Source organism: Hibiscus syriacus, unplaced genomic scaffold (assembly GCF_006381635.1).
Source record: "Hibiscus syriacus cultivar Baekdansim isolate YM2019G1 unplaced genomic scaffold, ASM638163v2 tig00116959_pilon, whole genome shotgun sequence".
In the NCBI taxonomy this organism is placed as follows: Eukaryota; Viridiplantae; Streptophyta; class Magnoliopsida; order Malvales; family Malvaceae; genus Hibiscus; species Hibiscus syriacus.
Window position 1 is genome coordinate 1,707,189 of NW_024063485.1, and position 144,179 is coordinate 1,851,367.

Consider the following 144,179-nt stretch of genomic DNA (forward strand, 5'->3'; position numbering starts at 1 on the left):
TTATGTAGACACTAATTTTTCAGTTTGCTATTATTATTATTATTGTTATTATACATTATACATTATTATTATTATTATTAAATAAATATTACAAGGCCCGAAACCCGGAGCCCAATTACATACGGATCCAGACCTAACTTGAACCGACCCAGATGGCCTAGCTAAACCTTAAACCCATATTAGGGTTTTCATCTCATCCCAGTCGCAAGACAATCTCAGCCGTTAGATCTGGCAAGATACAAAGGTCCAGAAGCTTCCAGATGAAAACCCTAGGGTATTATAACCCTAGGGCCACACGACCGCTACTGCTTCCAGAACATCCACAGTCGCCACGCCTCTGCCAGGTGGTCCAACACCCCACTAGCGATGCCTCCACCGCCATTGTCGACACTCCTTTTCCACGACACCAATCGAAGCTTCCAGAAAAGCCATTACAGCCGCACACGTCGCTCTAACGGTGAGTCACCACTAGAGGTTCGGTGACTCACCGAACTTCCACCCTTGGGACCGGTCCGATGAGAGCCTCGTTGGTGGCTATAAAAGCCACCGATCCTGCAGAGAAGAAAAAGACACAGACAACGAGCAAGAACAGAACAAAAATAGAAGAACAAGGCACGACAAAAAGCAATTAACGGTAGACAAACCAAAACCAACAACCATCAAAGAAGAAAAGAGAAGGAGACTTACCGAGGAGTCATCCCCGCGGCACTGAAAAATTGAAACATCTAAGGTAAATAACCTTGATCTACGACGATCGAAGGGGATTTATAAAAAAATAAGGTCGGATTCGAGCTTTAGAAACTGAGATCTTCGATTTGGGTATATTTTAAGTTTTTTGGACGCCGGCGCCGGATTAAGGCGACCGGCTGGTGTTTGGTTTCCCCACGGTGAGGGAAACTTAGAGAGAGGGGAGAGCATTTTGAATCTCTCTCTTTTAGAAAGAGAGTGAAAAAAAAGAAAAATGAATGAAGAAGGCCCTAGGATCGGCCATTTAGGGGTTTATATACCCTAGCCATGTTTATATAGTATTTAGGATAAATAACTATTTTAGTCCCTTATAGTCTTATAAATTTTATTTTAACCCAAATAATTAATATTTCTGGCTAAATTACATTGTAAACCTTTAGATCTTGTGATATTTCGAATTAGAGCACTAAGTTTAAATATTTTACATTTTAATCACTAATTTTAATAGTTTCATTTTTAACTACAAATTTTACTACTTTTTATATTTTAATCCTATTGTTTTAATTTTTTTATTTAGGTCACTATTTAATTGCAATTTAATTTGTATTATTATCATTTTAATTTCAATCAGTTTAAATTATTACTTTAATTATCATGTTATTATTATGTAGTCATATAAATATATATAATAAATAATTATTATTTACTTATTTTATATATATATATATATATATTAAATAAAAATCCTATTTATAAATTTAATTTTATATAAATTACTTTTAGGAAAAATAATCATATTTTAATATGTATTTTAAAAAGTGCTGTCTGAAAGCACATATAAGTCCTTTTCTGATATTCTTAAATAAATAAATATCCTATTTTTATAAATTATATATTAATTTATTTTAATTATTTTTAGAGAATGTTTTATTAATATTTAGAAATGTGCTGTCTTAAAGCACCTAGAAGTCATTTTTTAATATTCTTAAATAGGGGTGCTAATCATTCCCTAAACGTAACCGACCACGAATCCCTTTTTATTATTTTTTTTTTGTTATACGCAGATCAGTTTCTCTTATAAATTATATTTTCTTAAAAATTATTTTAAAAGATAGTTTTTAGGTATTTGACCTACCTAACCCAAAAATGTCAATGGCGACTCCCAAAATAGTTTTTACTAAAATCATTTATTTATTCATTTTAATTTTTCCGTCAAGTAAAAATTCGTACCTGGGCAAAAACCGGTTACGACAGATCGAGTTGAAGTGTCAAAACTAGTGAAGTATTAACACATTATTATTTTTGCATTTATGCAGTTTTTGTAAATGGCAAGTTGTGTAAGGACCCGAAGCTTGCCGTTGCAGAAGACTTCTTCCTTCCAGAGCTTAACATTCCAGGAAATACATCAAACCCAGTAGGATCCATGGTCACTCCAGCCAATGTTGAAAAAATACCAGGGTTGAACACTCTTGGCATTTCTCTCGTTCGAATCGACTATTCACCTTACGGCGGCCTAAACCCTCCTCACACCCACCCTCGTGCCACAGAAATTCTAGTCGTCGTGGAGGGCACTCTTTACGTCGGCTTCGTTACATCCAACCCGGAGAACCGTCTCTTCACAAAAGTCCTGTACCCCGGAGATGTCTTCGTGTTCCCGGTCGGCCTCATCCACTTCCAGTTCAACATAGGGCACACCAATGCAGTTGCCTTTGCTGGTCTCAGTAGCCAAAACCCAGGTGTTATCACCATTGCAAATGCAGTGTTCGGCTCAGACCCGGCAATCAATCCCTATGTTCTTGGCAAGGCCTTCCAGCTCGATAAGAATATCGTTAAGCAACTTCAGTCCCGGTTCTGGTGGGATAATAACTAGAGGAATAAATTTCTGAACCCCGTGAAACCTACATAGTAGGCTTGCTAATTATTTTCTGGATAATGTTGGACTTGTTTCTGTCGTTCAATTCTTTATTCCTAGTTGAAATATTGAGAAATAAACAAGTTTCTTATGTACTTTCTTTTGAACGTATAATAATATGGTCCCTGGTAAGCAATTTGCAGTTAATTCTTTTGAAACAGGTTGGCCAACTTCTCTCGGAATCCTTTCATTTCAAAAGAAAAACGTATGATTAGTAAGAAATTGCGGTTAAAAAATATTAAGCTTTTTAGCTAAAAATTTTAAAAATTAAATAAAGTAAATTTAAGTTGGAAATTTAGATCAAGTATTTTTGAAATATTACTTGAATATTTTTTATTAAGTAGGTTTTCTTTACATTGCAATTTCAATGAACTTAAATAAGAAAAATCTTCTCCACTACTTTCTCGAGCTTCATCTATATCGTTTTCAAGATTTCTTCATCCCATTTTGTTTTTCTTTAAAGCTGAGATAATTTCTTAATATATTAAAGGATAAACTACACGTTTAATATCTCAACTATTACTTTTGTTTTGTTTGCTTAACCAATTGTTTTTTCAAAATTATACTTAACGCATAGTTTTAATTTCATTTCTGTCTTTCCCTTTAAAAAATAACGGTGATGTTGATGTATCACCATATGATAATGACACATTGTCATTGAAAACAAAAACAAAAAATGACATTACAGCAGTTCTACTAATTTTTTAACAGTGGGTGATTAATATGAAACAAAAACTAAACATTAAGTACGATTTTTAAAAAAATAGTTGGGTGACCAAAATAAAACAACGGTGATAAATGGGGTGCTAAATTTGTATTTTAACCTTTTAATATTTTAAATCCATTCGATTTTACTTTTTAGATCGAGTTTTGATCATTTTAATTAAATTTTTAAATTCTTAAAAACATTCTAACATATCACTATGAAAATAGTAATCTTTTTTTGGGCCGATAATTACATAATATTAATTTAGTCATTACTATCAAGACCTGCATTATCATTGTTTCTATTAAATGTAACATCTTTATGTTCAACAATTAATTCGTGAAAAAGATAATTTCTTTGTCATATGCAAAGTTCTTTCTAGTTGACTGATTATTGTAACTTTCGTATTTTGTTGAATTCATATTTTGATATCAAATAAGGGTAAATGTTTTTTGGTTTAATTGAATTTGTTCAAAGATTTCAAAAGTAGTTCAAAGTCCATTAAACAAGAATTTGAACATAAAAGGATACTACATAAATAGTACCAAAGCCAAAGGTAAGAGAAATATCTATATTCTCATGGTCAAGGAAAACAATTATAATTGACAATTTTTTTTAATATAACAAGGGAAGTATCTATATTTCTTGTGCTGGGAAATTTTATTTCGTATCTTATTAAGTCCCCAATGGCTCCAAACTTCCTCCAACGACTAGAAACTGTTACAACATCATTCCATCTTATAAAAATAAGTCAGGAACACTTGAAAAAGGTCATAACACCTATCCAAGTAAAATAGATCAAGAGAAAAGCCCTTTCATTTTTTATTTTTCATTTTCTCTTGTACATAGTGTTTGTAACTCCCTAAATTATAAATTAGTAGTTTTTGGTTAACCCGAGTGTGTTTCGGATAAATTCGACTACACATCAAGAAGCCCTGGTTAATTTAACACTCTCTCCTTCTCCAGTTGTGGTTTGAGAAAAAGGTGGATGCTTGACAGACCTACATCCCTAGATCGAATTTGCTAAGGTAAGGAAATCAACTAGCACTTTTAGAGCTTTTATTCAAGCTCTCAATCTTAAAGTTTGGCCATAGTGGTTAAGTGGGATTTTTGGAAGTGTTTTGTGTTATGGAGCTTGAGAGTGGCTTTAAATCATTTATAAACCATATAAATATGTTCTTCTCTCTCATAAGCCTTTAGATGAGTTAATAACAAATTTCCTTGATTGTTATTAGAGAAAGAAGTGGAAGAAATCTTTAAGGTTAAGGACAAGGAGAAGTTGATTTTTGGATGATCTTTGGGGACACTTTCCAGCAGATAATATCAAGGTAACACACCTCTAACACTCCTATAACACTTGTAGAGTAGTACGAGTGTGTGTTTTCTTGTACGTGTTCATGAAGCATAGTGGTTGCATTTGAGTTCATAGATTTGAATAGGAATATTGATGTTGTTCATACATAAAGAAATAACCTTTTATGATCATTTGAACCTACATAAGCTTTAAACAGTCTTTGGGGACTTTTTGAGGGTTTAAAGAGTGATTTTTTAGAGTTTCACTCTTGAAAATAAGCCATTCTTAATTTAGGGTTTCAGTACTATACGAACAATATTGAAATTGTTCGCCTAATAGGAAAAAGTCAATAGTAGTTGCTAGGTAGTATCGTTACCTCGTTCTTTGGGTATGGATATTGTTTATAGGGTATCGATACTGTAACACCCTAATTTTTTCCTCAAGCTCGAAACTCTAGGATTTGGAATTTTTCCCTAAATCCCTAAATTATTTTTCAAGACCGATTTAAAATTTTTGTAAAACTTGATGCAAGTCTTGTGAACCCTAGAAAGTCTGAGGTCTAACTTTGTGATTAAAGTGATTTGTTTTTAGTAACAATTCATTTACCAATCTTTTTCACTCATGAGTCGCTCTTGTATTTTTTTCTATTTCTCTTTCGATACTTCACAATCACTACTAATCTTATTCCTTCACTTGTTTCATCATTAGGTCATTGTTGTGACAAAAAAGATTGTCGGTAAGTCGTTCGACCACACCCCTTCACTCTTCTCCCCACTGTTTTATCGTGCATCGCAGTTCAATACCACAAAAGGGGGAATTCTAGACCTCCTCGTCGTCGTTCAATGTGTCAAAATTGTCCATGGTCGTTTTGTGGTGGACCACTATTTTGTGACCTTTACCCTTGTGGTGGACCCCACTTTGTATGGTGTGGTTTGATTATAGATAGTGTGGTTATGGGTAACCCACTTTTCGGATGGTGTGGTAGGAGTACGAATAGATGCATAAGCATTTACATAACATTCAAATCTATGATCATCACTGTTTGATTCGGGCTATGAATTTTATTGATTTATTCATATTATGTTATAAATTGTGTTTGTTTGCACTTAAAAGACACACTAAATTTTATTTCAGATAATCAGAATTAGATGAACTGATACTTGGTTGGTTTTGTCATTATTTTTCTGAAGAACTATTATGTCGTCGTGGAGGGCACTATTTACGTCGGCTTCATTACATCCAACCCGGAGAATCGTCTCTTCACAAAAGTCATGTACCCCGAAGATGTCTTCATGTTCCCGGTTGGCCTCATCCACTTCCAGTTCAATATAGGGCACATCAATGTAGTTGACTCAATATTTAGAATATTGGAGTTGAAATCACTGAACATGTTCCCTTCGAATTCATTAGGTGTTTCATCGGAAACTTTACTTTGTTTGTGGATAATCTACTGAACACTATTCACTAGAAAGGTTTATGGCAGGTAATGGGTCGTTATGGTGAGGTTCTGAGTGTTTTTATTCCAAAGAAGAGGAGTCGAGCAGACACTAGGTTTGGTTTCGTAAAACTTTGTAATACGATAGAAGCTGAAAGAGTTAGGGAACGGTTGAAAGGTCTTATGGTGTACGGTAGTCGTATCTCAGTGAGTTTTTTCAAGTATATTTTGAAGGTCCCAAAGTATAAATGTGTGCATAGTAAGATGACATGGAAATCAAAAATTTTGAGATCAACCTTAAATGAAAAAACATAAAGTACGAAGGCTGGCCAAGTGGGAGCATCCAGAAAGGAAATTTTGGGTCATGTTGATGAGGAGGAAGTAAGAAAGTTGAGGAGATATTTGGTTGGAGTTATGGCTGGTATATGTAGTGTTGGGAGTATCGTTGATAGATTACAAAACTGGGGCTTAGGGGAAATTAAAGTTCAAAGATTACGTGGGAACTCCTTTCTTCTTACCATTGAGGAGGAAGATTTGTTTATCATGCTTGAAGACCTTCAGTGGTCTTACTTGAAGGAGATTTTCATGGATATTATCCTTTGGACAGAGTCTATATGTCAAAAGGAAATAGTTGTATGGATAGAGATAGTTGGATTACAATTGCATTGCTGGAATGAAATCACTTTGAAGATATTAGCTGGCTCTTGGGGTAGATTTGAAGATTTGGAGAAAATGTAAATCATCATATAAATTGTGAAAAAGTTAATATGTTGATATCTACTTCGTTTGAAGCTCGGATTGATGAAGTTTTTGATTTAGTGGTGGAGAATATGAAGTTTGATGTATGAGTACTTGAAGTAGGGATGATGGATCATTCATTAGTTAAATTGAATAAATCTGAAATATTTAAGAAAAAAAAGTTTGAGGATGAGAAGGATGGAGTAGAGTTTAGGGCTGATAAAGATGGTGTTTCATCGTTAAATCTGTCCGTTGATCTATCAGAGGCATCTGTGTCGGGAAGTTCAGATGACAAGAAAGGGACTCCTACATCCAGAGGTGACGTATTTATTGTTGCGTGTTCTGAAGAAAGGCTAGGAGGTTGTAGTAATGATAGTGTTGGGAAGTCGATCGAGGTCAGTTATGGTTTCAAAGAAGGTACAGAGAGAGTCAGTTTTCAAATTCAAGATCACTCTAATCACGTGGGGTTTCAAGGAGTGGATGTTGATGGGGTAGAGATTAAGGCTTTAGGCTCAAATGTGGTTAAGTCTTATAAAGATGGGGTTACAATGATGGAGGATAGAGTTATGGATGTAGGGGTTATTGAAGGCTCACCAGAAATTGGGCTTCCACGAGGGATGGGCTTATCGGTTGAAGCTGTAATGGATTTAAATAGTGTAGTCTGGTGATGGAATCAATTTGGGTTCTGTTAACTCAAGTGAAAATGGTAATTCAATTATAAAGAAGAAAACAAAAAATGAGCATTTTGGGGGTGATTTCAAAGAGGCGTCATTCTTGCTAGATTTGTCCATTAGAAAAAAAATAAGAAGATTAAGAAATTTGGTTCTCTATTTGATATTCAGGACAAAGTCCTATCGAAAGCTGAGAGAAGAAGAAGAGATCGGGCTTTGAAGAGATTCAATTTGAAGAATACTGATCTAATCTCCTCAAAATTATCAGGTAGATCTCTTTCAGATTCTTTTTTAAAGAAAAGGTTGGTTGCTACTACATTTGAAGTGTAGAAGACATTGTAATTAGGTAAGAAACTTGGTATTAAGTTTGTTGGTCTTGAAAGTGAGGGTCTCAAGGAGTAAGTGTCGTTAGAAATGTGTTGAGGGTAGTGAGTGAGTCGTATGGCATGCGTAAGGTTTTATGCGATTGGACTATGAGGACCCTGTCGTGGAAATTAAGAGGTCTTGGAGTGAAAATTTAGGGTTCTATGTGTTTATGATCAACTTGCAGTAGGGTATTTGGATAGGGGAGCTCAAAGATTTCTGAAGTGTGAAAATTGTTTAGAATTATTTAGTCTGAGATGGTGCGATTCTAAGAATAAAAAAAGGATTCAATTGACGAGAAGGTAATTGGGAGTTTTTTAGTAAGTCCATGAGTTCGAAATCTTGGCTTCCAAGGCAATATGGTGGATTACTTCAATTCTAAGGTTAGTGTGCTGAATTAAAGGATCATAGTTCTTGAGGAAGATGGATTGAGGATGACCTAGATTTGTTGAAACAAATGGAACTAAAGAATTGAACGATTGAATTATGGGAGAATTTTAGAATTACAGGAGGTTTTGTGGAGGCAAAAAGTTTGATCAAACTGGATTGCCTTAGGGGACTTGAACATTGCATTTTATCACAGAGCATTGATTTTTACAATGCAAAGCAAAGATCGATTCAAGGGAAGGATTATGGTGTAAAATGAGTTATTGATCTGAAGCATCTTATGTGGAGGTTATATAGGCATTTCTTTGAGCATTTTCAATGCAAAAACAGTTGATGGATGAATGTGGTTATCATAGATTTCAAAAAAAAATTAACAGAAGCATAAAGAATGGAAGAGCCATTTTCTTTGTAGGCTTTAAAGGTTGTGGTCCGCTCTTTATTCACTGCATCCGGATCGATTTATTTTTTAGCTCCATTATGTAGTTCTGATATTTTTTCTTGCGAAGTTGGTTGCTATAAAATCATATTTGGACATATTTGTGGAGGCTTGTTGGGTGAGTAGGTGATGCTGATAGTGGAAATGGCTCTTAGGGTGATTTTTAATTGGTTTGTGTTTCAATGTCCATGGATGATGTGGTCTCTATATGTTGAAATTGATTTGTTAGTTGGAAATTATAGTGAAATGGTCGATTGGCTGGTGATTATTGGTTTGTTGAGAGCTTCCTGACTCCAAGATTGGTGGCTTTAAGAAGAGCTTAGTGTTGGTTTCACCTTATAATTATTGTGGTAGTGGATTCGTTATCGAGTTATTTTTCTGGTTGTCCTCTCTGGAGCTTTTGGGAAATGCTTTTGTTGTCTATGTATGCGTTGATGTTGTCGAGGAAGCTTCTTCTGTTGGAATTGGTTTGTTGTTTTTTAGTTTTAATCGCTTAGCTGGTTGTAGCTTTTGCTTCTATTGGTTGTTGGTGCTTTTTGCTCTTGAGTTGCCTTATTTAGGTGGTGGTGATCTTTGACTATCTGGTTTTTACTTCTGGTATGTTTTGATTGTATTGTTCTCTTATGTAGTACTCTATTCCTCCAATTAGATTAGGGAGGTTTTTAACGAGGCTCATAAGTTGAACTTCGATTATTGATTTCATTAAATAAATTGTTCTTTGCCGAGAAAAAAAAAAGAATATCGTTAAGAAACTTCAGTCCCCGTTCTAGTGGGATAACAACTAGAGGAATAAATTTCTGAACCCCATCAAACCTACATAGTAGGCTAGCTAATTATTTTCTGGATAATGTTGGACTTGTTTATGTCCTTCAATTCAGTATTCCTAGTTGAAATATCGAGAAATAAACAAGTTTCTTATGTACTTTGCTTTTGGTCGTATAATAAGGTGGTCTCTTTCAATGGCAATTTCTTTAGTACAGCTATTTTATAAAATTATCTATTTGATCTCTTAATGTTTACTGTCAAAATTCATCACTACATATATCAATCTTAAAATGTAGACTTCCCTTATTAGAAGAAAGCGTAAATGACGCGTTTAATATCTAAACTATCAGTTTTTAGAAATAAATTGTAGATTCAACTAAAACGATAAGTCCAAATCTCGACCTAATCAATAATGTGAACCGAAAAATAGATTACAAACAAACAATAAACTCATATAAAAAATATAAAATCTCAAAATATGGAAATATAATGTTTTTCTAAATATTCTAAAAATTAAATAAAATAAATTTAAGTTAGAAATTTAGATTAAGTATTTTTGAAATATTACTTGAATATTTTTAATTTAGTAGGTTTTATTTAAATTGCAATTTTCAATGAATTTAAATGAGAAAAATCTTTTTAGCTAAAAAGACTAAATTAAAAGGATAATAAATTCCAAGTCTCCGAAAAAATCTACGTCATTTTATTCATCCATTTTCCAAAAACTAATTTTGCAGAACAATCTCAAATTACATTTCTTTTTATAACTAACCTCCTGAATTTCTAAATCTCTCAAACACGTTTTATTCTCTTAAGATTTTAAGAAAACTTCTCCAGTTGGTCTCATCTTCTCCACTACTTTCTCGAGCTTCATCTAAATCATTTTCAAGATTTCATCATCCCATTTTTGTTTTTCTTTAAAGCTGAGATAATTTCTTAATTTATTTTATGATAAACTACACGTTTAATATCTCAACTATTACTTTTGTTATGTTTGCTTAACCAACTATTTTTTCAAAATTATACTTAACGTGTAGTTTTAATTTCATTTATGTCTTTCCCATTAAAACATTAACGGTGATATTGACGTATCACCATAGGATAATGTCACATCGTCTTTGAAAACAAAAAACAAAAAATGTCATGTCAACAGTTCTGTTAATTTTTTAACAGTGGGTGACCAATATGGAATAAAAAATAAACATCAAGTACGATTTTGAAAAAAAATAGTTGGTTGACCAAAATAAAACAAAATTGAAAAATGAGGTGCTAAATGTGTATTTTTACTTTTTATTATATTAAATCCATGTGATAAACATAAATGATTTTGATATAACATTAAATATAATAATTATTGTAAAATTAATTTTAAGTCCCTAAATTTTGTCAGAGCTTTAAAATGAGTCTTTTAAGTTCAAATCATATTAAAAATATCATTCAAATACTTTAGAATAATTTTCAAATTCTTAAATTTCTCAAAATGTCAAAAACTAACTTTTTAAACAAGTATTGACCAGAAATTTTGAAACTTTCTACAAGAGTTTCGAAACTTTCCAAAATAGTAGACCAAAAAAGTTTGAAAGCTTTCCTGTAGATTCGAAACTATCTCAAGAGTTTCGAAACTTTCCTTAAAGTTTCGATACTTTGGGTCCAACGGTCATATTTTTCAATTGCTCTTTCGAAGAGTTTCGAAACTTTGTGTGCAGGTAGCCTTAAATGTGCAAATTTAATGCTTTAAACAGCTCCAAACTCCCTCCAACAACCATAAACAACTAAAAAATCAATGACAACATATAAAATGAGTCTTCAAACAGCCAAGAAAAAACAAGAAAGCTATTCTAACAATCAAAGAGCATTTAGAGCCAAATTTGTATTCAACTTTGTCTTTCTTACATAGAACACTATTTTGTTCTTTGTATTACTCATTCTAGCATTCTTGGGAGTGTGAGAGCTTCAATTTGCACACATTCTATCTTGTGAGGATATTCAAAAGTTTTCTTTTTGTAATTTATTCTTAGGAAGGGTTGTACACTTGAGACTTTAGGGTATAAGTCTAAGTGTGTTGTAAGGTTACACCTTGTCCTAAAAGGTTAGAACAAATTAGTGGGTTTGTTGAAATCCTTAGTATGGAAGCTAAGGTAGTAGATGTAGACTTCATTGAAGAAGTTGAACCACTCTAAAATTGCTTGTGTCAATTTTTCATTTTCTAGAAAATTTAACACTCAAACACATGTTTGAAATACCTTATTTGGGCTCAAATTTAACACTCAAACTCACTCAAACTATTTTTTTGATGTCCCTAATCATTATTAATGTTTTATGAGATATAACAAGGTCATAAAAAAGGCTTTATGCTTGTTAACAACACCAAAACATGGAATCTTCCATGAATGCTCAACATGCTCCATAACTCAACTCTTAAGCCATAATGCTTTTATAATAATCAACAAATGATATGATGAAGTTGTAAATGTGTTACCTTGACTTCTTAGTTGCTAAAAACCTCTCCCAAATCAACCAATGGTCAATTTCTCTTTTCCCTTGCCTTGAGCTTTCTCCCACCTCTTTCACTAATCAAAGGTAAGAAAATGAATTATTAACTTAACTAGGTACTTGGATTTAAGTTAGAAACACATCCTATAACTTGAATCCACTAAAAACAAGCTATAATCACTTTACTAACTTAAATCTCCTTAAAACCCATTTTGGAAATTATGACTAAAAGTTGAAATAGGGAGCTTAAATAGAAGCTCTTGGAATGTAGATTTCATTTCTTACCCACTCTTCGGATGGTGTGATAGGAGTACAGGTGGGTGCATAAACATTTGAATAATATTCAAATCTATGATTGTCATTGTTTGATTTGAATTATGAATATTATTGAATTATTCAAATTATGTTATAAATTGTGTTTGTTTGCACTTAAGAGACACACTAAGTTTTTATTTGAAATACTCAAAATTAGGTGAACTGATACTTGGACAGTTTTGTCATTAGTTTTTTGAGGAACTATTATTTTTTGTGAGACCATTTAGGCAGACTCTGGATCGACCGCCCTATTACCACCAAAGAGCGGCATCACACAAGCTCAAGAGAAGAGAAACAAACAGAAGGGCAAAACCACGATATGACCACAGAACCTTAAGCTATGGATACCATGTTGAAATCAGATAACACATCTATTTTTTAAATTATTGAAGGGGTGTATTACAAGGATTACAATAACATAATTTATAGTGCAATGAATGCACACACTATAGTTCAAGGCTAGTAATAACCCTAGAAACAAATTATGACGTCACCATAACCAACTTAAAAACTTGTAGCCCCACACTGCTCACGCACAACTTATGCATACACCTCATGCTTTACATTCTTCAACAGTTTCCAATTCAGAACCTAGTGTGGAGTTTTCTCTTAATTCTGTCACTCATTCCTTGGCTTCACCTTCAGTGCCACCTTCTTTGACTTCATCTCATACTTTAGAGTCTGTTGACATAGTATCAAGATAACATGTTACCAATCAGGTGTTCTTGTACAACGGAAAAAATGTGTTGGTAAACCTCCTGCATAGTTATTAGACTACGTTCACCCTACTCAATTCTCTACATCTACCCAAAGTACTTATCATATTTTTAACTGTATATCCTATTTTTATTTACCCTTACATACATATTCTTTCACTGTTTCTTTTTCCACTATCTTTGAACCAAAAAATTACCTTAAGGCATTGCTTGACAAATGGTGGGTTGAAGCCATGCAACAAAAGATTCAAGATCTTGAATAAAATGAGATGTGATTTTGTTTCTTCACTTGCCAGTAAACAGACAATTGGTTGTAAATTGGTTTATAAGATGAAATACAAATATGATGGTTGAGTTGAATGATTCAAAGAACATCTCATGGCTAATGGCTATAATCAATGTGAAAGGGTTACATAACACCCTAAGTCAGTTTGACCCGAAGATTCGTGGATTACAATGTTACACGGGACTAATAAAATAGTGATCCAAACATTTTCTTTAAAAACTGCTCATAATTCACTTAAAATAGTTCATCCATAGTATTAAAAATAAAACATGATAATAATCTGGGTTTACAAAATAATGGGGAGCTCCCAAAAATATATCCAAAATAATAGAGTACCAAGTACAAATCAAAGTTACGAATGAATACACATAAGGGTCTATAAATAGTATATGCCCTCTAAAGATGACTCAAGACATACTTTGATGGTCTTTGTTGGTCTCTACTACTACGCTGGAAAACCTGGCGATAATAGCTCCCCACGAATTGCCCTAAGAACTTGTGCACGGAAACACATTCCAAACGCTGAGCTTACGAGCTCAGTGTTTCACTAATAATTGAATTATACTACATATATTCACTAAATGAGTCGACTAGTGACACAGGTCTAAACATGTAAAGATATTGATTTTAACTAGTAAGTAGGCATCATGGTTCAGATGAAGGTCCTACATCTTGGAGCTCACACACCCCTCTAGCCTTTTTGAGATACCCTCGGGTATATAGGGTGAGATCCAAAGCTGCATCGGAAACGTACACCCGCCGACTTACTCCATCAAGTATTAGGGCATTTACGCCCATTCGGCTACTGAATTTGATATCCACTGACTGTCTTATTCTGCTAAGGAGGAACTTGGGTGTCCTAGCCGTTTCCCGAGCATCAAACAAGGCTAGTTTTATGTAATCCTAGTTATTAATATTTCTACTGTTATGGTGTTTATTACTATTCTTGCTTGTAGTCTTACTTGTTGTTATTCTGAGTATATGGGGTACCTCCAGTCAGAATCCCTTACTCCTTGGATTATTTATACAAATCTGTTCACGGGTGCTGATATTGATGGGAAAGATAGCCTCAGACTTCAGCTTTACCTCAAATTCCTCGGATCATTGAAATATATCTTTACTTCAAGAATCATGTCGACTACTTGTCTACAAGGACAATTCCTTGTGACTATGCTTTGTGTACCGAATATCCAAGTGCACTCTTTAATTTCGGTTTTGTAAGATGATCTAAGCAACAACAATGTTGTAGATCTTAAAACGCTGAAGTTCGAAAAGCTGTCGACTCGGATTATGTTGTTTCAACAATAACTGATTCCGATCTCAGTTTCCTCTTAGCAAACAATTTTGCTAAGTGTGTTCACATGAAGTCGAATGTGCTTTAATAAGCCAATCCTTCTTCTAATGTTAACCATAACAACATCCAAACCAACGTTGACTTTTGGTTTTGAAAATTGTTTTGATTTGAAAAATAAGCCCAGAAAACAAAGAGAAAAATCTGAATCAATTTAAGTGCCTTACAATTCTCACATTTGGAATTGAGCCTTCGCTTTAGCCTTTGGCTTAAAACAAATTTAGCTAAGCATGACCAAAGTCATACTTAACATTTTTTAAAACAAAATTTTAAAAGAAAATAAAGAGATATGCGAAAATATAGAGAAAAGAGAGAAAAAGAAGATTTAATTCTCAGATGTGAGAGATATGTTTCTAGGCTTACCTTGAGAGGGTATTTATAGCCTTCAAATTCCTAAAATAATATCTTAAATCCTAATTAAAACACTTAAAAGTATTTAAACTAAAATTCCTAAAGATAAAGATAAAATATAATATAATAAAGATAATATCCTAAATCCTAATAAAAACACTTAAAACTATTTAAACTAAAATTCCTAAAGATAAAATTAAAATAATATCCTAAAAATGAGTTTGATTCAAATCCAAATTACAGAAACGTGTGACTGGTCTATTTGTTCTTCTAGAAGCGCTGACTGGATCTTTTAGAAGGTGCTGACGTCATCGTCTCGCCAGATATTTCATGCCCACTAGTCCAGCTTTAATTCTGAAAATTTAAAAACACTGTAGAATTATGTCCTTTTAGTGCAATTTCCATAATCTAACGTCCTGCACAGAAAATGAATCAAAACGAACAAATAAGCCACAAAAACTAATGATTAAGGATTATTTTAAAAGCAAAATATTAACTAAATTAAGCACTTATCATACTTTATATAGTAGTACCAATACTATGAAACCCTAGTATCGATATTGGTCAAGGACAACAATTATGATTGACTGTTTTTTTAATATAACAAGGGAAATATCGATATTTCATGCGCTGGGTAATTTTATTTCGTATCTTATTAAGTCCCCAATGGCTCCAAACTTCCTCCAATGGATAGAAACGGTCACAAGATCATTCCATCTTATAAAAATAAGTCAAAAACACTTGGAAAAGGTCACAACACCTATCCAAGTAAAATAGATCAAGAGAAAAGCCCTTTCATTTTTTATTTTTCATTTTCTCTTTTACATAGCGTTTGTAACTCCCTGAATTATAGATTAATAGTTTTTGGTTAACCCGAGTGGGTTTCGGATAAATTCGACTGCACATCAAGAAGCTCTGGTCAATTTAAAACTCTCTCCTTCTCTAGTTGTGGTTTGAGAAAAAGTTGGATGCTTGACAGACCTACATCCCTAGATCGAATTTGCTTAGGTAAGGAAATCAACTAGCACTTTTAGAGCTTTTATTCAAGCTTTCAATCTTAAAGTTTAGCCATGGAGGTTAAGTGGGATTTTTAGAATTGTTTTGTGTTCTAGAGCTTGAGAGTGGCTCTAAATCATTTATAAACCTTATAAATATGTTCTTGTCTCTCATAAGCCTTTAGATGAGTTAATAGCAAATTTCCTTGATTGCTATTAGTAAAAGAAGTGGAAGAAAGCTTTAGGGTTAAGGACAAAGAGAAGTTGGTTTTTGGATGATCTTTGGGGACACTTTCCAGCAAATAGTATCAAGGTAACACTCCTATAACACTTGTAGAGTAGTACGACTGGTGTGTTTTCTTGTACGTGTTCATGAAGTATGTTGGTTGCATTTGAGTTCATAGATTTGAATAAGAGTATTGATGTTGTTCGTACATAAAGAAATGACCTTTTATGATCATTTGAACCTACATAAGCTTTAAACAGTCTTTGGGGACTTTTGGAGGGTTTTAAGAGTGCTTTGGAGAGTTTCACTCTTGAAAATAGGGCATTCTTGATTTAGGGTTTTGGTACTAAAAGAACAATATCGTCATTGTTCGTTTGAGAGGAAAAAGTCAACAGTGGTTGCTAGGTAGTATCATTACCTTGTTCTTTGGGTATGGGTAACACCCTAATTTTTTTCCTCAAACTTGGAACTCTAGGATATGGGGATTTTTCCCTAAATCCCTAAATTATTTTCCATGACCGATTTGAAGATTTTGCAAAACTTGATGCCAGTTTTGTGAAACCTAGAAAGTCTGAGGTCTAACTTTGTGATTAAACTGATTTGTTTTTAATAACAATTCATTTACCCATCTTTTTTCACCCGTGCGTCGCTCCTGTATTTTTTTTCTATTTCTCTTTCGATACTTCACCATCGCTACTAATCGTATTCCTTCCTTCACTTGTTTCATCGTTGGGTCGTTGTTGTGACAGAAAAGATCGTCGGTAAGTCGTTCGACCACGCCCTTCAGTCTTCTCCCCACTATTTTGTCGTGCATCGCTGTTCAAGACCACAAAAGGGGGAATTCAAGACCTCGTCGTCGTCGTTCGATGTGTCACAGTTGTCCATGGTCGTTTTGTGGTCGAGCCACGCGTGAAGAAGGTCGTACCGGTCTTGTAAGGTTGTGTCCTACCTTCCTCGACCATGGGTGGCCACTACCGAGTACCTTCCGACCGTTTTGGGTTTCCTTTAGGCTGCCGAGGTTATCGTTCCACCAAGCCATGGCTGCTGCCATGGTTCTTGTCACCGGAAGTCGTGGGCAGCAACAGGTGCTACCATCATTGTTTTGAAAGCCCGTTTAGTTCGAACCAAACCCTGCTGCCAGTTTTTCGATCTAATTAGAATTATATTTATTTATCATTAGTTTTACTTTAATTTGGAATTCGTATTTTTGGGACCTAAAGTCGGGCGTTGCAATTTTGCAGGAATTATCTAAGCAGAAACATAATTAATGCTTTCCGTCGTTACCACTAATTTTGAACCAACTCGAATTTTGAAAACTGATCGTGGGTTAGTGAAAAGTAGTAAATTAAGTTTGACCTATTACCTAGATAGAATAGTAATTATTGTTATTTTTTTTTAGAAATTGATTCAGTTCGACCTATTTATAAAGCTGACCGTGGGAATCATCAATTGTTGTTAGTTATTTTATCGAGGTGGCTCAGTGCTATATTTATATTGAGCGATTGATTGGGAAATTATTTGGAAGCATGTTAGATTGTGCAAATTGACTGTTTTAAATGTGACTCGAGTAAATGTCATGTGTTTGTTATTGTCAGAATTGAAATATATGTTGTGCAATAAGGATATTTGTTATTGTCAGAATTGAAATATATGTTGTGCAATCAGGATATGTGATTGTATTGAATTATCGGAATTGAAATATGTTCTTCGGAATTTTTGGTTATGAAAAATTATTATTCGGATAGGATTAGATATTAGATATATGTTATTCGGATATATGTTAATCAGATGTGTATGTCATTTGCATGTGCTTTTGGGACAGATTTAATAAGGGAAGTTCAGTGCATTCACTTGACGGAGTAAATGTCCCCTTCGGATTTTGTGACCTTTGCCCTTGTGACGGACCCCACTTCTTATGGTGTGGTTTGATTGTAGATAGTGTGGTTCTGGGTAATCCACTTTTCGGATGGTGTGATAGGAGTACGAATGCGTGCATAAGCATTTGCATAACATTCAAATCTATGATTATCAATGCTTGATTCGGGCTATGAATGCTATTGATTTATTCATATTATGTTATAAATTGTGTTTGTATGAACTGATACTTAGACAGTTTTGTCATTATTTTTTAAAGAATTATTATTTTTTGTGTGACCATTGAGTACCCATTTATCACTTTTTGTTTTATTTTTAGGGTGAGATCCGAAGTTGCATCAGAAACGTACACCCGCTAACTTACTTCATTGAGTCTTGGGGTATCTGCGCCCAATCGACTATTGAAGTAATTTGGCACTAACTTTGATATGCACTAATTGTCGTATTCTGCTAAGGAGGAACTCGGGTGTCCTGTCTGTTTCACGAGGATCAAACAAGGACAGTTTTATGTAACTCTAGTTGTTACTTTTTTGGTTTAATTGAATTTGTTCAAAGATTTCAAAAGTAGTTCAAAGACCATTAATCAAGAATTTGAACATAAAAGTTTGGTCATCGACCATGTTTCTATATGAAATTAGAAGGAAAAGGGGGTCATTATCGTCATTCCAGTTGTTGTAATACTCTTAACTCCCTAGAGGCATTTACATATACAGACGCAGAATGACTCAAACCCGTGGGTCCTAGGAACTACTAAACATGGATGCTCTGATACGACTAAATATAACACTCTAATCCATTTCGACTCGAAGATCCATGAATTACAAAGTTACACGGGACTACTGAAATAGTGACATAAAAATTTTCTTCAAAAACTGCTCATAATTCACTGAAAATAGTTCATTCATAGTATTAAAAATAAAACATTATAATATTATGAGTTTACAAAATAATGGGTAGCTCCTATAAATATATCCAAAATAATACAGTACTAAATACAAATCAAAGTTATTATTGAATACACATAAGGGTCCATAATTAGTGCATGCCCTCTAAAGATGACTCAAGATGTACTCTGATGGTCTTTGTTTGTCTGAACTGCCATATTGGAATATTTGGTGACAATAACTCCCCACGAACTATCCTAAGAAGCTAGGCACGGAAACACATTCGAAACACTGAGATTACGAGCTAAGCACCTCACTAATAATTGTACTATACTACATGCATTTACTAAATGAGTCGACTAGTGGCATAGGTCTGAACATGCTAAGATATTGATTTTAACTATTGACTAGGCATCATGGTTTAGTTGAGGGTTATGCATCTCAGATCTCACACGCCCCTCTAGCCTTTTTAAGATTCCCTCGAGTATTTAGGGTGAGATCCGAAGCTGCATCAGAAACGTACACTCTCTAACTTACTCTATCGAGTCTTGGGGTATTTGCGCCCAGTCGGCCTATTGAAGTACCTTGGAACTAACTTTGATATCCCCTAATTGTCATATTATGCTAAGGATGAACTCGGGTGTCCTATCTATTTCACGAGGATCAAACAATGATAGTTTTATATAATCCTAGTTGTTATTGTCTCTATTGTTTTGGTATTTATTATTGTTCTCGCATTAAGTCTTATTTGTTGTTATTCTGAGTATATGTTGTACCTTGAGTCTGAATCCCTTACTCCTTGGATTATTTATCCAAATTTGTTTGTGGTTATTGATACTGACCCTTTAGTATAGATACTAAACATTTGGTATCGATACCCCCTGGCTCATGTGGATTGTTTGGTTAAGGCAATATCGATACCCTAGGATGAGTATCGTTGCTCTAGTGTTGGGGTATCGATACTTGACTGAGTATCGATGCCAAGTTTCAGTTTGATGTTTTTAAAAACCCTAGTATCGATACCCGATGTATAGATATTCTGCCCTGGTATCGATACTCTATGAATGAGTATCGATACTACCCCTTTAAAATTGTTTAAATTTTTCCTGAATGAATAACAATATCGATACTATTTATACAATATCGATACCGGGTGCTCTGTTTTAGCACAAAAAATCCTATTTTTATATCCCAAAGGCCCCATTGAGGTTCCCAACTGATATTTAAGTGTTTTATTTGATTTTTTTAATCATAAATAGGTATTAAGCATGCTGAAAAACACTCAAATGATGCGATTAATAGGAACATGCTCTAAGCTTATGCAACCTACCAAAACTCATCTAAATGAGCTATATATGGTATAAAGGAGTTATAAGTGATTAACCTAGGTATCTAGGCTATTGGAAATGTGAATGGCTCATCCCAAGGTATGTTTTTCCTTCCCCTAACCTAGGAGCTCTCTCCATCTTCTCTCACTAGACAAGAATCATGCACAAGGGATTACTAGCTGAATGTGAAAATTTAGAAGACTTTAAAAACATTTCTTAAGCCTAGAAATCATTGAAAACAAACTAAATCCCCTGACTCTCTTAAACCCCCCCCCCCCCCACAAAACCAATTTATGATCACTATAATCAAACCTTGCAAAAAAGGGTATTGAGATGAGTATGTTAAGTTTCTCACCTTGTGGAAGCTCAATAGAGTCTGAAATTCTATAAATGTTGCACCTTTTAGCTTGGGAGAGCTAAAGGAAGAGAAAAGCTTGAAATGAGGAAGAAAAAGAAGGTGAAGGTATGAAGAAAAATAGGGTAAAGGAAATCAAACATGATATCCCACAATTTTAATGGTTTTTAGCTTAATTTGAGCAGTGGTATCATTACTTCCTTGGTCCCTCTAATTCTGACTTCAAACTAAAAATACTCTTCTTATCTACTATTGGGTTCAATCCAAGCCTAATTTCACTTGTTTTTGGGTCAAGGCTTCCCATAAGTCAAAGTACTTGTCCCAAAGCCCATCTCGGGTTAGCCCAAATTCCTAACCCGAAATCCGGGGCGTTATAGGTTAATTTTCAAGAAACTTTCTCACCGGTAGCTAAGCAAGTTACAGTTCAATTGGTCATTGCTTTGGCAGCCATGTTTGACTGACCATTATTTCAAATGGACGCTTTTTATTGCTTCTACAAGGTGACCTGAATGAAGAAATTTAAATGACTGTACCTGAGGGTTTTCACACCTCGGGGAGGTTCGTGTGTGTTAGTTGCACAAATCTCTGTACGGTTTGAAATAGGCTTTGCGCCAATAGAACTTGAAGCTAACAGAGTCTCTTGTGCAAATTGGATGGATATCTGTAGAGTTTGCACGGCTACTCCATGTTTACTAAAAAGGAAGATGGTAGGTTAGTTATTATTTTAATGTATGTTGATGATCTGTTGATCATAGGAAATAATGTTGGGTTAATTGATGAATTGAAAGGTATATTACATCACAACTTTAAGATGAAATACTTGGGTTATCTTATGTATTTTCTTGGTATTGAGGTACTAAGATCAAAGAAAGGCATTGTTCCTAATCAAAGGAATTTCGTGTTGGAACTTATAGTTGGTTCAGGGTTATGGAGCATATTGTGCTTCAACACCTCTTGAACAGAATCAAAAGCTTACTTCAATTGATTATTGTGAAGTAAAAAAGGATGTATTGCAAGATGAAGTCCTCGAACATAGTGCAGTGTATCAACGACTCATAGGGGGATTGCTTTACTTAACCAACACTTGTCCGGACATTGCATTTGCAGTCCAACACTTGAGTTAATTCATGCAAAACCTAAAAAGGTGAATTATGAAGCAGCTTTACGAGTCTTGAGGTATGTGAGGGGTTACCCTAATCAAGATATATTACTAGCAGCTAACAACAAGCTACACCTTAATGCTTACTGTGACTTGGATTGGGCGTCTTGTCCCATGATTAGGAGATCAGTAACAGGGTACTGCATCAAGCTAGGACAATCCTTGATCTGTTGGAAGTCTAAGAAGCAAAGCACAATGTCGAGATCCTCAACAGAAGTTGAATATATTGGAATGGCTTCAGCAGTGGCTGAGCTGGTACGGATAAAAGGAGTAATAAGTGAATTGTGGTTTAAACATTGAGCTCCAGCTACAGTTTTTTTGTGACAGTCAAGCGATCATACAAATTGCAGTTAATTCGGTGTATCACGGCTCACGAGTGTACAAAACACATAGAGATCGACTGTCATTTCTTTCGAGAAAAAGGTGTAGAATGTAATCAGTTGTGTTGGTTGAAGGTTAGTTAGAGCAGTTAGAAAGCTAAGAAAGGTTGTAAACAAATTGACATGTAGAGTACTAGTTTTCATTGCTTCATCTTTGTTCTACTGCTTACACGTTAACTACAATCTTAATATCATTTTGCTAATCGTGATGAGTCCTATCCTGACTTGAACAGGGTCATTTTTTATATCAGATATTGGAGTGGTTTTTTATTAAAATCTTTAGAGATGAGTTGAGATTCGTTGAATTTAGGTGAAACACGACTGAATATATTTGTTAAAAAATTTATTTTGTAATTATTTTTACGAAACTTTCATGTTGTGGACTACACTTTCATTTTAAAATTATGATATATGAATTGTTCATCAACTTTCACCCTGGACTCTTCTTGTATATCCAACATCCTGTATATGCATGCTTACATCATTTTTTGGGTAAATTAGGTGTAAGATCCTTGGTTTCTGGGATCTTTTTACTTTGTTCATTTATTTTAGGGGCTAATCGTCAAATAATCCCTATAATTTAGGTGCATATTTACATTTAGGTTCCTGATTTATCTGTTTTCTTATTGTTTCGAAATTAGCTGCTACATTTTAATTTTCTTTTACTTTGATCTTTATGCTTTACTTTATTATATTTTAGTCATTTTAATTTTATATTTTAATCTTCTGAACTATTTTATTTTGGGCTTTATATTTTGATATCTTTTATTTTAATCCTTTACTTTATATTTTAATTTTATTTATTTAATTTCAGTCCTTTAATTTCATTACTTTAATTTTCTATTTTTATTTTTGCTTTAAATTTTTCAATACTTTAAATTTAATCCTTTAACTATTATGTTTATTTTGTTTTAAGTGTTTATTTTTATTTTTAGTCACTTTATTATATATTATGTTATTGTTTGACTTTGAGTTATAATATTTATAAATCTTACAAGTTAGTTACTAATTTAATGTATTTGTGTATTTTTAATGTTATTTGAATTTGGATATTATGTTTATAAATATATCGTTTTAATCCTTGTTTTACATTTGAGTTCATTATGATTCAGCTCTCACGTTTCTTATTTATTACATTTTAATCCTAAGTTTCATTTTTAGGTTATTTTCATTTCTAATAATTGTATTATTTAGTATTTTTAATTTTGAGAATTTAGTTCTTTTTTATTTGTAATTTAATACTTTAAGTTTTTATTTTTGCCATTTAGTCTCTTAAATGTTGATTTTTTTTACTATTTTATTCATTAAAGTTTTTGTTTTTCTATTTTAAGCTTTTAAGTGTATGTTCTTGTTATTTTAGTTTCTTAATTTTCTATTTTTACTATTTTAATCTTTTAACTATCTGTTTTTATTATTTTAATACTTAAGTTTTTGTTTGTGATATTTTGACACTTTAAATTTCTATTTTTGTTATTTAATCCCTTAGTTTCTATTTTAATATGTTGGTATTTTAAGTTTATTAATATCAATTATAAAATGATTTTCTCTAATTAATTTTATTTGAAGCAAATTAATCAATACTCAATAAACGGATCATATTTTAACTTTATATTCAATTCATGATTTCCACCATTTACGACAATATGTAAGCGACACAGTATCAGTTTTGGGCGCTATGGGGGGTGCTAATCCTTCCCCACGCGTAAACGACTCCCGAACTCGTTTTAATCGAATCTTAGTTGCTAAAACCTTGACTTCTTGTTGCTAAAACCTTTCCCAAATCAACCAAGGGTCAAATTTTATTTTTCCCTTGCATTGGAGCTTTCTCCCACCTCTTTCACTAATAAAAGGTAAGAAAATGAATTATTGACTTATCTAGGTGCTTGGATTTAAGTTTGAAATACTTTCTATAACTTTAATCCACTAAAAACAAGCTAGAATCACTTGACTATCTTAAATCTCCTTAAAACCCATTTTGGAAATTATGACTAAAAGTTGAAATAGGGAGCTTAAATTGAAGCTCTTGGCATGGATATTTCATTTCTTACCTTAGAATTCTTGAACTAGGCTTGAAAACCTAAAAGTTGTACCTTGGTGAGGAAAAATACGAAAAAAAGAATGAAAAGAAAGGAAGAGTATTCGGTGGGTTTTGGTACACGTGAAAGGAAATCAACTTTTGATTTGAGCCATGGGTTAATTATACTTTTAGTTCTCTCCTTTTTATTTCTGAATAAACTCATCCTAATTCTTTATCACTTGGGCCCAACGTAAGCCTACTACCATCTTACCTAGGTCCAAACTATTCTAATATATATTTTTGGCTCGATTTATAGGTCTTGGGTTATCCCAAATTACTAACCCGAAACTCAAGGCATTACAGACTTAAAGTGGCTCTAAATAGTTTATAAACCTTAGAAATTATGTTCTTGTCTCTCCTAAACATTTACATGAGTTAATAAAAACTTTACTTGATCGTTATTAATGAGAGAAGTGGGAGAAAGCTTTAAGGTTAAGGATAAGGAGAAGTTGGTTCTCGGGTGATCTTTGGGGATGCTTTCCAACAACTAATATCAAGGTAACACTCCTATAATGCTTGTAGATCAGTATGTGTGGTGTATTTTCTTGTATGTGTTCATGAAGCATGTTGATTGCATTTGAGTTCATAAACTGGAATAGGAATATTGATGTTGTTCATGCATAAAGAAATGACCTTTTATGATCATTTGAAACTACATAAGCTTTAAAGAGTGTTTGGAGGGCCTTAGGAGTGATTTGGAAAGTTTCACTCTTGAAAATAGGACATTCTTGATTTAGGGTATCGGTACTATATGAATAGTACCGATATTGTTCGATTGATAGGAAAAAGTCAAGAGTGGTTGCTAGGTAGTATCGTTACCTCGTTCTTTGGGTATAAATATTGTTTATAGGGTACACATACTTGAGGTTTAATATCGATACTAGTTAACGAAGTCAGATTTGTAGTAATTTAAATTGGTTTTGGTACTGTAGATGGTAGTATTGATACCTTAGGTAGGGTATCGATACTAGGGTATTTTCACAACATTGAATACAAATCTGGTATCATTGCCCTATGTAAGGGTATTGATACCAAAGGTTGGTTCAAGAATTTTAGTATGCCAAAATAATATCAATGCTCAGGGTAGTATCAATACCCTAAGGGGAAATAATACTGAAACCATATGGATGATTATCGATACCACTGTGCAAACAAGGGCCATAAGCCTTTCCTTGATCAAAGGACCTGGGGAGGGTTAGGGTTAATGGGAACTTCTAAACAAAAGCTAGTAAGTGAGAAAAATAATAATTGTGTGATAACATAAGAGCATTATGAGGTAAGATTCCACAAGACCCATGCCTTGTTTGACACTCATGAAATAATGAGGACACCTGAATCACATATGTACGATGATCGTCATGTAGAGTAAACGACTATCTTGACATATCTAGTCTAGTACAAGGGCACTTAAAACGCTAGTTGAATGTTGCACTGATGCTATGTGACCTATACACATTATTAGTACTCTACAGGAGTAGACTAGCCAAGCACGGCGTCGATCATGTGTGAATCAGACCTTGCCTAGGGTACAGGTGATATGTTAATGCTATGTGACCCAAATATTACCTTTAGTACCCACAGTAAGAAAATAAGGTGTGAGTTCCATCATGCTTTGTAGCCCTAAACTACGCCATGATACTTACTTGCGTAGTGTGTACAAAGTACCTTCTTGTTCATCATTATACTTGTAGCATGTGTTTATATTGAATGCATATAGTATAGTAATTTTATTTGTGTGACACTCAGTTTGCGAGCTTAGCGTTCAGAATGTATTACTGTGCATAGGTTCTTAGGTACATGTTCGAGGAGCTCTTCGCCAAAGAGTGAATTTTCAAACTTAGTCAAATATTAGAGCAAGTCTCAAGTATTTTTGTGGGCAGGTATTATCATAGACCCTTGTGTAATTTGATTCGTAAAATTTATTTTGTAACTAAGTATTTTGAGATAGATTCTTGGGAAATCCCTACTTATTTAAACTTATATATTTTGGATTATATTATGCTTTAGATTATGGTTCAAATTTTATGGTCTGGACGAATGTTTTAAAAAATGGTTAGCCACTTCGATTGATCTGTTTGACATTCTAATTCTCTAGATTTTGGGTTGGATCAGATTGGGGTGTTATAGTGTTTTTAGCTTAGTTGCATATATTTTGTATTCTATAAACGTATGATTAGTAAGAAATTGCGGTTAAAAAATATTAAGCTTTTTAGCTAAAAAATCTAAAAATTAAATAAAGTAAATTTAAGTTGGAAATTTAAATTAAGTATTTTTGAAATATTACTTGAATATTTTTTATTAAGTAGGTTTTCTTTACATTGCAATTTCAATGAACTTAAATAAGAAAAATCTTTCTAGCTAAAAAGACTAAACTAAAAGGCTAATAAATTACATTTTATTCATCCAAATATTACACGTTTTATTCTCTTCAGATTTTAATAAAACTTCTTCAGTTGATCTCATGTTCTCCACTACTTTCTCAAGCTTCATCTAAATCGTTTTCAAGATTTCTTCATCCCATTTTGTTTTTCTTTAAAGCTGAGATAATTTTTTAATATATTATAGGATAAACTACATGTTTAATATATCAACTATTACTTTTGTTCTGTTTGCTTAACCAGTTGTTTTTTCAAAATTATACTTAACGCATAGTTTTAATTTCATTTCTGTCTTTCCCTTTAAAAATAACGGTGATGTTGATGTATCACCATAAGATAATGCCACATTGTCATTGAAAACAAAAACAAAAAATGACATTGCAGCAGTTCTGTTAATTTTTTAAAAGTGGGTGATCAATATAAAACCAAAACTAAACATTAAGTACGATTTTGAAAAAATAGTTGGGTGACCAAAATAAAACAAAAGTTTTAAATGGGGTGCTAAATGTGTATTTTAACCTTTTATTATATTAAATCCATTCGATTTTACTTTTTAGATCAAGTTTTGATCATTTTAATTAAATTCTTAAATTCTTAAAAACATTCTAACATATCACTATGAAAATGGTAATCTTATCCCATTGGTAATCTTTTTTGGGGCTGATAATTACATAATATTAACTTAGTCATTACCATCAAGACTTGCATTATCATTGTTTCTATTAGATGTAACATCTTCACGTTCAACAATTAATTCGTGAAAAAGATAATTTCTTTGTCATATGCAAATTTCTTTCTAGTTGAATGATTATTGTAACTTTCTTATTTTGTTGAATTCATATTTTGATATAACAAATAAGGGTAAATGTTTTTTGGTTTAATTGAATTTGTTCAAAGATTTCAAAAGTAGTTCAAAGACCATTAATCAAGAATTTGAACATAAAAGTTTGGTCATCGACCATGTTTCTATATGAAATTAGAAGGAAAAGGGGGTCATTATCGCCATTCCAGTTGTTGTAATACTCTTAACTCCCTAGAGGCATTTACATATACAGACGCAGAATGACTCAAACCCGTGGGTCCTAGGAACTACTAAACATGGATGCTCTGATACGACTAAATATAACACTCTAATCCATTTCGACTCGAAGATCCATGAATTACAAAGTTACACGGGACTACTGAAATAGTGACATAAAAATTTTCTTCAAAAACTGCTCATAATTCACTGAAAATAGTTCATTCATAGTATTAAAAATAAAACATTATAATATTATGAGTTTACAAAATAATGGGTAGCTCCCATAAATATATCCAAAATAATACAGTACTAAATACAAATCAAAGTTATGATTGAATACACATAAGGGTCCATAATTAGTGTATGCCCTCTAAAGATGACTCAAGATGTACTTTGATGGTCTTTGTTGGTCTGAACTGCCATATTGGAATATTTGGTGACGATAACTCCCCACGAACTGTCCTAAGAAGCTAGGCACGGAAACACATTAGAAACACTGAGATTACGAGCTAAGCACCTCATTAATAATTGTACTATACTACATGCATTTACTAAATGAGTCGGCTAGTGGCATAGGTCTGAACATGCTAAGATATTGATTTTAACTATTGAGTAGGCATCATGGTTTAGTTGAGGGTTATGCATCTCAGATCTCACACGCCCCTCTAGCCTTTTTAAGATTCCCTCGAGTATTTAGGGTGAGATCCGAAGCTGCATCAGAAACGTACACTCTCTAACTTACTCTATCGAGTCTTGGGGTATTTGCGCCCAGTCGGCCTATTGAAGTACCTTGGAACTAACTTTGATATCCACTAATTGTCATATTATGCTAAGGATGAACTCGGGTGTCCTATCTGTTTCACGAGGATCAAACAATGATAGTTTTATATAATCCTAGTTGTTATTGTTTCTATTGTTTTGGTATTTATTATTGTTCTCGCTTGAAGTCTTATTTGTTGTTATTCTGAGTATATGTTGTACCTTGAGTCTGAATCCCTTACTCCTTGGATTATTTATCCAAATTTGTTTGTGGTTACTTATACTGACCCTTTAGTATAGATACTACATTTGGTATCGATACCCCCTGGCTCATGTGGATTGTTTGGTTAAGGCAATATCGATACCCTAGGATGAGTATCGATGCTCTAGTGTTGGGGTATCGATACTTGACTGAGTATCGATGCCAAGTTTCAGTTTGATGTTTTTAAAAACCGTAGTATCGATACCTGAGGTATCGATATTCTGCCCTGGTATCGATACTCTATGAATAATTATCGATACTACCCCTTTAAAATTGTTTAAATTTTTCCTGAATGAATAACAATATCGATACTATTTATACAATATCGATACCATCGATACTGGGTGCTCTATTTTAGCACAAAAAATCCTATTTTTATATCCCAAAGGCCCCATTGAGGTTCCCAACTGATATTTAAGTGTTTTATTTGATTTTTTTATCATAAATAGGTATTAAGCATACTGAAAAACACTCAAATGATGCGATTAATAGGAACATATTTTAAGCTAATGCAACCTACCAAAACTCATCTAAATGAGCTACATATGGTATAAAGGAGTTATAAGTGATTAACCTAGGTATCTAGGCTACTGGAAATGTGAATGGCTCATCCCAAGGTAAGTTTTTCCTTCCCCCTAACCTAGGAGCTCTCTCCATCTTCTCTCACTAGACAAGAATCATGCACAAGGGATTACTAGCTGAATGTGAAAATTTAGAAGACTTTAAAAACATTTCTTAAGCCTAGAAATAATTGAAAACAAACTAAATCCCCTGACTCTCTTAAACCCCCCCACAAAACCAATTTATGATCACTATAATCAAACCTTGCAAAAAAGGGTCTTGAGATGAGTATGTTAAGTTTCTCACCTTGTGGAAGCTCAATAGAGTCTGAAATTCTATAAATGTTGCACCTTTTAGCTTGGGAGAGCTAAAGGAATAGAAAAGCTTGAAATGAGGAAGAAAAAGAAGACGAAGGTATGAAGAAAAATAGGGTAAAGGAAATCAAACATGATATCACCCAATTTTAATGGTTTTTAGCTTAATTTGAGCAGTGGTATCATTACTTCCTTGGTCCCTCTAATTCTGACTTCAAACTAAAAATACTCTTCTTATCTACTATTGAGTTCAATCCAAGCCTAATTTCACTTGTTTTTGGGTAAAGGCTTCCCATAAGTCAAAGGGAATTACTAAGTGTGTTCATAGGAAGTCGAATTACTACAGACCGATCCTTCTTCCCAATTTTATATTTACACAACATCCAGATCAACGAACTCTCAGCTTAAAAACGATAATGTTTCCCAAAGGGAATTAAGTGTTGTTCAGTTCTCACTTATGAAATTGATTCATTGCTAGCTTTCGGCTTAAATGAAATTAGCTAAGCATGATATGATTGATCATTCTTAGCATAGTTCAAAATAAGAGAACTTAAGGAAAATGAATTGAAAACAAAAATGGAACTTTTTATAAAAATAAACTAAATAACAAACTAAAAACAAAAATAAAAAAATGATGGATCCCCCTAAGCCTTACCCATGCAAGGGCATTTATAGGCTCCTAATTTCCTAAAAATAACGGGAAGATAAAATGGAGATAATCCAAAATTCAATTTTTTTTTCTAAATTCAAATTGGATACTAAAATCCTAAAAAATCTTCTTAGATTGTGCTGAATAGGCGACTTCCATAACCGACTAGACCTTCTAGAAATTGTCACGTCAAATCAACATCGTGCTCATGTCTCCAACCGAAATAAGGAAATAAAAAAGTTGCAGAATCCGTCCTTTTGTTGCTAATTCCAGTAAGCATGTCACTACACATAAAATAAACAAAATGCATCCAAATCAGAAATGAAAAATTAGTAAAGTAAGAGAATTAGCAAGCAAAAAGTGTCAATTTCAAGCACTCTATCAGTAATTATTTTTACGAAACTTTCATGTTGTGGTCTATACTTTCATTTTAAAATTCTGATATATGAATTGTTCATCAACAGCTACCCTGGTCTCTTCTTGTATATACAACATCCTGTATATGCATGCTTACATCAGTAACTTCGTCGTGGAAGCAGTCAATTTTGTTGTCGAAATATGTCTCTATACAACTTGATCAATATCATCCATTCGAACGTTGACTTTAGCAGATATCCATGGTTGCATTTAATATGATTAAAATAATGATAACAATAGGCCCTGTTCACACCATTTTGCCATTTGGCAGTGTGTTTAAACATTGCAAGAGGTTAATCAATTGGATGTTTAACAATAGAGTAGTTAAATAGATAAAGGGGACATTTGGTGTGTAAAAACGACCGGTTCCATTGCAAAATATGTATGCATTTGAAGACTGAAACTCGATGAGGATCAAGCGACAGAGTAGTTGAGGAATGATTCATTCAGATTTCTTTGAAAACCAGTAATCACTACAGACTTGGTAAATCTTAACTATTTCCCTCTTTTAAAAATGGAATTATTAAAGAATGATAATGGGCCTGTTCAATTCCTGCAATCTATAAATTGGCATTCTCTCAAACCAGATTTCTCACCCCTCATAAAGCAACAAATCTTAGAAGAATTGAATCAAGTTCAAGACTGCTGCTTACAACAATGAATGGTGTTGGATTCCTTGTAGCATTAGTCCTGTTGGCTTTGGCTTCCAAACTTGCCTCAGCATCAGATCCCAGCCCTCTTCAGGATTTCTGCGTAGCAGTCAATGATGCTAAAGATGGCGGTGTGTTCTTTAATGCTTTGTTTTCTTTGAACCTTCATCTTTGCAGTATATTCGTCTCGACTGATCGAGTTGAAGTGTCAAAACTAGCGAAGTATTAACACAATAGTCTTTTTGCAAATATGCAGTTTTTGTAAATGGCAAGTTGTGCAAGGACCCGAAGCTTGCCGTCGCAGAAGACTTCTTCCTTCCAGGGCTTAACATTCCAGGAAATACATCAAACCCAGTAGGATCCATGGTCACTCCAGCCAATGTTGAAAAAATACCAGGGCTGAACACTCTTGGCATTTCTCTTGTTCGAATCGACTATGCACCTTACGGCGGCCTAAACCCTCCTCACACCCACCCTCGTGCCACCGAAATTCTAGTCGTCGTGGAGGGCACTCTTTACGTCGGCTTCGTTACATCCAACCCGGAGAACCGTCTCTTCACAAAAGTCTTGTACCCCGGAGATGTCTTTGTATTCCCGGTCGGCCTCATCCACTTCCAGTTCAACATAGGGCACACCAATGCAGTTGCCTTTGCTGGTCTCAGTAGCCAAAACCCAGGTGTTATCACCATTGCAAATGCAGTGTTCGGCTCAGACCCGGCAATCAATCCCGATGTTCTTGCCAAGGCCTTCCAGCTCGATAAGAATATCGTTAAGCAACTTCAGTCCCGGTTCTGGTGGGATAACAACTAGACGAATAAATTTCTGAACCCCATGAAACCTACATGGTAGGCTAGCTAATTATTTTCTGGATAATGTTGGACTTGTTTCTGTCGTTGAATTCAGTATTCCTAGTTGAAATATTCAGAAATAAACAAGTTTCTTATGTACTTTGCTTTTGGTCGTATAATAATATGGTCTCTTTCAATGGCAATTTCTTTAGTTCAGCTTTTTTTTATAAAATTATCTATTTGATCTCTTAATGTTTACTGTCAAAATTCATCACTACATATATCAAACTTAAAAGGTAGACTTCCCTTATTAGAAGAAAGCATAAATTACACGTTTAATATTTAAACTATCAGTTTTTAGAAATAAAATGTAGATTCAACTCAAACGATAAGTCCAAATCTCGACCTAATCACTAATGTTTATAACTAACCTCAAATTACATTTCTTTTTATAACTAAACTCCTAAATTTCTAAATCTCTCAAACACGTTTTATTCTCTTAAGATTTTAAGAAAACTTCTCCAGTTGGTCTCATCTTCTCCACTATTTTCTCCAGCTTCATCTAAATCATTTTCAAGATTTCGTCATCCCATTTTTGTTTTTCTTTAAAGCTGAGATAATTTCTTAATTTATTATAAGATAAACTACACGTTTAATATCTCAACTATTACTTTTGTTATGTTTGCTTAACCAACTATTTTTTTCAAAATTATACTTAACGTGTAGTTTTAATTTCATTTCTGTCTTTCCATTTAAAAAATTAACGGTGATGTTGACGTATAACCATAAGATAATGCCACATCGTCATTGAAAACAAAAACAAAAAATGTAATGTCAATAGTTCTGTTATTTTTTAACAGTGGGTGACCAATATTAAATCTAAACTAAACATCAAGTATGATTTTTTAAAAAATAGTTGGGTGACCAAAATAAAACAAAAGTGATAAATGGGGTGCTAAATGTGTATTTTTACCTTTTATTATATTAAATCCATTCGATTTTACTTTTTATATCGAGTTTTGATCATTTTAATTAAATTTTTAAATTCTTAAAAACATTCTAACATATCACTATGAAAATGGTAATCTTTTTTTGGGCCGATAATTACATAATATTAATTTAGTCATTACCATCAAGACTTGCATTTATGGGTCGATAATTACATACCATTCTAACAAATTCATGTGATAAACATAAATGATTTTGATATAACATTAAATATACACTACCAGAAAAAAAAATCCTTTAATGACGCGTATTGTGCGTCATCTATGGGCGCGGATGACACTCAAATACGTGTCATTGAAGCCACCAGTCATAAATCTTAGATGACACGCAATTGTGTGTCATAAATCTATGACGCGCATTTATGACACTCATTTATGACGCGCAGGTATGACGAGCATTGCGTGTCATTGAAGCCCCCTTTATAAATGAAGATGACACACATTTGTGTTTCATAAATTTATGACACGGATTTATGACTTATATTGCGTGTCATTGAATCACACGTCATTAAAAAAGATGACACACATTCATGTGTCGTGATTGTATGTCGTAAATTATATATATATATATATATATTGTAGATTGACAAATAATCAAACTAAATCACATTTAATGTCTCATAATACTAAATATATATATCATATTATATATAAGCAATCCATTTGCATACAATATATTAACATTAAGTTATCAAAAATATTGTAATCATATGTCAATACAAAATATCACGGCATAATAAAGTTTGTCAAATAAAAAGCGCACTAGGAACGGTCATCAAATTGTACATTGTAGATAAGTTCAATTATCAAGTCAATCCATTTTTGTCAAGAAAATCTGCAATTTGATCATAGAGGAAGGAAAGACGCTCAAAATGAACATGTCCGCAGATCTTATGGAAGTCAAAGTGAATATATCTGCAATATCATAGGTTATTGCATAAAAATAAAAAAAAGAAAGGAAAAAGAAAGGTTTAGATAAACAGAAAATGCACCTTAAATCATTACTTTGTATAGGTTCCACTCAACTAAAGGAATAAATTTCTGGATAATGTTGGACTTGTTTCTGTCGTTCAATTCAGCATTCCTAGTTGAAATATTGAAAAATAAACAAGTTTCTTATGTACTTTCTTTTGAACGTATAATAATATGGTCCCTGGTAAGCAATTTGCAGTTAATTCTTTTGAAACAGGTTGGCCAACTTCTCTCGGAATCCTTTCATTTCAAAAGAAAAACGTATGATTAGTAAGAAATCGCGGTTAAAAAATAAAGCTTTTTAGCTAAAAATTCTAAAAATTAAATAAAGTAAATTTAAGTTGGAAATTTAGATTAAGCATTTTTGAAATATTACTTGAATATTTTTTATTAAGTAGGTTTTCTTTACATTGCAATTTCAATGAACTTAAAAAGAAAAATCTTTATAGCTAAAAAGACTAAACTAAAAGGCTAATAAATTACATTTTATTCATCCAAATATTACACGTTTTATTCTCTTAAGATTTTAAGAAAACTTCTCCAGTTGGTCTCAGCTTCTCCACTACTTTCTCGAGCTTCATCTAAATCGTTTTCAAGATTTCTTCATCCCATTTTGTTTTTCTTTAAAGCTGAGATAATTTCTTAATATATTATAGGATAAACTAGACGTTTAATATCTCAATTATTACTTTTGTTTTGTTTGCTTAACCAGTTGTTTTTTAAAAATTATACGTAACGCATAGTTTTAATTTCATTTCTGTCTTTCCCTTTAAAAAATAACGGTGATATTGATGTATCACCATAAGATAATACCTCATTGTCATTGAAAACAAAAACAAAAAAATGACATTACATCGGTTCTGTTAATTTTTTAACAGAGTGATTAATATGAAACCAAAACTAAACATTAAGTACGATTTTGAAAAAATAGTTGGGTGACCAAAATAAAACAAAAGTGATAAATGGGGTGCTAAATGTGTATTTTAACCTTTTATTATATTAAATCCATTCGATTTTACTTTTTATATCGAGTTTTGATCATTTTAATTAAATTTTTAAATTCTTAAAAACATTCTAACATATCACTATGAAAATGGTAATCTTTTTTTGGGCCGATAATTACATAATATTAATTTAGTCATTACCATCAAGACTTGCATTATCATTGTTTCTATTAGATGTAACATCTTCACGTTCAACAATTAATTCTTGAAAAAGATAATTTCTTTGTCATATGCAAAGTTCTTTCTAGTTGACTGATTATTGTAACTTTCGTATTTTGTTGAATTCATATTTTGATATAATAAATAAGGGTAAATGTTTTTTGGTTTAATTGAATTTATTCAAAGTCCATTAATCAAGAATTTGAACATAAAAGTTTGGTCATCGATCATGTTTCTATATGAAAATAGAAGAAAAAGGGGGTCATTATCGTCATTCCAGTTGTTGTAATACTCTTAACTCCCTTGAGGCATTTACATATACAGACGCAGAATGACTCTAACCCGTGGGTCCTAGGAACTACTAAACTTTTATGCTCTGATACGACTAAATATAACACTCTAATCTAGTTCGACTCGAAGATCCTTGAATTACAAAGTTACACGGGACTACTGAAATAGTGACCTAAAAATTTTCTTCAAAAACTACTCATAAATCACTGAAAATAGTTCATTCATAGTATTAAAAATAAAACATTATAATATTAAGAGTTTACTAAATAATGGGGAGCTCCCAAAAATATATCCAAAATAATACAGTACTAAGTACAAATCAAAGTTATGATTGAATACACATAAGGGTCCATAAATAGTACATGCCCTCTAAAGATGACTCAAGACGTACTTTGATGGTCTTTGCTGGTCTGAACTGCCATACTGGAATATTTGGTGATGATAACTCCCCACGAACTGTCCTAAGAACCTAGGCACGAAAACACATTCGAAACACTGAGATTACGAGATAAGCACCTCACTAATAATTGTACTATACTACATGCATTTACTAAATGAGTCGGCTAGTGGCATAGGTTTGAACATGCTAAGATATTGATTTTAACTATTGAGTAGGCATCATGTTTAGTTGAGGGTTATGCATCTCAGAGCTCACACACCCCTCTAGCCTTTCTAAGATTCCCTTGGGTATTTAGGGTGAGATATGAAGATGCATCAGAAACGTACACCCGCTAACTTACTCTATCGAGTCTTGGGGTATCTGCGCCTAGTCGGCCTATTGAAGTACCTTGGCACTAACTTTGATATCCACTAATTGTCATATTCTGCTAAGGAGGAACTCGGGTGTCCTGTCTATTTCACGAGGATCAAACAATGTTAGTTTTATGTAATCCTAGTTGTTATTGTTTATATTGTTTTGGTATTTATTATTGTTCTCGCTTGAAGTCTTATTTGTTGTTATTCTGAGTATATGTTGTACCTCGAGTCTGAATCCCTTACTCCTTGGATTATTTATCCAAATTTGTTCGTGGTTACTGATACTGACCCTTTAGTATATATACTAAACATTTGGTATTGATACTCCCTGGCTCATGTGGATTGTTTGGCTAAGGCAGTATCGATACCCTAGGATGAGTATCGATGCTCTAGTGTTGGGTATCGATACTTGACTGAGTATCGATACCAAATTTCAGTTTCATGTATTAAAAATACCCTAGTATCGATACCCGAGGTATCGATATTCTGCCCTGGTATCGATACTCTACGAATGAGTATCGATACTACCCCTTTAAAATTGTTTAATTCTTTCTAAATGAATAACAATATCGATACTGTTTATAAAATATCGATACCATCGATACTGGGTGCTCTATTTTAGCACAAAAAATCCTATTTTTATATCCCAAAGGCCCCATTGAGGTTCCCAACTGATATTTAAGTGTTTTATTTGATTTTTTTATCATAAATAGGTATTAAGCATACTGAAAAACACTCAAATGATGCGATTAATAGGAACATATTTTAAGCTAATGCAACCTACCAAAACTCATCTAAATGAGCTACATATGGTATAAAGGAGTTATAAGTGATTAACCTAGGTATCTAGGCTACTGGAAATGTGAATGGCTCATCCCAAGGTAAGTTTTTCCTTCCCCCTAACCTAGGAGCTCTCTCCATCTTCTCTCACTAGACAAGAATCATGCACAAGGGATTACTAGCTGAATGTGAAAATTTAGAAGACTTTAAAAACATTTCTTAAGCCTAGAAATAATTGAAAACAAACTAAATCCCCTGACTCTCTTAAACCCCCCCACAAAACCAATTTATGATCACTATAATCAAACCTTGCAAAAAAGGGTCTTGAGATGAGTATGTTAAGTTTCTCACCTTGTGGAAGCTCAATAGAGTCTGAAATTCTATAAATGTTGCACCTTTTAGCTTGGGAGAGCTAAAGGAATAGAAAAGCTTGAAATGAGGAAGAAAAAGAAGACGAAGGTATGAAGAAAAATAGGGTAAAGGAAATCAAACATGATATCACCCAATTTTAATGGTTTTTAGCTTAATTTGAGCAGTGGTATCATTACTTCCTTGGTCCCTCTAATTCTGACTTCAAACTAAAAATACTCTTCTTATCTACTATTGAGTTCAATCCAAGCCTAATTTCACTTGTTTTTGGGTAAAGGCTTCCCATAAGTCAAAGGGAATTACTAAGTGTGTTCATAGGAAGTCGAATTACTACAGACCGATCCTTCTTCCCAATTTTATATTTACACAACATCCAGATCAACGAACTCTCAGCTTAAAAACGATAATGTTTCCCAAAGGGAATTAAGTGTTGTTCAGTTCTCACTTATGAAATTGATTCATTGCTAGCTTTCGGCTTAAATGAAATTAGCTAAGCATGATATGATTGATCATTCTTAGCATAGTTCAAAATAAGAGAACTTAAGGAAAATGAATTGAAAACAAAAAATGGAACTTTTTATAAAAATAAACTAAATAACAAACTAAAAACAAAAATAAAAAAATGATGGATCCCCCTAAGCCTTACCCATGCAAGGGCATTTATAGGCTCCTAATTTCCTAAAAATAACGGGAAGATAAAATGGAGATAATCCAAAATTCAATTTTTTTTCTAAATTCAAATTGGATACTAAAATCCTAAAAAATCTTCTTAGATTGTGCTGAATAGGCGACTTCCATAACCGACTAGACCTTCTAGAAATTGTCACGTCAAATCAACATCGTGCTCATGTCTCCAACCGAAATAAGGAAATAAAAAAGTTGCAGAATCCGTCCTTTTGTTGCTAATTCCAGTAAGCATGTCACTACACATAAAATAAACAAAATGCATCCAAATCAGAAATGAAAAATTAGTAAAGTAAGAGAATTAGCAAGCAAAAAGTGTCAATTTCAAGCACTCTATCAGTAATTATTTTTACGAAACTTTCATGTTGTGGTCTATACTTTCATTTTAAAATTCTGATATATGAATTGTTCATCAACAGCTACCCTGGTCTCTTCTTGTATATACAACATCCTGTATATGCATGCTTACATCAGTAACTTCGTCGTGGAAGCAGTCAATTTTGTTGTCGAAATATGTCTCTATACAACTTGATCAATATCATCCATTCGAACGTTGACTTTAGCAGATATCCATGGTTGCATTTAATATGATTAAAATAATGATAACAATAGGCCCTGTTCACACCATTTGCCATTTGGCAGTGTGTTTAAACATTGCAAGAGGTTAATCAATTGGATGTTTAACAATAGAGTAGTTAAATAGATAAAGGGGACATTTGGTGTGTAAAAACGACCGGTTCCATTGCAAAATATGTATGCATTTGAAGACTGAAACTCGATGAGGATCAAGCGACAGAGTAGTTGAGGAATGATTCATTCAGATTTCTTTGAAAACCAGTAATCACTACAGACTTGGTAAATCTTAACTATTTCCCTCTTTTAAAAATGGAATTATTAAAGAATGATAATGGGCCTGTTCAATTCCTGCAATCTATAAATTGGCATTCTCTCAAACCAGATTTCTCACCCCTCATAAAGCAACAAATCTTAGAAGAATTGAATCAAGTTCAAGACTGCTGCTTACAACAATGAATGGTGTTGGATTCCTTGTAGCATTAGTCCTGTTGGCTTTGGCTTCCAAACTTGCCTCAGCATCAGATCCCAGCCCTCTTCAGGATTTCTGCGTAGCAGTCAATGATGCTAAAGATGGCGGTGTGTTCTTTAATGCTTTGTTTTCTTTGAACCTTCATCTTTGCAGTATATTCGTCTCGACTGATCGAGTTGAAGTGTCAAAACTAGCGAAGTATTAACACAATAGTCTTTTTGCAAATATGCAGTTTTTGTAAATGGCAAGTTGTGCAAGGACCCGAAGCTTGCCGTCGCAGAAGACTTCTTCCTTCCAGGGCTTAACATTCCAGGAAATACATCAAACCCAGTAGGATCCATGGTCACTCCAGCCAATGTTGAAAAAATACCAGGGCTGAACACTCTTGGCATTTCTCTTGTTCGAATCGACTATGCACCTTACGGCGGCCTAAACCCTCCTCACACCCACCCTCGTGCCACCGAAATTCTAGTCGTCGTGGAGGGCACTCTTTACGTCGGCTTCGTTACATCCAACCCGGAGAACCGTCTCTTCACAAAAGTCTTGTACCCCGGAGATGTCTTTGTATTCCCGGTCGGCCTCATCCACTTCCAGTTCAACATAGGGCACACCAATGCAGTTGCCTTTGCTGGTCTCAGTAGCCAAAACCCAGGTGTTATCACCATTGCAAATGCAGTGTTCGGCTCAGACCCGGCAATCAATCCCGATGTTCTTGCCAAGGCCTTCCAGCTCGATAAGAATATCGTTAAGCAACTTCAGTCCCGGTTCTGGTGGGATAACAACTAGACGAATAAATTTCTGAACCCCATGAAACCTACATGGTAGGCTAGCTAATTATTTTCTGGATAATGTTGGACTTGTTTCTGTCGTTGAATTCAGTATTCCTAGTTGAAATATTCAGAAATAAACAAGTTTCTTATGTACTTTGCTTTTGGTCGTATAATAATATGGTCTCTTTCAATGGCAATTTCTTTAGTTCAGCTTTTTTTATAAAATTATCTATTTGATCTCTTAATGTTTACTGTCAAAATTCATCACTACATATATCAAACTTAAAAGGTAGACTTCCCTTATTAGAAGAAAGCATAAATTACACGTTTAATATTTAAACTATCAGTTTTTAGAAATAAAATGTAGATTCAACTCAAACGATAAGTCCAAATCTCGACCTAATCACTAATGTTTATAACTAACCTCAAATTACATTTCTTTTTATAACTAAACTCCTAAATTTCTAAATCTCTCAAACACGTTTTATTCTCTTAAGATTTTAAGAAAACTTCTCCAGTTGGTCTCATCTTCTCCACTATTTTCTCCAGCTTCATCTAAATCATTTTCAAGATTTCGTCATCCCATTTTTGTTTTTCTTTAAAGCTGAGATAATTTCTTAATTTATTATAAGATAAACTACACGTTTAATATCTCAACTATTACTTTTGTTATGTTTGCTTAACCAACTATTTTTTTCAAAATTATACTTAACGTGTAGTTTTAATTTCATTTCTGTCTTTCCATTTAAAAAATTAACGGTGATGTTGACGTATAACCATAAGATAATGCCACATCGTCATTGAAAACAAAAACAAAAAATGTAATGTCAATAGTTCTGTTATTTTTTAACAGTGGGTGACCAATATTAAATCTAAACTAAACATCAAGTATGATTTTTTTAAAAATAGTTGGGTGACCAAAATAAAACAAAAGTGATAAATGGGGTGCTAAATGTGTATTTTTACCTTTTATTATATTAAATCCATTCGATTTTACTTTTTATATCGAGTTTTGATCATTTTAATTAAATTTTTAAATTCTTAAAAACATTCTAACATATCACTATGAAAATGGTAATCTTTTTTTGGGCCGATAATTACATAATATTAATTTAGTCATTACCATCAAGACTTGCATTTATGGGTCGATAATTACATACCATTCTAACAAATTCATGTGATAAACATAAATGATTTTGATATAACATTAAATATACACTACCAGAAAAAAAAATCCTTTAATGACGCGTATTGTGCGTCATCTATGGGCGCGGATGACACTCAAATACGTGTCATTGAAGCCACCAGTCATAAATCTTAGATGACACGCAATTGTGTGTCATAAATCTATGACGCGCATTTATGACACTCATTTATGACGCGCAGGTATGACGAGCATTGCGTGTCATTGAAGCCCCCTTTATAAATGAAGATGACACACATTTGTGTTTCATAAATTTATGACACGGATTTATGACTTATATTGCGTGTCATTGAATCACACGTCATTAAAAAAGATGACACACATTCATGTGTCGTGATTGTATGTCGTAAATTATATATATATATATATATATATATATTGTAGATTGACAAATAATCAAACTAAATCACATTTAATGCCTCATAATACTAAATATATATATCATATTATATATAAGCAATCCATTTGCATACAATATATTAACATTAAGTTATCAAAAATATTGTAATCATATGTCAATACAAAATATCACGGCATAATAAAGTTTGTCAAATAAAAAGCGCACTAGGAACGGTCATCAAATTGTACATTGTAGATAAGTTCAATTATCAAGTCAATCCATTTTTGTCAAGAAAATCTGCAATTTGATCATAGAGGAAGGAAAGACGCTCAAAATGAACATGTCCGCAGATCTTATGGAAGTCAAAGTGAATATATCTGCAATATCATAGGTTATTGCATAAAAATAAAAAAAAAGAAAGGAAAAAGAAAGGTTTAGATAAACAGAAAATGCACCTTAAATCATTACTTTGTATAGGTTCCACTCAACTAAAGGAATAAATTTCTGGATAATGTTGGACTTGTTTCTGTCGTTCAATTCAGCATTCCTAGTTGAAATATTGAAAAATAAACAAGTTTCTTATGTACTTTCTTTTGAACGTATAATAATATGGTCCCTGGTAAGCAATTTGCAGTTAATTCTTTTGAAACAGGTTGGCCAACTTCTCTCGGAATCCTTTCATTTCAAAAGAAAAACGTATGATTAGTAAGAAATCGCGGTTAAAAAATAAAGCTTTTTAGCTAAAAATTCTAAAAATTAAATAAAGTAAATTTAAGTTGGAAATTTAGATTAAGCATTTTTGAAATATTACTTGAATATTTTTTATTAAGTAGGTTTTCTTTACATTGCAATTTCAATGAACTTAAAAAGAAAAATCTTTATAGCTAAAAAGACTAAACTAAAAGGCTAATAAATTACATTTTATTCATCCAAATATTACACGTTTTATTCTCTTAAGATTTTAAGAAAACTTCTCCAGTTGGTCTCAGCTTCTCCACTACTTTCTCGAGCTTCATCTAAATCGTTTTCAAGATTTCTTCATCCCATTTTGTTTTTCTTTAAAGCTGAGATAATTTCTTAATATATTATAGGATAAACTAGACGTTTAATATCTCAATTATTACTTTTGTTTTGTTTGCTTAACCAGTTGTTTTTTAAAAATTATACGTAACGCATAGTTTTAATTTCATTTCTGTCTTTCCCTTTAAAAAATAACGGTGATATTGATGTATCACCATAAGATAATACCTCATTGTCATTGAAAACAAAAACAAAAAAATGACATTACATCGGTTCTGTTAATTTTTTAACAGAGTGATTAATATGAAACCAAAACTAAACATTAAGTACGATTTTGAAAAAATAGTTGGGTGACCAAAATAAAACAAAAGTGATAAATGGGGTGCTAAATGTGTATTTTAACCTTTTATTATATTAAATCCATTCGATTTACTTTTTATATCGAGTTTTGATCATTTAATTAAATTTTTAAATTCTTAAAAACATTCTAACATATCACTATGAAAATGGTAATCTTTTTTTGGGCCGATAATTACATAATATTAATTTAGTCATTACCATCAAGACTTGCATTATCATTGTTTCTATTAGATGTAACATCTTCACGTTCAACAATTAATTCTTGAAAAAGATAATTTCTTTGTCATATGCAAAGTTCTTTCTAGTTGACTGATTATTGTAACTTTCGTATTTTGTTGAATTCATATTTTGATATAATAAATAAGGGTAAATGTTTTTTGGTTTAATTGAATTTATTCAAAGTCCATTAATCAAGAATTTGAACATAAAAGTTTGGTCATCGATCATGTTTCTATATGAAAATAGAAGAAAAAGGGGGTCATTATCGTCATTCCAGTTGTTGTAATACTCTTAACTCCCTTGAGGCATTTACATATACAGACGCAGAATGACTCTAACCCGTGGGTCCTAGGAACTACTAAACTTTTATGCTCTGATACGACTAAATATAACACTCTAATCTAGTTCGACTCGAAGATCCTTGAATTACAAAGTTACACGGGACTACTGAAATAGTGACCTAAAAATTTTCTTCAAAAACTACTCATAAATCACTGAAAATAGTTCATTCATAGTATTAAAAATAAAACATTATAATATTAAGAGTTTACTAAATAATGGGGAGCTCCCAAAAATATATCCAAAATAATACAGTACTAAGTATAAATCAAAGTTATGATTGAATACACATAAGGGTCCATAAATAGTACATGCCCTCTAAAGATGACTCAAGACGTACTTTGATGGTCTTTGCTGGTCTGAACTGCCATACTGGAATATTTGGTGATGATAACTCCCCACGAACTGTCCTAAGAACTTAGGCACGAAAACACATTCGAAACACTGAGATTACGAGATAAGCACCTCACTAATAATTGTACTATACTACATGCATTTACTAAATGAGTCGGCTAGTGGCATAGGTTTGAACATGCTAAGATATTGATTTTAACTATTGAGTAGGCATCATGTTTAGTTGAGGGTTATGCATCTCAGAGCTCACACACCCCTCTAGCCTTTCTAAGATTCCCTTGGGTATTTAGGGTGAGATATGAAGATGCATCAGAAACGTACACCCGCTAACTTACTCTATCGAGTCTTGGGGTATCTGCGCCTAGTCGGCCTATTGAAGTACCTTGGCACTAACTTTGATATCCCCTAATTGTCATATTATGCTAAGGATGAACTCGGGTGTCCTATCTATTTCACGAGGATCAAACAATGATAGTTTTATATAATCCTAGTTGTTATTGTCTCTATTGTTTTGGTATTTATTATTGTTCTCGCATTAAGTCTTATTTGTTGTTATTCTGAGTATATGTTGTACCTTGAGTCTGAATCCCTTACTCCTTGGATTATTTATCCAAATTTGTTTGTGGTTATTGATACTGACCCTTTAGTATAGATACTAAACATTTGGTATCGATACCCCCTGGCTCATGTGGATTGTTTGGTTAAGGCAATATCGATACCCTAGGATGAGTATCGTTGCTCTAGTGTTGGGGTATCGATACTTGACTGAGTATCGATGCCAAGTTTCAGTTTGATGTTTTTAAAAACCCTAGTATCGATACCCGATGTATAGATATTCTGCCCTGGTATCGATACTCTATGAATGAGTATCGATACTACCCCTTTAAAATTGTTTAAATTTTTCCTGAATGAATAACAATATCGATACTATTTATACAATATCGATACCGGGTGCTCTGTTTTAGCACAAAAAATCCTATTTTTATATCCCAAAGGCCCCATTGAGGTTCCCAACTGATATTTAAGTGTTTTATTTGATTTTTTTTAATCATAAATAGGTATTAAGCATGCTGAAAAACACTCAAATGATGCGATTAATAGGAACATGCTCTAAGCTTATGCAACCTACCAAAACTCATCTAAATGAGCTATATATGGTATAAAGGAGTTATAAGTGATTAACCTAGGTATCTAGGCTATTGGAAATGTGAATGGCTCATCCCAAGGTATGTTTTTCCTTCCCCTAACCTAGGAGCTCTCTCCATCTTCTCTCACTAGACAAGAATCATGCACAAGGGATTACTAGCTGAATGTGAAAATTTAGAAGACTTTAAAAACATTTCTTAAGCCTAGAAATCATTGAAAACAAACTAAATCCCCTGACTCTCTTAAACCCCCCCCCCACAAAACCAATTTATGATCACTATAATCAAACCTTGCAAAAAAGGGTATTGAGATGAGTATGTTAAGTTTCTCACCTTGTGGAAGCTCAATAGAGTCTGAAATTCTATAAATGTTGCACCTTTTAGCTTGGGAGAGCTAAAGGAAGAGAAAAGCTTGAAATGAGGAAGAAAAAGAAGGTGAAGGTATGAAGAAAAAGGGTAAAGGAAATCAAACATGATATCCCACAATTTTAATGGTTTTTAGCTTAATTTGAGCAGTGGTATCATTACTTCCTTGGTCCCTCTAATTCTGACTTCAAACTAAAAATACTCTTCTTATCTACTATTGGGTTCAATCCAAGCCTAATTTCACTTGTTTTTGGGTCAAGGCTTCCCATAAGTCAAAGTACTTGTCCCAAAGCCCATCTCGGGTTAGCCCAAATTCCTAACCCGAAATCCGGGGCGTTATAGGTTAATTTTCAAGAAACTTTCTCACCGGTAGCTAAGCAAGTTACAGTTCAATTGGTCATTGCTTTGGCAGCCATGTTTGACTGACCATTATTTCAAATGGACGCTTTTTATTGCTTCTACAAGGTGACCTGAATGAAGAAATTTAAATGACTGTACCTGAGGGTTTTCACACCTCGGGGAGGTTCGTGTGTGTTAGTTGCACAAATCTCTGTACGGTTTGAAATAGGCTTTGCGCCAATAGAACTTGAAGCTAACAGAGTCTCTTGTGCAAATTGGATGGATATCTGTAGAGTTTGCACGGCTACTCCATGTTTACTAAAAAGGAAGATGGTAGGTTAGTTATTATTTTAATGTATGTTGATGATCTGTTGATCATAGGAAATAATGTTGGGTTAATTGATGAATTGAAAGGTATATTACATCACAACTTTAAGATGAAATACTTGGGTTATCTTATGTATTTTCTTGGTATTGAGGTACTAAGATCAAAGAAAGGCATTGTTCCTAATCAAAGGAATTTCGTGTTGGAACTTATAGTTGGTTCAGGGTTATGGAGCATATTGTGCTTCAACACCTCTTGAACAGAATCAAAAGCTTACTTCAATTGATTATGTGAAGTAAAAAAGGATGTATTGCAAGATGAAGTCCTCGAACATAGTGCAGTGTATCAACGACTCATAGGGGGATTGCTTTACTTAACCAACACTTGTCCGGACATTGCATTTGCAGTCCAACACTTGAGTTAATTCAGCTTTACCTAATCAACGATATATTACTAGCAGCTAACAACAAGCTACACCTTAATGCTTACTGTGACTTGGATTGGGCGTCTTGTCCCATGATTAGGAGATCAGTAACAGGGTACTGCATCAAGCTAGGACAATCCTTGATCTGTTGGAAGTCTAAGAAGCAAAGCACAATGTCGAGATCCTCAACAGAAGTTGAATATATTGGAATGGCTTCAGCAGTGGCTGAGCTGGTACGGATAAAAGGAGTAATAAGTGAATTGTGGTTTAAACATTGAGCTCCAGCTACAGTTTTTTTGTGACAGTCAAGCGATCATACAAATTGCAGTTAATTCGGTGTATCACGGCTCACGAGTGTACAAAACACATAGAGATCGACTGTCATTTCTTTCGAGAAAAAGGTGTAGAATGTAATCAGTTGTGTTGGTTGAAGGTTAGTTAGAGCAGTTAGAAAGCTAAGAAAGGTTGTAAACAAATTGACATGTAGAGTACTAGTTTTCATTGCTTCATCTTTGTTCTACTGCTTACACGTTAACTACAATCTTAATATCATTTTGCTAATCGTGATGAGTCCTATCCTGACTTGAACAGGGTCATTTTTTATATCAGATATTGGAGTGGTTTTTTATTAAAATCTTTAGAGATGAGTTGAGATTCGTTGAATTTAGGTGAAACACGACTGAATATAAAAAATTTATAAAAAAATTATTTTTACGAAACTTTCATGTTGTGGACTACACTTTCATTTTAAAATTATGATATATGAATTGTTCATCAACTTTCACCCTGGACTCTTCTTGTATATCCAACATCCTGTATATGCATGCTTACATCATTTTTTGGGTAAATTAGGTGTAAGATCCTTGGTTTCTGGGATCTTTTTACTTTGTTCATTTATTTTAGGGGCTAATCGTCAAATAATCCCTATAATTTAGGTGCATATTTACATTTAGGTTCCTGATTTATCTGTTTTCTTATTGTTTCGAAATTAGCTGCTACATTTTAATTTTCTTTTACTTTGATCTTTATGCTTTACTTTATTATATTTTAGTCATTTTAATTTTATATTTTAATCTTCTGAACTATTTTATTTTGGGCTTTATATTTTGATATCTTTTATTTTAATCCTTTACTTTATATTTTAATTTTATTTATTTAATTTCAGTCCTTTAATTTCATTACTTTAATTTTCTATTTTTATTTTTGCTTTAAATTTTTCAATACTTTAAATTTAATCCTTTAACTATTATGTTTATTTTGTTTTAAGTGTTTATTTTTATTTTTAGTCACTTTATTATATATTATGTTATTGTTTGACTTTGAGTTATAATATTTATAAATCTTACAAGTTAGTTACTAATTTAATGTATTTGTGTATTTTTAATGTTATTTGAATTTGGATATTATGTTTATAAATATATCGTTTTAATCCTTGTTTACATTTGAGTTCATTATGATTCAGCTCTCACGTTTCTTATTTATTACATTTTAATCCTAAGTTTCATTTTTAGGTTATTTTCATTTCTAATAATTGTATTATTTAGTATTTTTAATTTTGAGAATTTAGTTCTTTTTTATTTGTAATTTAATACTTTAAGTTTTTATTTTTGCCATTTAGTCTCTTAAATGTTGATTTTTTTACTATTTTATTCATTAAAGTTTTTGTTTTTCTATTTTAAGCTTTTAAGTGTATGTTCTTGTTATTTTAGTTTCTTAATTTTCTATTTTTACTATTTTAATCTTTTAACTATCTGTTTTATTATTTAATACTTAAGTTTTTGTTTGTGATATTTTGACACTTTAAATTTTTATTTTTGTTATTTAATCCCTAAGTTTCTATTTTAATATGTTGGTATTTTAAGTTTATTAATATCAATTATAAAATGATTTTCTCTAATTAATTTTATTTGAAGCAAATTAATCAATACTCAATAAACGGATCATATTTTAACTTTATATTCAATTCATGATTTCCACCATTTACGACAATATGTAAGCGACACAGTATCAGTTTTGGGCGCTATGGGGGGTGCTAATCCTTCCCCACGCGTAAACGACTCCCGAACTCGTTTTAATCGAATCTTAGTTGCTAAAACCTTGACTTCTTGTTGCTAAAACCTTTCCCAAATCAACCAAGGGTCAAATTTTATTTTTCCCTTGCATTGGAGCTTTCTCCCATCTCTTTCACTAATAAAAGGTAAGAAAATGAATTATTGACTTATCTAGGTGCTTGGATTTAAGTTTGAAATACTTTCTATAACTTTAATCCACTAAAAACAAGCTAGAATCACTTGACTATCTTAAATCTCCTTAAAACCCATTTTGGAAATTATGACTAAAAGTTGAAATAGGGAGCTTAAATTGAAGCTCTTGGCATGGATATTTCATTTCTTACCTTAGAATTCTTGAACTAGGCTTGAAAACCTAAAAGTTGTGCCTTGGTGAGGAAAAATACGAAAAAAAGAATGAAAAGAAAGGAAGAGTATTCGGTGGGTTTTGGTACACGTGAAAGGAAATCAACTTTTGATTTGAGCCATGGGTTAATTATACTTTTAGTTCTCTCCTTTTTATTTCTGAATAAACTCATCCTAATTATTTATCACTTGGGCCCAACGTAAGCCTACTACCATCTTACCTAGGTCCAAACTATTCTAATATATATTTTTGGCTCGATTTATAGGTCTTGGGTTATCCCAAATTACTAACCCGAAACTCAAGGCATTACAGACTTAAAGTGGCTCTAAATAGTTTATAAACCTTAGAAATTATGTTCTTGTCTCTCCTAAACATTTACATGAGTTAATAAAAAATTTCCTTGATCGTTATTAATGAGAGAAGTGGGAGAAAGCTTTAAGGTTAAGGATAAGGAGAAGGAGAAGTTGGTTCTCGGGTGATCTTTGGGTATGCTTTCCAACAACTAATATCAAGGTAACACTCCTATAATGCTTGTAGATCAGTATGTGTGGTGTATTTTCTTGTATGTGTTCATGAAGCATGTTGATTGCATTTGAGTTCATAAACTGGAATAGGAATATTGATGTTGTTCATGCATAAAGAAATGACCTTTTATGATCATTTGAAACTACATAAGCTTTAAAGAGTGTTTGGAGGGCCTTTGGAGGGTCTTAGGAGTGATTTGGAAAGTTTCACTCTTGAAAATAGGACATTCTTGATTTAGGGTATCGGTACTATATGAATAATACCGATATTGTTCGATTGATAGGAAAAAGTCAAGAGTGGTTGCTAGGTAGTATCGTTACCTCGTTCTTTGGGTATAAATATTATTTATAGGGTACACATACTTGAGGTTTAATATCGATACTAGTTAACGAAGTCAGATTTGTAGTAGTTTAAATTGGTATTGGTACTGCAGATGGTAGTATTGATACCTTAGGTAGGGTATCGATACTAGGGTATTTTCACAACATTGAATACAAATTTGGTATCATTACCGTATGTAAGGGTATCGATACCAAAGGTTGGTTCAAGAATTTTAGTATGCCAAAATAATATCAATGCTCAGGGTAGTATCAGTACCCTAAGGGGGAATAATACTGAAACCATATGGATGATTATCGATACCACTGTGCAAACAAGGGCCATAAGTCTTGCTTTGATCAAAGGACCTGGGGAGGGTTAGGATTAATGGGAACTTCTAAATAAAAGCTAGTAAGTGAGAAAAAGAATAATTGTGTGATAACATACGAGCATTATGAGGTAAGATTCCACAAGACCCATGCCTTGTTTAACGCTCATGAAACAATGAGGACACCTAAATCACTTATATAGGACGATCATCATCTAGAGTAAACGACTATCTTTATATATCTAGTCTAGTACAAGGGCACTTAAAATGCTAGTTGAATGTTGCACTGATGCTATGTGACCTATACACATTATTAGTACTCTACAGGAGTAGACTAGCCAAGCACGGTGTCGATCATGTATGAATCAGACCTTGCCTAGGGTACAGGTGATATGTTAATGCTTTGTGACCCAAATCTTACCTTTAGTACCCACAATAAGAAAATAAGGTGTGAGTTCCATCATGATTTGTAGCCCTAAACTACGCCATGATACTTACTTGCGTAGTGTGTACAATGTACCTTCTTGTTCATCATTATACTTGTAGCATGTGTATATATTGAATGCATGTAGTATAGTAATGTTATTTGTGTGACACTCAGTTTGTGAGCTTAGCGTTCAGAATGTATTATTGTGCATAGGTTCTTAGGTACATGTTCGAGGAGCTCTTCGCCAAAGAGTTAATTTTCAGACTTAGTCAAATATTAGAGCAAGTCTCAAGTATTTTTGTGGGCAGGTATTGTCATAGAACCATGTGTAATTTGATTCGTAAAATTTATTTTGTAACTAAGTATTTTGAGATAGATTCTTGGGAAATCCCTACTTATTTAAACTTATATATTTTGGATTATATTATGCTTTAGATTATGGTTCAAATTTTATGGTCTGGACGAATGTTTTAAAAAATGGTTAGCCACTTCGATTGTTCTGTTTGACATTCTAATTCTCCAGATTTCGGGTTGGATCAGATTGGGGTGTTATAGTGTTTTTAGCTTAGTTGCATATATTTTGTATTCTATAAACGTATGATTAGTAAGAAATTGCGGTTAAAACATATTAAGCTTTTTAGCTAAAAAATCTAAAAATTAAATAAAGTAAATTTAAGTTGGAAATTTAGATTAAGTATTTTTGAAATATTACTTGAATATTTTTTATTAAGTAGGTTTTCTTTACATTGCAATTTCAATGAACTTAAATAAGAAAAATCTTTCTAGCTAAAAAGACTAAACTAAAAGGCTAATAAATTACATTTTATTCATCCAAATATTACACGTTTTATTCTCTTATGATTTTAATAAAACTTCTTCAGTTGATCTCATGTTCTCCACTACTTTCTCGAGCTTCATCTAAATCGTTTTCAAGATTTCTTCATCCCATTTTGTTTTTCTTTAAAGCTGAGATAAATTTTTAATATATTATAGGATAAACTACACGTTTAATATCTCAACTATTACTTTTGTTCTGTTTGCTTGTTTTTTCAAAATTATACTTAACGCATAGTTTTAATTTCATTTCTGTCTTTCCCTTTAAAAAATAACAGTGATGTTGATGTATCACCATAAGATAATGCCACATTGTCATTCAAAACAAAAACAAAAAATGACATTGTAGCAGTTCTGTAAATTTTTTAACAGTGGGTGATCAATATAAAACCAAAACTAAACATTAAGTACGATTTTGAAAAAATAGTTGGGTGACCAAAATAAAACAAAAGTTATAAATGGGGTGCTAAATGTGTATTTTAACCTTTTATTATATTAAATCCATTCGATTTTACTTTTTAGATCAAGTTTTGATCATTTTAATTAAATTCTTAAATTCTTAAAAACATTCTAACATATCACTATGAAAATGGTAATCTTATCCCATTGGTAATCTTTTTTTGGGCCGATAATTACATAATATTAATTTAGTCATTACCATCAAGATTTGCATTATCATTTTTTCTATTAGATGTAACACCTTCACGTTCAACAATTAATTCGTGAAAAAGATAATTTCTTTGTCATATGCAAAGTTCTTTCTAGTTGACTGATTATTGTAACTTTTGTATTTTGTTGAATTCATATTTTGATATAATAAATAAGGGTAAATGTTTTTTTTGGTTTAATTGAAGATGATACACATTTGTGTGTCATAAATTTATGACACGCATTTATGACTTACATTGCGTCTCATTGAAGCACAAGTCATTAAAAAGATGACACACATTCGTGTGTCGTGATTGTATGTCGTAAATTATATATATATATATATATATATTGTAGATTGACAAATAATCAAACTAAATCACATTTAATGCCTCATAATACTAATATATATATATCATATTATATATAAGCAATCCATTTGCATACAATATATTAACATTAAGTTATCAAAAATATTGTAATCATATGTCGATCCAAAATATCACGGCATAATAAAGTTTGTCAAATAAAAAGCGCACTAGGAACGATCATCAAATTGTACATTGTAGATAAGTTCAATTATCAAGTCAATCCATTTTTATCAAGAAAATCTGCAATTTGATCATAGAGGAAGGAAAGACGCTCAAAATGAACATATCCGCAGATCTTATGGAAATCAAAGTGAATATATCTGCAACATCATAGGTTATTGCATAAAAATAACAAAAACAAAGGAAAAAGAAAGGTTTAGATAAACAGAAAATGTACCTTAAATCATCACTTTGTATAGGTTCCACTGAACTTGCAAACTTTGCACTTAAGCACCCCTCATCTACAGTCTGGTAAGAGATAAAGTGGCACTTGATCAAACATTTTAAATAATGAATGAATGCTTGCCCAAATGAAAACTCACTTTTTGCAAGGACAAAGTATAATGTCAACATGCATTCTCTATGCATTTCATAAGAGGATTTGAGTATATCAATATAATAAATTACAATGCATACTGGAAACCAATAGTCATCCAATGCTCACTGTGTTGACAAGATCAATAGCTAGTACAATTCCATATTTTTTCCTTAGATCCAAAAAATACCTCTCAGTCACTCGGGGCTACATAATGTCATAATACCAGAAAAGTCAGTGAAGGTAGAAGAAATTCATGCGTGCAATAAAATAGTTGCAATACATGAACACGCTTACATCTTTTTCAGGTTTTACAATTTCAAACTTAGGCTTATAAGTCAAATCAACAATTTGATCCCAAAAAACAACATTGACCCCCGAACCTATAAGAGGAAAAACAAGGGAGGGGTTTATAACAATCGGATCCAATAACCTGTAGAACGTGAAAATAAAAATATGGCCCTCATAACTTGGACACTAAAAAATTGGCAAATGAAGGATTGGGTAGAGTCAGCCCACTGTTTATTGCACTTGGAAGAGGTTCTTAATTCTTGTAAATTTGTTTTGAGCTGTCTGATTACTTTTCGTTTATAAAGCTGATAAGATGCATATTAGACATATATTCTATGATATTTGCCTCATATTTGAATAACTAAAATTGCTTAAATCATGGATTTTGATTATATTTCATATTTTATGGATTAGGTTGATGATTTGGATAAAACAAGTTCAAAATCTAATGATTAGCATGATCTTCACAAAATCCCCAAACTAAGGAAGAAAAATCAGAATTCAAGAAGCTGGCAAGACCAGAAGAGGTTTTCGCATAAGGCATTGGCACGGCTTATTCATCCCGAGCTATCGCAGAAGAAGTATTCAGTTAAGGCGTGGGCGCGCTTTACTAGTATGTACAACCCTAAATTAGGGTTACAAATTTACAAGGGAAAAAGAGTTTAATGACGGCTGGAAGACTCTTTTGAATTATTCTTATCTTTAGAAAAGGATGAGGGCATTTAAAACTCCTATTTTTGTGGGATTTTCTTTAAGGGAAACTTCCTTAACTAGAGTAGGAAAATCCTTATAAAATGGGAGCTAGGGCATTAGTTTTACATCAAGTTTTTCATTAAGTTTTCTTTAAGTTTTTCTTTTGGTGTTCTTTCAATTATGAGTGGCTAAATACGTTTGTTCCAACTGAAGTATAATTGAAGTTTTGGTTCTTCAAGGATTGTGAGATCTAAATAATTTTCACTGTTCTTTTACTTCTTTTCTATTTATATATCTTCTGTTTTTATTAAGAATTATTGTCTTGATTGTTTGTACAAAGGGACCGTTGTTCAATTATCAGGTTGATAAATTGTCATTTAGAACTTTAAATCCACAATTGTTTAAACGATCTAATATTAATGGTAAAGTAACATAGTTGATTTTGATTATGTTATGAAGGTATATAACCTAGTCTAAATGAATCAAGCTTGTGTATTCGTTTGGCTAGAATTGGTGGTCCCTCTACTGGTTAATGCTGTTGGTGGATTAAATCTTAAGAGCTTATCTAGGGTTGTTCATTAACAAGGGAAATAATTAAAGAGCTTCTCTTGATTATCGAGAAACTGAGGAGAGACAGGTTGTTAGAGCTTCTCAATAACCATAACCAATTTAGTGAAAAGTAGAAGATTTTATCATTGCATCTATGATCAATTCTCTGAACCAATTCTGAAATTATACCTTTAGTTGGATATTTTCTTAATATTAATCTATCTAAATTCTTGGTTGATTTTAAATGCTTTTTCTTTTTGATTTCTTCTCGATTTTAGAACCCCTTTTATTTGCTTTAATTTTCATTAAAATAAGTCTACCCAATCCCTGTGGATTCGACCTTGCTTACCGCTACTACAAATTTATATTTCTAAAAGCAAGTATTATTAATTGTTGGATTCGACACCCACCAAAAGCCTTTATTTATTCTACTTTTCAGGGGGGAACGTTTGTTCTTGGTACTTCTCTAAAGAATATAAGGACTGAAAAAGAGGCCAAATTTTGTGACATATTGATTTTATAGAGCTTAAACAAGTAGTGACTATTACCTGAACAAATGAAGCAATAAAACCATTCATCTGCACAATTTGCTCTGTTTCCACAAAATTTGCAACATACCCATCAGGATCAGCTCCCCTTCCCCACATTCGGGTTCCTTTCAAACGATACATAATCATTGAGATTAAGTTGCCTACATAAAGCCTAAAAAGCTTGAAAGTAAGAAAATGAAGCAGGGTTTAAATGTTATTTTATATATCCATTTGGAAAATCCATTTCCTATCCGTCCCAAGCTCAAAATGGATGAGGCAATCTTGCCAGGTAATATTTTGTACAGATAATGAAATTTATCCAGTACAAGCATGAATGGAACTTGCAAAAGGTACGAATTTGTTCATATTAAAAAAGAGAATCTGTAATAGTACTAGTCTACCAGATTTTCATTGCTTTTGCAACATTGAATAATTCAAACCCTTCCCTTCAACAACACAAATTGAAAAATAAAATTGCAGACAAGATAAAGCCAAGTTAAAAAATATTGAGAGGCTTTTCTAGCTTTGGCTACCATTTCTCCGGGTACATCTCCTAGAAATCAATGTAACATCAACAATTTCTTTTCCAATGGCTTCTTGGAAGTTTTGAAAACCTAATTGGCAGTTAAGGGGATGCTTCATATAGAAATTTGACACTAGTAATGAATCAGTTAAGAAGGAATAAGAACTTTCATGCCAAAAATTGCTAAAAGTAATAGTTTCATCAAGGATACTCCCTTGGACAACTGGAAGAAAAAATGGATCAAACTGCAATCACATAACCCAAAAGGAGTTAGCTAGTTCAAATTCAAATGATGCAAATGTGGGGCATGAAACTACACAACTACTATAGGAAAAGGCTCACCTTGTGGTCTATAAGTACTTCTATCATATAATTGTTCCAAAGAAATCTGGGTTCTGCATGTGGAAAGCATTTGGTAATATAAGGAAAAGCCTCTCAGTAATTTAGTGGCAACAAAGAATCACATGGAAATTTTTATGAATATTGAATACTGCACTTACAAAAACTACCATAAAAGCAAACTACCATAAGGAAAAGACTCATCTAATAATCTCGTAAAATAGAAAACAAAGAGAGTAATCCATCTACTAGGTACTTAAAAATTGAGCAATTTACATGTCTCCATGGAGGAAGTAATTTAGATTCGTGTCCCAGATCATTTAATGGTTACTTTCACCAAAAATATAAACATTTAAAGAAAATATAACAACTAGAAAAAATTAAAAAGAGTACATAATTGCTAATAATTCCAAAGTGCCTAGCCTATTGATATATATTGGAAGTTTGCAAGCTGTTTGATGACATACTATTGGCCTTCATTAACAAACTAAAATCTTGATGATTATACTGGAACAACTTAGTGGTGATAGTTAACTTTAACATATTAAAGGGCCAGTTTCCTGTTTTGCCTCACAACATGCTATGTTTCTTACAAATGTGCTCTCTATGTGTCATCTTAAACCTACAGAACAAAGGCATATCTAAAGTCAATCCATTTTCCAGTGTGTCTAAAGGGAATTGCACTTTACCCCTCCTAGGACCACCACATATAAACTTATAGTTAGCAGTTTGCATGTGCGTACATAAGGTTGATATTTATAAGGAAGAGATTCCATGTAAATGTAAACTGCTCTGGTTGGAAGTTTCTCTAAGAAGATGTCACTGAGAAAGATGCTGGTGTGCACATCAGAACCTTTTTTGCTTGATGTGTGACTGTTTTGAGTTCTAAGCGTGCATACAAGGCCTGATTTGACAAAGTAGTTCACCTCAGCGTTAAATTGGTGCCATAAGAGAAAAAGAGGCCAACAGTCCTCTCTGCAACTTTAAGCAACCCAGAAAATTCACTCTCCACATTTTTCCGACAAAATGGCATAAAAGATTCTTGTGTGAATCAACCAATTCAATTACACTTGCTAGAAGAAGTGAGGAAACAGTCTGTACCTGTTCTGGAGAAGAGTTTTTAAGCGAATGATCGCATGGAAGAATTCTCATGGATACTACTTTGAAGATGGTATGCCCCAAGTAAGATGCAACACATTAATGCTCCGTTATAACAATTAAATATGATCCTAAGCATATAAAATTTTACACATCAAAATGATTGGAGATATGGAAATACCACCGGCCTCAATTCTGAGAATACAATCAAATAACAAAAGTAAAATGAAAACCAATTGTCTTCTCATTTTGAGAGCTGCTAATTGGGAATTGGAAAAATTAACTAAAGAAGGAATAGATTGATTAATAGGTTGTGTGTTTAGGTTGTTATGTTTCTGAGTTGGTTGTATTAGTATAGTTAGTTTGGTGTTCAAGTGTTATGTTGTAACAGAAGTTTGTTAGGATCTGGCTATGTATTATTCTTATATTAATAAATTCTTAGGTCCTTTCCAATGTCCTTCACGTTACTGTTGTAACATGGAGGTTATGAAGGGATTTTTAATGAGGCATACTCTATTTCTATCAAAAAAAAAATTGTCGTCTCATTTGGTTCTTACAGATTTATATGCCCTACTGATCTAATCAGGCACATATTTTTACCGTTCAATTGGGGTCCCCAGCTAATTTTCCGTTATGAATAAACCAAATAAATAAAGGATAATTAAAAATTCATAGAAACCTATCATACCTGCAACAAGCTTTAGCATTCCAACTACTCCAAAGATGGCATGAATCTTTGGACCACGAACAGCGCTGCATTCTGTAATAGCATCTATAGAACGAAGAAAAACGTCCAGTGAAACCATCTAACACTTTACCAACCAAAGACCAAAATTGAAAAGAGAATCATAAGAATAGCAAGATGGGGTGAAAAATCCACCAACGAGCTTGATTGAGGAATCCACACGATTAATTGACAAAGAGGAAGCAGAAGAACCATCGGTGGGTTCAATCACATACTCATCAGGGAACTCCCATAACCGCAGTCTTGTATATAGCTTTTGGCATGACTCTGCCCTCTCCATCATTATTGGAATTCTATTTCACTACGAAGTCACATTCAACAATAAAAAAACACAAGAGAAAGAAATATATCTTAAAGAACCCTTCAATGAATCAATGTAGGAGGACCAAAGAGGCGAAAAAGCAAAGGGTGCCTGACAAAAGATGAATAAAGGCAATATTCTATGTAGAGAGTGAGATATATGTTTACTGGTCGAAAGCAACAAAAGCGGGAAAATGAAAATTATGGGGAAAATTAAAAGACGACTTTTAGAGATGACACACGATGAAAAGTGTACTCTGTATGTTTTCTAAATTTTTTGGATTATGACTATTAAATATGACACACATTATTATAAGTTATAAATCGTTCAGATTTTAAGAAACATGACATTTCTTATGACACACATTTTTTGCAAGTCATAAATTAGCGTGTATCATTAAAGGTATATTTTCTTGTAGTGATAATAATTATTGTAAAATTAATTTTAAGTCCCTAAAATTTGTCAAAGCTTTAAAATGAGTCTTTTAAGTTCAAATCATATTAAAAATATCATTCAAATACTTTAGAATAATTTTCAAAGTCTTAAATTTCTCAAAATGTCAAAAACTAACTTTTTACACAAGTATTGACCATAAGTTTTGAAACTTCCTACAAGAGTTTCGAAACTTTCTAAAGAAGTAGCCCAAAATGTTTGAAAGTTTTCCTGTAGATTCGAAACTATCTCAAGAGTTTCGAAACTTTCCTTAAAGTTTCGATACTTTGGGTCAAACGATCATATTTTTCAATTGCTCTTTCGAAGAGTTTCAAAAGTTTCCCCAGAGTTTCGAAGCTTTATGTGCATGTAGCCTTAAATACGTGAATTTAATGAATCAAACGGCTCCAAACTCCCTCTAACAACCATAAAAAACAAAAAGTCAATGTCAACATATAAAAAGAGTCTTCAAACAGCCAAGAAAGGACAAGAAATCTATTCCAACAATCAAAGAGCATTTAGAGCCAAATTTATATTCAACTTTGTCTTTCTTACATAGAACACTCTTTCGTTCTTTGTATTACTCATTCTAGTGTTCTTGGGTGTGTGAGAGCTTCAATTTACACACATTCTATCTTATGAGGATATTCAAAAGTTTTTTTATTTGTAATTTATTCTTTGGAAGGGTTGTACACTTGAGACTTTAGGCCATAAGTCTAAATGTGTTGTAAGGTTACACCTTGTCCTAAAAGGTTAGAACAAATTAGTGGGTTTGTTAAAATCCTTAGTGTGGAAGCTAAGGTAGTATATGTAGACTTCATTGAAGAAGTTGAACCACTCTAAAATTGCTTGTGTCAATGTTTCATTTTCTTGCAAATTTAACACTCAAACTCATGCTCGAAAATACCCTATTTGGGCTAAAATTTAACACTCAAACTCATCCAAACTGTTTTATTGAGGTCTCCAATCATTATTAATGTTTTATGAGATATAACAAGGTCATTAAGAAGGCTTTATGCTTGTTAAACAACACCAAAACATGGAATCTACCATGAATGCTCAACATGCTCCATAACTCAACTCTTAAGCTAGAATGCATTTATAATGATCCACAAATGATATGATGAAGTTGTAAATGTGTGACATTGACTTCTTAGTTGCTAAAACCTTTCCCAAATCAACCAAGGGTTAAATTTTCTTTTCCTTTGCATTGGAGCTTTCTCCCACCTCTTTCACTAATAAAAGGTAAGAAAATGAATTATTGACTTATCTAGGTGCTTGGATTTAAGTTAGAAATACTTCCTATAACTTGAATCCACTAAAAACAAGCTAGAATCACTTGACTATCTTAAATCTCCTTAAAACCCATTTTGGAAATTATGACTAAAAGTTGAAATAGGGAGCTTAAATTGAAGCTCTTGGCATGGATATTTCATTTCTTACCTTAGAATTCTTGAACTAGGCTTGAAAAACTAAAAGTTGTACCTTGGTGAGGAAAAATACGGAAAAAAAACATGACAAGAAAGGAAGAGTATTCGGTGGGTTTTGGTACACGTGAAAGGAAATCAACTTTTGATTTAAGCCATGGGTTAATTATACTTTTAGTCCTCTCCTTTTTATTTCTGAATAAACTCATCCTAATTCTTTATCACTTGGGCCCAACGTAAGCCTACTTCCATCTTACCTAGGTCCAAACTATTCTAATATATCTTTTCGGCTCGATTTATAGGTCTTGGGTTATCCCAAATTACTAACCCGAAACTCAGGGCATTACAGACTTAAAGTGGCTCTAAATAGTTTATAAACCTTAGAAATTATGTTCTTGTCTCTCCTAAATATTTACATGAGTTAATAAAAAATTTCCTTGATCGTTATTAATGAGAGAAGTGGGAGAAAGCTTTAAAGTTAAGGATAAGGAGAAGTTGGTTCTCGGGTGATCTTTGGGAATGCTTTCCAACAACTAATATCAAGGTAACACACCTCTAACACTCCTATAATGCTTGTAGATCAGTATGTTTGGTGAATTTTCTTGTATGTGTTCATGAAGCATGTTGATTGCATTTGAGTTCATAAACTGGAATAGGAATATTGATGTTGTTCATGCATAAAGAAATGACCTTTTATGATCATTTGAAGCTACATAAGCTTTAAAGAGTGTTTGGAGGGCCTTTGGAGGGTCTTAGGAGTGATTTGGAAAGTTTCACTCTTGAAAATAGGACATTCTCGATTTAGGGTATCGGTACTATATGAATAATACCGATATTGTTCGATTGATAGGAAAAAGTCAAGAGTGGTTGCTAGGTAGTATTGTTACCTCGTTTTTTGGGTATGGATATTGTTTATAGGGTACATATACTTGAGGTTTAATATCGATACTAGTTAACAAAGTCAGATTTATAGTAATTTAAATTGGTATTGGTACTGCAGATGGTAGTATTGATACCTTAGGTAGGGTATCGATACTAGGGTATTTTCACAACATTGAATACAAATTTGGTATCATTACCCTATGTAAGGGTATCGATACCAAAGGTTGGTTCAAGAATTTTAGTATGCCAAAATAATATCAATGCTCAGGGTAGTATCAATACCCTAATGGGAAATAATACTGAAACCATATGGATGATTATCGATACCACTGTGCAAACAAGGGCCATAAGCCTTTCCTTGATCAAAGGACCTGGGGAGGGTTAGGATTAATGGGAACTTATAAATAAAAGCTAGTAAGTGAGAAAAAGAATAATTGTGTGATAACATAAGAGCATTATGAGGTAAGATTCCACAAGACCCATGCCTTGTTTGACTCTCATGAAACAATGAGTACACCTGAATCACTTATGTATGATGATCGTCATGTAGAGTAAACAACTATCTTGACATATCTAGTCTAGTACAAGGGCACTTAAAACACTAGTTGAATGTTGTACTGATGTTATGTGACCTATACACATTATTAGTACTCTACAGGAGTAGACTAGCCAAGCACGGTGTCGATCATGTATGAATCAGACCTTGCCTAGGGTACAGGTGATATGTTAATGCTTTGTGGCCCAAATCTTACCTTTAGTACCCACAATAAGAAAATAAGGTGTGAGTTCCATCATGATTTGTAGCCCTAAACTACGCCATGATACTTACTTGCGTAGTGTGTACAATGTACCTTCTTGTTCATCATTATATATGTAGCATGTGTATATATTGAATGCATGTAGTATAGTAATGTTATTTGTGTGACACTCAGTTTGTGAGCTTAGCGTTCAGAATGTATTACTGTGCATAGGTTCTTAGGTACATGTTCGAGGAGCTCTTCGCCAAAGAGTGAATTTTCAGACTTAGTCAAATATTAGAGCAAGTCTCAAGTATTTTTGTGGGCAGGTATTGTCATAGACCCTTGTGTAATTTGATTCGTAAAATTTATTTTGTAACTAAGTATTTTGAGATAGATTCTTGGGAAATCCCTACTTATTTAAACTTATATATTTTGGATTATATTATGCTTTAGATTATGGTTCAAATTTTATGGTCTGGACGAATGTTTTAAAAAATGGTTAGCCACTTCGATTGTTCTGTTTGACATTCTAATTCTCCGGATTTCGGGTTGGATCAGATTGGGGTGTTATAGTGTTTTTATCTTAGTTGCATATATTTTGTATTCTATAAACGTATGATTAGTAAGAAATTGCGGTTAAAAAATATTAAGCTTTTTAGCTAAAAAATCTAAAAATTAAATAAAGTAAATTTAAGTTGGAAATTTAGATTAAGTATTTTTGAAATATTACTTGAATATTTTTTATTAAGTAGGTTTTCTTTACATTGCAATTTCAATGAACTTAAATAAGAAAAATCTTTCTAGCTAAAAAGACTAAACTAAAAGGCTAATAAATTACATTTTATTCATCCAAATATTACACGTGTTATTCTCTTAAGATTTTAATAAAACTTCTTCAGTTGATCTCATGTTCTCCACTACTTTCTCGAGCTTCATCTAAATCGTTTTCAAGATTTCTTCATCCCATTTTGTTTTTCTTTAAAGCTGAGATAATTTTTTAATATATTATAGGATAAACTACACGTTTAATGTATCAACTATTACTTTTGTTATGTTTGCTTAACCAGTTGTTTTTTCAAAATTATACTTAACGCATAGTTTTAATTTCATTTCTGTCTTTCCCTTTAAAAATAACGGTGATGTTGATGTATCACCATAAGATAATGCCACATTGTCATTGAAAACAAAAACAAAAAATGACATTGCAGCAGTTCTGTTAATTTTTTAACAGTGGGTGATCAATATAAAACCAAAACTAAACATTAAGTACGATTTTGAAAAAATAGTTGGGTGACCAAAATAAAACAAAAGTGATAAATGGGGTGCTAAATGTGTATTTTAACCTTTTATTATATTAAATCCATTCGATTTTACTTTTTAGATCAAGTTTTGATCATTTTAATTAAATTCTTAAATTCTTAAAAAAATTCTAACAAATCACTATGAAAATGGTAATCTTATCCCATTGGTAATCTTTTTTGGGGCTGATAATTACATAATATTAACTTAGTCATTACCATCAAGACTTGTATTATCATTGTTTCTATTAGATGTAACATCTTCACGTTCAACAATTAATTCGTGAAAAAGATAATTTCTTTGTCATATGCAAATTTCTTTCTAGTTGACTGATTATTGTAACTTTCTTATTTTGTTGAATTCATATTTTGATATAACAAATAAGGGTAAATGTTTTTTGGTTTAATTGAATTTGTTCAAAGATTTCAAAAGTAGTTCAAAGACCATTAATCAAGAATTTGAACATAAAAGTTTGGTCATCGACCATGTTTCTATATGAAATTAGAAGGAAAAGGGGGTCATTATCGTCATTCCAGTTGTTGTAATACTCTTAACTCCCTAGAGGCATTTACATATACAGACGCAGAATGACTCAAACCCGTGGGTCCTATTGAAGTACCTTGGAACTAACTTTGATATCCACTAATTGTCATATTATGCTAAGGATGAACTCGGGTGTCCTATCTGTTTCACGAGGATCAAACAATGATAGTTTTATATAATCCTAGTTGTTATTGTTTCTATTGTTTTGGTATTTATTATTGTTCTCGCTTGAAGTCTTATTTGTTGTTATTCTGAGTATATGTTGTACCTTGAGTCTGAATCCCTTACTCCTTGGATTATTTATCCAAATTTGTTTGTGGTTACTGATACTGACCCTTTAGTATAGATACTAAACATTTGGTATCGATACCCCCAGGCTCATGTGGATTGTTTGGTTAAGGCAATATCGATACCCTAGGATGAGTATCGATGCTCTAGTGTTGGGGTATCGATACTTGACTGAGTATCGATGCCAAGTTTTAGTTTGATGTTTTTAAAAACCCTAGTATCGATACCCGATGTATCGATATTCTGCCCTGGTATCGATACTCTATGAATGAGTATCGATACTACCCCTTTAAAATTGTTTAAATTTTTCATGAATGAATAACAATATCGATACTATTTATACAATATCGATACCGGGTGCTCTGTTTTAGCACAAAAAATCCTATTTTTATATCCCAAAGGCCCCATTGAGGTTCCCAACTGATATTAAAGTGTTTTATTTGATTTTTTTTTATCATAAATAGGTATTAAGCATACTGAAAAACACTCAAATGATGCGATTAATAGGAACATGCTTTAAGCTTATGCAACCTACCAAAACTCATCTAAATGAGCTACATATGGTATAAAGGAGTTATAAGTGATTAACCTAGGTATCTAGGCTATTGGAAATGTGAATGGCTCATCCCAAGGTAAGTTTTTCCTTCCCCTAACCTAGGAGCTCTCTCCATCTTCTCTCACTAGACAAGAATCATGCACAAGGGATTACTAGCTGAATGTGAAAATTTAGAAGACTTTAAAAACATTTCTTAAGCCTAGAAATCATTGAAAACAAACTAAATCCCCTGACTCTCTTTAACCCCCCCCCCACAAAACCAATTTATGATCACTATAATCAATCCTTGCAAAAAAGGGTATTGAGATGAGTATGTTAAGTTTCTCACCTTGTGGAAGCTCAATAGAGTCTGAAATTCTATAAATGTTGCACCTTTTAGCTTGGGAGAGCTAAAGGAAGAGAAAAGCTTGAAATGAGGAAGAAAAAGAAGGCGAAGGTATGGAGAAAAATAGGGTAAAGGAAATCAAACATGATATCACCCAATTTTAATGGTTTTTAGCTTAATCTGAGCAGTGGTATCATTACTTCCTTGGTCCCTCTAATTCTGACTGGATTCAGAATCATTTCTGGAAAGAGGAGAAAGTTATTCGGATCATGACTGAGATCATGAAATTAAATAAAAAGGTCAAACCGCATTCATAGATTGATCTTTCTTGTAAAGATAAAAGTTCTTTTGGAAGAATGAAACTCTTTCTAAGAATGATTACTTTTGGAAATCGATATCTTTTGCATTTGCATTTGCATCTTCGTATTTGCATTTACCTTTACACCTAACTTGTTTCTATATGTCCTAACTTGTTTTTTATGCCTTTCTTTTTCTTGCACCATATAGTCACATACGCAAAAAAGGTGTTGATTCTGAGTAATCACCAATTAAAAGGTTTTCACAATGGATAAATGGTTTCATGATCAGGTAGCCCATGATACAAATAGGAAATGGCATCTGAAAGAAGTTACGAGAAGAGTAGAGAGTCGTACGTCCAAACAAGAGCAAAGTGAACTGTAACAAATCAAGGATCAAATGTCCAAGATTATGGGTAGAATAGTTGTGTTGGCCAAAGAAAAAGAGATTTCTACACAAAGGGAGAAAAAACTTGACAAGAATAATTATGTAATACAAGAGGCTACTTTTGAACAAGGTAATCCAAGCAAACTTAAGGAGCCACGCGCAATCATTGTCCGCATTAACAAGTTGTCAGGAAATACAAAGGAAACAGTGATAATGGTAAAATTGCGAATAAAGATGGATGAAGAAAAGCCACATGATCATTTTAAACGGGGTCAATTCGTGTTCACTAAAAATCCAGACGCCACCAAAGTACCTGTGAAGGATAATATGAATCTAACTACAACGATTCAGCATTTGAAGCCAGCTTCAAAAACTAATGTTCGCTTAATAGAGACTCACCTCATTGATGACCGAAAGATAGGAGGTGGTGACCTTGACTTTGATATTGCTTCTATCTCGTACGGAGATTTATACAACAAGCTGTTAGAAGCATGAGAAGTGACCCCGCAGTATGTGAAGCCTTTGCAACCTCCATATCCGGAGTGGTATGATGACAATGCCAACTGTGTATATCGTGCAGGAGTTCAAGGACATTATATCGAGACTTGTGTTGCCTTCAAACGTCAAATTAATTACTTGCTAGAGCATAAAGTATTGGAATTTGAGAATGAGGGTGAATCGGGTTTAATAGTCGAACATCTGGTTAAGCTGAACCCAAGTGAGTTCAAGGACATCAGTAAAGGTATCCAAAACAAAGAGCGTCTATTGAAATATGAAGCTCAAATACTTCAATTGCAAAATGAAAAAGAAATTCTGAACAGAGAATTGGAAGTCATGCAAGATGGTTTTCAAAGAATCAATCAAACCTTTCAAAGTGTTGGGTTAGGCAATACTCCAGAAGAATGGGTAAAAGAAGCCTCTAAATTGAAGAGTGGTGTCGAACAATGGCAAAGAAATTGTAAAATTCATGAAGAACGAGCTAAGAGGTGCTCTCGTGATCTACAGATTACAAAAAATGAACGTAAAATAGCCTTACAAGAGTTAGGGATATGGAAAACAAAGAACGAAATGTTGAGAACAACCCTTACCGAAACAGAAGCTTGGTTTCAAAACCACAATCGTAAGAAAGATATTGAACTCAAAACAAGTAGAGCCAAAAATAAAACAATGATAGAGTTGGTACATGATTATAGAAATCTTGCATGAGAACTTAATGATCGCATCGAGTCTCTTACTAGAGAGAATGATCAATATTGCTTACAACTTTAAAGGTTGAAATGTAAAGTGGAGAAAAAAAGACGATTCTATGAATGAGGATGTTACTCAAGTAAGCAACGTGGCTCATAAGTTGGTCGAGTTAGCTGTCTTTGCAAGAGATTTGAAGAAGATTGATGGCTCATCACCATATCATGCTTGGAAGATAGCCTGGCTCCTAAACAAGATAGAAAAGATAGGAGCCAAAGCTATTTATTATTTATAGTTTGGATATTTGATGTACTGAAACATTTGTGTTCAGTGAAAAGCATTTAAGATGGCTACTCTGGATTGACATTTTTTTACATGCATGCATTGCGTTTATTTATTTAAATGTTTTATGCATCCTTTATAAAAATCCTCAAAATAATTTTTGAAATGTTACATAACAGTAATATCAGACTACCCATTTACATTTCTCTTCCACTCTTGATGGATAAGAGGTTAGAAGCAATAGAGCAGTCTCAAGGAGAGTTACGAGATCAAATGCAATGTCAAATGGCCACGCTGTAACAGAGGATAAGGAGTCAAGCCTTAGTCTCTCAAGAAGAAGTATTGGGTCAGATGACTAGAGTATTGTCTACATTGGTTGTCAACCGAGAAAAGGTGTCTGTTGAAAGACATCAACAAACTGGCACATCAAGGTTGGTTGATCACCCTGGGGCATCCTATTTGGATAAGGGGAAAGATCTCTCGGTCTCCGAGTATTTCAAAGAAAAAATTAAGTAGTTAGAAGGGTCGATTGAGGCAACAAAAGTTGGTGAGGCATCCCGTGAAAACTTAGATGCTAAAGAGCTAAGCTTAGTCCCCACCTTGGTCATTCTCTATGAGTTTAGGGTACCTGAGTTTGAAAAGTATAATGGTATTGGTTGTCCTTTAATCCATTTGAAGATGTTCTGCATAAAGATGGAGGGGTACTTGAATGACGATGATTTACTGATTCATTGCTTCCACGACAGTCTTACTGGACAGGCAATGGTGTGGTATAATCGCTTGAACAGAGAACAAATTAAGTCATGGATCGATTTGGCCAATGCATTCCTAGATCAATATAAATATATTAAAGACTTCGCTCCAAATCGTCAATATCTCCAGAATTTGAGGATGAAAGCTACTGAAGGATTTAGAGAATACGCACTAAGATGGAGAAGCATGGCAGCTCAAGTACAGCCTCTGATGCTAAAAAAAGAAATGTCACGTATGTTTCTTAGCACCCTTCCGGACCCTTTTTTTAAATTGTTGCTTTTAGATTCAATGAATGATTTTGAGAATCTTGTGTCAAGTGGAGAACAAATAGAGTATGTAATCACTAAAGAGAATTTAAAGATTGCCTCCAAAAGATTAGCTACTATAAAATAAGAAGATTGTGAGGTAAAAGAATGTCACATCTAGAGCCCCCACAGCCTCAAGAGATGAAGGATAACTAGTCGCTCAGAACGACCAAAGAAGATCCCTCGAGTTAGAAAAGTATTGGAGGTGTTCCAAACACCCATATCAAAATTATTCCCGCATCTTGTTAAAAGTCAACATATCACTCTGAGACCAATGAAAGTACTGTCAAACCCTTCTAGTCATAGTTATGATGAAGATAGTGTCTGTGATTTCCACATGGGGGCATTTGGGCATTCTACAGGAGTTTATGTCCATTGATGAAAGAAATAGAGATGCTCATCAGTAATGGAACGTTAAGTCAAGAGTTGGTTGAACAATGGATGACGAACTTGAATGGGGCATCATAGCGCAATATGTAACATCTGATCGAATAAAATGCCATTGGATCAAATGAGTGATGTGGGCATCCTAACTATGCAGAAATCATTTCATCCATCATGAAACTTTATGTTGTCAGCATCTTGTTTGAACATGTTTTTTTTGTTCATTTCTCAGCTTTTTTGTGATAAATAAATTTGTGTTACTTTTATGGTTATGAGCAAGGAATCAAATTTTAATCTTGAAATTTTTTAGTATAAGGTAAATTAAATATTCTTTTAATTTTTCAAGAGTTATAGATCTTTGGCAAGTGGTAAAATTAGACCTTTCATATCCCATACAATGTCAGAAATACAATTACATTATTTATTCTGGGTCCTTACAAAAACTGAATCCTGACACTGCATTTATCTAAGATTCTGAAGTGATGTCTATACCTATTTTTGAGATACCAAATCCAGATGTTTAACTTCTTGGGTAGAGTTGATTGGTTTTCCACCATATACACGACTTCAAAAGTCACACATTTGTCCTTCATATTGGTGAAACCAACAGACCTCAAAAGAACCAAACTTTTAATTATCCATGAATCTTCCTCCAAGAAGAAACGAGATAGGGCATTATAGACCAACTTGTCGAAGAGAATTTCGAATAATTGGGGCATGCTCAAAGTAAGAAGGAGAGAAAAAGAAACAGAAAAAGAAAAGAAAAAAAGAGGGATTGATTTAAATAATTATATCATGCATTAATTACATTGTTTTCATATAAATAAAAATTAATCATGAATATTCATCTCCCCTGGGGATATCTCTTTTTACATAGACTTCTGTGTATGAAATGATGAACGACCTTCTTTCATTTATCTCTTCGCAAAAGGAGAAAAATATATCTTTTGTTATCCCCATTTGATCCAGAATGATTTTTTTCTTATTCAACCCTAACCAATGATCACCCTCCACATTAAGGGCAACGTGAAGGATATCTGCTCACAAGAATAAAGATCGTCAATTCAATTTTTCTCTCCATGAAGTAAAGAGAATTTTGAACCACAAGGAAGATCAAATATGAGGTGCTTGAAGATCAGATCCAGTCAAGAGTAACAAATGCAAGAGTAAAAGGACGTACTCAAAGCAATTGAAGTCTTATACTCATCCATCAGAAAAAAAAAGAAGAAAAAAAAGAAATTGAATCAAGATGGATGACTCATTGAGCCTCAAGTTATAAGGTTGATCAAGTGCAATTAGTTTAAATATTCATATTCAACAAGATGTGCAAGAAATGTTGGAGATATAAGAAAATGAAAATGAACCCAAAAATTGACAGTCTAGAGGGATCTAGAAAAAGAAATGATGAAAGACGAGTAGCAAAGTAGATCCAAGTCAAGCAAGGCAATATTGAAGGCATCAGAATGAATTGATCCTTGTTTCAATTACCCTTAAAAACTTGTTTGGGCCTTTTTATCCTTTCTTTAATAACCATGAACTCTGGCCTACGTTACATCCCTGAAAAGTCCATTCTAAGCATACATGGATTTCTAAGTAAAAGATATTATCTTCAGATTTTATTCCGCCTCTCAGGATTGATTTTTATTTACAAAATTGTTTTTTAAAATCTTTAATGTATGATGTTATAAAAAAAAAGGGTTCAAGATATAAATTTTGAATAATGTCTTGAAACCAAAGGAGGATTCGAGTTGAAAACCTGAAAAGGCGGCTCGAATATTGAATGGTGCAACAACTACATAAGAGATGATCTTAAACTCTTGATGAAGAACATCACATCCCAAAGACGTTCCTGAGATTATGAAACCAAGAAGTATCTCTATGAGATGAGCATAACGATCATTTCTTCAAGTTATTAGACGCTCAAAAGGACATATATACTGGACAAACCTGAGAGACCTTATTTTACCAGAATCAACCTACACCTTAAATCAGTCAATAATTTTGACACTTGCCATATGACTATGATTTTTTAATGATTTAAAAGAGTAGTTGATTTATTTGATATTCATTAAACTCATTGTTTATGATTTGATTCAATTGTGAACCTGTAAGAAGTAATACTTCCCAAAATTCTTTCATTCTTTGATAAAGAAATGAGGAAAAAACATTTTCAAACATGACAATCTCAAGTGAAAAAGGTCCTTGAAGCTGATGAGGCTCATTCTGCCTCTAGAGAAGAAAAGAGCAAACGATGCCAGAACAATGAAACATTTCTTGAAAGAAGATAGTCTGAGAGATCATAAAGCCTATAGGACGGAACTTCTAACACTTCATTATGATATTATAAGAAATAGATGATTGCCTTAGTTGAAGATGGCACATATCCCATCTCATAGAAAAATGAAAGACAATTATGATCACTTCTTAAGTGTCCATCTGGTTATGGCATCGTGAAGAGAAGCCCTCAAGCTATTTGATAACATTGTTGATTAGTGATATTAGAGTGAAACCATTCGAAATCATGATTTTGGCACAAAGAGAGCCATGAGTACCCACATTGGGGCATTACCTAAACAAGATGTCATTAAGATCACAAGATTCAAACCAAACAGACATGGTGAATGACCCCCATCGATTGGAGTGCCAGGGTCGAAAGATGAATACAAGCAGAGCTTACCAAAGAAATGAATCCTTCACACTGCAATTAGCCAAGGACTCTAGAGAAACAATTATGATTGAAATATTAAGTCAAAGATGTGTAAGGTGCCCAGTCATCTACCTGATCGCAAAAAGAATTCAAATGAGGAAGTGTTTCTTCTAGAATCATGTTGAAGAAGCAAGATGAAAGATAGAAGATAGAAGATGAGAGGGACATGATTGTTCCAGAGGATTAGTTTGACCATGCTGATGTTAGGGGCAAACTTTATACAAGAGTGAAGGAAGACTGAGATCTCCATTTTGAAGTCAAAATATGATTATTGATAGATATTTCTGCACATAAGAAAGTCATGCATTCACATTTCATGCATCAGAGCATATTTTTGCAGATTTTCAAGAAAAGAATAGAAGAAAAAGACATAATTCAAGCCTTGAATGAAGGGAATTATATTCTGATTGGCAGAACCTCAAGAATTAAGGAGTCCAATCCAAGAAGAATCATTATTTTGATGTGGGGTCACGTTACCCAAACAACATGATATTTTTAAAAGATTTTTTAAGAAATTAAGTCTGATTTTCAGGGGTTTCTTGATGATGATTTTCAATGATATTTTATAAGAAACTAAGCTTGAGGAACCATCGTGACATGTAGGGGTTCCTTAATGACAAGCTTAAGGGACCATTGTGATATGTACGGGTTCCTTGATGACAAGCTTGAGGAACCAACGTGATATATAGGGGTTCCTTGATGACAAGCTTGAGAAACCATCGTAATATGTAGGGGTTCCTTGATGACAAGCTTGAGGGACCAACGTGATATGTAGGGGTTCCTTGATGACAAGCTTAAGGGACCAACGTGATATGTAGGGGTTCCTTGATGACAAGCTTGAGGGACCAATGTGATATGTAGGGCTTCCTTGATGAACACTTGAGGGACCAACATGATATGTAGGGGTTCCTTGGTGACAACTAAGAAACTGAGCTTGATTTTCAAGAGTTTCTTGATGATGTAAGTCCTTCGGGCCATCCATAAGACCTTCGGGCAGGATGTTTTCAAATGAGATTTAAGAAACTAAGCCTTTGGGAGTTTCTTGATTTGTAAGTCCTTCGAGCCATCCATAAGACCTTCGGGCAGGATGTTTCAAATGAGATTTAAAAAACTAAGACTTCGGGGGTTTCTTGATTTGTAAGTCCTTCAATCCATCCATAAGACCTTCAGTGCAGGATGTTTTCAAATGAGATTATAGAAACTAAGCCTTCGGGGGTTTCTTGATTTGTAAGTCCTTTGGGCCATCCATAAGACCTTCAGTACAAGATGTTTTCAAATGAGATTATAGAAACTAAGCCTTCGAGGTTTCTTGATTTGTAAGTCCTTCAGGCCATGCATAAGACCTTCAGTGCAGGATGTTTTCAAATGAGATTTAAGAAACTAAGCCTTCGGGGGTTTCTTGAATTGTAAGTCCTTCGGGCCATCCATAAGACCTTCAGTGTATGATGTTTTCAAATGAGATTTTAGAAACTAAGCCTTTAGAGGTTTCTTGATTTGTAAGTCCTTCGGGCCATCCATAAGACCTTCAGTGCAGGATGTTTTCAAATGAGATTTTAGAAACTAAGCCTTCGGGGGTTTCTTGATTTGTAAGTCCTTTGGGCCATCCATAAGACCTTCGGGCAGGATGTTTTCAACATTTCCTTTGCTCGATTCACAATACTTCAAATCAGCAACGTATCACTAGAGGGATCATCATTTCCAGTGGAAAGATCATAATCAGAATAACTCATAACCTGAGGAACTGAAGATGGAGACTCAGCCAAGAGAACGAAGCAAAAATGACATTATTTGCAACAAGGACTCGACGAATTTTGTAGGAAGAGAAGAATTGACATTCCCAGTGAAGAGTTCACATCGTGATAAGAAGAGATCAAGAAGAAAAATGGTGCTTTTATTATCTTTGCTTCATTTCTGTTTCACAGCAATGAGCAAAGAGGGGCAGCTGTAAGCACCATTTTTATTTTTTTATATTTTACCCCACCATACCTAAATTACCACTATGCTTTGTTTCCTGGCACTAAAGGGATAAGTGCATGTTTGATGCATCAAACACCCAACAAATTGTATTATTTTATGAAAAAAGCTATGTAAACTGGGGCTATATAAACCCCAGAACAATATGTAAAATGGGAATAGCGAAATCGAGCATCAATACACAGAAAATTTGAAAAGAAAAATACATCAAAGGTTATTTTTGCATTCTGACTTTATTTTTCAGCTTTGTATTTTATATTTTATTTTATTTTATTTTCGAAATAAAAAACTGTAAGTTAAATAAATAAATAAACAGAAAAGAGGAGTTGTTTTACCTCGCCGTCGGTTCTTCGTCGGAGTCTAGTCGCCGGCGAAGCACAAGTATAAACATCGGGGAAAATCTTGATTTATTTTAGGTCTCGATTTTGTCCCAAATCGGGATTTATATTTCCTTGAGAGTTTTTAGGATTGGGTTTTGTTTAGTTGAGGTCGTTGGCGTTTATGGAGTGACCGGCCACCGGCGTGGTGACCGGCTTAGGCGTTGACTGGCTCTCTGTCGAGCCAAAGAAAGTAGCGCTTTGGGTTGTTCGGTTGAAAGAGAAGGAGAGTAAGAGAAGAAGATGATAAGGAGGGGATTTTTTCTATTAATTGTTTTCACGTTACTAGAAAGAAGGGGGTGTATTCATTTTAATTTTTTTGGGTAAATTATGTGTAAGGTCCTTGGTTTCTGGGATCTTTTTACTTTGTTCATTTATTTTAAGGGCTAATCGTCAAATAATCCCTATAATTTAGATGCATATTTACACTTAGGTTCCTGATTTATCTATTTTTCTTGTTTTGAAATTAGCTACTATATTTTCATTTTCTTTTATTTTGATCTTTATGCTTTACTTTATTATATTTTAGTCATTTTAATTCTATATTTTAATCTTCTGAACTATTTTATTTTGGGCTTTATATTTTGACATCTTTTATTTTAATCCTTTACTTTATATTTTAATTTTATTTGTTTAATTTCAGCCCTTTAATTTTATTACTTTAATTTTCTATTTTTATTTTTTCTTTACATTTTTCAGTACTTTAAATTTAATCCTTTAACTATTATGTTTATTTTGTTTTAAGTGTTTATTTTTAGTCACATTATTATATATTAAGTTATTGTTTGACTTTGAGTTATAATATTTATAAATCATACAAGTTAGTTTCTAATTTAATGTATTTTGTGTATTTTTAATGTTATTTGAATTTGGCTATTATGTTTATAAATCTATCATTTTAATCCTTGTTTTATATTTGAGTTCATAATGATTCAGCTCTCACGTTTCTTATTTATTACATTTTAATCGTAAGTTTCATTTTTAGGTTATTTTCATTTCTAATAATTGTATTATTTAGTATTTTTTAATTTTGAGAATTTAGTTCATTTTTATTTGTAATTTAATACTTTAAGTTTTTATTTTTGCCATTTAGTCTCTTAAATGTTGGGTTTTTACTATTTTAGTCATTAAAGTTTTTATTTTTCTATTTTAAGCTTTTAAGTGTTTGTTCTTGTTATTTTAGTTTCTTAATTTTCTATTTTTACTATTTTAATCTTTTAACTATCTGTTTTTATTATTTTAATACTTAAGTTTTCGTTTGTTATATTTTGACACTTTAAATTTCTATTTTTGTTATTTAATCCCTAAGTTTCTATTTTAATATGTTGGTATTTTAAGTTTATTAATGTCAATTATAAAATGATTTTCTCTAATTAATTTTATTTGAAGCAAATTAATCAATACTCAATAAACGGATCATATTTTAACTTTATATTCAATTCATGATTTCCACCATTTATGACAATATGTAAGCGACACAGTACCAGTTTTGGGCGTTGTGGGGTGCTAATCCTTTCTCACGCGTAAACGACTCTTGAACTCGTTTTAATCGAATCTTTGGTAAACGCAGACCAATTTTTGTCTTAAAAATGATTTTTCTAAAAATTATTTTTAAAAGACATTTTATATGTATTCGACCTACCTAGTCCATTTTTAAAAGACAATTGTTCCGCCGAAAAACGGTTACGACAGGACTATACTTTCATTTTAAAATTATGATATATGAATTGTTCATCATCTGCAACCCTGGACTCTTCTTGTATATCCAACATCCTGTATATGCATGCTTACATCAGTATTTTCGCCGTGGAAGCAGTCAATTTTGTTGTCGAAATATGTCTCTATACAACTTGATCCATATCATCCATTCGAGCGTTGACTTTAGCAGATATCCAAGGATGAATTGGATATGATTAAAATAATGATAACAATAGGCCCTGTTCACAACATTTTGCCATTTGGCAGTGTGTTTAAAAATTGCAAGAGGCTAATCAATTGGATGTTTAACAATAGAGTAGTTAAATAGATAAAGGGGGCATTTGGTGTGTAAAAACGGCCGGTTCCATTGCAAAATATGTATGCATTGGAAGACTGAAACTCGATGAGGATCAAGCCACAGAGTAGTTGAGGAATGATTCATTCAGATTTCTTTAAAAACCAGTAATCACTACAGACTTGGTAAATCTTAATTATTTTCCTCTTTTAAAAATGGAATTGTTAAAGAATGGTAATGGACCTGTTCAGTTCCTGCAATCTATAAATTGGCATTCTCTCAAACCAGATTTCTCACCCCTCATAAAGCAACAAATCTTAGAAGAATTGAATCAAGTTCAAGACTGCTGCTTACAACAATGAAAGGTGTTGGATTCCTTGTAGCATTAGTCCTGTTGCCTTTGGCTTCTAAACTTGCCTCAGCGTCAGATCCCAGCCCTCTTCAGGATTTCTGTGTAGCAGTTAATGATGCTAAAGATGGCGGTGTGTTCTTTAATCCTTTGTTTTCTTTGAACCTTCATCTTTGGTATATTCGTCTCGACTGATCGAGTTGAAGTGTCGAAACTAGTGAAGTATTAACACATTATTATTTTTGCATTTATGCAGTTTTTGTAAATGGCAAGTTGTGCAAGGACCCGAAGCTTACCGTCGCAGAAGACTTCTTCCTTACAGGGCTTAACATTCCAGGAAATACATCAAACCCAGTAGGATCCATGGTCACTCCAGCCAATGTTGAAAAAATACCAGGGCTGAACACTCTTGGCATTTCTCTCGTTCGAATCGACTATGCACCTTACGGTGGCCTAAACCCTCCTCACACCCACCCTCGTGCCACCGAAATTCTAGTCGTCGTGGAGGGCACTCTTTACGTCGGCTTCGTTACATCCAACCCGGAGAACCGTCTCTTCACAAAAGTCCTGTACCCCGGAGATGTCTTCGTGTTCCCGGTCGGCCTCATCCACTTCCAGTTCAACATAGGGCACACCAATGCAGTTGCCTTTGCTGGTCTCAGTAGCCAAAACCCAGGTGTTATCACCATTGCAAATGCAGTGTTCGGCTCAGACCCGGCAATCAATCCCGATGTTCTTGCCAAGGCCTTCCAGCTCGATAAGAATATCGTTAAGCAACTTCAGTCCCGGTTCTGGTGGGATAACAACTAGAGGAATAAATTTCTGAACCCCGCGAAACCTACATAGTAGGCTTGGTAATTATTTTCTGGATAATGTTGGACTTGTTTCTGTCGTTCAATTCAGTATTCCTAGTTGAAATATTGAGAAATAAACAAGTTTCTTATGTACTTTCTTTTGAACGTAAAATAATATGGTCCATGGAAAGCAATTTGCAGTTTATTCTTTTGAAACAGGTTGGCCAACTTCACTCGGAATCCTCTCATTTCAAATGAAAAACGAATGATTAGTAAGAAATTACGGTTAAAAAAATATTAAAAATCTAATAATTAAATAAAGTAAATTAAGTTGGAAATTTAGATTAAGTATTTTTGAAATATTACTTGAATATTTTTTATTAAGTAGGTTTTCTTTACATTGCAATTTTCAATGAACTTAAATAAGAAAAATCTTTTTAACTAAAATGACTAAACTAAAAGGATAATAAATTCTAAGTCTCCGGAAACCAATTTTGCAGAACAATGTCAAATTACATTTCTTTTTTAACTAACTATTTAAGAAAACTTCTTCCGTTGGTCTCATTTTCTCTACTACTTTCTCGATCTTCATCTAAATCATTTTCAAGATTTCTTCATCTCATTTTGTTTTTCTTTAAAGCTGAGATAATTTCTTAATTTATTATAAGATAAATTACATGCTTAATATCTCAACTATTACTTTTGTTTTGTTTGCTTAACCAACTATTTTTTCAAAATTATATTTAACATGTAGTTTAAATTTCAATTCTGTCTTTCCAATTAAAAAATTAACGGTGATGTTGACGTATCACCATAAGATAATATCACATCGACATTGAAAACAAAAAAATGTCATGTCAGCAGTTCTGTTAATTTTTTAACAGTGGGTGACCAATATGAAATCAAAACTAAACATTAAGTACGATTTTTAAAAAAAAGTTGGGGACCAAAATAAAACAAGTGATAAATGGGGTGCTAAATGTGTATTTTTACCTTTTATTATATTAAATCCATGCGATTTTACTTTTTATATCGAGTTTTGATCATTTTAATTAAAATTTTAAATCCTTAAAAAGGATCTAACATATATCACTATGAAAACGGTGGTTTCTGATATTTAATGTTTAATATCAATTTTTACATGATGTTTTTAAAATATCTGGGAGGAAAGTTCTCATCTTATCCCACTGGTAATCTTTTTTTGGGCTGATAATTACATAATATTAACTTAGTCATTATCATCAAGACTTGCATTATCATTGTTTCTATTAGATGTAACATCTTCGTGTTCAACAATTAATTCGTGAAAAAAGATCATTTCTTTGTCATATGCAAATTTCTTTCTAGTTGACTGATTATTATAACTTTCGTATTTTTTTGAATTTATATTTTGATATAATAAATAAGGGTAAATGTTTTTAGGTTTAATTGAATTTTTCAAAAATTTCAAAAATAGTTCAAAGTCTATTAAACAAGAATTTGAAAATAAAAGGATTTTATCGGTAAATAGTACCGATAATGTTATTACAATATTGATACTATATGAATAGTACCAAAGCCAAAGGTCAGAGAAATATCTATACTTTCATGGTAATATCGATACTACATGTTATTTTTAATCGTATTCAAATTTCAGTATGCAAAATTGATATCGATACTCTAGGAGTATCGATAGTACTTTATACAATAGTACCAATAATATGAAACTCTAGTATCGATATTGGTTAAGGACAACAATTATGATTGACTAGTTTTTTCTAATATAACAAGGGAAGTATCAATATTTCCTGTGTTTGTTAACCCGAGTTGGTTTAGATACTTTAACACCCTAATTTTCCCAAAATTCGGAACCCTGGGATTTGGGAAATTTTCCCTAAACCCCTAAATTATTTTTGGTGATCAATTTGAAGATTTTGTAAAACTTGATGCTAGTCTCGGTTTAGGGTATCGATTCTATACGAACAATATCGACACTGTTCGTCTGATAGAAAAAAGTCAAAAGTGGTTGCTATGTAGTATCTTTACCTCATTCTTTGGGTATGGATATTGTTTATAGAGTATCAATACTGTAACACCCTAATTTTCCCCCTAAAATCGAAACCCTAGGATTTGGGAATTTTTCCCTAAACCCCTAAATTATTTTCGGTGACCGATTTGAATATTTTGTAAACATGATGCTAGTCTTGTGAATCCTAAAACGTTTGAGGTCTAACTCTGTGATTAAACTGATTTGTTTTTAGTAACAATTCATTTACCCGTCTTTTTTCACCCGTGCGTCGCTCCTGTACTTGTTTCTATTTCTCTTTCGATACTTCACCATCGCTACTAATCTTATTCCTTCCTTCACTTTTCATCGTTGAGTCGTTGTTGTGACAGAAAAGATCGTCGGTAAGTCGTTCGACCACGCCCCTTCACTCTTCTCCCCACTATTTTGTTGTGCATCTCTGTTCAAGACCACAAAAGGGGGAAGTCAAGACCTCCTCGTCGTCGTTCGATGTGTCACAATTGTCCATGGTCGTTTTGTGGTCGAGCCACGCGTGAAGAAGGTCGTACCGGTATGGTAAGGTTGTGTCTTACCTTCTTCGACCATGGGTGGCCACTACCGAGTACATTCCGACCGTTTTGGGTTTTCTTTAGGCAGCCGAGGTCGTCGTTCCACCAAGCCATGGCTGCTGCCATGGTGCTTGTCACTGGCAGTCGTGGGCAGCAACAGGTGCTACCATCATTGTTTTGATAGTCCCTTTAGTTCGAACCAAACCCTGCTGCCAGTTCTTCGATCTAATTAGAATTATATTTATTCATCATTAGTTATTACTTTAATTTGGAATTCGTATTTTTGGGACCTAAAGTCGGGCGTTGCAATTTTGCAGGAATTATCGAACCAGAAACATAATTACCGCTCTCAGTCGTTACCATTAATTTTGAACCAACTCGAATTTTGAGAACTGATCGTGGGTTAGTGAAAAGTAGTAAATTTAGTTTGACCTCATTACCTCGATAAAATAGTAATTATTTTTTATTTTTGTGTAGAAGTTGATTAAATTCGACCTATTGATAAAGCTGACCGTGGAAATCATCAACTGTCGTTAGTTATTTTATCGAGGTTTATCTCTGCTCAGTGTTATATTTGTATTGAGTGATTGATAGGAAATTATTTGGAAGCATGTTAGATTGTGCAAATTGGGTGTTAAATGTGACTTGGCTAAATGTCATGTGATGTATGTTGATTTGTCAGAATTGAAAAATATGTTGTGAATTCACGATCTGTGATTGTATTGAATTATCTGAATTGAATTATATACTTTGGAATATTTGGTTATGAAATATTATTATTCGGATCAGATCAAACATCAGATATATTTTATTCGGATATATGTTAATCAGATATGTATGTCATTTTCATGTCTTTTTGGGACATATTTGATGATGGAAGTTAAGTGCATTCACTCGATGGGGTGAATGTCATTTTCGAATTTTGTGGCCTCTGCCCTTGTGGCAGACCCCATTTCTTATGATGTGGTTTGATTGTAGATAGTGTGGTTTTGGAGAACCCACTCTTCGGATGGTGTGATAAGAGTATGAGTGGATGCATAAGCATTTGCATAACATTCAAATATATGATTATCACTGTTTGATTTGGACTATGAATATTATTGATTTATTCAGATTATGTTATAAATTGTGTTTGTATGAACTGATACTTAGACAGTTTTGTCATTATTTTTTAAAGAATTATTATTTTTTGTGTGACCATTGAGTACCCATTTATCACTTTTTGTTCTATTTTTAGGGTGAGATCCGAAGTTGCATCAGAAACGTACACCCGCTAACTTACTTCATTGAGTCTTGGGGTATCTGCGCCCAATCGACTATTGAAGTACTTTGGCACTAACTTTGATATGCACTAATTGTCGTATTCTGCTAAGGAGGAACTCGGGTGTCCTGTCTGTTTCACGAGGATCAAACAAGGACAGTTTTATATAACTCTAGTTGTTACTTTTTCTATTGTTCTGGTATTTATTATTGTTTTCACTTGAAGTCTTATTTGCTAATATTATGAGTATATGGTGTACCTCGAGTATGAATCCATTTCTCTTTGGATTATTTATCCAAATCTGTTCGTGGCTATTGATACTGAAAATTTAGTATCGATACTAAACATTTGGTATCGATACCCACCTGTTGGTATCGATACCCCCTGACTAATGTGGATTGTTTGGTTAAGGCAGTATCGATACCCTAGGATGAGTATCGATACCCTAGGATGAGTATCGATACCCTATGATGAGTATCGATACTCTGGTGTTAGGGTATCAATACTCGACAGAGTATCGATACCAAATTTTAGTTTAATGTTTGAAAAAATACCCCAGTATCGATAAGCGGGGTACCGATACTCCTGCCCTGGTATCGATACTCTAAGAATGAGTATCGATACTACCCTTTAAAATTGTTTAAATACCTAAATGAATAACAGTATCGATATTGTATACCATAGCTACTGGGTGCTCTGTTTTAGCATAAAAAATCCTAGTTTTATATTTCAAATGCCCTTTTGAGGTCCCCAACTGATATTTAAGTGTTTTATTTGATTTTTTGGATCATAAATTAGTCTTAAGCATACTGAAAACACTCAAATGGTGCAATTACTAGGAACATGCTTCAAGCTTATGCAACCTACCAAAACTCATCTAAATGAGCTACATGTGGTATAAAGGAGTTAGAAGTGAGTTACCTAAGTATCTAGGCTACTGGAAAAGTGAATGGCTCATCCCAATGTAAGTTTTTCCTTACCCTAACTTAGGAGCTCTCTCCAACTTCTCTTACTAGACAAGAATCATGCACAAGGGATTACTAGATGAATGTGGAAGTTTAGAAGACTTTAAAAACATTTATTAAGCCTAGAAATCACTGAAAGTTGACTAAATCCACTGACTCTCTTAAACCCCCACAAAATAGTTTATGATAACTATCATCAAACCTTGCAAAAAGGGTATTGAAATGAAGTTTGAGATGAGTAGGTTAAGTTTCTCACCTTGTGGATGCTGTATAGAGTCTGCAATTCTATAAAGGTTGCACCTTTTAACTTGGGAGAGCTAGAGGAAGAGAAGAACTTGAAATGAGGAAGAAGAAGAAGACGAAGGTATGAAGAAAAATAGGGTAAAGGAAATCAAGCGTGCTATCACCTCTGATTTTGACTGCAAACTAAAATACCCTTTTTATCCATTATTGGGCTCAATCCAAGCCCAATTTCACTTGTTTTTGGGTCAAGGCTTCCCCACAAGTCAAATTACTTGTCCCAAAGCCCATCTCGGGTTAGCCAAAACTCCTAACCCGAAATCCGGGGTGTTATAGGTTGATTTTCAAGAAACTTTCTCACCGGTAGCTAAGCCGATTGGTCATTGCTTTGGCAGTCATGTTTGACTGGCAATTATTTCAAATGGACGTTTTTCATTGCTTTAACAAGGTGACCTGAATGAAGAAGTTTAAATGTATGTACCTGAGGGTTTTTACACCTAGGGGAGGTTGTGTGTGTTAGTTGCGCAAATCTCCATACAGTTTGAAGCAGGCTTCGCGTCAATAGAACTTGAAGCTAACAGAGTCTCTTGTGCAAAGTGGATGGATACCTACAGAGTTTGCAAGGCTACTCCATCTTTACTAAAAAGGAAATTGTCTGAATATATATGTTAAAAATTTTATTTTGTAATTATTTTTACGAAACTTTCATGTTGTGGTCTACACTCTCATTTTAAAATTCTGATATATGAATTGTTCATCAACTGCTACCCTGGACTCATCTTGTATATCCAACATCCTGTATATGGATGCTTACATCAGTTTCTTCGTCGTGGAAGCACTCAATTTTGTTGTCGAAATATGTCTCTATACAACTTGATCCATATCATCCATTCGAGCGTTGACTTTAGCAGATATCCAAGGCTGCATTGGATATGATTAAAATAATGATAACAATAGGCCCTGTTCACAACATTTTGCCATTTGGCAGTGTGTTTAAACATTGCAAGAGGCTAATCAATTGGATGTTTAACAATAGAGTATTTAAATAGATAAAGGGGGCATTTGGTGTGTAAAAACGACCGGTTCCATTGCAAAATATGCATGCATTGGAAGACTGAAACTCGACGAGGATAAAGCGACAGAGTAGTTGAGGAATGATTCATTCAGATTTCTTTAAAAACCAGTAATCACTACAGACTTGGTAAATCTTAACTATTTCCCTCTTTTAAAAATGGAATTATTAAAGAATGATAATGGACCTGTTCAGTTCCTGCAATCTATAAATTGGCATTCTCTCAAACCAGATTTCTCACCCCTCATAAAGCAACAAATCTTAGAAGAATTGAATCAAGTTCAAGACTGCTGCTTACAACAATGAAAGGTGTTGGATTTCATGTAGCATTAGTCCTGTTGGCGTTGGCTTCCAAACTTGCCTCAGCATCAGATCCCAGCCCTCTTCAGGATTTCTGTGTAGCAGTCAATGATGCTAAAGATGGCGGTTTGTTCTTTAATGCTTTGTTTTCTTTGAACCTTCATCTTTGCAGTATATTCGTCTTGACTGATCGAGTTGAAGTGTCGAAACTAGTGAAGTATTAACACATTATTATTTTTGCATTTATGCAGTTTTTGTAAATGGCAAGTTGTGCAAGGACCCGAAGCTTGCTGTCGCAGAAGACTTTTTCCTTCCAGGGCTTAACATTCCAGGAAATACATCAAACCCTGTAGGATCCATGGTCACTCCAGCCAATGTTGAAAAAATACCAGGGCTGAACACTCTTGGCATTTCTCTTGTTCGAATAGACTATGCACCTTACGGTGGCCTAAACCCTCCTCACACCCACCCTCGTGCCACCGAAATTCTAGTCGTCGTGGAGGGCACTCTTTACGTCGGCTTTGTTACATCCAACCCGGAGAACCGTCTCTTCACAAAAGTCCTGTACCCCGGAGATGTCTTCGTGTTCCCGGTCGGCCTCATCCACTTCCAGTTCAACATAGGGCACACCAATGCAGTTGCCTTTGCTGGTCTCAGTAGCCAAAACCCAGGTGTTATCACCATTGCAAATGCAGTGTTCGGCTCAGACCCGGCAATCAATCCCGATGTTCTTGCCAAGGCCTTCCGGCTCGATAAGAATATCGTTAAGCATCTTCAGTCCCGGTTCTGGTGGGATAACAACTAGACGAATAAATTTCTGAACCCCATGAAACCTACATAGTAGGCTAGCTAATTATTTTCTGGATAATGTTGGACTTGTTTCTGTCGTTGAATTCAGTATTCCTAGTTGAAATATTCAGAAATAAACAAGTTTCTTGTGTACTTTGCTTTTGGTCGTAAAATAATATGGTCTCTTTCAATGGCAATTTCTTTAGTTCAGCTTTTTTTATTTATAAAATTATCTATTTGATCTCGAATTGTTTACTTTCAAAATTCATCACTCTATATTTCAATCTTAAAAGGTAGACTTCCTTTATTAGAAGAAAGTGTAAATTACGTGTTTAATATCTAAATTATCAGTTTTGAGCTATTTTAGTACATAAACTTATAAATATTTTTCAAAATCGTACGTAAAGTTTAGTTTTTGTTTAATTTTAATATCATGTTCAAAATTTAACGTGAATTTTGAATAGAATTGAAAGTTTATATACTAAAACGGACAAAAACTGATAGTTTAGATAGTAAACATGCTAAGTTTTTTACGAGGGGTACTAAAATGAAACAAAAACTAAACTTTAAGTATGCTTTTGAAAAAATTAAAAGTTTATATACTAAAATAAACCAAAACTAATAACTTAGATATTAAATGCATTGTTTACCTAGAAGAAAAATAGTTTTACGAAACATGGAGGATCAAAATGTGGCTAAAATCGAATTCCAATTCCAGCCTTTGCAAGCGCGCAAGTAACCTCGCTAGTATATTATTAGGGCTGAACAATAAATTCTAGAAAATCGAAAAATTGATTTGCATCAAGTTATATAGTTTAATTCGATTCGATTTTTTTTATTTTTGGTTTTGGTTTAAAAAATTAATTTTACAATTTTATTTGGTTTCGATTTTTCATATGAAAATCATTTATTTTAAGTTAAAATGAATTAAAATGTTAAAAGAAAATAATTTTTCAAAATAGATTCATTTTAAATTTATTACAAGACAAACTTAAATAAATAAAATCTTAAAATTAATAATTATTTATGAATTTAAAATTGTATGTTTTACTGAGTTAAAGCTTTAAATTTGTTTTACTTGAATGTTGAGTTTCAAAATTAATCAAGGACAAACCTAACTTTCATGTTAGGGGGCAGATTTCTAAAATTTCAAGAAATGACGAACTTATAAAATTTGAGGGGGACGAAAACATATTTTCAATAGAAAATACATAGAAAAAAATCTAAAATATATGATAATTTTAAATTTCTAAGGGAACAATTGCACCCCGCCTTCCTCGATCAATCTTTTAAATTATACAGTAAAAAATCACAAAACCAAACCAAAAATCATGATTTTTATACTATTTGATTTTGGTTTTAATTTTAATTTTTTTAAAAAAAAATCATAAAATACAGTTCGATTTATCTTATATTAAAAATTGAACTGAAACGAAATTATTATATAGCATTCAACTTATACCCAGAAATCCATACTCTGAAGCAATATTTTCCATCAATGATGATGAGGATGTGGAATATGTGCCTTCATGCCTTGTATCCCAAAAGATACCAATGAGCTAATTATACTATTTTTTTAATCATGAGACATTTAAATCATTAATAATGTGATCACATAGTTGTCATTAGGGGTGAACAAAATTTACTTTGATTTAAAAAAAACCTTAATCTTTCTGATTCGATTTGATTCAAAATTTCATCTCGAACTGATTTCGAGTTGTAATTTTATAAACTCGATTCAACTCAAAAAAATTCAAATGCAATTCGAGTTATAAAATATAACTCGAATATCTCTTTAGTTTTAGTAATTAGTGGATTAATTTTCATGTTTGAGTTGAGTCTATCGATTCTATAAAATATATGTATATCACATATGAAAAATATGAAGAAATATATATATATATATATATATATATATATATTGTATATAGTTATAGAAACCGATTTAAATTGGAATCAAATAGTATCATAATATTATAAATATTTAAAATTAAATTTAAACAGAAACTAGAACAACTTAACTCAAAAAGTTTCAAATCAAATTTGAGTTATAAAATGACCCGTCAACTTAAATAACTAAAAAAATTAACTCGACTCAATCGAACACTTACCCCTAATTATTTTCTTCTTTTCAGAGAAGATCTTGTACTCTTTTTAGTATAGTTATCCTTCGATTGTCACTTGTTGATTGTTGTTCACATAAAGTTAAATATCAAAATGTCTTTTAAGCTTTGTCTCGGGGAGGAGTATAACATACAATATATTAATTGCCCAAGAAGTCATCCGCTCAATGCGAAACAAGAAAGGCAAGGTAAGATGGATGGCAATAAAAATTCATTTTGAAAAACCCTGTGATAGAGAATCAAACTGTCTCGGAATGGCCCTACTTTGTTTCATCTACTTTTTGTTGACGATCTCGTACCATTCGCTGAAGCATACCCTAAACCCTAAATTATCATAATCAGTCCTCATCTAGAGAGTAATCTAAAAATTTTGTGAAAGCTTTGGACATAAAGTCAACCTTACCAAAATAAATATATTATTCCAAAGAGTGACAAATCCAAATTGAAATTAGTAAAGATTTCCAATTCTCACAAGTTTACAACCTTGGTTGATACCTCGGGGTTCTATTATTCCACCAAAGAGTAACATGAGATACTGTTAAAAAGTAAAAATTAGTCTGAAGAATTTTCACTTCATTTCTCAATAATTGAATACAAGGTACACCCAAATATATATACAAGCTGAAGAAACTACCTACAATGCGAACTGTCTATAACAACCTAACTAGTCAAAAACTTAACACTTCCCCTCGAGCTGGTGGGTAAAAATATTTTTAACCCCTAGCTTTGAAAGTAAAAATTCATGCTGATGTCTTCCTAACGCCTTTGTCGAAACATCGGCTGATTGCCTGCCAGTAGGAAGATACTCGGTCGAAATAAGCCCTTCTTGGATTTTTTCCCCCTGATGAAGTGACAATCTATCTCTGTGTTTTGTTCTTTCATGAAACACTGGATTCACCGCTATTTGTATCATTGTCTTGCTATCGCAATACAATTTCATAGGCTTCTTATTTGTTAAACCAATTTCAGCAAGTAAACCAGTCAACCAAACAATTTCTACTGCAGTTGCAGCCATTCCTCTGTACTCTGCCTCAGCAGAAGATCTCGCTACTGTACATTGCTTCTTCGACTTCCATGAGATTAAAGAATCTCCAAGCTTAATACAGAAGCCTGTACTTGACTTTCTTGTTACTTGGCATGCTGCCCAGTCAGAATCACAATAAGCTTCCATTTGGTTTTAACCCGACGCCTTCAATAGCAACCCCTGTCCCAGATTCTTCTTGATGTATCTCACACTTCGTAATGAAGCATCCAAGTGAGACTATTTTGGTTAATGCATAAATTGACTAAGATAATGACAACATACATAATGTCTAGTCTCGTATTTGTTAGATAAATCAGTCTACCAATAAGCCTTTGAAACCACATTTTGCCTTCTAGCAGAATATCTTCACTATGCTGCTGCAATGTTTTATCAAATTCTACAGTCATTAGCTTTAAATTCTGCTCTAAAGGAGTTGAACTCAGCTTTGCTTCACCAAAACCAATTTCACCAAATAGTTCTAGTGCATACTTTCTTTGGTTTAGCAAAATTCCTTCCTTAGATCTCAACAATACAATTTCAAGTAAATATCTCAGCTCACCCAAGTCTTTGATTTTGAAGTTTTTGTTCAAAATGTGTTTCAAATCAGTGATCATTTCTACAGCATTCCCAGCTATTAATAAGTCATCTACACAGATGACCATTACCACTATTTTTCCTTATTGTCTTTTAGTGAACAAGGAATAATCACGTTTGCTTTGCTTATAACCCTCCTTCAACAATGCCTCGGTTAATCAAATATTCCATTGTCAAGATGCCTGCTTCAACCCATATAAAGACTTTTGTAGCCGACACACCATGTTCTCCCCCTAGATACAAAACCCTTGAGGCAATTCATGTAAAATCTCCTCATGTAAGTCTCCTTGCAAAAAGGCATTGTAGACATTCATTTGACATAAAAACCAATTATTCAAAGAAGCAATAGCAATAATTGTACGAATATTGACCATTTTAGTAACAGGACTAAAGGTATCAAGATAATCAATACTCTAGCGTTGATTATAACCTGTAGGAATTATAGAGATGATTTGTTACCATTCCTATAGAGATATGATTTGTTACCATTCCTATAGAGATATGATTTTGTAAATAGATTTCTACAATCCCTTATTTTAAGGGATCATATCCTAAGATTATTATTTTTCCTTTCTTAGAGTTTGTTACTTTAGAGAGATATTTTGTATATAAATATGTAATCTGCCATATTGAAAAGAATAAGAAATTACAGAGAATTACTTTGAATTCTACATGGTATCAGCTTAGGTTACGGTTTCTTTCCAATCTAGATGATGTCCACAACTTCTTCTCCTACTCCGGAGATCACTTCAAATCCAAAAAAATTTTCTGGTTCTGCTACTCAATCAGAAGGTAATATGGTCATGAAAGAACCAGAAGGTAAACCTCATGCTACAGTTTTTTTCTCCTCCCAGTCGTCCCCTAATTGGATCCTCGATTCTGGTGCTACGGATCATATGACTGGTAATAAAGATTTGTTTTGCAATTTTTTCCAAACTTTGGTAAAGCTGTCAAAACGGCTGATGGTTCTTTGTGCAAAATAGAAGGACATGGCACTGTTATTCTCACTGACTAGATTGTACTTAAAAATGTCTTCTTCATACCAAATCTGGCTTGCAATCTCGTTTCCGTTAGTAAACTTTCCACCGACTTGCACTGCTTTATAATTTTTAATGATATTAATTGTACTTTGCAGGCACTGAACTCGAAGAAGATGATTAGTAAGGCCAGCTTGCAGAATGGTCTCTACATTCTTCCTGCCTCTACTAAAACCAAAATAACGAAATCTTTCACCGCTTTAGAAAAAGTTAATAATTTTATGTTATGGCACTATCGTTTAGGTCATCCTAGTTTTCACTATCTTGCAAAAGTTTTTCCTGCTCTATTCATTCATAAAAGGCCAAATTCTTTTTCTTGCAAAGTTTGCTCTCTTGCCAAACATACTAAATCAACTTATTCTCCTTCTACATATAAGCCTTCTCACCCTTTTGCTTTGATCCACAATGATATTTGGGGTCCTTCTCAGGTGAAGAATGCTGATAATTGTAAGTGGTTTATCACTTTCATTGATGATCATAGTAGGATAACTTAGACTTATTTGCTAAAAGATAAATCTGAAACTGCAGGTGTTTTCACCCAATTTTATAACATGGTTCTCACTCAATTTGGGTCTAAATTCAGCTCTTTAAATCTGATAATGGCAGTGAATTTTTGCTAAGTCTTTGGGTGCGTTTTTCAGGGAAAGGGCATAGTTCAGATTAGTTCTTGTGTTGACACCCCACAACAAAACGGTATTGCCGAAAGAAAAAATAGATACCTCCTTGAAGTTACTCGTTCTCTTCTATTTACCACCAATGTTCCAAAATATTTGTGGGGGGAAGCCTATTAACTGCCACATATTTAATTAATCAAATGCCTAGTAAGGTTTTACAATTTCAAACACCTCAATCTATATTTCTGCAATACTTTCCCCATTTTAAACCTATCTCCTCCATTCTTCCACTTAAAATATTTGGTTGTACTGTTTTTATCCAAAACATTGCTCCTAATAAGTCCAAGTTAGATCCTAAATCATTAAAGTGTGTACTGGTTGGGTATTCTTCACTTAAGAAGGGTTATAAATACTACCATTCTCCTTCAAAACGATTTTTTACCACTATGGATATAACATTTTATAAGCAGGATCCCTATTTCACTCAGGCTGAAATTCAGGGGGAGACATGGAAGGATTTTCAGCCACATCAGGTATCTCCTCCTCTTCATTCTCAACCTTCAGAATTGCCACCAATTTTGTCCTTACCTACAGATTTGTCACCTGTAACTACTCTCATTGATCCACCGGTAGTACCTATCATTACTTCACCCATACCCACTTTAAATACCCTTCCTGAAAATACACCTACTCCCATTCAAAATATTCCACAAACAACACCAATCAAACAGCTCCGTTTCTATACAAGGAAAAGAAAACATATTCTTGAGGTTGTTTTGCAATCTGATGCTTGCCGAGAATTGGATTTGGGTCCAGCTGCCGAAATAGAAGAAAAAATCAGTAAGTCCACTTCCCCTACTCTAGATGACTTCCCTATTGCTATTAGAAAAGGGGTTAGATAGTGCACCAAGCATCTTATTGAAAAATTTGCTGGTTATAATTCATTGATGCCGTCTTTTCAAGCATTTACAGCAAACTTGGATAGAGAACAGGTTCCCACAAGCATAGCTGAAGCTCTAAAGGATTCAAAATGGAGAAGGGCTGTTGAAGAGGAAATTTGTGCACTGGAGAAAAATGTTACTTGGACTGCTACGGACCTTCCTCAAGAAAAAAAAGCTGTTGGCTGTAAATGGATCTTTAATGTAAATGGATCTTTAATGGTAGCATCCAACGACACAAAGCAAGACTAGTGGCCAGAGGCTTTACACAAACATATGGGATAGATTTCACAGAAACTTTTGCACCTGTGGCGAAGCTGAATACTGTTCGAGTACTCCTAAGTTTGGTTGTAAATTGCGATTGGAAATTATACTAACTTGATGTAAAAAACGCTTTTCTTAATGGCAAGCTAGAAGAAGAAGTCTATATGAAGTTGCCACCTGGCTTAAAGTGTGTTGAAGGAAGTAACAATGTGTGCAAGCTCAACAAGTCTCTATACGGGTTAAAACAATCACCCAGAGCTTGATTCGAGAGGTTCACTAAAGTCATCCTAAAAAACGGCTACAAGCAATCCCTCGCCGATCACACTCTTTTCATCAAGGTACCTTCTACAAATAAGAAAGCTATCCTTATTGTGTACGTGGACGACATAATTCTTACCGGAGATGATGAAGAATAGATTTGCAATTTGAAGAAGTTATTAAATAAGGAATTCGAAACCAAGGACTTGGGAAAGCTAAGGTATTTCCTAGGAATGGAGGTGGCAAGGTCAAAAGAAGGACTTGTGATCAACCAAAGAAAATATGTACTTGATTTACTCAAAGAAACTGGTTTTCTTGGTTGTAAGCCGATTGATACACCAATGGAGGCAAGCTTGAAATTTAACAAAGAATATGGGTCCTTGGTAGACAAAGAGAAATTTCAAAGATTAGTTGGGAAACTAATTTATTTATCCTTGACAAGGCCAGATATAACATTTCCTATAAATGTGATAAGTCAACACATGACTAATCCTACTGAAGAGCATATGGCAGCATCAAATAGAATTCTCAATGTACTTGAAGAAAACTCCAGGACACGGTTTAATGTTTAAGAAGACAGAAGACAGAACTGTTAAGATCTTTATAGATTCTAGTTGGACCGGAGACCTTACTGAAAGGAGATTTACTAGTGGCTATTGCACCTTTGTTTGGGAAAACCTTACAACTTAGAGAAGTAAGAAACAATCTATCGTTTCAAGAAGTAGTGTTGAAGCTGAATTTAAAGCACTAGCATTGGGAATATGCGAAGGAATTTAGCTACTTAAACTACTGAAAGAACTTGTCACTAATCAAGAGAATCACTTTAAAGTTTTGTGTGATAATCAATCTGCTATTCAAATTGCCAAGAACCCAGTTCAACATGATCGGACAAAGCATGTTGAGATTGATAGGCACTTTATTGCTGATCAAGTTAACAAAAGACAGCCACACACTTCCTTCATTCCTTCAAGAACAAGTTGCAGACATTCTTACTAAGGCTTTGCCAAGCCTGTTTTCAATAAATTCCTATTCAAGCTGGGATTATACAATGTATATTCTCCAGCTTGAGGGGGATTTTGTAAATAGATTTCTACAATCCCTTATTTTAAGGGATCATATCCAGGATTATTATTTTTCCTTTCTTAGAGTTTCCTACTTTAGAGATATTTTGTATATAAATATGTAATCTGTCATATTGAAAAGAATAAGAAATTACAGAGAATTACTCTGAATTCTACATAACCCTTAGCCGCCAAACGAGCTTTTTACCTCTCCACCTCACCAGAAGCCTTACGCTTGACTTTATAGACCCATTTGCAACAATTGGAACCTTCCCTTGAGGTAAAGGAACTACAACCCAAGTATTGTTAGACTCTAGATCCTGAATTTCCTTGTGCATAGAGTTTTCCATAAAGGGTTAAGCATAGCTTCAGAAAAAGATTTAGGCTCAACAATTCAAGAGGAAAAAAATAAAAGCTTGTGTTTTAACAGGTACATGCGAATAAGAAAACGAAACAAAGACTGAACTAGAAGGTAGATAGATTGGTAAGAACATACGAATCCTGTAGCCAAGAGAGTGGTTTGGAAACCCTAGAAGACTTACGAGAACATGTAACTCAAGGGTAATAGAATAATACCTAGGGAAAAATGTCTCAACAATAATTCAGAAGGAACATCTAGCGCAGTGGGAATACTTGTTGAAACAGGAGAAGACTGAAACGAGGGAGATTGTAAAATAAGAGAAGGAGAATGGAATGAAAAAGATAATTGATCATCCATAACAAAGAATAAGAAAATTATGTGGTAGCATGAGGAATAACCAAATAATCTGAATCAGAAACATAAGGCTGAGAAGGGAAAAGAAGCGGAGCAGACTGAGAGGACTCGTGAAAAGGAAAAACATTTTCCCTGAAAGATACATCTTGATTAACAAAAAACTGCTTAGTTTCCAGTAAACAAGACATGCCCTTTTTAGTATTAGAATACCCCATGAACACAGCAAGAATGACCCTAGAAGCCAATTTATTTTTGTTATTAAGAACAGTAGCAAAACAAAGACAACTAAATACCCGTAAATGTGAATAAGAAGGTTTTTTGCTAAATAAGCTTCAAGAGGTGATTTCAATTAAGAATGAAGAAGATAAATGATTAATAATGTAGCAAGCAGTTAAATGCATTCACCCTAAAATTTAACAGGAACTTAAAATGGAACCAAAAAGCCCTAGCAACTTCCGAAGATGTCTATGCTTACGTTCAACCACACCATACCATTTTGTTGTGATGTGTAAACACATGAACTTTGGTGAAACATCCCAAGAGAAAAAAACAATGGACTACTTAGAGTTAAAAAACTATTCCCATTATCACTACGATGATACTAACACTTGCCAAAAACTGAGTTTTAAGGAGAGCAAAAAAAATTACAAAAAGTAACAATGATCAGTCTTAATTTCAACAAGTAAACCCACAAGACTCTAGTACAATTATCCACTATGGTAAGAAATATGTGGCCACTATGGGTGGAAATTCTATAAGGTTCCCAAAGATCAACATGAAGAAGAGAAAAAGGCTTTTGAGACCTTGAGGTACTGACAGGAAAATGACTTCTACACTATCTAGCCATAGGAATCAAACAATTTTTAAGACAATCAAATCAAGCTTAGTATTTTGAAGATAAGGCAAATGATGCAATTGAGGCAAAAGGGCATGCCCTAAACGAGCATGCCATATATTTGTTTTATTAACAACATAGGTCATACGTGAAGAGATGTTATTATTTTCAAATGGAAAATGGGAAGAAGGCAAACCCGAAGCAAGACCCTTAGATGAAGACTTGAACACGTAAAGACCACCACACTGTCTACCAATCTGCCTCATCCTTCCAGTAGAGAGGTCCTGCATAACATAAAAAATCGAGATAGAAAATGACAACACATCCAAGATCACGAGTAACTTCGAGATTGAAATATTATGATTGAAAATTCGAACAAACAAAATGTTATGAGGTTACAAACATGATCAAAGGAAACTGAACCAGTGTGCGTAATTGGAGAAATATTATCATTTGGTAGATGAACAAAGCGGGAAATAGAGGGACAAGCAACAGGGTTATTCAGGGCAGAAAAATCAGACAATATGTGATTTTTAGCACCGGTATCCAAGACCCAATCCACCATTTTAGCACTCAAAGAATCTCGAGAAACAATACATACCATATTAACTGCAGGTTCATGAGAAGGCCCTTTGTTCAACAATGCCAAAAGCTGATTATACTGATCCTTGGTGAAGACATGTGCAGTCGAAAAAGAGTCGTGACTCATAGGAGAGATCGAGGAAACATCAGCATTAGCATGATCAAGAGATAAGGCAACCTGAGAAACTTTCTTCCTGTCGAACTTGAAATCGAGGGGAAACCCAGTGAGTCAATAGCAGGACTCTTTATTGTGGCCACGAACATGAAAATGATCACAATTTCCCATGAAACGTTGGCGAGAAACATCATTAGTAAACATAGTTCTTGAATTAGAAACAGTGAAAAATCGATGCGATTCTTCCTGAATGACCATTGAATAGGGTTGATTCTGGTAGGATTCGTATAGCATAATAGGATTCGTTGAGCCCCATAAGAAACTGAAACAACTGCAAAACATGCCTCAGATTCAGATGAGCTTCCTCACATTGATAGGAAGCGAAAGGAACTAAGGTTCTATGTTCATCCCATAACAGTTTCAAACCATTAAAATAACTAGAGATCGATGAATCACCTTGAGTTAAAGTAGTTGTCTCACGATGAAGATAAAAAATCTTTGTCACATCGATCTTGTTGAAGTGTTCCCTCAAGCCTTCCCAAACGAGCGCAGCGCTTGACGCAAAAACAATTTCAGTCGACAACTCCTTGCTCAAGGTATTAAGGATCCAGGAGAGAACAATGGCGTTGCAACAATTCCACTGAGTGCGTAGCTCCAACTCCTAATCTTCCCGTTGTCAACATCCATCCACAAAATCGGACTTGTTTTTAGCCAAAGAGCGATTTGCATCGAATGGCTCCACACATTATAATTCTCAGATCGAACCAATTGATGTCAGACGAGCAGCGATCCAGGAGTATCTGAAAGATGTAAAAACAAAAGACTATTGGGATTGAGTAAAATCCCCTCAATCGTGGAAGGCATGGTGGAGAGAACAAAGGAAAACAACGGAACAGCAAAAGAGAAAATTAGGGCACCAACAGAACCTTATCAGAAAGAAAAATGAAAGATGGGCCAAAAATCAACAAAGGAAATGTTGAAAGCCCACTAACGAAATAGCAAACCTGAAAAAATTATCAGTTGATGCCATGTTAAAAAGTAAAAAATAGTATAAAGAATTTTCACTTCATTTCTCAATAATCAAATACAAGGTACACCCAAATATATATACAAGCTGAAGAAACTAACTACAACGAAAATTGCCTATAACAAACTTCTAACAACCTAACTAATCAGATACTTAACAGATACGGTTATTTGATTAAAAAGGTCCATGATTGGCTATTGGGGTGGGCAACTATATCATTTATACTGGCTGGAAACACCTTTGGGGTTAAGTATTAAGATCAATGTACAAGATGACAGAAACAGTCCCGAAAACAATAATGCGACGAGATTGTGCCGATCGTGAAAAGAAACTTGCACAGTGTGGGGCGAAGTTAGGGAAGGGATGGTATGGAATATCGGAGATGGATCAAAGGTAGACTTCTGGAAGGATCCTTGACTAGGGGATCTTGAACCACTAAACCATAATCGGATGGATGGAATGTGTGCCATGCAGCACCAAACTCACAAACCGTCCAATCCATGAAGGGGAGTGGCAGTGGGAAAGGCTGCACAACAAACTAATAGGAAAGGACCGACAGCTTGTGGTGGAGTAATCCGGAATGAACAAGGCATACGGATAAAAGGATTTCCCGAAGTTGTGGGAATTTGCTCAATGGTGGATGCACAACTTTGGGGAATTTATGGGATTACGTCGATTAATTGTCGAAACAGATAACAAAGATGTATGGACAATGCTAAACAAAGGAACCAGCACCACTCGCATCTCTTCCATGGAGCCGCATATGCCAGAACTGATGAACCGGGAGTGGGAGCTACGCTTTAATCATATACCCCGAGAAGGAAATACTGTAGCAGGCGAAACTGGCACGGGACCATCCCTTTCCCTTCGTATTCCACATATTTACAGAACCACCAATGCCAATCACGACCTACTGCAGGAACAACTCAACGCCACTGTAACAACTTTGCCTAGCTGAATAGTCTATAATAGATTTTACTCAGTCATTCAAAAATATATATATCAAAATGTTTGTATTTATCTCTTCATTATTTTTTTCAATTTCATCTTTTATGAAGTTTATTTAAAATCGATGAAAACTCATCTAAAAAATCAACGTTTTAATATTATGAATAGGGCCGGTCTTGATTAGTTTTTAGTTTGGGACGAAAATAAAAAATGGACTTCTAATTTAAAAAGAAATTTAAGAAATGTGTAATATAAAATTTATATTATTTTTTTATTAAATTAAACAAATAGTAGCCAACTAGTGTTGGCACAAGTGGTTAGGATTCAGAAATATGAGCTTTTAAGGTTAAGTTTGAATCCTACCACCGTCATTTTTGATGGGCAATCTGTAAATCCCAATTGGATCTTAGGTATGCCTTGACTCTGGACTAGGGATCTACTCCTAACCTAAATGCTATAGTACCAAAAAAATATTAAACAAATAGTAATTCATTACAATATCAAAAATATCAAAAAAATATTTAAGCATATAAATACTTATAAAAAATTGTCTTTGAGCATTTCTTGATATAATATCATTGATAATAGTGTCAACATAAATATTTTCCAACATATTTTTCTCAAAACATAATAAAGCATTTGGAAATAAAAGAACGATATTATCTAGAATTTGGAAATATATAAAGAATCAAAAGAAATAATTTGAAAACATGATCTACTTAAAATTTTAACTTCAATATGATTCAAGCAACACAATTGATTACAAAAAATTGTGAATTCATATTTGTGAGAAATATGAGAAATTAAAACGTGTGAGTAAAATTTTCAAAGGAATTGTGAAATATGGAAGATAAAAGAAACATGCTAATTATATTTAATGTTTCCTCCCATTGAATTTTGAAGAGAAAAAATAATGTTAATAAAATTTTCGATTGATATGGAAAATTGGTAAAATGATTTGATGAATTGATGGTAGAAATTTGAAAATACTCGAACTAAAAAAATTTAATTGGATTTTTTTAATTTTGGAAAAGAAATATTAAATTAGAGTTGTATGAGAAATTGAACAATCTATTAATATTAATATTAATATTAAATTATAACAAATTACACTTTAATAAATTAATGGACCCCATAATTTTATTTTACATTTTTTAAAAAAGTTTATAAAAAAATTAAAGAAAAATATTATGCTATTTTTTTTAATTTGTGGGTCTTAAGAGGGCGTCTCTCATGTCCTAGCCCAGGAGTAACCCTGATTATGCTAATTTTAAAGAATGATTCTCATCATAAGGGACAAACGTAATATTTTATGTTAGATGGGATGAACTCGAACTTATAAAATTTTAGGGGTGAATAAAATTTTAGGGGACGAAAAAGATTTTCAATAGAAAATACATAGAAATAATCTAAAATATATATTAATTTTATATTTTTAGAGGGTAACCGCTCCTACCTAGGTTCATCCCTGCTTCTCATCATACAAAAATTTAAACAAACACTTTAAATTTCTCAAATCGAATAAAATCACAAAATCTTAAAAGTAATAGATTTTAAACAACCAGTTGGTCTTGTAGGATGAGGCACTAGATTCCTTACACAAGGTCATGAGTTCAAACAATGACATTTGCGAATAGAACAAATTGGATTGTGATAGTCGCCCTTACCTCTGCAGTAGCTGATCTAAAATAATTTGTCAATAAATCAGATATTAGGTAATTAATTCAAAAGAGAGAGAGAGAAAGAGAGGGGTAACAAAAAATCTAATCCCGGTGAAATAATAAACAATAATAAAATAAATTCGTGTGTGTTTCAAATACCCATACGATACGTTAAACGAAAACGATTATATGTAAACCAAAAAAAAAGAAGCTAAATTTGATAAAGCAGATGAGATAAGAAAATAAAAAGAACAATTATATGTTAGATAAAAAAAATGTTTTTTTTAACTTTCACGTCAATGTTAAATATTATTTAATTTCGATTCAAACATTTAAAGTCTATAGCTAATCAGTAATTTATAATTATAAAAGTGCAAGCGGTGGCAGAACTACGTTCAACACGAGAAGGTCTCATTTTTTTTAAGTCAATATTTTTTATTAAGTTAATTTGATTATAAAATAATACATGTTTTAAATACTTTTAACTATTTGAAAATAAACGCTCAGTTATCCTACTATAAATATTGGTGATTGAACACATAATCTCTAGGAACAACAATAATTCTTTTAACCACTGAGATAAGTTTGTCTGTTCTTGCGTAAGTGAATTATAACCCTCTATTATTTGAGTTTTTTTTTCAATTAATTACACAGCCCATGTCTTATATTTGGGTAAACTACAAGTTTAGTAACTCAACTATCAGTTTTGTTCTATTTTGGTCATTCAACTATTTAGTTGTTTCAAAATCATATAAAATATTACGTTTAGTTTCATTTTAATCACATACTGTTAATAAACTAAGGATGATGTTAGCGTGTGACTAATGTCATGTCTTGATTTTTTTAAATGTCACTTCAATAATTTTTAACAATAGGTAACCAAAATACAACTTTAAGTATGAGTTTGAAAAAAAGTAGTTGAATGATCAAACAAAACAAAAATTGATAATTTGGGTATTAAACATGTTTACCCTATATTGTTCTGCACTTATATTTTGAATATGGTTTAAATTTTATTATACTCTTTGATGGACCGTTTATGAAAAATATCTTAATTAAAAAACAAATGTTATAAAAGATAAAGGGACAAAAAGAATAACTTTGGCAGTTAACTATTTCTCATAACAAGGTCTGTTTAGTCAAACATTTTTTTGGTGAAACAAATGTGGAAAAATAATTAGACAAAACTACACATCTTTTTCCTCTCTATATAAAGATCATTTCCTTCCGCTCTTAAGAGCTTCATGTTGCACACGCTGGGCACCAAGCAAGAAAAAAATCGTCGCATCTTCTTCTGCATTACATTACAAACAACCATGTAAGAAAAACCTAAACATAAGAAATAAAAATAAAAAATCAACATTATCTCAATTCATTAATATATCAGCCTTTATAAAAATAATAGTGAACTTTGTATTTAATCACACAACCATTCATTTGAGTTCCTTTTAGTTCCTCAATTATCAAAATCTTACATGAATATTTAGGTGACTAAAATGAAACTATATGAATAATTGAAGGAATAAATCTGTAGTTTACCCTAAAAAATATGGACTTACTCGCTTGGAAGAGTGAAGGAGCTGAGGGGGGATTTTGTAGAGATCTTCATCAACAGGTATGGGAGGTCGAACAACCACTCTCTTTGGACTGACAGGAACGTCGTCGTATTTAAGCTGCTTGCTATTTCTCGTGTACAGTGATATTTCGTTGGTTGTTGTTCGGTCACGTCACAGACTCTCCCTCCCACCTTCTTCTCCCTTTCGCTTACCTGCTGTATGCCACCGTCCACCATCCAATATTATCAACATATATGATACATCACGAATGGATCGAGAGCGGGTGGAGTGGCTAAAATTTTTAAATTTTTAATATATTTCAGATATTTTTTTATTAAAAATTATTTTTATCTTTTAAAATTTTACAAATACGTTTATCCTTCAAAAATTTATTGTAACATAAAACCTTGCGATTGGTAAATACAGCACACTAATAATACTGGTGATTCTGATGTGCAGCCGATAAAACAAGGCTAATAAACAAGAGACCGATTAGAGCGGTTACAGGTTAATGATAAAAGGGAAAAATGTTAAGCATATGGAAACGTTAACGTTATATGTAAAATGGGTCAAATTAAATATCGATGATAAGAAATTAAGTTGAAAGTCGAAAATATTATAAGTCGTGATAACAAAAATGTTACTCAACTTTTAAAATTGGATCAACAAAATAAGGACGGTAACAAATTTAGAATGGGGAATGATATACATAGAGATAACAAATTTGGTTACACCCAAGAATATGTTTTTTTTTTCTCTTTCTTCTTCGTCTTCATAAGTTTATCGTGGTTGTCCTCATCATACCTTGCATCATCCAATTCGATGGTTGAACGGTGAATCCACGACGCCTGAGTCAAATCAGTTTTTTTTTTTCTTGAGTTTTCTCATCATTTAATCTTGAGGAAAAAGAAACTCCATTGAAGGTGGCTCCAAACTCCCGAAAGGCAGCAACATGGAAGAAGAAGAGATTGTGGAAAATGGGTTGATGAAAAAGCTGGTTAAGGAAGGTGAATGACATTTCTCTCTCTAAACTTAATTTGTTACTGTTTTATTTCGTTGGTCCATTTTTTATTCTTAATTGTAACCGTTATATTATCATAACGTTTAATATATTTTGTTCCTAATTGTCACATTATATTTTCACTTTTATCATTAACCTATAAACATTGAATATTGTATTTTGTCTCGTCGTCTGTTAGCGAACCGTCAGCAGAATCACCCCAACTTCACATATAAGCTATGGGATATAAAAATGCAGGATTCCTAGATAGATTCCTGGAAAAGTTTCAATGGAGAAGTTCCCAGAAAGAGTTTGAAGACAGATTAGTGCTTTACTTGTCTCTGTCCCCACACTGTACTAAAATATGAAATCGCTGAAATTTTTCCATAAAAAGGGTTGAAGAAGAGCAAACTGACCTTTGTAGAAGGAGGGAGTTCAGAAGAACGTCTCCTTGAATCGACTTGATACAAGTCGTGGGGAGAAACATAAGGATTGGATTCACCAGACGAAGAGCTGAACCGAATCAAACCAGCTTGTCTAGCACATTCGAAGTACTGAGTTATAGGCAACTCATTGTCATAGTCCCACTCTCCAAATGCTGGAATCTGCCCACTTCTCTGGCGATAATCCTGAAACAAAAAGAAGAAAACCTCATAAAAGAATTACCTATAAACGACATATCCATTGAAGATGATAATTTTTTTTCTTTCAAAATGTACTCTTTTTTTTATTTAGACCCTTAATATTGCTTTTTACTCAATTTAGTTTTTTTTTACTACAATTGTTTGCAAATTCTTTCTTCCCATTAATTCCTTGATCTTTTATACTCATCAATATTTTACCCTCAAAATAAAGGAAAATATAATATTTGAATAAATTTTATAATTTTATATTGTATTTGATATATTAAATAACATTATAATGTGAAAAAGAATATGGAATATATATATTATATAGTTAGAGAAAGTCGAAAATTTGAAATCAATCTTTATCATAATACTAAAATAATTATAATAAAATTGGCATAGAAACTCAAATAATTCGACTCGAAAAAAATTTCAAGTTAAGTTAAAAAAATTAAGTTAATAAGTTTTATTTTATAATTTTAATTTTATTTAAAATTTTTAAAGTTGAATCAAGTTATTCAATTTTTATTTAAATTTAATTATAAACATTTATAATTATATGGTACTAATTGATTCCAATTTAGGAGACTCGATTTGAACGTGAAATCAATCCACTTAGGGATGAGCAAAACTAGACTCAAAAAACCGATTTTTTCGACTTGTCTCAAGAATTCGAATCGAATTGACTTCGAGTTATAATTTCATAAACGCAACACGAATAAAAAAGTTAAATTCAAATCGAGTTGTAAAATACAACTTGAATAATTTAAATCTTTTAGTAATTAGTGGATTGATTTTCATGTTTGAGTCGAGTCTCTTGACTCTGTATGGCATATGTATCAGATATGAAAAGAATAGAAACAATATATATGTATTGTACATAGTTATAAAAAAATCATTTAAATTAGAATCAAATAATATCATAATATTATAAATTTTTACAATTAAATTTAAACATAACTATAAAATCCAATTCAACTTGATTCAACCTAAGTATATAATAACTATAAAATCAACTTGATTCATAATATTATAATTTTGAATATATAAAAAATCAACTCAACTTTATATTTTGAATATATAAATTAAGGTAATAAAATTTTTAAAAAGTAGATTGTTATAAATAGACACTAGTAATATTGAACATGACAGACACTTACAACGGATGAAACAAACTTACTTCATGGTTTCAAAAACAAGAAGCATAACAAATACATAAATTGTCATAATATCCGTACCAATGTTGGAGGTTTGAATTACACACACAGTTGGTAAGGCAATTGTAGTCTTTGATTTGTTCAGGGAAGGCAATGTAGTGTTGATACCAAGACTGTAAATGTAAAAACGGATTCATCTCCGGACGAACTACTAAAATTATTTTCGTGAGATCAAGAGCTCTCACGATTCGAAGTCCCTCATCCCTCAATTCGCCCCTAGAACAAACTAGAATAAGGCCATAGACATATATGGCATTGATGTTACCTCTATATGTCACTTGCTTCAAACAATGTAGATTGAAGTCCGAATTTATTCCACTAAAAAGAAATAAAACATGCATTCTCTATATAAAGCTTCAGGATTATTAGTAGCAAGACATCATTGGTGAATCATCTTCTCGGGTTGATACCGCGGCACAATGCTAAAATTTTTCATCAAAATGTTTTGGAAAATGTAATTCTGATCATCAGCTTCATGAAAACTCTTACAACTCAACTGCGTGTTGACGCAATCGACGATGGAGTTAGAAACAACATGGCGTAGAATTTTTGTTAACACTTGTCTAAGGATTTCGACATTATTAAAATACATTTTTTTGAATTTTGCTTTGACCAATTTAGGAAACATTAAAAAATGGGCACTTATTTATAACAATCCTTGCATCCCTCTCGAAGCGAGTACGCGATGGACCTCACGTTTCCCAAGACACGAGGTATATTGGAAAGGCGCGATGCTTTAAATCAAATAAAATCCAAATAAGAAGGATCTCGCGTTACACAGGACGTGAGATACGTGATCCACTGACCTCGCTGGTTGTAAAACACAAGGTCCTAATTCTACAAATATAATGACATTATTAATGTTAAAAAAGGAACCTATTTAATCAATCAGTTTAAAAAAAATGGCATTATTATTTTAAAAATCCCGAAGCTAAAAAACGAGTTGATAGACATTTTTAAAAAATGTTTGAGGTTACAAGCATAGTTTTGCAACTTATATTTCAATTGAAACTAATGTGGACACATGAGAAATTGTAAATGGGGTACTATTTATGTAAATAACTTAAGCGATGTGTACATTTTAATTTTAGCACACAAGATGTGAAATGAGAAATAGATGTTGCATTCTATAATAAACAAATACCACCGTGCCAGGGAAATGCAAAGGAAAATTACTGTCTTCTTTATTTGTGCAGTCGGTACATAGCACAAAGGAAAATGCTCAGAAGCGTTTCTCGAAGGGTGTTCATTTGGACCTCATAGAGGAACAAGTTTCTCGAAAGGTGCAAACAAAAATGTAGATACCACCAGAATAGGATGCCTTGTGTTCTGTTCTGGTACCGTCGATACAAAATGCAAAGGAAAAACATCATTGTTTCAAGAAGTATGCAAAGGAAATCTAGATTCCACTAAGAGAGGATGCATTTTTAAAACTAAAAGTTTTCTGAGTAGGCTTCAGGGATGGTTTGGTTTGGTTCGGTGGAGCAAGAGGAATTAAAATAAGCAAATACAGTCGGGAATATCTGCTGCTGTTGCGTCAGGTGACAACGGGTCGTTTCAATTGCCAAAGAAAATATGCCCTTTTCTCAAAATAAGCAAATACAGTTGGTCAAGCGCTATCGACTTATGTTTGAGTTGTTACTCGCTTTTTGAATGGGTGATTTATATGGTTCGGTATTCAGCTCCTATTGTTGGTCGGGTGATCCTTCTGACCAAGCTTGGCCGCGTGTTGCAAAAATACTTTATGCCAACCGAAGTGTTTTTTTTGGGGGGGGGGATCAGTTTTCATGACTTTTGAACTTTCAATCTTGCTATGCTCGACAAGAATATTGACGGTGCCTCCAAGCCCTGGATAGTCTTTCCATGAGGGTTCTTACTTCCAAATACTTCCATTCGAGTAATGTTTTGATGTCGTACTTGGTGAGCATCTATCTTTTGCTTGGCAAAGTATTTTCGTAACTCTTAAAGAGTTGTGTGATGGTTTTTTCTGTGTATTGACATCAATAGCCAGATTCATACTATCAGGGGTTGGGGTGGTACATCTCCCCCACACTGTGATGGACAATTTAATGATTTTGTTTCCTCACCAAACCTTTTTGCTGATTACATGATCTATGATCTTCCCTGATGAATTCTTCTTAAGTTCAATGATATTTTTTGCCAATGATGCACAAGGTAGTCTCGAAGATGGAAATATTACAACAAAAGTACAGTGAGTGATGTGTCGATCCTCCAAGTGCAAAGTTCAAGATACCTGTCTAAAAGGGAAAAGTTGGAGAGAATGAGTTAGAGAGTTTAGTGTGTTCCAATAAATGCAAAATAAAACATACGAATAACTTAAAAATTATTCAGTATCATATTTTATAAGGTTTTTATTAAAATCACATACAACCGTATACCGATATACACTTCTCCGAACTACATCTATAAGCACTTATCAGAGGCTCACTGTGCGTAGAAGCCTTAGAGCACATTGGGTTACCCTAACCGAACCATAGGAGTGCACTTGAGAGGTGCCTATGGTCCATCAAGACTTACCTTATGCCCATTGGGCGTATAACCCAGTAAAATAGTATGTTCTGTTTCAACAAAACCTGGCTGAAACTCATGAAACTGTGATTCCATATTATCTAATGGTTCCACGGTGCAATGAGAATGAAAAGCTGAATATTTTTCTAATATTTAATCCACTGAAAAACTCAAAGCATCTCTGTCGGTGAAATGAGATACTTGTGGCTGAGAGAGAAAAAGAGTAGAAATTGGTGTGTGATTTCTTGACTTTAGATTTTAGTTCCAAAGCTAGGCCTAACTCATTATTCGGCTGGGTGGCGCAGATGGGCTAAGCTGGTGCATTTCCATTTGACATGTGATAATAACTAAGCCTATGGATTAGGTGAACTACACGTGGAAAACTACAGGGGTGTTTTTCATGACTTTTTTCGCACATGGAACTTAGTTAACTGATGCGTATTCTACATGCCATCCATAACTTTGACTGGTCTAAATTGTATGTTTGTATGATTAACCCAACTCAGTCAATTATCCCTGACAACTTGGTTTTATGACTGATTGCACGCTCAGAGTTGAAATTATCCTTATCCTTGTGATAGGATGAGGATTAACTTTGCAAAGAAAGAGATACCCATGTTTGCTCATCTTATTTTCCACATTTGGTTATAATATATATATATATATATAGATATATATATTAGTTTGCCTCAAACCTTTTCTCTCCACAGGTAAAAGCAAATGTCAAGGCCCCCACAACTAAGTAATGAAGATGCTTTTGACCACATGAGGTATGGCACCTTTGGTTTCTTGTATGGCCTGAGTTAAGGTTTCCCATTTATTATACCTTCCTAAAATAATTTTTTTGGAAATTGTAAATTTTTAGTCAGTCAAAATTTTTAAACAGATTTACCGTCTATCGAAACCTCTAAGGAGCTTGTACCTTTCGAACACATATTTTCGAGTCAACTATAGTGCATAACAGACGTGAAATCTAAGATTTGACTATCACATTGACGCCAGACAGAATAGTGATTATCCTGTAGGCTAGTTCCGACAGACGATTCACAAGAGAAAATTCGCCCAAAAACAGAGAAAAAAGTCTCTAGGGTTTAATAAATATTCTAAAATCAAACAATCCAAAAAGCAGCCACAAGCCGGGACTGTTATAGCAAAAAAAATCGTCTTTATTCGAATTTTGCCAAAAATAGCAAAATCCCGAAAATCACTCTAATTGAAATTCAAAATAAATAAGCAATCTCCAAAAATCCGGCCTAAATCGGATTTAAATTGCCTTCCTAATTAACAATCGAAATATTACCATAATATAAAAAATAACTAAATCTAGTGATTCGGAGGGGAAAACGGCAGAATTGAGGTTGAAAAAAGGCCACATGGCTCCATGTGGAGAGCGTGCGCGTCGAAAAGACTTTACGGATTGGGGTCTTATGCGCGATTCTGACACCTGTAGCCAAAGTTATGGCCAAAAGACTGAAACATACTCAAAACGACCTCAATGAGGAATGTCACAATCAATTCCCGCCTTTGCGCTGATCTGCCAACTCATGGTATCTCAGCGCCATCAACGTGCAACAGTCAAAACTGATAGAAGGGTTGAACTTTCAGTAATCTACACCAATCTTCCTCCTCTTCCTTATGACCAATCTTCCTCTTCCTTATGACCACTCTTTGTCACAAAGAAATATATGTCGTAACTCTCCTCCAAACTAGGTGAGATGAATCGTCAACGACCAACAAAATAAACTAATTGTTCTCGTCGATACAGCTATTTATCATATGCTTATCTACAAGCTGACATAATCCAACTTTAAAGGAACTCAATGGCTACTTAATCAAGGGATGATTTTTATGTGTAATCACCGACATATTGACATGTGAGCATTCGAATTTCAGCCGAACAAGTTACATAGTACATGGAAAGTAAAGGAGCTTGAGAACACGAAAGCTTGAAATCCCAGGTACTTTGCTCAATCATACATGACATAATAATATTCAAAGCATGAAATCCTATTCTTTGCATGATAACAACTCAACGTAAAGCTTATAACCCTCCAAAAGAAAATAATATCTTCTTTGAATGATAAATACGAGTCTCCCAAAAAAGGACAAAGAAAAATATTTGTGGATAATCTAAAATCCTTGAAACTTTACCATATTGTGGACAAAGAAAAAATATATTCTTTGAATGGTCGCTTCCTCTGAAAAATTATTTCATATATTTTTAGATATATTCTTTGTAATTTTATCGAAAATATTTTTTCATTCATTAAAATTATGTAAGTTCATTCCCCCTAATATAAAATATTGTTTCTGTCCTAGCCTCATCTCTTAACACTTGTTTATCTCATTCATCTCCCCTTTTGTTCTATTTTAGCACCTTTCCATCGAATCAACTACTCTTGGCTCATTTTAGTATTGAAGCCTAGTTGTTTTCTCCTTACAAATATCAAAATATTACCTTTTTGTCATTGTTCTTGAGCCCTGCCGTGATAGGTATGAATGCTAAGAAGTCTTGAGGAATAACTAGCCACAATTCTATAATTATTATTCTAATCTGCCCTCGTGTCTTTCTTAATATAAGACAATTACATGTTATAGTTTTTAAACTTAGCCCCCTTGTACTAATTGACACATGACTAATCCTACTGAAGAGCATATGGCAGCATCAAATGAATTCTCAAGTACTTGAAGAAAACCAGGACATGGTTTAATGTTTAAGAAGACAGAAGACAGAACTGTTAGATCTTTACAGATTCTAGTTGGACCGGAGACCTTACTGAAAGGAGATACTAGTGGCTATTGCACCTTTGTTTGGGGAAACCTTACAACTTAGAGAAGTAAGAAACAATCTGTCGTTTCAAGAAGTAGCGTTGAAGCTGAATTAAAGCACTAGCATTGGGAATATGCGAAAGAATTTGGCTACTTAACTACTGAAAGAACTTGTCACTAATCAAGAGAATCACTTTAAAGTTTTGGTGATAATCAATCTGCTATTCAAATTGCCAAGAACCCAGTTCAACATGATCGGAAAAAGCATGTTGGGATTGATAGGCACTTTATTGCTGATCAAGTTAATAAAAAGACAGCTATACTTCATACATTCCTTCAGAAGAACAAGTTGCAGACATTCTTACTAAGGCTTTGCCAAAGCCTGTTTTCAATAAATTCCTATTCAAGCTGGGATATACAATGTATATCTCCAGCTTGAGGGGGAGTGTAGGAATTATAGAGATGATTTGTTACCATTCCTATAGAGATATGATATTCCTATAGAGATATGATTTTGTAAATAGATTTCTACAATCCCTTATTTTAAGGGATCATATCCTAGAATTTTATTTCCTTTCTTAGAGTTTCCTACTTTAGAGATATTTTGTATATAAATATGTAATCTGTCTATTGAAAAGAATAAGAAATTACAGAGAATTACTCTGAATTCTACATAAATCTTAGCCACCAAACGAGCTTTTTACCTCTCCACCTCACCAGAAGCCTTACGCTTGACTTTATAGACCCATTTGCAACCAATTGGAACCTTCCCTTGAGGTAAAGGAACTACAACCCAAGTATTGTTAGATTCTAGATCCTGAATTTCCTCGTGCACAGAATTTTCCATAAATGGTTAAGCATAGCTTTAGAAAAAGATTTAGGCTCAACAATTCAAGGAAAAAAATAAAAGCTTGTGTTTTAACAGGTACATGCGAATAAGAAAACGAAACAAAAGACTGAACTAGAAGGTAGATAGATTGGTAAGAACATATGAAATCCTGTAGCCAAGAGAGTGGTTTGGAAACCCTAGAAGACTTACGAGAAACATGTAACTCAAGGGTAATAGAATAATACCTAGGGAAAAATGTCTCAACAGGTAATTCAGAAGGAACATCTAGCGCAGTGGGAATACTTGTTGAAACAGGAGAAGACTGAAACGAGGGAGATTGTAAAATAAGAGAAGGAGAATGGGATGACAAAGATAATTGATCATCCATAACAGAAGAATAAGATGATTATGTGGTAGCATGAGGAATAACCAAATAATCTGAATCAGAAACATAAGGCTGAGAAGGGAAAAGAAGCGGAGCAGACTGAGAGAACTCGTGAAAGGAAAACATTTCCCTGAAGATACATCTTGATTAACAAAAACTGCTTAGTATCCAAGTTAAACAAAACATGCCCTTTTTTAGTATTAGAATACCCCATGAACACAGCAAGAATGACCCTAGAAGCCAATTTATTTTGTTATTAAGAACAGTAGCAAAACAAAGACAACTAAATACCCGTAAATGTGAATAAGAAGGTTTTTTGCTAAATAAAGCTTAAAGAGGTGATTTTCAATTAAGAATTGAAGACATAAATGATTAATAATGTAGAAAGCAGTTAAAACGCATTCACCCTAAAATTTAACAGGAACTTTAAATGGAACCAAAAGCCCTAGCAACTTCCGAAAGATGTCTTGCTTACGTTCAACCACACCATACCATTTTGTTGTGATGTGTAAACACATGATCTTTGGTGAAAAATCCCAAGAGAAAAAAACAATGGACTATACTTAGAGTTAAAAAACTATGTCCATTATCACTACGAATGATACTAACACTTGCCAAAAACTGAGTTTTAAGGAGAGCAAAAAATTAAAAAGTAACAATGACATCAGTCTTTAATTTCAGCAAGTAAACCCACGAGACTCTAGTACAATTATCCACTATGGTAAGAAAATATATGTGGCCACTATGGGTGAAATTCTATAAGGTTCCCAATGATCAACATGAAGAGAGAAAAAGGCTTTTGAGACCTTGAGGTACTGACAGGAAAATGACTTCTACACTATCTAGCCATAGGAAATCAAACAATTTTTTAAGACAATCAAAATCAAGCTTAGTATTTTGAAGATAAGGCAAATGATGCAATTGAGGCAAAAGGGCATGCCCTAAACGAGCATGCCATATATTTGTTTTATTAACAACATAGGTCATACGTGAAGAGAAGTTATTATTTTCAAATGGAAAATGGGAAGAAGGCAAACCCGAAGCAAGACCCTTAGACGAAGACTTGAACACGTAAATACCACCACACTGTCTACCAATCTGCCTCATCCTTCCAGTAGAGAGGTCCTGCAAACATAAAAATCGAGAAAGAAAATGACAACACATCCAAGATCACGAGTAAACTTCGAGATTGAAATAAAATTATGATTGAAAATTCGAACAAACAAAATGTTATTGAGGTTACAAACATGATCAAAGGAAACTGAACCAGTGTGCGTAATTGGAGAAATATTATCATTTGGTAGATGAACAAAGCGGGAAATAGAGGGACAAGCACAGGGTTATTCAGGGCAGAAAAATCAGACAATATGTGATTTTTAGCACCGGTATCCAAGACCCAATCCACCATTTTAGCACTCAAAGAATCTCGAGAAACAATACATACCATATTAACTGCAGGTTCATGAGAAGGCCCTTTCTGTGTTTTAAAAGGCGTGAGGCGCTCCAAGGCGATTAGCTACCCGAAAGCCTCAATTTTTGAAGCGCTTTGAGGCGAGGGATTCACGTACGCGAGGCGCTTAATTTTACAAAACATTTAAATATTTTATAACATACCTCAAACACAAAACAACTTAATAATTAACTTAATAAGCAAAAACACCAAGAAGCATATGTCATATTGTATCTCAAAAAGACAAATAAAAACATCATCAATAATCAAAATGCCTAAAACTTATCTTCATCATCATCGTCATCAACATCAATCCCAAGCACCTCCTCCTCCCCATCATCTTCGGAAAGTCCAATATCTTGTTCTATCTCTTCATCGTCTTCATCAATCAAATTTAGTCCAGTAGGGCCTTCTACGAGTGGAGGTTTGGGCAACACCCTTTCCTCTCGCAACCCGTAACATTACAAGTTAGGCTAAGACTCGGATTGCAAATTTCTGTAACTCCGGCGCTGAGGCTCCATATACAAACCACCAATCCGCTATTAAAATATAAAATAAATCAAGATTTAATTTTGTGAGGTATGATATTATATATAATATACTGTTGTGTAAAATAAATCAAGATTTAATTTTACACAACATCAATGATTGTTTAATCCGTAATATCATAAATTAATCTCAATTTCCAAATAAAAATAAGACTCATAAATATTATTTTAGTGTAAATTATATTATATAGTTTTTATACTATAAGAAATAACCTCGTAAGCCATCATTTAATTTTTTTAACAAGATAAAAACTGTTAATTTATTAAAATAATATAAATAAATTAATCTCATTTCCAAATAAAAATAAGACTCATAAATATTATTTTAGTGTAAATTATATTATATAGTTTTTATACTATAAGAAATAACCTCGTAAGCCATCATTTAATTTTTTTAACAAGATAAAAACTGTTAATTTATTAAAAATAAAAATTAAATTAATAAAAAAATTTAATCACAACCGTTTAAAATATAAAAAAATAATAATTACAATCGCAAATTAAAACACATGACAATTAATATTTTTTATAATTATTAACCCTTAACATCACACACAGATTATATAAGAAAATCATTAAAAATTAATTAAATAGACTCGAATAAAATACGAACAGGTTGGTGTGAATCACCATCTTTGAAACAGAGTTACCCAGATAAATCATTACCACTTTTTTTTTACTTTTGCTTTTAGTATTCTCGCTCTCTCCCATCATAATCCCGGTAGGAAGCACTAGGGGTTCGGTCTCTGGTCTCTTGAAAGTGAAACCAACAGTTCCTTGTGCGTGGGTTCCCCTTCTTTGTTTTTAAAGTATCAGCAACACTACGAATCTAAAAAATAGAGTCTCTCCAATCTCAACAACAGCAACAACCAAAGAAGAGAGGTCGAAAACCCAAGCTAAAGGACGAGAAGAACAGCAACAACAAAGCGCTGCTAAAATGAAAGAAGGAAAGAAATGGGTCATTGTACGTGAATCGCCAAAAGCATCGCCTCGTCGTCTCTCGCCGCCTCTGCAATTGAATCGCCGCCTCATGTACTCGCCGCCGCCTTGTGGTCGGAGGCTTTCTTCTAAACGCCTCGCCTCGCCTAGCACCGCGCTTTTTAAAACACAGGGCCCTTTGTTCAACAATGCCAAAAGCTGATTATACTGATCCTTGGTGAAGACATGTGCAGTCGAAAAAGAGTCGTGACTCATAGGAGATCGAGGAAACATCAGCATTAGCATGATCAAGAGATAAGGCAACCTGAGAAACTTTCTTCCTGTTGAACTTGAAATCGAGGGGAAACCCAGTGAGTCGATAGCAGGACTCTTTATTGTGGCCACGAACATGAAAATGATCACAATTTCCCATGAAAGTTGGCGAGAAACATCATTAGTAAACATAGTTCTTGAATTAGAAACAAGACATTCATCCCAGTGAAAAATCGATGCGATTCTTCCTGAATGACCATTGAATAGGGTTGATTCTGATAGGATTCGTATAGCATAATAGGATTCGTTGAGCCCCATAAGAACTGAAACAACTGCAAACATGCCTCAGATTCAGATGAGCTTCCTCACATTGATAGGAAGCGAAAGGAACTAAGGTTCTATGTTCATCCCATAACAGTTTCAAACCATTAAAATAACTAGAGATCGATGAATCACCTTGAGTTAAAGTAGTTGTCTCACGATGAAGATAAAAAATCTTTGTCACATCGATCTTGTTGAAGTGTTCCCTCAAGCCTTCCCAAACGAGCGCAGCGCTTGACGCAAAAACAATTTCAGTCGACAACTCCTTGCTCAAGGTATTAAGGATCCAGGAGAGAACAATGGCGTTGCAACAATTCCACTGAGTGCGTAGCTCCAACTCCTAATCTTCCCGTTGTCAACATCCATCCACAAAATCGGACTTGTTTTTAGCCAAAAGAGCGATTTGCATCGAATGGCTCCACACATTATAATTCTCAGATCGAACCAATTGATGTGAGACGAGCAGCGATCCAGGAGTATCTGAAAAGATGTAAAACCAAAAGACTATTGGGATTGAGTAAAATCCCCTCAATCGTGGAAGGCATGGTGGAGAGAACAAAGGAAAACAACGGAACAACAAAAGAGAAAATTAGGGCACCAAGAACCCTAACAGAAAGAAAATGAAGATGGGCCAAATAACAAGAAAGGAAAGACCACTAACGAATGAGCAAACCTAAAGAACTTATCAGCTGATACCATGTTAAAAAAATAAAAAAATTGTATAAAGAATCTTCACTTCTCAATAATCGAGTACAAGGTACACCCAAATATATATACAAGCAGAAGAAACTAACTACAACGAAAATTGCCTATAACAAACTTCTAACAAAGATACTTAACAGTACGGTTATTTGATTAAAAAGGTCCATGATTGGCTATTGGGGTGGGCAACTATATCATTTTATACTGGCTGGAAACACCTTTGGGGTTAGTATTAAGATCAATGTACAAGATGACAGAAACAGTCCCGGAAACAATAATGCGACGAAATTGTGCCGATCGTGAAAAGAAACTTGCACAGTATGGGGCGAAGTCAGGGAAGGGATGGTATGGAATATCGGAGATGGATCAAAGGTGGACTTCTGGAAGGATCCTTGACTAGGGGATCTTGAACCACTAAACCATAATCGGATGGATGGAATGTGTGCCATGCAGCACCAAACTCACAAACCGTTCAATCCATGAAGGGGAGTGGCAGTGGGAAAGGCTGCACAACAAACTAATAGGAAAGGACCGACAGCTTGTGGAGTAATCCGGAATGAACAAGGCATACGGATAAAAGGATTTCCCGAAGTTGTGGGAATTTGCTCAATGGTGGATGCACAACTTTGGGGAATTTATGGGATTACGTCGATTAATTGTCGAAACAGATAACAAAGATGTATGGACAATGCTAAACAAAGGAACCAGCACCACTCGCATCTCTTCCATGGAGCCGCATATGCCAGAACTGATGAACCGGGAGTGGGAGCTACGCTTTAATCATATACCCCGAGAAGGAAATACTGTAGCAGGCGAAACTGGCACGGGACCATCCCTTTCCCTTCGTATTCCACATATTTACAGAACCACCAATGCCAATCACGACCTACTGCAGGAACAACTCAACGCCACTGTAACAACTTTGCCTAGCTGAATAGTCTATAATAGATTTTACTCAGTCATTCAAAAATATATATATCAAAATGTTTGTATTTATCTCTTCATTGTTTTTTTCAATTTCATCTTTTATGAAGTTTATTTAAAATCGATGAAAACTCATCTAAAAAATCAACGTTTTAATATTATGAATAGGGCCGGTCTTAATTAGTTTTTAGTTTGGGATGAAAATAAAAAATGGACTTCTAATTTAAAAAGAAATTTAAGAAATGTAATATAAAATTTCTATTATTTTTTATTAAATTAAACAAATAGTAGCCAACTAGTGTTGGCACAAGTGGTTAGGATTCAGAAAATGAGCTTTTAAGGTTAAGTTTGAATCCTACCACCGTCACTTTTGGTGGACAATCTGTAAATCTCAATTGGATCTTAGGTATGCCTTGACTCTGGACTAGGGATCTACTCCTAACCTAAATGCTATAGTACCAAAAAAATATTAAACAAATAGTAATTCATTACAATATCAAAAATATCAAAAAATATTTAAGCATATAAATACTTATAAAAAATTGTCTTTGAGCATTTCTTGATATAATATCATTGATAATAGTGTCAACATAAATATTTTCCAACATATTTTTCTCAAAACATAATAAAGCATTTGGAAATAAAAGAACTATTCTAGAATTTGGAAATATATAAAGAATCAAAAGAAATAATTTGAAAACATGATCTACTTAAAATTTTAACTTCAATATGATTCAAGCAACACAATTGATTATAAAAATTGTGAATTCATATTTGTGAGAAATATGAGAAATTAAAACGTGTGAGTAAAATTTTCAAAGGAATTGTGAAATATGGAAGATAAAAGAAACATGCTAATTATATTTAATGTTTTCCCCATTGAATTTTGAAGAGAAAAATAATGTTAATAATTTTCAATTGATATGGAAAATTGGTAAAATGATTTGATGAATTGAGGGTAGAAATTTGAAAAGACTCGAACTAAAAAATTTAATTGGATTTTTTTTAATTTTGGAAAAGAAATATTAAATTAGAGTTGTATGAGAAATTAACAATCTATTAATTAATATTAATTAAATTATAACAAATTACACTTTAATAAATTAATGGACCCCATAATTTTATTTTACATTTTTTAAAAAAGTTTATAAAAAATTAAAGAAAAATATTATGCTATTTTTTTAATTTGTGGGTCTTAAGAGGGCGCCTCTCATGTCCTAGCCAGGAGTAACCCTGATTATGTAATTTTAAAGAATGATTCATCCTAAGGGACAAACGTAATATTTTATGTTAGATGGGAAACTCGAACTTATAAAATTTCAGGGGTGAATAAAATTTTAGGGGACAAAAAGATTTTCAATAGAAAATACATAGAAAATCTAAAAATATATTAATTTGATATTTTTAGAGGGTAACCGCTCCTATCTAGGTTCATCCCTGCTTCTCATACAAAAATTTAAACAAACACTTTAAATTTCTCAAATCGAATAAAAATCACAAAATCTTAAAAGTAATAGATTTTAAACAACCAGTTGGTCTTGTAGGATGAGGCACTAGATTCCTTACACAAGGTCATGAGTTCAAACAATGACGTTTGCGAATAGAGCAAATTGGATTGTGATAGTCGCCCTTGCCTCTGCAGTAGCTGATCTAAAATAATTTGTCAATAAATCGGATATTAGGTAATTAATTCAAAAAAGAGAGAGAGAGGGGTAACAAAAAATCTAATCCCGGTGAAATAATAAACAATAATAAAATAAATTCGTGTGTGTTTCAAATACCCATACGATACGTTAAACGAAAACGATTATATGTAAACCAAAAAAAAAGAAGCTAAATTTGATAAAGCAGATGAGATAAGAAAATAAAAAGAACAAATAAAAAAATGTTATTTTTAACTTTCACGTCAATGTTAAATATTATTTAATTTCGATTCAAACATTTAAAGTCTATAGCTAATGAGTAATTTATAATTATAAAAGTGCAAGCGGTGGCAGAACTACGTTCAACACGAGAAGGTCTCATTTTTTTTAAGTCAATATTTTTTATTAAGCTAATTTGATTATAAAATAATATATGTTTTAAATACTTTTAACTATTTGAAAATAAACGCTCATTTATCCTACTATAAATATTGGTGATTGAACACATAACCTCTAGGAACAACAACAATTCCTTTAACCACTGAGATAAGTTTGTCTGTTCTTGCGTAAGTGAATAACCCTCTATTATTTGAGTTTTTTTCTAATTAATTACACAGCCCATGTCTTATATTTGGGTAAACTACAAGTTTAGTAACTCAACTATCAGTTTTGTTCTATTTTGGTCATTCAACTATTTAGTTGTTTCAAAATCATATAAAATATTACGTTTAGTTTCATTTTAATCACATACTGTTAATAAACTAAGGATGATGTTAGCGTGTCACTAATGTCATGTCTTGATTTTTTTTAAATGTCACTTCAATAATTTTTAACAATAGGTAACCAAAATACAACTTTAAGTATGAGTTTGAAAAAAAAAGTAGTTGAATGATCAAAACAAAACAAAAATTGATAATTTGGGTATTAAATATGTTTACCCTATATTGTTTTGAACTTATATTTTGAATATGGTTTAAATTTTATTATACTCTTAACCTTGTGGTCGTGAGATCGAGTTTCACGGAGGGCAATTTATAATTCGGAGGTCTCTCACGGAAGCTGCTCTTAACCTGGAGTTGGGGCAAACTAAAACTCAACTATAGAATAAGGTCAGCTAATTTTTATAAAAGATAAAGGGACAAAAAGAATAACCATTTGGTAGTTAACTATTTCTCATAACAAGGTCTGTTTAGTCAAACATTTTTTTGGTGAAACTAATGTGGAAAAAAATATAATTAGACAAAACTACACATCTTTTTCCTCTCTATATAAAGATCAAATTCCTTCCGCGCTTAAGAGCTTCATGTTGCACACGCTGGGCACCAAGCAAGAAAAGAGTCGTCGCATCTTCTTCTGCATTACATTACAAAACAACCATGTAAGAAAAACCTAAACATGTAAGAAATTATAAATAAAAAATCAACATTAACTCAATTCATTAATATATCAGCCTTTATAAAAATAATAGTGAACTTTGTATTTAATCACACAACCATTCATTTGAGTTCCTTTTAGTTACTCAATTATCAAAATCTTACATGAAGTTAAATTTTAGTTATGTTTTGATCATCTGTCGTTAAGAAATTAACAATGATGTTAACATATCACCATAGAGTAATGTCACATCATTATTGGAAAAAAAATTAGCACGCCAGTAATTTTGTTTCTTTTAGTAGTGTATAATTAAAACAAAATCAATATGTAACTTTAAATATGATATTAGAAAAAAAATATTTAGGTGACTAAAATGAAACTATATGAATAATTGAAGGAATAAATCTGTAGTTTACCCTAAAAAATATGGACTTACTCTCTTTGGACTGACAGGAACGTCGTCGTATTTAAGCTGCTTGCTATTTCTCGTGTACAGTGATATTTCGTTGGTTCGGTCACGTCACAGACTCTCCTCCCACCTTCTTCTCCCTTTCGCTTACCTGCTGTATGCCACCGTCCACCATCCAATATTATCAACATATGATACATCACGAATGGATCGAGAGCGGTGGAGTGGCTAAATTTTTAGATTTTTAATATATCAGATATTTTTTTTATTAAAATATTTTTTATCTTTTAAAATTTTACAAATACGTTTATCCTTCAAAATTATTATAAAATAAAACCTGCGATAGTAAATAACAGGTTAATGATAAAAGCAAAAAATGTTAAACGTTATGATAACAACCATGGTTGCATATGGAAATGTTATCGTTATATGTAAAATGGGTGAAGTTAAATATCGATGATAAGAAATTAAGTTGAAAGTCGAAAATATTATAAGTCTTGATAACAAAAATGTTAACACTCAAAAATGTTACTCGAATTTTTAAAATTGGATCAACAAAATAAGGACGGTAACAAATTAAGTTTAGAATGGGAAATGATATACATAGAGATGACAAATTCGGTTACACCCAAGAATATGTTTTTTCTTTCTTTCTTCTTCGTCTTCATAAGTTTATCGTGGTTGTCCTCATCATAACTTGCATCATCCAATTCGATGGTTGAACGGTGAATCCACGTCGCCTGAGTCAAATCTTTTTTTTTTATTATTTTCTTGAGTTTTCTCATCAATTAATCGTGAGGAAAAAGAAACTCCATTGAAGGTGGCTCCAAACTCCGGAAAGGCAGCAACATGGAAGAAGAAGAGATTGTGGAAAATGGGTTGATGAAAAAGCTGGTTAAGGAAGGTGAATGACATTTCTCTCTCTAAACTTAATTTGTCACTGTTTTTATTTCGTTGGTCCATTTTTTTATTCTTAATTGTAACCGTTATTATTATCATAACGTTTAATATATTTTGTTCCTAATTGTCACATTATATTTTCATCATTAACCTATAAACATTGAATATTGTATTTTGTCTCGTCGTCTGTTAGCGAACCGTCAGCAGAATCACCCCAACTTCACATATAAGCTATGGGATATAAAAATGCAGGATTCCTAGATAGATTCCTGGAAAAGTTTCAATGGAGAAGTTCCCAGAAAGAGTTTGAAGACAGATTAGTGCTTTACTTGTCTCTGTCCCCACACTGTACTAAAAATATGAAATCGCTGAAATTTTTTCCATAAAAAGGGTTGAAGAAGAGCAAACTGACCTTTGTAGAGGAGGGAGTTCAGAAGAACGTCTCCTTGAATCGACTTGATACAAGTCGTGGGGAGAAACATAAGGATTGGATTCACCAGACGAAGAGCTGAACCGAATCAAACCAGCTTGTCTAGCACATTCGAAGTACTGAGTTATAGGCAACTCATTGTCATAGTCCCACTCTCCAAATGCTGGAATCTGCCCACTTCTCTGGCGATAATCCTGAAACAAAAAGAAGAAAACCTCATAAAAGAATTACCTATAAACGACATATCCATTGAAGATGATAATTTTTTTTTTCTTTCAAAATGTACTCTCTTTTTTATTTAGACCCTTAATATTGCTTTTTACTCAATTTAGTTTTTTTTTACTACAATTGTTTGCAAATTCTTTCTTCCCATTAATTCCTTGATCTTTTATACTCATCAATATTTACCCTCAAAATAAAAGAAAAATATATTTTGAATAAATTTTATAATTTTATATTGTATTTGGTATATTAAATAACATTATAATGTGAAAAAGAATATGGAATATATATATTATATAGTTAGAGAAAGTCGAAAATTTGAAATCAATCTTTATCATAATACTATAAATAATTATAATAAAATTGGCATAGAAACTCAAATAACTCGACTCGAAAAAAATTACAAGTTAAGTTAAAAAAATCAAGTTAATAAGTTTTATTTTATAATTTTAATTTTATTTAAAATTTTTAAAGTTGAATCAAGTTATTCAATTTTATTTAAATTTAATTATAAACATTTATAATTATATGGTACTAATTGATTCAATTTAGGAGACTCGATTTGAATGTGAAATCAATCCACTTAGGGATGAGCAAAACTAAACTCAAAAACCAATTTTTCGACTTGTCTCAAGAATTCGAATCGAATTGACTTCGAGTTATAATTTCATAAACGCAACACGAATAAAAAAGTTAAGTTCAAATCGAGTTGTAAAATACAACTTGAATAATTTAAATCTTTAGTAATTAGTGGATTGATTTTCATGTTTTGAGTCGAGCCTCTTGACTCTGTATGGCATGTATATCAGATATGAAAAGAATAGAAAGAATATATATATGTATTGGACATAGTTATAAAAAAATCATTTAAATTATAATCAAATAATATCATAATATTATAAATTTTTACAATTAAATTTAAACATAAACTATAAAATCCAATTCAACTTGATTCAACCTAAGTATATAATAACTATAAAATCAACTTGATTCATAATATTATAATTTGAATATATAAAAAATCAACTCAACTTTATATTTTGAATATATAAAATTTAAGGTAATAAAATTTTAAAAAGTAGATTGTTATAAATAGACACTAATATTGAACATGACAGACACTTACAACGTGATGAAACAAACTTACTTCATGGTTCCAAAAACAAGAAGCATAACAAATACATAAATTGTCATAATATCCGTACCAATGTTGGAGGTTTGAATTACACACAGTTGGTAAGGCAATTGTAGTCTTTGATTTGTTCAGGGAAGGCAATGTAGTGATGATACCAAGACTGTAAATGTAAAAACGGATTCATCTCCGGACGAAGAACTACTAAAATTATTTTCGTGAGATCAAGAGCTCTCACGATTCGAAGTCCCTCATCCCTCAATTCGCCCCTAGAACAAACTAGAATAAGGCCATAGACATATATGGCATTGATGTTACCTCTATATGTCACTTGCTTCAAACAATGTAGATCGAAGTCCGAATTTATTCCACTAAAAAGAAATAAAACATGCATTCTCTATATAAAGCTTCAGGATTGTTAGTAGCAAGACATCTTTGGTGAATCATCTTCTCGGGTTGATACCGCGGCACAATGCTAAAATTTTTCATCAAAATGTTTTGGAAAATGTAATACTGATCATCAGCTTCATGAAAACTCTTACAACTCAACTACGTGTTGACGCAATCGACGATGGAGTTAGAAACAACATGACGTAGAATTTTTGTTAACACTTGTCTAAGGAATTCAACATTATTAAAATACATTTTTTTGAATTTTTCTTTGAAACCGATTTAGGAAACATTAAAAAATGGACCCTTATTTATAACAATCCTCGCATCCCTCTCGAAGCGAGTATGCGATGGACCTCACGTTTCCCAAGACACGAGGTATATTGAAAAGACGCGATGCTTGAAATCAAATAAAATCCAAATAAGAAGGATCTCACGTTACACAGGACGTGAGATACGTGATCCACTGGCCTCGCTGGTTGTAAAACACAAGGTCCTAATTCTACAAATATAATGACATTATTAATGTTAAAAAAGGAACCTATTTAATCAATCAAATTTTAAAAAAATATGGCATTATTATTTTAAAAATCCCGAAGCTAAAAAACGAGTTGATAGACATTTTTAAAAAATGTTTGAGGTTACAAGCATAGTTTTGCAACTTATATTTCAATTGAAACTAATGTGGACACATGAGAAATTGTAAATGGGGTACGATTTATGTAAATAACTTAAGCGATGTGTACATTTTAATTTTAGCACACAAGATGTGAAATGAGAAATAGATGTTGCATTCTATAATAAACAAATACCGCCGTGCCAGGGAAATGCAAAGGAAAAGTACTGTCTTCTTTATTTGTGCAGTCGGTACATAGCACAAAGGAAAATGCTCAGAAGCGTTTCTCGAAGGGTGTTCATTTGAACCTAATTCATAGAGGAACAAGTTTCTCGAAAAGTGCAAACAAAAATGTAGATACCACCAGAATAGGATGCCTTGTGTTCTGTTCTTGGTACCGTTGATACAAAATGCTAAGGAAAAAACACATCATTGTTTCAAGAAGTATGCAAAGGAAATCTAGATTCCACTAAAAGAGGATCCATTTTTAAAACTAAAAGTTTTCTGAGTAGGCTTCAGGGAGATGGTTTGGTTTGGTTCGGTGGAGCAAGAGGAATTAAAATAAGCAAATACAGTCGGGAATATCTGCTGCTGTTGCGTCAGGTGACAACGGGTCGTTTCAATTGCCAAAGAAAATATATGCCCTTTTCTCAAAAGCAAATACAGTTGGTCAAGCGCTATCGACTTATGTTTGAGTTGTTACTCGCTTTTTGAATGGGTGATTTATGATATGGTTTCGGTATTCAGCTCCTATTGTTGGTCGGGTGATCCTTCTGACCAAGCTTGGCCGCGTGTTGCATAAAATACTTTATGCCAACCGAAGTGTTTTGGGGGGGGGATCAGTTTTCATGACTTTTGAACTTTCAATCTTGCTATGCTCGACAAGAATATTTGACGGTGCCTCCAAGCCCTGGATAGTCTTTCCATGAGGGTTCTTACTACCAAATACTTCCATTCGAGTAATGTTTTTGATGTCGTACTTGGTGATCATCTATCTTTTGCTTGGCAAAGTATTTTCGTAACTCTTAAAGAGTTGTGTGATGGCTTTTTCTGTGTATTGACATCAATAGCCAGATTCATACTATCAGGGGTTGGGGTGGTACATCTCCCCCACACTGTGATGGACAATTTAATGATTTTGTTTCCTCACCAAACCTTTTTGCTGATTACATGATCTATAATCTTCCCTGATGAATTCTTCTTAAGTTCAATGATATTTTTTTGCCAATGATGCACAAGGTAGTCTCGAAGATGGAAATATTACAACAAAAGTACGTTGAGTAATGTGTTGATCCTCCAAGTGCAAAGTCCAAGTTACCTATCTAAAAGGGAAAAGTTGGAGAAAATGAGTTAGAGAGTTTAGTGTGTTCCAATAAATGCAAAATAAAACATACGAATAACTTTAAAATTTATTCAGTATCATATTTTTATAAGGTTTTTATTAAAATCACATACAACCGTATACTGATATACACTTATCCAGAACTACATCTATAAGCACTTATCAGAGGTCCACTGTGCGTAGAAGCCAACCTAAGGGAGCATATTGGGTTACCCTAACCGAACCATAGGAGTGCACTTGAGAGGTGCCTATGGTCCATCAAGACTTACCTTATGCCCATTGGGCGTATAAACCCAGTAAAATAGTATGTTCTGTTTCAACAAAACCTGGCTGAAACTCATGAAACTGTGATTCCATATTATCTAATGGTTCCACGGTGCAATGAGAATGAAAAGCTGAATATTTTTCTAATATTTAATCCACTGAAAACTCAAAGCATCTCTGTCGGTGAAAATGAGATACTTGTGGCTGAGAGAGAAAAGAGTAGAAATTGGTATGTGATTTCTTGACTTTAGATTTTAGTTCCAAAGCTAGGCCTAACTCATTATTCGGCTGGGTGGCGCAGATGGGCTAAGCTGGTGCATTTCCATTTGACATGTGATAACAACTAAGCCTATGGATTAGGTGAACTACACGTGGGAAAACTACAGGGGGTGTTATTTTCATGACTTTTTTCGCACATGGAACTTAGTTAACTGATGCGTATTCTTACATGCCATCCATAACTTTGACTGGTCTAAATTGTATGTTTGTATGATTAACCCAACTCAGTCAAATATCCCTGACAACTTGGTTTTATGACTGATTGCACGCTCAGAGTTGAAATTATCCTTATCCTTGTGATAGGATGAGGATTAACTTTGCAAAGAAAGAGATACCCATGTTTGCTCATCTTATTTTCCACCAATTGGTTATAATATATATATAAATATTAGTTTGCCTCAAACCTTTTCTTCTCTCCACAGGTAAAAGCAAATGTCAAGGCCCCCACAACTAAGTAATGAAGATGCTTTTGACCACATGAGGTATGGCACCTTTGGTTTCTTGTATTGGCCTGAGTTAAGGTTTCCCATTTATTATACCTTCCTAAAATAATTTTTTTTGGAAATTGTAAATTTTTAGTCAGTCAAAATTTTTAAACAGATTTACCGTCTATCGAAACCTCTAAGGAGCTTGTATCCTTCGAGCACATATTTTCGAGTCAACTATAGTGCATAAACAAGACTTCTAACGGGTTTGATTGATATATCAGTGTGAAATCTAAGATTTAACTATCACATCTATTTAACTCGTTAAACTACGAATAGCTAAAATTACCCTATGTCCGACACCACTAACTAAGAGTCATTATAAATACCTACCAGTCAAAACTGATAGAAGGGTTGAACTTTCAGTAATCTACACCAATCTTCCTCCTCTTCCTTATGACCAATCTTCCTCCTCTTCCTTATGACCACTCTTCGTCACAAAGAAATATATGTCGTAACTCTCCTCCAAACCAGGTGAGATGAATCGTCAACGACCAACAAAATAAACTAATTGTTCTCGTCGATACAGCTATTTATCAGATGCTTATCTACAAGCTGACATAATCCAACTTTAAAGGAACTCAATGGCTACTTAATCAAGGGATGATATTTTTATGTGTAATCACCGACATATTGACATGTGAGCATTCGAATTTCAGCCGAACAAGTTACATAGTACATGGAAAGTAAAGGAGCTTGAGAACACGAAAGCTTGAAATCCCAGGTACTTTGCTCAACATCAGACATGACATAATAATTCAAAGCATGAAATCCTATTCTTTGCATGATAACAAACTCAACGTAAAGCTTATAACCCTCCAAAAGAAATAATATCTTCTTTGAATGATAAATACGAGTCTCCCAAAAAAGGACAAAGAAAATATTTGTGGATAATCATAAATCCTTGAAACTTACCATATTGTGACAAAGAAAAATAATATCTTCTTTGAATGGTCGTTTCCTCTGAAAAAATTAATTTCATATATTTAGGTATATTCTTTGTAATTTTTATCGAAAATATTTTTTCATTCATTAAAATTATGTAAGTTCATTCCCCCTAATATAAAATATTGTATCCGTCCTAGGCCTCATCTCTTAACACTTGTTTATCTCATTCATCTCCCCTTTTGTTCTATTTTAGAACCTTTCCATCGAATCACACTACTCTTGGCTCATTTTAGTATTGAAGCCTAGTTGTTTTTCCTTACAAATATCAAAATATTACCTTTTTGTCATTGTTCTTGAGCCCTGCCGTGATAGGTATGATGCTAAGAAGTCTTGAGGAATAACTCCACAATTCTATAATTATTATTCTAATCTGCCCTCGTGTCTTTCTTAATAATAAGACAAATTACATGTTATAGTTTTTAAACTTAACCCCCTTGTACAAATTGAAAGATTAATTTCCCTAGTCCGCAAGATACGCTATATCCTGCTCCTTATGACATGTTTTTCAGCTCATTTGCATACGGGGACACAACTATACTATGTCTACCCGACTGAGGTACGTAAAATTTTATATTATGAGTGAATTTATAAAATTTTAAGAGGGACGAACATATAACATTTTAGGAGATAAAATCGAATTATCAATATGAAATATAAAAATATATCTAAAACATATAATAATTTGAAATTTTTACAGAGAATAGTTGTCCCGTCCACTTCCTCTTCGATCCATCACTGATCTACCTCGTTTAGAAATGAGATTACGAGGTCCTAATGGGTAAATTAAACGCTTAATACGTCATGTTTTGCAAGTAAAATTTGTATGATGTGTTCTTGGTTAGTTTTTTTTTGGCATGTGCTTAGATAAATTATATAACTGATATGAGCTTAGTTTTGGCTGTAGGGTTTTGAAGATTTTGAATTAGGATGTATTTTTATTTGGTATAAGTTTATCACTAACTTAAAAAACTCACCTACCAAAATGCACGTATAGGAAGATTATTAAATGACTGACTTTGCCTATTGTCGTTTTTAAATTTACTGTTCTTCCTCTATTAATAATAAAAAATTTATCACTCGTTGCAATATGGCCGAATTTAAATTAAAATAAATTTAGACAAAGTAAACATGTAAAAGGATTTAAATAATATAAAATAAAATTTAAATCCACGTATGATATTACCTAACAAGGGCTCCAAACAAGAATTTCGAAATAAATAATAATAATTTATTATATTTACATTAACAATTTTAAGACGTTTAATAATTAATGCCACTTCATACGTACACGAGTTACGAGTGTTTCTCACACCGTATAAGAAAAGGGATTGGATAATAGCACAAGAAAAACGAAATAGTAAACTGATGCCACGTTGAGACTACATGTGTGCGCCACACGCATTAATCGCTATTTACGTTTGCGTAAATTATGTATTTAGTAACTAAACTATAAATTTTAGTTCATTCTAATATTTAAATTTTCAATTTTTTTCAAAGTCATACTTAAAGATTAGCTTTTGTTTCATTTTAGTATTATGTTCAAAATTTAACATTAAGTTTTGAAAATTGAAAGTTTAGGTACTAAAATTAATAGTTTATGTATTTAATGCATTAAGTTTTTTAACGTCATGTACTAATAAAATAAAAACTAAGCGTTATGCATGATTTTGAAAAATTGAAAGTTTAGGTACTAAAATGGACCAAAACTGATAGTTTAAGTACTAATTAAATTTAAAAGGAATCTAGCATCTAATTATATACATGTAACTTAAAAATTAGGTTTGAAAGAGTTATTTTACCTTTGTAATAAATCTAAATTAATGTATCTACTTTTAAATTATCAATTTTAATTTTAATTTATTTAATTGTATTAATAGTCGCACCCCAATTTTTTTGGTAAACTGTAACATAATTGTTAAACTAAATACGAGGATTAAATTAGTACTTTATTAAAATTTATAAACCAATTTATAAAAAAATGAGAATTCAAGGACTTAAGTTAGAATTTTCCCCTATTCTTTAGCCATAAAGTGACAAAAATAAAGAAAATTTTTTTTATGTAGTTTAGATAGGTGAAACAATAACCTATTGAAGCTAAGTTTTAGTGATGTGATCCGATTCAACATCATGTTTATCCCTGCATCTCCAACCTTTCTTAAGATTGTTAAGATTCAAGAGGGGAAACTTTCTATTTTTCTACAATGATTCATATTTCATTTATTATAACATAGATATTTCATATATATATATATATATTACATCTAACTATAATGATAATAACTCATTCATTATGCGAGGCATAAGTTATCATTATATCCTATGGTCCATATCTTTATAATATACACATCATTATTACTTTATAAAAATTCATATACTTAACTTAGTTTTTATGTTTTTGAATGTAGGTACATTCAACCACAACTATACGAGATGAATTGAGCTAAATGGAGAAAGCAACAACAAGGAAACTTATATTGGAACATTCAAGAGAGCATAATCAACATTTAGTGAAAAGTTGTCCGGAGACCAGTGAGCTCATAGCTGGGTTGATTTGAAGATTTGAGCTAGAAGATGACTTCAATTCAGTTGGGGAGCTTGTAATACCCCAAATATCAGATTAGTGACCTTATTGAAAAGATTTAAAAATTTGAAGACTTATCTGAATAAATGATTAAAAGATAAGAAATGATTGGAATAGTGTTTCAGACCAATTTGTATCAATGATTAAATATAGAGGGTATTTTGGTCCTTTAAGGAGAAATGAATTTAAAATTCATTTCTCCTTAGGGATTTAAGGAAGAAAAAGGGAAACAATTAACCAACAAAGTTATCTCTTTTCTTCTTCTTCCCTGTGTAAGGACTATCCTCCATAGCCAAAGATTCATAACCAAACTTCTGAGTCAAGCAAGAACAAGGGCAAAGATAAAGTTGCCAAGTAGCTGGACATCTTTAAAGCATACAACCGAGGCATACCAGGTGAGTGCATTTATTATGTACATTAAGAGTTATAAATATATATTGTTAAAGGTATATGTTACAATTGTATATCAATACTATGTGTACTCTACTCACTAAGTGTGCAACCCAAGGAATTCATCATATGTTGATGAACGACCGTATAGGCACTAAGTGTGCAACCCACGAAATTCATCATATGTTGATGAACGACTATATAGGTACTAAGTGTGCAACCCAAAAAATTCATCATATGTTGATGAACGACCGTATAGGCACTAAGTGTGCAACCCACAGAATTCATCATATGTTGATGAACGACCGTATAGGCACTAAGTGTGCAACCCACGAAATTCATCTTATGTTGATAAACGACCTTATAGGCACTAACTGTGCAACTCATGGAATTCATCATATGTTGATGAACGACCGTATAGGCACTAAGTGTGCAACCCACAAAATTCATCATATGTTAATGAACGACCGTATAGGCACTAAGTGTGCAACCCAAAAAATTCATCATATGTTGATGAACAACCGTATAGGCACTATGTGTACTAACCACGAAATTCATATATTTATGATAAGAGTACAGGCACTACGTGTGCATCTCAACGAAATGATAATGACTTTAAATGAATTAATTAGTATTTGATGGACATGAAATAATGAAGTAATGATATCATCTTACTAGTATTCTTGCATCACTAAGGAAATACTTAACGTATGTTTATTTCATGTGTAAGTTCTATAAAGCCGAGTAAGGAGTACATCTGACATCACAAATCCGGAATCACCTCATCAGTAACTGTATGATAGCTAGGTCTATTTTGATGTTATTAGTCGGTATGTAAAGAATTATAACGCTCTGCAAAGGTTTGGTTTTATGATGTTGTAGGAAGGATAAAATCCTAGAATGTTAACTTTTGTTATATATTTAAGTCTTTAATGAATGTTTTATAAATATTAAATTAAAATGTTTAATGAAAAGAAATAAACTTTTATGGGTTTTTCTAAAGTGGTAATGTTTTTAAAATGATGTGACATATGTATCTCGTATACGGAAATGTATATGAGATATAGGTGTTATATTTATTGGTATCAAAGCTACATGTTTAGTCGATTATCGGCCGAAATTGAGTGTATTTTATTGTAAAAAAGGGTTTATATGCCACTAAGATGTCAAGATTACTGATAGGTATAAATAGAATATGAGGGATGTCTCTTCTTACTTTTTAAGTATTATTCTTATGTATATTATATATATGTCAGATTCTACGAATTCGAAAAGAGCAGCTGATCAGAGAATAATAAGGACTGGGTAGTGAATTTATGAGAATAGTGAGCACCGGATTCCATCTGAGAATGCTAGTGTACCAACACCTCAGGGTATGCCCGTGCCAGAGTTTGAAACTTTTATGCAAGCTCTTGATGCTATCTTAACACGGTTCCAACCTCCTCCGCCTCCCCTTGCTCTTTCAGTACCGCGAATGTTAATCCCAAAAGAGTTGAGAAGTTTGGGAGCTCCTAAGTTCCGGGGAGAAGAAGGTGAAGGTCCGATGGACGCTGATTTATGGTTAAATGATGCTATGGTGATACTGGAAAGTCTATAGTGCTCAGATCACGCAAAGCTGGGCGGAGTTGTATTATTACTCTGTGGATCAGCTCGGGTATGGTGGTCAAATACAACGATGTATGCATTACCTGATCAAGTGAATTGTCAATTCTTTCAAGATGAGTTAAATAACAAGTACATCGGGAGCAGTTTATGAGGTCAATGCTGCTGAAGTTTCTTAATTTGAAACAAGACGATAAAGTAGTGCATGAGTATGAGGTTGAATAGAACAAACTTAGTCATTATGTTATTGAGGTAGTTCCTAATGATAAAGCCTGATGTGATTGGTTCATTGAGGGTCTAAGGCCTATGTTGAAAGTTATGATGTTGGTTTTAAACTTGCCTAGCCTGCAAGAAGTCATAAACCGCGCTAAGACTATTGAGAGAGCTCAAGAGGAGACTCTAGCAACGGAGCAGAATATGCACGTGGGAAAACGAGTTGGAATGTCTTTGTCCGATATTTGTGAATACTATAAATGGTGCGGATATGTGTGCAAGTATACACAATCGAACAAGTAATAAAGTGATGAGTGAATATCTTTCTCCACAGGGATTGGGGGAAATCAAATAAGTTTGTCACGACACTTTACTCTGTCACCTAAGTAAAGTTAGAGATGGTATATATATACAAATGATAATGCTATGGCAAAATGAATGGATGGTATGGAAATGGAACGATGACAATGTGGTAGCAAATGGATATGTTGTGGCAAAAGGAATTGTGTACTGCAATCAAATAAAAATGTAAAGGCAAAATAAGCTGTAAATACTGGATTTGATTATAAGGACTTTAGACTCCTCATACAATAAACTACTATGGGAATGAGTGATAGGAGTTACTTAGGAAATTTAAGTCTACTTCTCAGAATGGTCTTACTTCTATGCCTCCTCTACCCGACAGAGTTTACTAAGGGTGCCCTATGCTATCTCTAGTAAGGGACTCGACAGATTGAAGATGCCTTGGTAAAACCGATTGACGTTAGCTACTGTAGGGATCCTATTGGTCCATATAACATGATATGTCTCGGTAATACCTTTTTGCGGCACCATTAACATCTAACTTATCACTCATACACAACTCCTTTTAGTCGAATAAAATCCTAGCCTTATCTCTAAGGTGGATTAGGCCTAGTTACTATCTAGAATCCATTGCTTATGTGGTTCCTCCCTAGTTTCTCTCGAACACTAAGGACGTGCTACGTAGATATTCTCTCGAACACTAAGTAATCTCCTAAGGAACGGCTACTCTCGTAGCTCCTACAACCTTAAGGCGCTAAGCTTCATAAACAAAACAAAATATAACATAGAAAAATAACCATTCATTAAAGCAAAACTTAAATATCCAAAATAAACTCCCACCAAAGGATTAGTTTTGTAGGGGTTCGAAAAGCAAGCACAAAGCAAGTTAATCCGTTCCTTACAACCCAAACGATAAAATATGAAAGCAAAGAGCAAAGGGAAGGAGGAAAAGCCTTCGATGTGCACTACCAGAACTTCTCTCAGCCACCCTGAACAGTCCTAGAGATCTAGCTCTTCTCAGACGCCTAGTTCGCCACTCCCTCTAGCTTGTCAACGGAGGAATGCCACGGCAAAAATGATTGACGGAAAAAGAAGAAAACTTTTTCTCTGAAATTTAGCTCTTGGCGACTGTCTAAAATCTCCAAGTCTTTGTGGTCTCATCTTCTATTTATAAAGAGAGAATGAACCTAGGGTTTTGTGATAAAATTACTCTAGTACCCTAAAGTTCATTCCTTTTATATGAGAGTCGGCGCAAAGATGGTAACTGACCCCTTTTTTATGGTTGATTGTAGAAAGCACTTTTTATGCCATGACAGCTGGCTCTTACTAAAAATATTTCCTTTGACTTTTTCTGCCCAGAAATGTCATCCGAGATGTTACGGCAATCGCATTTTGCTCAGTAGTCTCATCATGTCATGGCAATTCCCTTTTCCTTATTTACTCTCAAATCCTGCATCATTAAACAAAACACCTTCCCCTAATGCAACAGTGATTACAAAATAAAATGCCGCAACAAACAAAATTTCACCACATACAACTTTATGCTCTTAAATGCATCTATATGATCCTATATGAGCTCTTAGACAATCAATAACTTAAGTGAAAATGTCCCAAATATGACTTTTTATGGATTTATCATACCCCCAAACTTAAGCTATTGTTTGTCCTCAAGCAGTGGATAGTATTAAGCAAAATAAAAATACCAAGGCAAGTTCAGAAGCATAATAGTTATATGGGATAGAATTTCAGCCCTCATAACATTTGGCTTCAACATGCTAGACTAGTTTGAGAAATCAAGTACTGTCCCCTAGGGCAAGATTCTTTGTGTGGTGTGCGTTTGTATCCAGTCCATGCTTAACAAACCTAAAATTTCTCCAAGCTTTCTTGTTTTGCCACAACATTTACAATTTTTACTCCCACATTGTTTTCTTTCCCTTTTTGCTTTTTTAACACTGCTACGAGGGAGTCAGCCCATCACACATACCATCCCACTCTAGGTGAAAAGGAGCATACCTTTTACCCCGAGCTAGTCAGGTAGAGTCATCCCGTGACTACTTTCATTCACTCATATACCATAACTGTCATTTATTTATTTGTATTTTCCAGGAAATGCCATGGCATAGCGGAGTGTCCCTCTACAGATATACTGAAGCATTTATTCACAACTTCATTTTTTTATAAAGTGGGGTTTTCATCGTTTATGCCAAGACATGCAAGAATTCTCTTAAAAAATTTCTAAGTTCTTTAAGCATGAAAAATACATCGTATTCAAGGGTTTCAAAAAAGAAAGTCCTAGAGTTGATTCTATATCCTCAATAGTCGTGTACATTCTATCATAGCCATAAAAAGTTCATCATCATCGGGCATCATTAATTTATTCCAGAAAACCCATTCAACCACTTACTAATGTCATGGCATATTCATTCTACTAATATATCATGAATGATTAAGAACCCTACCTCCCCCAACTTGAGAGAGCATTGTCCTCAATGCTTAAAAACTATTGAAAATTAAACTACATGTTATGACATGCAATGCAATGCAAGGTACATTGACTTTATGCTTGTGGTGGTGCGGCGGTTGTACGACGTGTACGCTTTTGAAATTGTGTGGGGCTGGAGTGTTCATGATTTGATGGTGGTACGGTAAAATCTGGATGGACCCTAACCTTAAAATAAAAAAAATAGTAAATTAAAAGGAAACTAAATAAAAAAAAAAAAATAAAATAACCATTTATTTATGCACAGAAGTAAAACTAAAATATCACGGCATCCTTAAGATGCTGGGCCAGTATCAACTTTATGCAAGAGAAGTGCAGTCTTGTCACGCAATGATGAGACTCCTTGGTAAGCCTTCAGACGCTATCCATTGATTTTAAAGATTGACCCATCGTCCATGTTCTTGATCAACAGTGTCGTATGGGTAAACATGGTGGACTTCAAATGGTCCCCAATATGACTTTAATTTGCCCGGGAAGAGTTTAAGCCTAGAGTTAAACACACACTTTCTGGCCCACATGAAAATACCAAGGCAAAAGCATTTTGTCATGCCACTTCTTGGTTTTTCCTTGTAGAGCTTGGCATTTTCATATGCTTGCGCTTGAAACTCCTCCACTTCATTCAGATCGAGCAATCGTTTTCCCAGCGAGTGTACGTCGAAGTTTAGCTACTTTATCTCCCAGTATGCCTTGTGTTCTAGCTCAACTGGTAGGTGGCAGGCTTTTCCATATACCATCTTGAAGGCGACATTCCCAGAGGTGTTTTGAATGCCGTCCTATAGGCTCAGAGTGCTTCATCGAGTTTTGGGGACCAATCTTTCCTTCGAGATTTACCACATTCTCAAGGATTTGCTTGACTTCTCGGTTGGACACTTCAGCTTGCCCATTCATTTGTGGGTGATATACCGTGGCAATTTATGTATAAGTCTTCAAAAGAAGATAGAAACGGTCCCATGAAATCAATGCCCCAAAGATCAAAGAGTTCTATCTCCAAAATTTTGCAGCAGCATTTCGTTTCGTCTGGAAATGTTTCCAGTGCGCTGGTATCTGTCGCACATTTTGTAAAATGCGTGGGCATCCTTAAATAGTGATGGCCAATAGAAGCCTGATTGGAGGACATTTGCAACATTTCTTGCACCTCCAAAATGCCCTCCACAGGTTGCGGTGTGGCAATAATATAAGATATTGCGTTGCTCATCTTCGGGGACACACCGTCGAATCATTTGATTGGCACATTACTTGAACAAGTACGGCTCATCCCAAAAATAGAACTTGGCATCATGTAGAAACTTCTTCTTGCCCTGGCTATTTAGTTCATAAGGAAAAACACCACTAACAAGAAAATTAACAAGGTCAGCGTACCACAGAATTGTCGTGGCATATAAAATTTTCTCGTCAGGGAATTCTTCTTTAATATCAACAATGTCATGGTTTTCTTAAATGTTTTCTAGCCCAGATAAATGGTCTGCAACATGATTTTCAGTACCTTTCCTATCAATTACCTCTAAGTCAAATTCTTGCAAGAGTAATATCCACCTAATAAGTCTAGGCTTGATATCTTTCTTATTCACTAAATATTTTATAGCTGAGTGATCAGTGTGAACAATGACTTTGGTGCCTATGAAGTATGGCCTAAACTTGTCAAATGCAAATACCACAGCAAGTAATTCTTTCTCAGTGGTAGTATAGTTCAATTGTGCCTCATTCAAGGTACAACTAGCATAATATATAACATGAAAAAATTTACCTCTACGTTGCCCAAGTACAGCTCCCACGGCAAAATCACTTGCATCACACATCAATTCGAATGGTGCCGTCCAATCTGGGGGAACCACGATCGGTACAGAGATAAGTCTTTGCTTCAGCTCTTTGAATGCGCCATGGCATTTCTGATAAAACTTGAATGGTTGGTTCTGTTACAGCAGGGTGCACAAGGACTTGGATATTGTGGAGAAGTCCTTGATGAATCTCCGATAAAATCCATCTTGTCCAAGGAAACTCCGAATGCCCTTGACAGAATTTGGTGGGGGTAACTTCTCGATCACCTCGATCTTTACTTTGTCCACCTCAATGCCATTTACAGAAATTTTATGGCCAAGAACAATGCACTCGGTCACCATGAAGTGACATTTTTCCCAATTCAGCACGAGATCGGCCTCCTCACATCGCTTCAGTACCTTCGCCAAATTGCCGAGGCATTTTGAAATCATCTCCAGAAACAGAAAAATCATTCATAAAAATTTCCAGAAAGTCCTCAACCATGTCTGAAAATATAGCTTGCATGCAGCGCTGAAAAGTTATCGGGGCATTACAGATTCCAAAAGGCATTCTTTGAAAAGCATACGTGCCATAGGGACACGTGAATGTTGTCTTCTCTTGGTCCTCCGGTGCGATGACAATATGATTATACCCCGAGTATCCATCCAAGAAATAATAAAATGCCTTGCCAGCAAGTCGATCCAACATTTGATCGATGAACGGCAAAGGGAAGTGATCCTTCTTGGTGACCTTGTGAGCTTGCGGTAGTCCATGCAAATCTGCCACCCGGTGGCCGTACGAATAGGTATCAACTCGTTGTTTTCACTCGTCACCATGATCATGCCTCCCTTCTTAGCACACATTGAACTGGACTCACCCACGAACTATCCGAGATGGGGTATATTACTCCAGCATCAAGCCATTTGAGAATCTCTTTCATCACAACTTGTTTCATGATTGGGTTTAATCTTCGCTATGGCTCTATGGATTTGCAGTGGCATTCTTCCAGCAGGATCTTGTGCATGCAGATAGTTGAACTTATTCCCTTCAGATCTGCCACAGTCCATCCTAACGCTTCTTATGCTGTGACAAAACACTTAACAAACTAGATTTTTGGTTAGGAGTAAGGTCAGAGGAAATAATCGCAGGTAAAGTTTCATTACTACCCAGATAAGTATATTTAAGATGATGGCAAATTCTTAAGTTCTAGGGTAGGCATGCTGTAATGGGCTTGGGAGGAACAAGATCTTCAAAATTAAGAGGTTCAAACGCGTACCTGGGCTAACTTTAAGGAAGCTAGCCTGTTGTTCCTCGGATGAAAAATCATTAGGCTCTCCGGCATTTAAGTCTTCTACTAGCCCCTCATCAAGTCCCAGCTGAATGAAATTATCCTGAAAAATTGATATGATTCTTTTGTTATTACTGTAACCACTTCTAAAATGCTCTGGCATTCTTCAGAATCATCCATGTACTTGAGAGGTCGAAAGACATTCACAGTGACTTGTTGGTCGGCCACTCGCATTGTCAGCTCGCCCCTCTCACAGTCGATGAGAATACGATCGGTAGCTAGGAAGGGTCTACCCAAGATGATGGGTGTTGTGGCGTCGACCTCACAGTCCAGAATAAAAAAATCTACAGGAAAAATGAACTTGTCAACCCGCACTATGACATCTTCAATTCGCCTCTCTGGTCGAACATGTGAACGATCGGCTAATTACAGAATGATCGAGGTGGGTCTCACATTTCCTATCCCAAGCTTTACGAATATTGACTTAGGCATCAAGTTCACACTTGAGCCAAGGTCACATAATGCCTTCTCGACAAATCTATCTCCTATCGAACATGGGATGATAAAACTGCTCGGATCATGTATATTTGGTGGCAGCTTTCTTAAGGAAGAGCAAAATTCTTTTGTCGTGGCAATTGTCTCGTACTGCTCAACCTTTCTTTTCTTGGTAACAATCTCCTTGAGAAATTTAGCATAAGTGGGCATTTGTTCCATAGCTTCCAAAAAAGGAACATTGATTTGAAGTTGACTCAGAATGCCAACGAACTTCTTAAACTGGATATCTTCATTATGCTTCTTCAGTCTTTGCGAAAAAAGGAGGTGGGGGTATGGCTTCCTGTACTGACGGGGTGCGAATAGAAGTTACCTTGGCATTTTTATTTGCCCCCCTCAGTTTCTTTACTTGACGAATCCTCAGCCTTATCCTCTTCCTCTGGTGCTTCTTCCAGCACTTCTTGCTCAGCTTGCACGATTACAGGGGGTGAATCATCCTTCGGTCTTCCCCCAAACACTACAGCTTTCATTGCCATGAGGTTTGGTGACTTCAGTTTCACTTGGAAAATGTCATGGTCTGCGTTCTTGTAATGTCGCGGCAATTTGACCAACCTGACTCTCAAACGCCCTTAATGACGAACTATGGCTCTGAAGTAAGGCTCATTGATTTTTGATGGAGGTCGCATGATCTTGCAGCATTGTCTTCGTTGTTGCAATAAACTCTTGCATTGTGGCCTCCAAAGATCTGGTGTTAGATGAAGATGGCCCTCCCTTGTTAGAATTATGCTGGCATATTCGATTATAACTCTGGGAGTCATTGAAATTCTACTGCCGAACTGGTTGATGAGCATTACTGGTTCCTTGGTTTCCCCATGAAAAGTTTGGATGCTGACGCCATCCCGGATTATATGTATTAGAATAGGGGTTGTTGTTACCTCGATTGAAGTTGCCTACAAAGTTGATGGATTCTTGATTGGTTAGACAATCACTCTCATTGTGATTGCAGTGGCATAATAAACATGCTAAATGGACTGCCTTTACTTCTCTCACCTCACTTGACCTTTGCAAATTCTTCAACATATTGGTAATAACAGCAAGTTGGGCAGACACGGTATCTTTAGAATCTAGCTCGAAAGCTCCATGTGATTTGTGTCCAAATCAAAGCCTTGTGGATGGAAATTGATAATCATTGGTGGTAATCCTATCCAGAATGTCAAATGCCTCTGCTGGTGATCTGTCAAGTAACGTCCCATTTGCCGAGGCATCTAGCATCATCCTCGTGGGTGCATTTACTCCATTATAGAACATCACCACTTGCTTCCAATCTTCAAAACCATGATTCGAATATTTACGAAGCAATGCCTTGTATCGATCTCAGCATTCATACATCGACTCGTCATCAGCCTGACGAAAGGAAGCAATGTCATTCCCTCATTTGGGTGTTCATATTCGGAGGATTATACCGCAGTAATTTTTTTTGCACAGATCAGTCCATGACTCCATTGAACACGCTGAAATGCCACTCAACCAAGCCCTTGCTCGATCACGCAGAGAATAAGGAAATAGCTTTAGTTTCAAAACATCTTCGTGCTCTCCTTGTTGGCGAAAGGAATAACAAACCTCCAAGAAGTTATGAATGTGTTGTTTGGCATCTTTATTTGGCATGCCCCCAAATTGCCCTATGGAGTTCAACATATTGAATATGACAGGTTTGAGCTTGAAGTGGGATGACTTAATTTCTGGTGTCACAATTCCAGGATTTAAATCATCTAAGACCGGGTTTAAGTGATCACGAATAGCATGAGGTCTGGCTGCAGTCCCAACATTTGGAATTGCCCTGACATTCTGATCATCATCTTGACCAATGCCTCGATTTCCGATTTGATACATATTTGCACGTTGATATCGTCTTCTTCTCCTAAAAGGCCTCTCAATCTCAGGTTCAACCGGTCTAATGGCTCGTTCGAATGTCTTCTGGTCATACACCACGAAAAACCTGAAATAGATAAAGAAAACAAAAAGTAAAGATATCTAAAAAAAATAAGCAAGTAAAATAAAAATGCTTTGACTAAACAAATTAACTTCCAGTTGCAAATCCCCGGCAACGGCGCCAAAAACGTGTTCGCTATTTGTGAGTACTATAAATGGTGCAGATATGTATGCAAGTATACACAATCGAATAAGTAATAAAGTGATGAGTGAGTATCGTTCTCCACAGGGATTGGGGGAAATCAAATAAGTTTTTCATGACACTTTACTCTGTCACCTAAGTAAAGTTAGAGATGGTATATATACAAATGATAATGCTGTGGCAAAATGAATAGATGGTATGGAAATGGAACGATGAATATGTGGTAGCAAATGGATATGTTGTGGCAAAATGAATTGTGTGTACTGCAATCAAATAAAAATATAAAGGCAAAATAAACTGTAAATACTGGATTTGATTTTAAGGACTTTAGACTCCTCACACGACAAACTACTATGGTAATGAGTGATAGGAGTTACTTAGGAAATTTAAGTCTACTTCTCAGAATGGTCTTACTTTTATGCCTCCTCTGCCCAATAGAGTTTACTAAGGGTGCCCTATGCTATCTCTAGTAAGGGACTCGATAGATTGAAGATGCTTTGGCAAAACCGATTAGCGTTAGCTACTGCAGGGATTCTATTGGTCCAGATAACAGGGTATGTCTCGGCAATACCTTTTTACGGTAGCTGTAACATCTAACCTATCACTCATACACAACTCCTTTTAGTCGAATAAAATCCTAGCCTTATCTCTAAGGTGGATTAGGCCTAGTTACTATCTAGAACCCCTTGCTTATATGGTTCCTCCCTAGTTTCTCTCGAACACTAAGACGTGCTACCTAGACATTCTCTCGGACACTAAGTAATCTCCTAAGGAATGGCTACTCTCGTAGGTCCTACACCCTTAAGGCGCTATGCTTCATAAACAAAACAGAATATAACATAGAAAAATAACCATTCATTAAAGCAAAATTTAAATATCCAAAATAAACTCCCAACAAATAGGATTAGTTCATGGTGGGGTTCGAAATAAACAAGCGCAAAGCAAGTTAATCCGTTCCTTACAACCCAAATGATAAAATATGAAAGCAAAGAGCAAAGGGAAGGAGGAAAAGCCTTCGACGTGTACTGCCGGAGCTTCCCTCGGCCACCACGAACAGCTCCAGTGATCTGGCTCCTCTCGGATACCTAGTTCGCCACTCCCTCTAGCTTGTCAACGGAGGAATGCCACGACAAAAACGATTGACGGAAAAAGAAGAACTTTTTTTCTGAATTTTTTGCTCTTGGCAGCTGTCTAAAAATCTCAAGTCTTTGTGGTCTCATCTTCTATTTATAAGGAGAGAATGAACCTAGGGTTTTGTGATAAAATTACCCTAGTACCCTAAAGTTCATTCCTTTTATATGAGAGTCGGTGCAAAGATGATAACTGGGCCCTCCTTTATGGCTGATTGCAGAAAGCACTTTTTATGCCATGACAGCTGGCTCTCTACTAAAAATATTTTCTTTGACTTTTTCTACCCAGAAATGTCGTCCGAGATGTCGCGGCAATCGTATTTTTCTCAGTAGTCTTATCATGTCATGGCAATTCCCTTTTTCTTATCTTTGCTCTCAAATCTTGCACATCATTAAACAAAACACCTTCCCATAACGCAACACTGATTACAAAATAAAATACCACAGTAAACAAAATTTCACCATATGCAACTATATGCTCCTAAATAAATCTATATGATCCTATATGAGCTCTTAGATAGTCAATAACTTAAGTGAAAATGTCCCAAATATGAGCTTTTTACAGAGTTATCAGTCTTCCACTTCTTATCATGCTAAGAGAGGCAAGGGATCGAGTTCCCAATATACTGACAGAGATAGTTCTACTACTGCTTCTCAGAAAACTAAACAATCACAATCTGTTGCTGCTAGCTCGGGTAGAGCTTATGGAGAAAGAAGTAATCTATGTCAGACATGTGGCAGATTTCACTCAGGAGTATATAGAGTGCTCTCTGGCGTTTGTTTTCTTTGTGGAGAAACAAGTCACTATGCTCGGAACTGTCCACAAAGATCTGAAGATAGATCAGTACAAATTGAGAGATCAATAGCAGCACCCAGTAGAAGTAGAGGAAGAGGAATATTCGGTGGTCAATATGAGTCTAGCCAATGACAAGAAACTCCGGGAGTGGCTAAATTTATAACATTAAAACTAATGAGGGTCGAGATGACTTGGATATCATAACAGATACATTTCATATTTTTTATGAGCCTGTATTTGTTCTAGTTAACCCTGGTTCCACACACTCTTATATTAGTACAAAGTTGGTTAGAACTAGATAAATTCCTTTAGAACCAATTTTCAGTGAAATGATAGCGGTAAACCCTATGGGTCACAATGCAAAGGTATGTAGAAAATGTCCGATCAAAATTCAAGGGGTTGTGTTCCCGGAAAACTTGATGGAGTTTCCCTTCGACGAGTTTGAAATCATTTTGGGCATGGATTGGTTGTCTCCACATCATGGATGGGTTGATTATCGCATGAAACGATTATTTTTGAAGAATGCGGAAGGCTCCGAAATATAAGTGATTGGCGAAAAAGTGAAATCACCATCCAATGTGATATCGACCATGAAGGCAAAGAAAATGATGTCAAAGGGACACATAGCTTTTCTAGCTAATGTAATAGACACCCGAATGCCAAAAGTGAGATTAAATTATATCCCAACAGTTAATGAGCTTCCAGAGGAATTACCGGGTTTACCTCCAGATTGTGAGGGTTGAATTCAAGATTGAGGTTTACCCTGGTACTGAACCGGTTTCCATGGCTCCGTATCGAATGGATCCAATGGAGTTAAGAGAATTAAAAGCCCAGTTGCTAGAGCTACTCGATAAAGGATTTAACAGATTAGTGTTTCTCTTTGGGGAGCACCTGTGCTATTTGTGAAGAAGAATGACGAGTCTATGAGGTTATGTATTAACTATCGTCAATTAAATAAAGTAACGATAAAGAAAAAGTATCTTCCGAGGATTAATGATCTGTTTGATCAACTGAAAGGTGCGGTGGTGTTCTCAAAGATAGATATGAGGTCGAGGTACCATCAATTAAAGATCGAAAAAGATGATATTTCGAAGAAAGCTTTTCGAACCCGGTATAGACACTACGAATTCATAGTAATGCCATTTGGATTGACTAATGCTCCTGCAACATTTATGGACTTGATGAACAGAGTATTTCAATCTTACTTGGATCAATTTTTGTGGTATTTATAGATGATATTTTGGTATATTCCAAGTCAATAGAGAAACATGATGATCATCTTCGAGTGGTTCTTCAGATACTTCGAGAAAAGAAATTGTATGCAAAATTATCCAAATTCGAATTTTGGTTAGCAGAGATTGTTTTCCTTGGTCATATAGTCTCTACAGAAGGCATAAGAGTAGATCCCAAAAAGATTCAAGCCATAGTGGATTGGCAACCCCCAAAGAATATTTCTAAAGTTCAGAGTTTCTTGGGGCTTGCTGGTTATTATAGGCGGTTCATGAAGAACTTATCAATGTTAGCTTTGCCGCCAACTAAGTTGTTACGAAAGGATGTGCCTTTTGTTTGGACGGAAAAAATGCCAATAAAGTTTGAAATGCTAAAGAGAATAGAAACATAGTCCCTAGTGCTTGTACAACCTGAGTCAGGTAAAGACTATGACGTTTTCAATGATGCATCCCTTAATGGATTGGGATGTATGCTGATGAAAGAAGGGAAAGTTATGGCTTATGCCTCAAGACAACTGAAGAATCACGAGAAAAATTACCCGACGCATGACTTGGAGTTGGCAGTGTCGTGTTTGCTTTGAAGATTTGGCGCCATTATCTATACGGTGAGCGTTGCCATGTTTACACGGATCACAAGAGTCTAAAGTACTTGTTGACTCAAAAAGAGCTGAATTTGAGATCGGAAGATGATTGAACTTCTAAAAGATTATGATTTGATCATAGAGTATCATCCAAGAAAAGCTAATGTGGTATCTGATGCACTCAGTCGAAAGAATTTCGCAGCGCTAATAGCTTTGGATGTGAGCATATATGTAAAATTAGATGGTGCCTTGATTGTTGGACTTAAGTTAAAGCCGATAATTTTGGACTGGGTAAAAAGAGCCACAAGGCGAGATGATAAATACTTGATGATAATGGCGCAAGTTGAGAAAGAAGAGGTCAAAGACTTCAAAATAAAGGTTTATGGATGTTTATATTATCGTAGAAGATTTTGCATTCCCGATAATGATGAATTGAAGAAATATATTCTTTATGAGGCACACTATATCCCTTTGACGATGCACCCAGGTGGGAATAAGATGTATCAAGATTTAAAGAGTCGTTATTATTGGTCTGGTATAAAAAGAGCAGTATTAGAGTTTGTTGCAAAATGTTTGACATGTCAACAAGTGAAAGTTGAACTTCAAGTGCCTTCTAGATTGCTACAACCAATATTCATTCATGAGTGGAAGTGGGAGCGAGTCACAATGGATTTTGTTTAGGGCTACCTTTGTTACCAGGCAAACAGGACTCGATTAGGGTAATCATGGATAAATTGACCAAGACGGCTCATTTTATTTTGGTTCGAGTAGATTATTCGATGAACAAGTTTGTGGAGTTGTATATAAAAGAGATAGTTAGACTGCATGGAGTGCCTATATCTATAGTGACCGATCGAGACCAAGGTTTACTTCAAGATTCTACAAGTCTTTACATGAGGCATTGGGTACTCGATTAAGCTTCAGCATAACTTCTCATCCGCAGACAGATGGATAGTCAAAATGAACTATTCAGATATTAGAAGATATGCTAAGGGCTTGGGTGATTGAATTTACAGGATCATGGGAAAGGTATTTGCCTTTAGCGAAATTTTCTTATAACAATAGTTACCAATCGAGTATTAAGATGGCCCCATATGAAGCTTTGTATGGGAGAAAGTGCCAAACACCATTAAATTGGTTTGAACTCAAAGATAAAGATCTAGTTTGCCCTGATTTAATAAAAAAAATGGAAGAGAAATTGAAAGTTATCCAGGATAATCTAAAGATAGCCTTCGATCGACAAAAGTCTTATGCCGATTTGAAAAGAAAAGAAATTGTATTTCAAGTGGGAGATAAGGTTTTGAAAGTGTCGTATTGGAAGAAAGTATTACAGTTTGGACGCAAAGGGAAGCTAAGTCTGAGATTTATTGGACCTTACGATATTTTAAAAAGGATCAGACCAGTAGCATATCAGTTAGCTTTACCTTGTGTTATGGACAAGATTCACAATGTATTTCATGTGTCGATGCTCAAAAGGTACTGATCAGATCCATCCCATATTATCACACCAGATGAATAGATATTCGATCAGATTTACTTGTGAGAAAGACCAATACGGATCTGGCTAGAGAAAACAGGAGTTACGTAACAAGAGAATCCTTTAGTTAAAGTGCTCTGGAAGAATCATAAGGTAGACGATATTTAAAAAGGATCAGACCAGTAGCATATCAGTTAGCTTTACCTTGTGTTATGGACAAGATTCACAATGTATTTCATGTGTCGATGCTCAAAAGGTACTGATCAGATCCATCCCATATTATCACACCAGATGAAATAGATATTCGATCAGATTTAACTTGTGAGAAAGAACCAATGCGGATCTTGGCTAGAGAAAACAAGGAGTTACGTAACAAGAGAATTCCTTTAGTTAAAGTGCTCTGGAAGAATCATAAGGTAGAAGAAGCTACTTAAGAAAAAGAGGAGGACATGAGGAAGCAGTTTCCACACCTCTTCTTTTCAGGTACTTCTTTAAATTCGAGGATAAATTTTCTTAAAGGGGGAGAATTGTAATACCCCAAATATTTGAAGACTTATTTGAATAAATAATAAAAAGATAAGAAATGATTGAAATAGTATTTCAGACCAATTTGTATCAATGATTGATATAGAGGGTATTTTGGTCTTTTAAGGAGAAATGAATTTAAAATTCATTCCTTATTAGGGATTTAAGGAAGAAAAAGGGGAAAAATTAACCAACAAAGTTATCTATTTTCTTCTTCTTTTTCTTCTTCTTCCCCGTGTAGGGACTATCCTCCATAGCCAAATATTGTAACCAAACTCCCGAGTCAAGGATGAACAAGGGCAAAGATAAAGTTTCCAAGTAGTAGGACATCCTTAAAGTATATAACCGAGGCATACCAGGTGAGTGTATTTATTATGTACATTAAGAGTTATAAATGTATGTTGTTAAAGGTATATGTGTCAATTGTGCAACCCATGGAATTCATCATATGTTGATGAACGACCATATAAGCACTAAGTGTGCAACCCATATAAGCACTAAGTGTGCAACCCATGAAATTCATCATATGTTGATGAACGACTGTATATGAACTAAGTGTGCAACCCATATAATTCATCATATGTTGATGAACGACCGTATAGGCACTAAGTGTGCAACTCACGAAATTCATCATATGTTGATGAACGACCGTATAGGCACTAAGTATGGAACCCACAGAATTTATCATATGTTGATGAATGACCGTATAGGCACTAAGTGTGCAACCCACATAATTCATCATATGTTGATGAACAACAATATAGGCACTATATGTGCTAACCACGAAATTCATGATATATTTATGAATGACCGTATAGGCACTATGTGTGCATCTCAACGAAATGATAAAGACTTTAAATGAACGACTTAGTATTTTATGGATATGAAATAAATAAGTAATGATATCATCTCACTAGTATTCTTGCCTCACTAAGGAAATACTTAACGTATGTTTATTTCATGCGTAGGTTCTATCAAGCCGAGTAAGGAGTACATCTAACAGCACAAATCCAAAAATCACCTCATCAGTAACTGTATGATAGCTAGGTCTATTTTGATGTTATTAATCGATATGTAATAGAATTATGATAACGCTCTGTAAAGTTTTTGGTTTTATGATGTTGTAGGAAGGATAAAATCGTAGAATATTAACTTTTGTTATATATTAAAGTCTTTAATGAATGTTTTATAAATATTAAATTAAAATGTTTAATGAAAAGAAACAAAATTTTATGGGTTTTTCTAAAGTGGTAATGTTTTTAAAATATTGTGAAATCTGTATCTCATGTACGAAAAGGTATACGAGATATAGGTGTTACAGAGCTGCACCATCGTCATTATCAATCAAGACACTTCAAATAAGGCTTAAGTCAAATTTTGTGAAATCCTACCTTTTCGTGAATAGTTTCCATTCCAAGAGGTGCCTTTCCACAAGGAGCTGCCATAACATTCATCATGTTGCAACTCACATATGGCCAGCTCACCTCCAGCTCATTCACCTTAGAACTAGCTCAAACATGAAAGGTTACCTTCCGACAATTGTGACCTTTCATGAATGTTGTTGCCCATGAAGGCGCCCTTTCATCAAGGTGCACGTGGTGTGGGTTGGAGGGGTTAAAAATGGACATGCTAAAGCTAAGCCCAAGTCTCTACCATCTCACATATGTTATTGTTCATGACTAAAATATTATAAAAAATTCTTAACTGACATATGAGCTTTTTAA

The 144,179-nt window shown here is 33.8% G+C and overlaps 5 protein-coding genes, 2 long non-coding RNA genes and 1 pseudogene across 7 annotated transcripts; 5 read left to right on the top strand and 3 right to left on the bottom strand.

Moving 5' to 3' along the window:
• Positions 1–515: 515 nt before the first annotated feature.
• Positions 516–2,557, top strand: LOC120189765 (germin-like protein subfamily 1 member 7). Its single transcript, XM_039192963.1, has 2 exons — positions 516–552; positions 1,998–2,557. Exons 1-2 carry the CDS (start codon positions 516–518, stop codon positions 2,555–2,557), a joined length of 597 nt encoding a protein of 198 aa, XP_039048894.1.
• Positions 2,558–31,154: 28,597 nt separating this feature from the next.
• On the top strand, positions 31,155–32,187 carry LOC120189697 (germin-like protein subfamily 1 member 13). Its single transcript, XM_039192912.1, has 2 exons — positions 31,155–31,327; positions 31,453–32,187. The coding sequence occupies exons 1-2, from the start codon at positions 31,204–31,206 to the stop codon at positions 32,004–32,006; spliced, it is 678 nt and encodes a 225-aa protein (XP_039048843.1). The 5' UTR covers positions 31,155–31,203; the 3' UTR covers positions 32,007–32,187.
• A 6,798-nt stretch (positions 32,188–38,985) lies between these two features.
• LOC120189717 (germin-like protein subfamily 1 member 13) lies at positions 38,986–40,018 on the top strand. The gene is made up of 2 exons (XM_039192928.1): positions 38,986–39,158; positions 39,284–40,018. Exons 1-2 carry the CDS (start codon positions 39,035–39,037, stop codon positions 39,835–39,837), a joined length of 678 nt encoding a protein of 225 aa, XP_039048859.1. The 5' UTR covers positions 38,986–39,034; the 3' UTR covers positions 39,838–40,018.
• A 12,315-nt stretch (positions 40,019–52,333) lies between these two features.
• Positions 52,334–57,925, bottom strand: LOC120189820 (annotated as a pseudogene).
• A 17,258-nt stretch (positions 57,926–75,183) lies between these two features.
• LOC120189718 (germin-like protein subfamily 1 member 7) lies at positions 75,184–76,060 on the top strand. Its single transcript, XM_039192929.1, has 2 exons — positions 75,184–75,344; positions 75,468–76,060. Exons 1-2 carry the CDS (start codon positions 75,221–75,223, stop codon positions 76,019–76,021), a joined length of 678 nt encoding a protein of 225 aa, XP_039048860.1. The 5' UTR covers positions 75,184–75,220; the 3' UTR covers positions 76,022–76,060.
• Positions 76,061–82,351: 6,291 nt separating this feature from the next.
• LOC120189702 (germin-like protein subfamily 1 member 13) lies at positions 82,352–83,288 on the top strand. The gene is made up of 2 exons (XM_039192917.1): positions 82,352–82,522; positions 82,648–83,288. Exons 1-2 carry the CDS (start codon positions 82,399–82,401, stop codon positions 83,199–83,201), a joined length of 678 nt encoding a protein of 225 aa, XP_039048848.1. The 5' UTR covers positions 82,352–82,398; the 3' UTR covers positions 83,202–83,288.
• A 6,138-nt stretch (positions 83,289–89,426) lies between these two features.
• Positions 89,427–118,004, bottom strand: LOC120189693. Its single transcript, XR_005522547.1, has 3 exons — positions 117,767–118,004; positions 104,802–104,804; positions 89,427–89,437 (listed from the first exon to the last, which is right to left on the bottom strand). It is a non-coding gene; the product is annotated as an uncharacterized LOC120189693 (long non-coding RNA).
• LOC120189694 lies at positions 92,735–94,229 on the bottom strand. The gene is made up of 3 exons (XR_005522548.1): positions 93,802–94,229; positions 93,250–93,676; positions 92,735–92,932 (listed from the first exon to the last, which is right to left on the bottom strand). It is a non-coding gene; the product is annotated as an uncharacterized LOC120189694 (long non-coding RNA).
• Positions 118,005–144,179: the final 26,175 nt, after the last annotated feature.

Bases quoted from the DNA above. Each gene is read 5' to 3' on its own strand.
- LOC120189718 (XM_039192929.1), top strand. From the start codon at position 75,221: ATGAAAGGTGTTGGATTCCTTGTAGCATTAGTCCTGTTGCCTTTGGCT. The intron at 75,345-75,467 runs GTGTGTTCTTTA...GCATTTATGCAG, and splicing joins TAATGATGCTAAAGATGGCG to TTTTTGTAAATGGCAAGTTG.
- LOC120189702 (XM_039192917.1), top strand. From the start codon at position 82,399: ATGAAAGGTGTTGGATTTCATGTAGCATTAGTCCTGTTGGCGTTGGCT. The intron at 82,523-82,647 runs GTTTGTTCTTTA...GCATTTATGCAG, and splicing joins CAATGATGCTAAAGATGGCG to TTTTTGTAAATGGCAAGTTG.
- LOC120189697 (XM_039192912.1), top strand. From the start codon at position 31,204: ATGAATGGTGTTGGATTCCTTGTAGCATTAGTCCTGTTGGCTTTGGCT. The intron at 31,328-31,452 runs GTGTGTTCTTTA...GCAAATATGCAG, and splicing joins CAATGATGCTAAAGATGGCG to TTTTTGTAAATGGCAAGTTG.
- LOC120189717 (XM_039192928.1), top strand. From the start codon at position 39,035: ATGAATGGTGTTGGATTCCTTGTAGCATTAGTCCTGTTGGCTTTGGCT. The intron at 39,159-39,283 runs GTGTGTTCTTTA...GCAAATATGCAG, and splicing joins CAATGATGCTAAAGATGGCG to TTTTTGTAAATGGCAAGTTG.
- LOC120189765 (XM_039192963.1), top strand. From the start codon at position 516: ATGAGAGCCTCGTTGGTGGCTATAAAAGCCACCGATC. The intron at 553-1,997 runs CTGCAGAGAAGA...ATTTTTGCATTT, and splicing joins GGCTATAAAAGCCACCGATC to ATGCAGTTTTTGTAAATGGC.